This window comes from Magnolia sinica, chromosome 2, assembly GCF_029962835.1.
Source record: "Magnolia sinica isolate HGM2019 chromosome 2, MsV1, whole genome shotgun sequence".
NCBI classification, from domain to species: domain Eukaryota; kingdom Viridiplantae; phylum Streptophyta; class Magnoliopsida; order Magnoliales; family Magnoliaceae; genus Magnolia; species Magnolia sinica.
Window position 1 is genome coordinate 46778776 of NC_080574.1, and position 144179 is coordinate 46922954.

At 40.1% G+C, this 144179-nt stretch overlaps 2 protein-coding genes, 1 long non-coding RNA gene and 1 other non-coding gene across 4 annotated transcripts; all 4 read right to left on the reverse strand.

Moving 5' to 3' along the window:
- Window positions 1–47018: 47018 nt before the first annotated feature.
- Window positions 47019–48429, reverse strand: LOC131228661 (uncharacterized). The gene is made up of 3 exons (XR_009163045.1): window positions 48312–48429; window positions 48075–48149; window positions 47019–47227 (listed from the first exon to the last, which is right to left on the reverse strand). It is a non-coding gene; the product is annotated as an uncharacterized LOC131228661 (long non-coding RNA).
- Window positions 48430–51038: 2609 nt separating this feature from the next.
- On the reverse strand, window positions 51039–51143 carry LOC131238245 (small nucleolar RNA R71). Its single transcript, XR_009167652.1, has one exon. It is a non-coding gene; the product is annotated as a small nucleolar RNA R71 (small nucleolar RNA).
- Window positions 51144–73795: 22652 nt separating this feature from the next.
- LOC131237081 (butanoate--CoA ligase AAE1-like) lies at window positions 73796–92219 on the reverse strand. Its single transcript, XM_058234729.1, has 2 exons — window positions 91914–92219; window positions 73796–75599 (listed from the first exon to the last, which is right to left on the reverse strand). The coding sequence occupies exons 1-2, from the start codon at window positions 92109–92111 to the stop codon at window positions 74148–74150; spliced, it is 1650 nt and encodes a 549-aa protein (XP_058090712.1). The 5' UTR covers window positions 92112–92219; the 3' UTR covers window positions 73796–74147.
- Window positions 92220–126676: 34457 nt separating this feature from the next.
- On the reverse strand, window positions 126677–127509 carry LOC131228667 (uncharacterized). The gene is made up of 2 exons (XM_058224488.1): window positions 127388–127509; window positions 126677–127302 (listed from the first exon to the last, which is right to left on the reverse strand). The coding sequence occupies exon 2, from the start codon at window positions 127202–127204 to the stop codon at window positions 126890–126892; it is 315 nt and encodes a 104-aa protein (XP_058080471.1). The 5' UTR covers window positions 127205–127302; window positions 127388–127509; the 3' UTR covers window positions 126677–126889.
- Window positions 127510–144179: the final 16670 nt, after the last annotated feature.

Below are 144179 nucleotides of genomic sequence, written 5' to 3' on the forward strand. Positions count from 1 at the left end.
TCATCACCTTAAACTTTGAATCGTCAACTGATGTTGCTAGGAAGCGCGTGTACTCTTAGAATTGAATCCTACCATGGATTATGAAGTTATATGTGAGATCAGGTTCCTACATAGTATTTATGGTCAAGATTATGTAACTTAGGGCTTGGGTTTACTTTTTTTTTTTAAGGGTTTTGATATAGAACTAGGTCTTCGTCCTAGAGTTCAGTTAAATGCTTAGATTCCAGGATTTGAATCCCAGATTAGTATTACTATTATTATTATTACTAGTATTGTACAATAGATCGAATAATATTCATAATAGGAGTACTAATTCCATCACTATTATTAATGATGGTTCCTACGTTCCTGTTTTAAATGTATTGACATTATCTAATATTCTTATGATGACCAAAAATCTTTTTAAATAATATAAGTAATAATAATGGAATCTTTGTTATCGATTATATAATAAGGACTAATGCTAATAATTATGCGAATGTACAAGTATTATATTAGTTCCATAAGGAAAATGATAACTATTTTCTAATGTTAATAGTTGTAACTATCATTAGTGAATCTAGTCATGATACTAGATGCCATGATCTACCATGAATTTGAAATTCTACGATTACATCCAAACCCAACACACTATCTAGGCTTAAGGTATTGACCTGAAGCTTAGATTACTTAGGTGTAGGATTTCACCTAGAGTTTAGGTTTAGGCTAGATTTTTAGGATTTAAATGCTAATTGATTTACTTTTGTCCATATGTTAATAATATTAATAATTTCAAGGTAATCATGAACATTAAGGATGAAATTAATACTAGTTGATGTGACCTTACTAATGATTGTGATGAAAGTAAATAGCATGCCCTACTATCCACGATAGTGGAAAGACTTAACAATTGTAATTTTGTCTGTAGTAACTAATATTAGTATAGGTAATTTACTAATGGCTATTCATATATAGTATTAATATTCTTATTAATGATAGTAATGATAACAATTGTGATTGCAATGGCTCATTTATTAACGAGTTCATCTCGGCTTATTCAATTCTAACTCTTAGATCCAACCTAGTGGGCTTGAGCTCATAGCTATCTAGGCCCGATTCAACTTAGGTTTTCCTTTCATCCAATGGTGATGAGGGCCGTTTTCATATGCCCCATGTCGCATGCATCACTATCATTGGGCGACTCACAAGTAGGTGAGGGTTATAGGGACCCAACCAAGTGAAAACCAAGCCCGCACCTATCTTGATTAGGCCCAACAGTTGTGGCCCAACACCGGGGACCCAAAAATGGGCCTGGTCTCAGCCCGGTTCGGCCCATCATGTATTGTCCAACAGTGGCCCAACAAGGCGGCCTGTACTGGGCCTGAAATTTCCCGATGCCAAGGCCCGAACTGGGCCTGGTTTGGCATGGATTTTGGCATGATTTCAGCCTACTGCATGCAACAGCTGAAGGCTGTATTCACGGCCCATCTAAAGGTCTTTTTCAGCCCAGGCCACAGCCCAACTGAAGGCCTGTTTTCAGTTCATTTAGGGGCCCAGATAGTGGGACATTCGCAGCCCAAATCGGGGCCCTGTTGAGGGACGTTTTCGGCCCCATACATGGTCTGATGGAGGTCTGATTTCGAACCCTTGCACGGCCTGATGACGGCCCGATTTCAGTCCTTTCTTGGCCCACTAAAAGGATGGTTTCAGTCCAGTTTTTCTCAGCCTAGCTGAGACATTCTTTAGCCCATTTACACTGCCGGACTGGGAGCCGTTTTCGGCCCAGGTTGCAACCAGATAGTGGCCAATCTTGGCCTGATCTGCGGCTGATTCTGGCCAGATTTCAGGGTGCCGAGTCCGGCTGTTGCTGCCAACTGAGTTTGGCTAGGTCCCAGCACGTAAAACACGAATCAAGCTTACCCGGACCTTGGCCACACCATTCAAAGCAATGGACAGCCGCCCACTTGATTAGACATACATATGGACGTTGAAAATCAGGTGGGCCATACCTGTAGATCCGGTCCACCCCATCCGTAATGTGGACTGCACAGTCCACGTGGGGCAACTGCATCACCCAACTCTTCTCCTTTCTTCTCCTTTCTTTCTCCTTCTTTCTTTCTTTCTCTTTTCTTCACCTTACTCTCCCAACGCCATCACCAGATGGTGGGAGCCAGCAAACAGCATCTCGAACTGAGTCTGGCTCGGTTTGGAGCGGCGAGGAAGATGGCCAACGTTCATGGCAGATTTCAAACGGAAGGATCTTCTTTGAATCCGATTTGAGTGGAGGCTCTAGGTTGACGCTAGAGAGCTTCTGAAATGGAGAGGTCGAAGCTTTGAGGGGTTTTCGCTGGTGGTTTCAAACGTTTTTTGGCTGTTGGTTTTCTACCCAAAACCTTAGCCTCTAAAAAGGAAATGGACGGCTAAAATAACCCTCCAAGGGACGGCCTAGATCACCCCAAACATTCCCACGCAAATCGCCACCCTGGCGACAGCAGGGACAGTTTCCATTTCTAGAAACATGTGTCTGTAGGACCCGTTTGCAGCAGGGATTGTGTACATGGACGCGTGATCCCAGGCTTGAGATTTAGTGAGGTTTGGTCAGAATGATCGTCCATACCATATGGACGGATCAGATCATGTCCCTGGGCTGTGATGGTGGGCCACAGATCATCACAAGCATTCGTCCGTTTGAAACGGATGCCGGCGGGAACGGCAAAGAAGGATTTTTCCTTCTTTGGAAATTCGTCGGGTCAGCCCGACTTGACTGGCAATGCAGTCCAGTGCACCCCTGGTGCACATGAACTTGTACTCGTGCAGTGCGTGCATAGGGTCCATCGTGATGTATACGCGAGATCTACGCCCTTCATGCCCTTTAGAGGTCCCAATAAGGGCCTCTGACCAAAGATCAGTCAGATTCCAAGGCTGCGGTGGGCCATGCTAACCGATTGGAGGGCCCAGTTTTGGATCTACCCTGATCTGAGGATAGGATTATTTTGAAATCGGACGTCAATGGTTAAAAGGGTCTGAGGGACCATTTAAGGTAGAAATCAATGGTTGGATTATGGATATATGACCTGTTATAATTTTATACCACTAATTATCATGTTACAATACTTTTAATAATATTATTTATTATTATTATTATTATTATTATTATTATTATTATTATGAATTAAATTGTAAGGCCTACTTCCAGGTAAAATTGTCCTCTTGGTAGGTCAATCCCTATGATTCATGTACCTAATCCCTAACTAACTTTAAACATTAAGTGGGACACACTACATGGATGTCAAATTACTAATATTCGACAACTTGCTCATTCAACCAATCTCAACGGTTAGATTGATTCATAATCAGTTATTAGTAACCACTGGGGTCCTAGGGACTTACTTGGGGTGAGAATCAACAATAATCTCAATGGCCAGATGGATAGGGTGTAGTGGCTGTGACGAATGGTGGATCTTGTTATCCATAGCCTTAAACCTACATTGGTTGGATTAGATTTGTATATCTTGGACCTGATAGGTGGATGGCTTCACCTATGGGTAAGGGTTGCTTCCATTCACTTAACTCAGTTTTAATGGTAACGCTCGAGTACTGGAAAGTACATGGCGCTACAATATAGCTGGTGCATCGGTGTCAACAAGTTCTGTGGGTCCCATCATAAGGTATGTCTTATATCCAAACCATCCACTAATTTTTCAAGCTCGTTGTAATGCTTGAGACAAAAAATAAGACATCTAACAATCAATTGGACCATACTGCAAAACACAGTTGGGGATTGAATGCCTACCATTGAAAACCTTTTGAGGTTCACATAAGTTTTGGATCAATATGAAATTTGCTTTTCCTCTTCATCTAGGTCTTTGTGACCATATGAATATATTGGATGGAAAATAAACGTTATGGTGTGCCCTAAGAAATTTTTAAGAGTGAAAATCATTATCTTCACTGCTATTTGCAGTGTGGTGCTGTTGATATTTCGATATGATTATATTTTTTTGGATAGTACTCAAAAATTGGATGAACCGTGTGGATATAATGGAAGCAGATTGGTTGGTGTACCTCACTCCTACTATATAGTAGGTGTATTGACGTCAGCAAGTTCCATGGGTCTGATCATGAGGTATGTGTTATATTCAAACCATCCATCCATTTGACAAGCTCATCTTAAGGCTTGAGATGAAAAATAAGACAGATCTAACTATCAAGTGGACCACACTGAAAAAAACAGTAAGAGATTGAACGTCTACCATTGAAACCCTTTTTGGGGTCCCAAAAGTGTTGGATCAATATGAGTTATTTTTTTTCTTCTTCATTCAGGTCTTTGTGACCTTATGAACAAATTGGATAGAAAATAAACATTATGGTGGGCCCTACGAATTATTTAACGGTGAAAATCATTATCTCCGCTGCTATTTGAGGTGTGGTCCAGATGATCTTTGGATATGATTCATTTTTTGGATAATGCTCTAAAATAATCTCTAAAAATAGATGGACAATGTAGATATAATAAATACATCAGTGTGGGGCGATGTAAGTTTGATCTCCTTTGAACCGTTTGTACAACTTGGAGCGCGAGGAGCGTCAGCACTCTTGTCTTCTCACCGACATGTACTTACACCAGCTATACAGCTGATGTGGGGTACACCAGCCAATCCACTTCTGTAAGTATACCTCACACCTACTATATAGCTACTGCATGGACGTCAACAAGTTCCATGGGTCTGATCATGAGTATGTGTTATATCCAAGCCGTCCATCCATTGGGCGAGCTCATCTCAAGGGTTAAGACGAAAATACGACAGATCTAACTAACAAGTGGATCACACTGCAAAAATCAGTGGGGGATTGAACGTCTACTATTGAAACCCTTTTTAGGGTTACAGAAGTTTTGGATCAATAGGAAATTTGTTTTTACTCTTCATTCAGGCCTTTGTGACCTTATGAACAAATTGGATGGAAAATAAATGCTATGGTGGGCCCTACAAATTTTTTAATGGTGAAAATTATTATCTCTACTGCTATTTTTGGTGTGGTCTAGATGATCTTTGGATATGATTCATTTTTTGGATAATGCTCCAAAATTATCTCTAGAAATAGATGAACGGTGTAGATATAATAAATACATCACTGTGGGGCCATGTAACTTTGATCTCCTTTGATCCGTTAGTACAACTCGGAACGTCAGTGCTCGTCTTCGCACGACACGTACATACAGCAGCTATATATCTGGTGTGTGGTACACCAGCCAATCCGCTTCCCTGCGTAAGCCAACCTACTGTCATGTCCGCGTGACATCCACTCCGTCCATCAGCGTCCTCAGGTCATTTTAGGGTGTGAACCTAACAACGAATAATACAAAACTCAAGTAACGCTGTAGAAAACAGTAGGGTTTGAGCACCCCCCATTGAAAGGTTTCAGCGGTGGCCGATGTTCATCCCACTTTTTCTGTTAGTGTGGCCCAATTGAGTTTTGTATCCACCTTGACTTTGGCTCACATCCTAAATTGAGGCAGCAAAACTGGTGGACGCCACAGGGACATTGTAGTGGCCCCATGGAGCTTTGGGTAACAGCAGGCTCGATGCTACAGGGCTACGCACAGATCCTCTCAAATGGCCCACCACAGGTCCACAACCCACGTGAAAGAAAGAGGAGCAGCCTAATCGGATGCGCCTTGCCTACTGACATCGCTTGTAGCAATGTGGCTATGTGCCCTGTGAAAGTGTACGCGTTTTATCCAGGCCCTCCATTCATTTTTTATCATTATTTAGGCATTAGCCTTAAAACAAAGGCAAATTAAAATCATAGGTGGGCTATACCACAAGACAAAAGTGGTAATGGAAGGCCCACCATTAAAAGCTTTCTTGGTCCACTATAATATTTATTTGCCATCCAATCTATTAAGTAAGTCACGAGGGCCAGAGTAAAGGAAAGGCACAAATATCAGCTTGCCCATGAAGATTTCAGTGGTGGGTGTTCAATCACCATTGTTTATGTATTATGGTTTCCTTGAGATTTTGATCCGCCCACTACAAGAAAACTGGCCTTTACCGGCGGTCAAAACCGCCGGCAAATACCAAGAAAACCGTCGGCAAAGCCTTTCCCTGTGGTTAGCTAACAGCCGGTAAAGCCTCAGTCAGTAAAGGCTTTACCGATGGCTAGGACCTTTACTGACAGTTATGTTGGACGCCGCTAAATCGTCAGCTTTTGCTACACGACCAGAAAATTTGTCAAAAGCTACGGATAAAATCCGTAGCTAAAGATGAGTACCAATAGTGCGACTGTAGCCATTGAGCAAATCTTTCTCATTAAAAAAAAAAAAAAAAAAAAAAAAAAAGAGTGAAATTGAAGACAAATTTCTGGCAGAAATGTACAAGAAACACATATTGCAAAACAAATTTAATGGATTCATTTACCGAAGGAGTAAAGCCATTAAATGGATTTTTCCCTGCTTTTGAATCTGCTAATAGATTCCTAGCATTTCAAATATATGATGCCAAACCACCTAGATAGCTTGAATTAAGCTGAGTTACCTATAGAAAAGAGTTACTTGACATCAATAAGCAGATATGTGAAGAGTACAAAGCAATGTAGGTTTCCATAAACCCATCAAAATCAGTTTGGTCTTCTACAAGAAATTTGTGGTCAGCAAGGCTTCCAATCAAAATAATTGAAAAGGCCAAGCTATATGTCCTAGAGGGGGGGTAAATAGGACAATGCCAAATAAAACTTATAATAGCAGAAATAAAAAGAAAATAATAGCCAAAGTAAATCACAAAGCAGTAAATTAAAATAACCTCAAAATTCAGATCTTGAGAGGTTGATACAAACGTTGTTCTAAGGACAACCTTACACCAAAAACCAGAGTTTATGATAGGACAACCTTATTTCTAGAAAGATCTTTGTATCAAATCTCAAATCGAAGAGGAATACAGAATTAAATACAAACTAAATAAATTGTAATTAAAAATGTATTGTTCTAGGGATAGCCATACACCATAAAAATGGCAGGGCAGCCTTGCTGGAACAACTTTCAAATGAAATTGAAAATCAAGCTGATAAAGGAATAGCAGAAAATAAATTCTAAACTATTACAACATTCTCACAAAGCTTGAATTAAATAATTACAACATTCACCACCATACATATATCCCACAAAAATTAATTAAAGATTAGAAGAATAAATCAATCAACCACAACACAAGGGTTTATAGTGGTTCGCCTGTGTGTTCACCAACTGTTATACAACAACCACACAAAATGCTACTCCACTCCTAATATCCTCACACAGGGGATATTAGCGTTCACTAAAAATAGGTTTTCCCAGGTTCACCCAAAACCTTTACAATTGTGTTTTTGTATGTGGGCTTACACAATTAAAAAAATCCCACTTCTGAGTTTTCCTGGCTCTCCTCAGAAAACCAATACAACAAGATTTTTCTGGCAAATCTTGAAAGAAACCAAAATAGAAAGGAATTTACAATTAAATGTAAAATACTTGAATATCTCCTTCGTTGTAGCAGCCCGGTAGAACCAAATCAGAGTAGATGATTGAATGTCCAAGTTCAATGTCCAGTACTCAATTACAATGGTTCTAATTCTAATAGATTTTAAATTAAACCTAATAGGGCTTGCCTTAATTGATTTTGATTTCAAAGAAAGGGAATAATAATTCCTCTTTATCAAATCAGATTGGAATAGCAGAAACAAAATCAATTAAAATAAAGCTAAGGAAAGAGAATATTAAATAAGCACACTTAGCTTAGATGGAGCACAAAATTATCTCTCAGAAGTTCGACGAAGATTGGCTTGAATGGATTAAGTAATTCAATAATTTCTTCTGAGATTCGTGCACTATTTATAAGTGAGAAGATCGGGTCTTCGACTGGTCTAGAGTGCTCTTCAACTAGTCGAAGCAACAACAGATATTTGAAAAATCCGGCGGGATATGCTCTGACCGTTCTGCGACTGGTCGAAGGTCTCCTACGACTGGTCGTAGGTCACCTACGATTGGTCGTAGCTCTCATTCGACTGGTCGTAGGTCCTAAAAAGCTTTGCTGGAATTCGAGTCGAAGATGTTCGACTGGTCGTAGATGCAGTCGACACTGTTCATACGACTGGTCGAACAGATTCCTGGACTAGTCGAAGCCTAACAGATTTCATCCGGAATTTGTAACAAACTCACGACTGATCGAGGAATCTCGTAGACTGGTCGAAGCAAGTCTAGGACTAATCGAAGAAGGCCTAGGACTAGTCGAAGAACAGACCAATCACATGTAAAATAAACATTCGGTTTATGTATCCGAAATGACCTACTTCTAAGGTCAACCTATGGTCAGTCAAACCTCAATCATGAAGTATGGACATTGAAACATTAGGAACAAGTGACCTTGAAGAATGAGTCTTGAGGTCATGATGTAGATCAATCTTGAAATCTTCATGTAGCTCAATCTTGAAAGGGTCTTGAGTTCTCCCTTGTACTCTTCTTGAAGTCTTGCAGCTTGAGTCTTGTCTTGTGAGCTTTGCTTGTTGTGAGCTTAGCTTGTTCATAAATGTTGATCCTTGAGAGAGCTTCACTTATGCAAGTTATATATAACATAACAGTGATTTTGACACCACTAATTTGACAACAGACAGGGATATAAACTATAACACTTACAATAATCATAATAATAAGAAAAATAAATGTTTAAGTGAGGAAAATGGAAGGTTAAAAGTTGAAACCGATGTTAAACTTTTGTGCTTGGACTTGGAAATCAAACAAAGACCATTTAATATTTCCAGGATACATCAGCTGAGTTGTCAAAATATACTGAGAATGCATGGTATACAAGGTTCTTGTACTCGTAAGAACCAAAATAATAATAACAAAAAAAAAAAAGTGCCATGAAAATGAACCTGATCAAAGAAACTTTTCTTTTCTTCACCATCAACACCTTGTTCAAGCCAATGTACAAAAAGTTGACTTTGTCCCTCCGCCAACAACATTTTTGCAAGCTCAATCTGGCAATCGACAATCAAGATAATGAAGGCTATGAGAATGTTATCAAAGTAGAACTTTTGAGAATGGTGCCTGAATCTTGATGATGGTTTAATGGAAAGCCAACATTGAGGGTTAATCTAATTAGCAAGTCTCTGTCATTTGAGAGGATTTCTGCATATTGTTGATGTTCTCAATGAAGTGGTGTTTGTTTCTGTTGTGACATGGTTTTTGGTTTAAAACTAACTTGATTCCATACCTGCCTCTATATTTTATAATCCTATTCATTGAAAATCCCATGGAAGAATTGTTCAAGGCTAAAATTGAATGTAACTTGATTTATAAAAATAAAAATAAATAAATAAATAAAAGGAAGCACATATGATCCGCTAGAAAACAAAAGGCCATAGTATTACTGTATCAAATATGTAAGGCATTGTATCACCATTCTTCCAAGAAGATACAAGAGCCTGCATTCAAATTCCAGAAACAATTAACAACTGAAACTGACTATTTTATTAAGACATGATACTTGCTAAATAACTCATAAGTTACTGTTTTCTAGCATTAGAGAGCCAAATTCAAAGAAATAAAACAACCAAATACCATTTCAAAGTCATCTTCCAGAAAGAAATGAAAAAAGGAAAAGAAAAGAAAAATCCACTTGAGTTCTTTGGAATCCGTACCATAAAGCTTGAGTTGTGCTTCAAGATCACAGATCCCACCCGAATAACCTCCATTACTGCCATCGGGCTGTTTATCAATCAACCGCCTCCTTTTCTTGGTCATCGTTTCTTCAAGAATTCAACTCAACAAACATAAAAATACTATCAAACAGATCCCAAACCAATTTCCAAAGAAACCTAACTTTAATTCAATGAAATCGTCAATGAAAACAAAGAATTCTGCATGAAAAAAAAAAACACTAAAAAATAAACCTTTTTCTATGGCACTCTTGCTTTGCACCAAGGCCTCATCTCTTTTGGTAAGCTTCCACGACAAATTAATGTGTATGATAAATATCAATCATTTTTCAGCAATGATCCACGTCAAACGTCTACTTACACACATAGCACAATTAGATAATGATATTCAGACAATCACTGTAAGAGTATCTCCAATTACAGCTACAAGAACATTTGTGTCTAGGTCCCATAAAGTGAGAACATCTTCTACAGCACATGTCAGTGAACATTGTTATGAAGGAGAGATTGAAGCATAGATATGCCAAATTATATAATGTATATATGGAAATGCTTGTAAAAGGACCTAGGACCACCTTGACCATCATCCTCATCAACAAGAGTAATCAGAAAAATTATTACTGATTAATATACTAGACTAAAAAACAATAATAGAAACAATGGAAGAACAGATACTTACATCATACTGAATAAGGTCCATTTGAGTTCCTAATCATGATGATGTCTAGATGATGGAGGAGATATAAAATGCAAGTAAGCCACATAACAGGAAAAAACAAAAATGGAGAATGAACACCCACCATTGAACCATTCATGTAATGACTCGAAAAATTTTGTGCCAAGACCCGAGTATTACCTCTATTTTCCTTAGAAGTTATTTGTGGGGTAATTAGCGCTGAACCCGATTTCTTGTGAAATTAGCATTAATCACTTTAAATTTGATCTGCATGACTCAAAACCTGTAGAATAGTTAGCGCTATGTTACCCTGAAATCTAGGATTCAACGCTAAATCCAGTTGCTCTTGGGAATTTTTAGAAGCTTTAGATCAGACCTGGACCGCGCGTCGAAAGTCTGATAGTGATGATCTTAGACTTTTATGGTCACCATGTTGGGATTGACCATCACCTCAAAAATCAAGTCCAGATGATGTCTTGGGTCGATTTGATTGAGTCCGGAGTGAAGAGTGTGAGAACGGTGATAAATTAAGTATACTTTTATGAAATCTGAGTCGTGTTGCTTGCGCGATGATTTTAAGCAATCTGACCATTGGATTCTGATCCAATTTCATTCTCGGATCAGGGAAGGTGGCCCAGGCATGTCTTTATGCTTGTGGACCTGATCGAGTTTCGGTGACCGTTGAATTGAGTGTGGTCCGCCATGGCTGATTTGTAAATCCGATCGGTATGAAAACTCAGCCTGACCTAGATCCATGGTCAGTGAGCTTAAGTCCGACCGCACGTGAAAAAAGGACCACCGAAAGTGCTTCGTTGGATCGAGAGAGGCCTGATTTGGTTATAACCTAAGTATACCTTGGCCCTGGGGCTATTTTCATCAATGTTAGGCCTATATAAAGACCTTAAAACCCTCACTCTTTTTTCCATACGAATTTTCTAACCCTATCTAAGAAAGAGAGAGGAAAAGAGAGAGAAAGTGAGAGAGAAGTTGGTGAATCATCTTCAGATTCTTTCCTGTTACTCTACATCCTTTCACCATCACTTTTGAATCGTTATTTCGGCGATTCTAAGTTCCTTCTTGGGTAAGTTAACCTAACCCTAATCTGTTTTAGAGCTTAGAATAGTCTATGTGTTGTTGTAGCTCATTTCTATTCTTACTTTAGGTTATCTTGTCGCCGTTGACGAAGACATATCGTCTGAATCAGTTCGGTGTGTTATTTCTGGTTTAAGGTGCGGACTATATTCGTATAGGTTACTGTTTCCAAGGCTTTCAATGCCAGTTAATGGTTTATTCTTGTTATGGATGTAATTTCACATGCTAAATGTTATGTTTATATAGTATTCCTGATATATATGCCATGTGTTGAGATTTGTGTATTCTATGTATATGTAGGAAGTAACGTATACGTACAAAATATGAACATGTGTTTGACATGATTATTTGTCGTGTATTTGTGCTAGATGTATGTGTGTCAACTCCTTGGCAAAAGGAATTGTCCAAATGCGTGTATTTCAACATGCGTCATGTATGTTGAACTATGTATTCTAAGTGTTTGTAGAAATGTCTGTATGGTCTAAAGGGTAGCATACTATCCTATTTGCGGGCGTTGAAAAGCGATCCTCAACTCTCCTATTGGTGTGTATAATTACCCACATGCAGGTCACATTCCTTGTTGTTTAGTTTCAAGTACTACTTATGTTTAAATCCATGCTAAGTTGATATTTTGCAAATACTCACATACTACATGATTTGAATTGTTGTTCCATTACTATTCTAAATTGTTGATATGAATATCTGTTGTAGCGGAATGTGTTTGGGACTAGGAAATAGTCCAGGAAATCGGTAATCGGCCTTGAGTTCGTGGCTGAGGTTCCTTTCGTTACGAAGGATATGATTTGACGAGCCTGAGTCATATTAGAGTTGTCGACAGTGGTTTGGCCACATGGAGTGTTTGCACACTCTATGTCATTCAACCCAACGTGCGCTCGTGCTAGTCAAGTTCGTCAAGTAACCCGATTGTCCATGTATGTTCACCATGTATGGACGCTATTGTTTGAATCTAGGGTACCAAACTTACCGATGAAATCCCGTTAACTGTTGTACCTTGATCCGCTAAGACTCATGAGCCGGACATGGTGGTATGGGACACCGTGGTCAAGCTGTCGGCCTACGCTAGGGTGACGAGCCTCCCCGTAGTGACCAGTGAGTAACCAAAATCGTGAGCCGATTATGGTGGTATGGGACACTATATTCATGCTGTCGGCCTACATTGATTGGTGACGAGCCCTTTGTAGTGACCTCGAGAATACCTGGATACCTCATTGAGGTGTCGAGCCTTATTGTAGTAACGAAGGTATGATAGGCGTGCATTGATTGGTGATGAGCCCTTTGCAGTGACCTAAAACTATATGATCGTCTGAGATTATCTAGGACTGACGACCTTAGAATGGATCACTATGTGAAAAGTGATATGGGGAAGGTACCTTAGCTTCCCAATCCTGCTGTATGAAAAGGACTAATAACAACCTGGGAATCATGTTCATGCACCGCATTGCATGTGCTTGGAAGAGTGGAGCACTTGAGGTGATGTCATGCGTAACGTAAGATGAAGACGCTGAGGGTGTACAAGCGAGGGCATGCATCATTCTACATACATCCTTACACTAACAAGAATAATTAGGACATGTTTGATTATTCTGCTTTATCATTACTGCTTGATTGAATTGATAACATGTTAACCTTTGCTTTATTGTTCCACTAAGTTGATCACTCACTCCCACGTTCTGGGGTGGTGCTTAAACACCAACCAGACTCTTTCTTAGATGCAGATATTGATGCGACCCTTAAGGCAGAGCATGAGTTCGAGGATGATGAGGCCGCATTTTCTTTTATACAGTTTTCAGGCGGGTTCTTGTGAGCCATGTCCTGATGTGCGAGAATTCTCGATTTTCTTCTGGGAATTGATAATGTCTTTTAATACTTGTATTTTTGATAGTAACACTTATAATATGACCTGATATGTATACGTATTTCAGGGACTTACACGTGTACACTTATGTTTCTTTAAGTCTTCCGCTTGCGTCTTTCACTTATCCCTGAATTATATTTGCAGTTTAGCTTAATCTATCCCATATTTTATGTACTCATACAGACAACATACATCCATCATTAAATATGTTGCATAAGTGATGTTTTGAAACTCGGGAGCTGAGTTATGCTCGACTCCCAAATTTCAGGGCGTTACAAGTTGGTATCAGATCATGAATTGGATTAAACCGGACCTAGGTTATGGTCACACACCATACGCTGTCGCCACCTTAGTGTATTTGGGCGCGAGTTTATAGTAGAATTGGTGTTTGTGTCCCGTTGCTTCTATCGACGAAAGTTTACTAAAAATGATCGCCTAGATCGAGTCTGTGTGCACTCCTGATCACATATAGCGACCTCAAATCTCTTTTAGACTGTCCCTTGACGAGTTTAGATGGTTTATCTTCCCATCTCAACCTTTCAAATGCCAGTAAACCTCTGTTTGTATTAGATTTTAACCTGAGTGGCCCGATAGGCGTCGTATCGGACTAAGGAGCCGATCGGGGCATTTCCAGGGGAACTCATGGGGGACCCACCTCATTTTAAACTTAGGGGGCCAGGAGGACCTCGCCCAAACTGCGAGTCATCGCCTGATGGTCCAGAGACCGGCGATGACCTCGCCGCCCAGCGGGCCGGCTCGGGTCGACGCTCATGGGGCCTAGTGTGGCCTACTCCTCCATGGTTGCTCGGTTTTAAACCCTCCTAAACCCTACTTCCTTTACAAAATACCCTCCCAAGCTCTCCTTTTCTTCAAGTTCCTCTCAAAACTCCACCAAAATCCCTCCCCAATCTCCTTCTTCTTCCATTTTCGTGCACACCCAGTTAACCCCTCTCAAAAACCCATCCACATTACTGTCTTCACTCCCTTTTCTTCTCATTTGAGCTCTTAAATCCTCCTTTGGGATCTCAAGTGTGTGGAAGCTTCACCATTCTTCCTATTTCTCCGTTTTCTCTCATTTTTCATGGCCTTGTTTGAGTTTGTCACGGCCATGTTTTTCATCTCCACCTTTCTCTCTTTGATGGGGAAGAAAAGAGCGCCCGTGGATGAAGCCGGGCCTAGCCGCCCAACCCGTGCACAGAGGCCGAGAGGTGCCGCCGCGAGGACGATCGCCACCCACGAGTTTCAAACCAAGCGGGACCTTGATCCTCAAGCTCCCATTGGAAGAACTTTGTTGGCGGAGTTATCTCATGAAGTTTATGAAGGCCGTGGGGTCCTTTTCAAGGCTCATGTTGATCCGCGGCTATTTGGCGAGTTTCTATTGTTGGAGCACCTAGAAGGGGCCGGTTGGTGTCCCTTGTTTGAGGGTGAGTATAGCACCAATACAAGCACTGTTCAAGCTTTTTATGCCAATATTCGTGATCCTTCGCTGGAGCCTCTGTAGTTCAAGATTTTTTGCAGAAGCGGTCGGGAGGCCACGGTCAACGTCGCTTTGATATCCCGACTCTTGAATGTGCCGCTTGGTGAGGTGCATGCCAGTGAGAAGAATTTGAGCAGTATGCGCGAGAGGGATCGCCGCACGCGGCTCCTATGTGGTCGTCTAGTCAAATGGCAGCCTAATAGAAGCCTTCTAGTTACCAACATGACGGATGACTTCCGCTTGCTTCACCACATGTGTACGTTCAATGTATATCTAAGGTGGAGCAATCACAGCGAGTGTATGCGCCTGATGGTAGATTTTCTATATCAGGTGGGGCAAGGAGAGAAGCTATGTGTGTCAACGTACATTTTGCGTCAGATTATCCTTATTGCTCGTTCAAACAAGAGGACCGAATCGCTCCCATTTGGCCGACTCATTTGTAAGCTTGCACATGTGTTTGGCTATAGGCTTGGGGCATAAAAGCCGGTACCTGTTCGCTACATTAATGAGACGACCCTAAATCAGATGAAAATTGGGCCTCATCGTCGAAAAGCCTCGAAAAGTGAGGATGAGACAAAGAGCGATGAGGAAGAGAGTTATGGCGAAGGTGGAGCTGAGATTGAAGAAGAAACAGGGTAGGACGAGGAAGAGGTTGAGGCACAAGATACAAGTGAGAGTTCTCCTCCTGTGGCACCAGAGCAGAGCGCAGATCAGGCTGCTAGGGATGCCCGTATCACTCAGCTTGAGGAAGGTCAGGCTGTTCTACGCCAGGATATCATGGATCTTCGAGGCCTTGTGAAGCATAAGTTTAAGAAGGTGACACGAACTATGAAGTCTATCCTGTGTTGTTTGCAAGATAAGGGTGCCCCGCCTCCATCTCCTAATTTCGACGAGTAGCTGCATTTGTAGTCATCCTTTGTTTTGTTTTGTTGTTTACCGCTGTTGGTATAGTTGTTGGTAGTTGTTTGTTGTTTGAAGTTTTAGATGTTTTAGTTCACATGCTTTCTTTGTCGTGATTCATGTAATGCTGCACTTCTTGTATTGCGACAATTTTGTTAAATAAAATGCATGTTGTTTATTATTGAAGTTGTGCTGTGATTGTTGTGTGGGTGGATTATGTGGATGTTGAGTCTTACAGGTTGCATCCTCGTTTGAATGTAGGGTATGCCTCCTAAGGGTTCGAAGACTTCGGCCCGTCTCTCTTTGGTCGAGTCGCTTGTTGGGGTTTCTCCCCTAAGTAATAGCCAGACGGATCCACAGTCGGGCCTGTCTCATTCTAGTGTTGGGCCGACACCTGTGATTCCACCCATGGCTCCTCCAGTCACGCCTTCGGTTCCTGAGCCGAACCGTGCACATTCGTCTGCTCCGCCTTCTGATAGGTTTGAGCAGATGATGCTGTTAATGTAGCAGCAGCAAATTCAGCAGCAGCAGCAGCAGTTTGTCTTCCATGGCTGGCATCTTTGCTCAGTCGGTGGGGGTGACTCCACCTGCTTCACCTATGCACCCGTCTGGGAGCGCTAGTGCGAGCGGCACTTTTGAGCTTTTCTAGTGCTTACGACCTCTCACATTTGCTGGTTCTCATAGACCCGAGGAGGCCAAGTACTGGATTGATCGCATCTCTAAGATGCTGAGACCGCTGCACTGTTCAGAGGTTGAGCAGGTCGAGCTTGCCTCCTTCATGTTTGAGAAGGAGGCCAGTTTATGGTAGGACAGTGTTCTTCACACTATTGAGGAAGGGTATCAGTGGTCGTGGCAGGCGTTTGAGGCACACTTCCACCAGAAGTATTTTTCGATTACTTACCGACACGAGAAGAAGAGTGAGTTCTTTCGCCTCCGTTAGGGAGGGATGTCGGTGACGGAGTATGAGAACCGGTTCATTGAGCTAGGTCGCTATGTTCCCTTGATTCTGAGCGATCAGCCGATGAGGATGCGACGTTTTTCTGAAGGGTTGAGGCCTGAGATCGGATCGAAGATGTGCTGTGCTAGCATATCTTCCTATGCGGAGTTGGTGAGCATGTCTCTGTGAGCTGAGCAGGACGGGGACAGGTCGTCCCTTATGTGAGCACCTATGGTTCCTAGACCTGCACCTTTTCTCAGCAAGAGGCCGCGAGCAGAATCTCCTCCGAGGCGTTCAGCGCCGCCCGCTCAGCAGGTGCGAGCTGATTTTCGCTGTTCGTACTATGGGAAGATGGGGCATTTGGATCGTTCTTACTTTTCGCGTATGCGGGATAGTGGATTTACTCCACCGTAGAGGATCAGCCGTCCAATGCCTCAGGTTATTTTACCTCCACCTCTTCGTTCAGCGCCAGCTCATCCATCCTTCAGGCCTTCTGTACCTAGCTTCAGGCCACCTCAGCGGCCCATGGTTCCTCCGCCGAATCGTCAGCAGTAGGCTCGAGTTCACGAGCTCTCAGCTGAAGCACCGGTGGCTGACTTAGTGCTGAGATCCTTTGAGGTTACAGTGCACATTGAAGGTATTCCTGTTTCTATATTGGTGGATACAGGGTCCACTACCTCTCTTATATCGTATGCGGCAGTTAAGCGTCTGAGTTTGAGCACTGTTTCTATGCAAGGAGTGACGCTCACTACTGCTACAGGGATCTCCTCTGCTATGAATAAGCGTTGTTTGGATTGTTTGATTGATCTAGGGAGTGGATCGATTCTTGTTGACCTTTTTGTCGCACCTCTTTACCATTACGATGTCATCATGGGTATGGATTGGCTGATGAGGATGTGAGCAGAGATTGATTGTGAAGCAAGGTCGGTGACAATCCATAGACCTGAGGGCAAGACAATTACTTTCCCAGTTCAGGTCAGTTACCCTTTTCGTTTTGGTTATTATACTTCTCTGTTGGAGAGTATGGCTGGATCGGCGTTTGAAAGCACGTTTGTAGTTCGGGAGTTTGAAGATGTGTTTGAGTCGATTCCTGGATTACCCCCTCAGCGCGAGGTTGATTTTACTATTGATCTCATGCCTGGTGCGGCACCCATTTCTTTGCCCACCTATCGTATGCCTCCGAGTGAAATGGAGGAATTGATGAAGCTGTAAGTGCTATAGTTTATATCCCTGTTTGTTGTCAAATTTGTGGTGCCAAAATCACTGTTATGTTATATATAACCTGCTTAAGTGAAGCTCTCTCAAGGATCAACATACATGAACAAGCTAAGCTCACATCAAGCAAAGCTCTCAAGTACAAGACTCAAGATCTTGAATGAAAGAACTGATCACAAGACAAGACTCTTGAATGCAAGAACTGCTCACAAGACTCAAGCTGAAAAGAAAAAGAAAGTACAAGGCAAGACTCAAGCTGAACTCAAGACTCAAGTTGAAAGTCAAGCTGAACTCAAGACTCAAGCTGAAACTCAAGCCACTTTCATGTTGAGCTACTTCAAGGTTTAGTCTACATCAAAACTTCAAGGCTCATTCTTCATGGTCTCTTGTTTCAATGTCCATACTTCATGATTGAGGTTTGTTTGACCATAGGATGACCTTAGAAGTAGGTCATTTCGGATACATAAGTCGAATGTTATTTTACATGTGATTGGTCTGTTCTTCGACCAGTCTTAGGTTTGCTTCGACTAGTCCTAGACTTGCTTCGACCGATCTAAGAAATTCCTGGATCGATCGTAAGTTTGTTACAAATTCGGATAAAATCATAGCCTTCGACTAGTCACGGAATTTGTTCGACCGATCGTAGGAACAGTGTTTCTGCATCTTCGACCAGTCGTAGAATCTACGACTCGAAGTCCAGCGAACCTTTGCAGGACCTACGACCAGTCGAAGGAAACCTACGACCAGTCGTAGGTGACCTACGACCAGTCGTAGGAGGGCTACGACCAGTCGTAGAACGGTCAAAGCAAATCCCGCCGGATTTTTCAAATATTTGTTATGGCTTCGACTAGTCGAAGAGCACTCTAGGCCAGTCGAAGACCTGATCTTTTCACTTATAAATAGTGCACGAATCTCAGAAGAAATCATCGATTTAATTATAGTATTCAAGCCAATCTTCGTCGAACTTCTGAGAGATAATTTTGTGCTCCATCTAAGCTAAGTGTGCTTATTTAATATCTTCTTTCCTTAGCTTTATTTTAATTGATTTTGTTTCTTATATTCCAATCTGATTTAATAAAGAGGAATTGTTATTCCCTTTCTTTGGAATCAAAATCAATTAAGGCAAGCCCTATTTGGTTTAATTTAAAATCTATTAGAATTAGAACCATTGTAATCGAGTACTGGACATTGAACTTGGACATTCAATCATCTACTCTGACTTGGTTCTACCGGGCTGCTACAACGAAGAAGATATTCACCTATTTTACATATTGTAAATTCCTTTCTATTATTTTGGTTTCTTTCAAGATTTGCCAGAAAAATCTTGTTATTTTGGTTATCTGAGGAAAGCCAGGAAAACTCAGAAGTGGGGGTTTTTTTAATTGTGTAAGCCCACATACAAAGACACAATTGTAAGGGTTTTGGGTGAACCTGGGAAAACCTATCTTTAGTGAACGCTAATATCCCCTGTGTGAGGATATTAGGAGTGGAGTAGCTTTTTGTGTGGCTGTTGTATAACAGTTGGTGAACACACAGGCGAACCACTATAAACCCTTGTGTTGTGGTTGTTTATTTTATTCTTTTAATTTTTTTATTCTTTTTGTGGGATGTATGTATGGTGGTGAATGTTGTAATTATTTCAAGCTTTGTGAGAATGTTGTAATAGCTTAGAATTTACTTTCTGCTATTCCTTTATAAGCTTGATTTTCAATTTCATTTTGAAAGTTGTTCCAGCAAGGTTGCCCTGCCATTTTTATGGTGTATGGCTGTCCCTAGAACAATACATCTTTAATTACAAGTTATTTCAATTCAATTCATATTTGTTTTTGTATTCCTCTTCGATTTGAGACTTGATACAAAGACCTTTCTAGAAATAAGGTTGTCCTACCATAAACTCTGTTTTTGGTGTAAGGTTGTCCTTAGAATAACGTTTGTATCAACCTCTCAAGATCTGAATCTTGAGGTTGTTTTTCTTTCCTGCATTATTATTTAATTTGGCTATCATTTTCTTTATTATTCCGCTGTTATAAGTTTTTATTTGGCATTGTCCTATTCACCCCCCCTCTAGGACATATAGCTTGGCCTTTTCAAGTGGTATCAAAGCCTAATAGCTCCTTTTTAATTCTTGGATTTAATTCCTGAGCTAACGATTTAAGCTATTTAAGATGTCAAATTTTGATAGCCTTTCAGTCACTAGGCCTCCACCCTTTGATGGCTCCAACTATGCTTATTGGAAAGCCAAAATGAGGATCTTCCTCAAATCAATGGATGAAAATGTGTGGCAAGCCACAGTGACTGAATGGAATCCTCCTATCATGGAAGTTACTGGGGTTGATGGTTCAAAATCTATGAAAATCACACCATATTACCAATGGACCACCCTTCAGAAAAGTGAGAGTAGTGCAAATGCTAAAGCACTAAATGCAATTACTTGCGCACTATCACCGGATGAGTTCAAAAGAATCATCTCTTGTGATCGCAAAGCAAGCTTGGGATATATTAGAAATGACACACGAGGGTACTACAATTGTCAAAAAATCTAAAGTCCAACTCCTCACAACCAGATTTGAAGAAATTCATATGGAGGAAAATGAGATGTTTATGGACTTTTACACTAGATTGAATGACATTGTAAACTCAATGTGGGGTCTTGGTGATAAAATCCCAGAAAGTAAAGTATGTGCAAAAATATTACGCTCACTTCCTGAACGGTTCAATTCTAAAGTAACTGCAATCCAGGAACTTCGTGATACGGATAATATGAGGGTTGAAGAACTAGTTGGTTCTCTACAAACCTACGAGTTAAACTTTAAAGCTCCTAAAGGTAAATCTATCGCTCTAAAATCTTCTAAATGTAGTTCAGAAGAAAATTCTGATTCAGAAGATGACATGGCTCTTTTAGCTAAAAAATTTTACAAAATTTTCAAAAGCAAGAAAAGAGTTGATTTTCAAAAATCAAATGACAAAAAGAAGTTTAGACCCAAATCTCGAAAATCTTTGAAAGATAGTCAATGTTACAACTGTCTAGAATATGGGCACTTAGCAAATAGATGTCCTAAAAGGGACAAACCCAAGAAGAAGGGTATGTTGGCTACATGAGATGAATCATCTGATTCTGAAGGTTCTTCTGAATCAGAAGATTCTGAAACTGAGGTCAAAGCTCTTATGACTCTAGCCAAATTCACATTTTCAGATAATGACTCTACAAGTGAAGAAAATCTGAATAGTGAATGTGAAAATGAAGATGATCTTCAAGATGCTTACAATGCCCTATATAAGGAAAGTTGTAAAATTGTTGTCAAACTTAAACTTCAAAAAGAAAAGTTTTCTAAACTCAAAAATTGTTTTGAATCGCTTGTCTTAGAAAAATCACAAATTTCAGATAATTTTGAAAAATCAAAATGCGATTTGGAATTTAAAAACTCTCAAATTGTTGATTTAAAATCTGAAATTGAGAAACTTAAAACTGAAGTTTCCTCTCTTCTGAGTTTAAAGGACACATGGAAATATGCCCAAGGTGATCCAAAGTTAGAAAAATTGTTATCCGGATCAAGAAAATGTGGTGATCGATTAGGGTTGGGCTATGATAAAAATCAACCTCCTAAACAAAAGTATACTCCTCCTATGTTTGTTAAAGGAGAGTCCTCAAACTCAAAAGGGAAAAGTACTTATCAAGATTTTTCTAAAAATTCAAAAACTTTTCAAAAACCTAGAAATAGCCATGTCAACTTTAATCAGAATCGAAATCCACTAGCTGAAAAGATAGTTGATTTACTCAAGGAGCTATTAAAATCTAACTCTATAGGTCATTCCTACAAGTATACACAAAAGAAGACCAACTATGTTCCTAAACCCAAAACAATTATGAAATGGATTCCTAAAGTCACCTGCTTGGTTGCTCACACCGCTTTCAAAGCAACAAGTCATTCAAAGTGGTACCTAGACAGTGGATGCTCCAGGCATATGACAGGTGACAAAGCTTTATTCACCGATCTGAAAGATATGACTGATGGGTCAGTCACATTTGGTGATGGTAGCAACTGCAAGATAATAGGCCAAGGTACGGTTCAACTTTTTAATCTTCCAGTGTTTAAAAATGTTTTATATGTTTGAAGGCCTAAAGCACAACTTGCTTAGTATATCACAAATATGTGATAATAACCATAATGTTCGGTTTTCTAATCAAAGTTGTGAGATATTAAACAATAAGGGTTCTGTAATATTAACTGGACGTAGAACGTCCGAAAATTGCTATATTATTAGTGAATCCAGCTCATCTAATCAAACATGTTACATGGTCCATATAGACGAGACGATTTATGGCACAAACGTCTTGGACATGTACATTATCGAAATTTATATCGATTGAGCAAACGAGAACTTGTAAGAGGTTTACCCAAACTTAAAATTAGATAAAATATGTGGTGAGTGCCGGATAGGCAAACAAACAAAGAACTCACACAAAAAGGTGAATTCAAATACCACATCAAGACCACTCGAACTTCTCCACATGGACTGGATAGGACCTACCAGAACGGAAAGTCGTGGTGGTAAAAAGTATATCTTGGTAATAGTTGATGACTTTACCAGATTCACTTGGGTAGTCTTCTTAAGGGATAAATCCGAAACCCTTGAAGAAGTAAGAAAAGTTCTCAAAAGGATTCAAAATGAAAAATCTTCTCAAATCAATAAAATTCGTAGTGATCATGGATCTGAATTTGAGAATAGAAATTTTGAGAAGTTCTGTACCGACCAAGGAATATTACATGAATTCTCTGCTCCCAAAACTCCACAACAAAATGGAATTGTAGAAAGGAAGAATAGGGTGCTTCAAGAAATGGCTAATGTCATGTTGAATAGCATGAAGCTCTCTAAAAATCTTTGGGCTGAAGCAGTCAACACAGCTTGCTATATTATTAACCGAGTCTACACAAAAAAAGATAATAATAAGACGGCTTACGAATTGTGGTTCAATAAAAAGCCTACTGTTAAATACTTTCGAGTTTTTGGTAGCAAGTGCTATATTTTACGTGATTGTGAAAATTTGGGAAAGTTCGATACGAAGAGTGATGAAGGTATTTTTTTAGGATACTCTTTAAACAGTCGAGCTTATACGGTCCTGAACAAAAGGACTGGTGTGATTCAAGAATCCATTAATGTTGTCATTGATGATCATTTAAACACACCAACTTCTAATTCAGATAATGATGAAGTACTAATCATTGATAAACCTGATACTTCATCAAATCAAACTGATTCGGAGTTGAGGACTGTTAAAGATCATCCAACCACACAAATTCTTGGAAACCCTCTCACTGGTGTTCGCACCCGTAGACAACTTGAGGATATATGTAATTATGTATGTTTTACATCCCAAATTGAACCATCTAACGTAAAGAAGCTCACTGATGAGAACTTGATTGTTGCGATGCAAGATGAACTCAACCAATTCATAAGAAATGATGTTTGGTATCTCGTACCAAGACCTAAAAATAAACACATCATCGGAACAAAATAGATTTTCAAAAATAAGTCTGACGAATGTGGAAATATAATGAGAAACAAGGCTAGACTGGTGGTACAAGGTTATACTCAAATTGAAGGAATTGATTTCGATGAAACCTTTGCGCCAGTAGCACGTCTTGAATCTATCAGACTATTTATATCCATTGCATGTTTTAAAAAGATAAAGATCTATTAGATGGATGTAAAAAGTGCTTTTCTAAATGGCGATTTACATGAAGAAGTCTATGTTGAACAGCCAATGGGATTTGAAGATTTCAAAAATATTGATCATGTATATCGGCTTAAAAAGGCACTTTATGGATTAAAACAAGCACCTAGGGCATGGTATGAGAAACTAACGAAATTTCTTTTAACTCATAATTTTCAAATGGGATCTGTTGATAAAACTCTGTTTGTTAAAAAACAAAATGATCATATCTTAATGGTACAGATTTATGTTGATGATATCATTTATGGATCAACTTGTACTAACTTGACTACTGAGTTTGCAGATTTGATGAAATCACAGTTTGAAATGAGCATGGTTGGGGAATTGACTTATTTCCTTGGATTGCAAGTAAAGCAACAATCTGAAGGAATATTCATTTCTCAATCTAAGTATGCCTTGAATCTAATCAAGAGATTTGGATTTGAGAATGGCAAGAATTTCGATACTCCTATGAGTACTACCCTGAAACTATCAAAAGACTCTAATGGTAAAAATGTTGACTCAAAACTTTATCGGAGTATGATTGGTAGTTTGTTATATCTAACTGCTAGTAGACCTGATATTTCTCTAAGTGTTGGTATTTGCGCAAGATATCAATCTGATCCAAAAGAATCTCACTTGATTGTTGTCAAGCGAATTATTAGATATGTCGCAAGTACTGTAAATCTCGGTCTCTGGTATCCTCATGAAACCAATGTTCAATTAGCTGGGTACTCGGATGCTGACTGGGCTGGTAATCTAGATGATAGGGTGGTTGTTTTTTTATTGGAAATTGTCTAGTTTCCTGGTTTAGTAAGAAACAAAATTCTATTTCACTTTCAACAGCTGAAGCTGAATATATTGCAGCTGGTAATGCATGTACACAGCTTGTCTGGATGCAACGAATGCTAAGTGATTATGGAATTAAACAGGATTCTATGTTATTACATTGTGATAATTCCAGTGCGATAAATATTTCAAAAAATCCTATTCAGCATTCTCGTACTAAGCACATTGACATTAGATTTCATTATATAAGGGAATTAGTAGAAGAAAAAGTTATATCTCTAGAATATATTCCTACTGAAGATCAACGTGCTGATATTTTCACAAAACCTCTTGATAAAAGCAGGTTCAAAAAGATGAAATTTGATCTTGGCATGTGCATTTTAAATTGATAATTTATGCCTTCTTGTATATTATTGTATATATTTGCTAGATTAAATTTCAATTTTTGTGTATATTGCAAGATATTGAATTTTTGGGGTTTGTACGACCAGTCGTGAGTATACACGACCAGTCGTACTACGACCGGTCGTAGATACCCACGACCAGTCGTGGAGCACGGATTTCACTTCATATTGGGGATTTTTTACTTTCTTCCTCATTTCTTCTTTCTTCTCCTTGGAACCGAACTTCGACTCGTCGAACCCATCCTTCAAGTTCTTCAAGGTTAGTGTTCCAAATCCTTTTTTTTTTTTTTTGCATATTTGTGTCAAGATTGCTTCCTTTTCTCTCTTGAAGCTTTCTATCTTGAAAATCATTGAGATTTGGGGTTGAGATTTTGAAAAATCTGTTTTGAGCAAACCCTCTTCTCAATCCTTTGCAACTTCTTTATTCCTTTAAATCCTTGTTGCAAATGGCTTCTAGAGGTAAGAAAACTACTTCACGTGGTCCTTCTTCTTCCTCCAGATCTACCCCTTTATCTAAACGTCATCTTCTTGTTCCCAATGATGATCCATCATTTGTTAAGGACATTAGATCTCGTAAGGTTATCGTTGAACATCCTGTTGATGTCAATCATATTGCTCCATTTGACATCCTTCCTATGCTTGAAGCTGTAGGTTGGACTAACTTATTGCATTGGGGTGGGCCTGCATACCGGTCCATTGCCCAATCCATGTTTTCATGTATTAGTGCATTTTCACAGGATAATTTAACTTTTCAAATTTCTACTAGAGAAGGGCCATTTGACGTTGATCGTCATTTAATTTCAGCCCTTATGGAAATTCCTGTGAATGATGAGGGTATTCCAATTCATAACTTAACTGATAAACCCTCAATGGCTGAAAAACGCATGCTCACTAGAGACTTGTGTAATATGGATGTTCAATGGACTCAAAAAGGGAATGCGCTCCCTGCAAGGTATTTGTTACCCAAATACAGAATTCTTCACAGAATCTTTGTGTCTAATCTGTATCCTCGATTGGGTAATAAATCTGATTTAACTTCATTTATGGTTCGTGTTATCCATGCTATCTCAAATGGTACTCAGATTTGTTTGCCCTCCTTAATCTGTCATTTCATTCTTCAGTTTCGACTCCATCCTGGTCATAGTGACATTTCATTTGCATACTTTATGACTGTATTGGCTACTCATATGTTAGTCGATATGCCTGTTGATGAAGCACCAATCCATCATCTGATCTTCAACAATACAAATATTAATAAGATGAAGTTGGATCTGCTTCCTGAACAAGGTGGTGGTGTTGATGGTGGTCCTGAAGAAGCTAGTGTTGATATTAATATGGATGATATTTTTGAGGAACTGGATTCTGACTCTGCTAATGATCCAGATTTTGTACCATCTGATGTTGATGCACGTCTGAGTGCATTAGAAGATAAAGTTGAGAATATTAATGTTAAGTTGGAGAACATGTCTGTTGCTCATGATTTGCAATTCAAATACATGCGCAAATATCTTAGGCGCTTAAACAAAGGCATGCACCAACTTGATCCTTCTATTCCTGTTCCATCTTCAAGTTCTAATTCTGACTAGTTTCTATGAGACTTTTGGGTTGTAATAACTTTATTTCTTTGCTCTTGTTTGCTTGAGTTTGAGTTGGATTCTATGCTGGATGTTTGTTCTTAATGTAATATTTATGCTGGATATCTGTGATGCTATCTTAAGTATCTCTATGACTCTTTTGCTATACTCTATTTCCTCCTCATGTTTACTCTCATTCCTTTATTTAGTTCTCCTTTGTCATCTTGTGACAAAAAGGGGGAGAATGGTTTGTTGTTAATGTGATTGTGAGAGGAGTAGCATTGGTTATGTTACTCAGGGGGAGTGGGGTGTCAAGAAGAATATATGTTAATGTGATTTTGCAGGTATTATCCAGTTGTTTTACTTTATGTTTATCTTGGTTATGTGTTATGTCACTAATTTGACAAAGGGGGAGATTGTAAGTGCTATATTTTATATCCCTGTTTGTTGTCAAATTTGTGGTGCCAAAATCACTGTTATGTTATATATAACCTGCTTAAGTGAAGCTCTCTCAAGGATCAACATACATGAACAAGCTAAGCTCACATCAAGCAAAGCTCTCAAGTACAAGACTCAAGATCTTGAATGAAAGAACTGATCACAAGACAAGACTCTTGAATGCAAGAACTGCTCATTCTCTCAAGTGAAAAGAAAAAGAAAGTACAAGGCAAGACTCAAGCTGAACTCAAGACTCAAGTTGAAAGTCAAGCTGAACTCAAGACTCAAGCTGAAACTCAAGCCACTTTCATGTTGAGCTACTTCAAGGTTTAGTCTACATCAAAACTTCAAGGCTCATTCTTCATGGTCTCTTGTTTCAATGTCCATACTTCATGATTGAGGTTTGTTTGACCATAGGATAACCTTAGAAGTAGGTCATTTCAAATACATAAGTCGAATGTTATTTTACATGTGATTGGTCTGTTCTTCGACCAGTCTTAGGTTTGCTTCGACTAGTCCTAGACTTGCTTCGACCAGTCTAAGAAAATCCTCGACCAGTCGTAAGTTTGTTACAAATTCTGGATAAAATCTGTTAGCCTTCGACTAGTCCTGAAATTTGTTCGACCAGTAGTAGGAACAGTGTTTCTGCATCTTCGACCAGTCGTAGAATCTACGACTCGAAGTCCAGCGAACCTTTGCAGGACCTACGACCAGTCGAAGGAAACCTACGACCAGTCGTAGGTGACCTACGACCAGTCGTAGGAGGGCTACGACCAGTCGTAGAACGGTCAAAGCAAATCCCGCCGGATTTTTCAAATATTTGTTATGGCTTCGACTAGTCGAAGAGCACTCTAGGCCAGTCGAAGACCTGATCTTTTCACTTATAAATAGTGCACGAATCTCAGAAGAAATCATCGATTTAATTATAGTATTCAAGCCAATCTTCGTCGAACTTCGAGAGATAATTTTGTGCTCCATCTAAGCTAAGTGTGCTTATTTAATATCTACTTTCCTTAGCTTTATTTTAATTGATTTTGTTTCTTATATTCCAATCTGATTTAATAAAGAGGAATTGTTATTCCCTTTCTTTGGAATCAAAATCAATTAAGGCAAGCCCTATTTGGTTTAATTTAAAATCTATTAGAATTAGAACCATTGTAATCGAGTCTTGGACATTGAACTTGGACATTCAATCATCTACTCGACTTAGTTCTACCGGGTGCTACAACGAAGAAGATATTCGTATTTTACATATTGTAAATTCCTTTCTATTATTTTGGTTTCTTTCAAGATTTGCGAAAAATCTTGTTATTTTGGTTATCCGAGGAAAGCCAGAAAACTCGAAGTGGGGTTTTTAATTGTGTAAGCCCACATACAAAGACACAATTGTAAGGGTTTTGGGTGAACACGGGAAAACCTATCTTTAGTGAACGCTAATATCCCCGTGTGAGGATATTAGGAGTGGAGTAGCTTTTGTGTGGTGTTGGATAACGGTTGGTGAACACACAGGCGAACCACTATAAACCCTTGTGTTGTGGTTGTTTATTTTATTCTTTTAATTTTTTTATTCTTTTTGTGGGATGTATGTATGGTGGTGAATGTTGTAATTATTTCAAGCTTTGTGAGAATGTTGTAATAGCTTAGAATTTACTTTCTGCTATTCCTTTATAAGCTTGATTTTCAATTTCATTTTGAAAGTTGTTCCAGCAAGGTTGCCCTGCCATTTTTATGGTGTATGGCTGTCCCTAGAACAATACATCTTTAATTACAAGTTATTTCAATTCAGTTCATATTTGTTTTTGTATTCCTCTTCGATTTGAGACTTGATACAAAGACCTTTCTAGAAATAAGGTTGTCCTACCATAAACTCTGTTTTTGGTGTAAGGTTGTCCTTAGAATAACGTTTGTATCAACCTCTCAAGATCTGAATCTTGAGGTTGTTTTTCTTTCCTGCATTATTATTTAATTTGGCTATCATTTTCTTTATTATTCCGCTGTTATAAGTTTTTATTTGGCATTGTCCTATTCACCCCCCCTCTAGGACATATAGCTTGGCCTTTTCAGAAGCAGATAGATGCTTTGTTGAATTTGGGCTTTATTCGGCCTAGTGTGTCTCCTTGGGGAGCACCGGTCCTGTTTGTTAAGAAGAAAGATGGTTCCTTGTGATTATGTATTGATTATCGCAAGTTGAATCTGGTGAGTGTGAAGAATAAGTACCCTTTGCCTAGGATCGATGATTTATTTGATCAGTTGAAGGGGGCATGGTACTTTTCGAAGGTTGATTTGCAGTCAGGGTATCACCAGTTGCGCATCAAGAATGAGGACGTGCAAAAGACCACTTTCAGGACTAGCTTTGGCCACTATGAATTCCTTGTGATGTCGTTCGGTCTTACGAACGTACCAGCCGTGTTCATGGATCTGATGAAGAGGGTGTTTCGGCCATTCTTGTTCCGATTCGCCATTGTCTTTATCGATAACATTTTGATATATTCTGCGAGTCGGAAAGAGCACGAGGAGCACTTAAGAGCGGTCTTGGATACTCTCAGGAAGAATTAGCTTTCTGCGCAGTTTAAGAAATGTGATTTCTTAAAAGAGGAAGTCAAGTTCCTTGGACATGTGGTGTACAAGGAAGGGATGGCTATCGATCTTGCTAAGGTAGCTGCAGTGCAGGACTGGAAGCAGCTTGGTTCAGTTACTGAGGTGAGGAGCTTTCTGGGTCTAGCAGGCTATTATTGACACTTCATATGAGACTTCTTGAAGATAGCCAGACCGTTGTCTCAGTTGACACGGAAAGATTTGAAGTTTGCTTGAAATGAGAGGGCAGAGATAGCTTTTCAAGAGCTGAAGGATAAGTTAACGTCCGCCCCTATGCTAGTATTGCCAGAGCAAGGGGTTAAGTATACGATATATACTGACGCCTCTCACGTTGGCTTAGGTTGTGTCCTTATGCAGAATGACAGGGTGATTGCTTATGCTTCGAGACAGTTGAGGAAACACGAAGAGAATTACCCTACACATGACTTGGAGTTGGCAGCTGTCATTTTCGCATTAAAGCTCTAGAGACATTACCTCTATGGAGAGGAGTTCGAGCTCTTTTGTGACCACAAGAGCCTTAAGTATATTTTCACGCAGCGTGACTTGAATATGAGGCAGCGCTGATGGATGGAAACATTGAAAGATTTTAAGTTCGATGTTTCTTACCATCCGGGCAAAGCAAACCTTGTGGCAGACGCGTTGAGTCGCAAGAAGGCTATAGAGTTTGCGGCTCCGCTAATGATAGTAGAATGGGACATGTTGGAGTTTGTGCGAGACTTTGAGCAAAAGCTTACGGTGGAAGAGCCGTATGAAGTTATCGCACACATTCGTGTACAGCCCCTCATTGACGAGAGGATCGTTGCAGCTCAGGCAGATGATGAGCTTTTGGCGAATATGAGAAAGCGGGTTGGTACCGATGGGAACTCTGAGTGGAGTGTTGGTTCAGATGGGGGCCTACGATTTTGTGGTCTGCTATGTGTCCCAGACATTCCTGACTTGAGACAGGAGGTTCTCGAGTCAGCCCATAATTTTAAGCTTGCGATGCATCCAGGTAGCATAAAGATGTATCAGGATATGAGAAAATCTTATTGGTGGGACAACATGAAGGTTCATATTGCTGAGTTTGTATCTCGTTGTCTCACGTGCCAGCAGGTCAAGGCAGAGCATCGCCGACCTCCTGGGCTGCTTCAGCCCATGCCCATAGCAGAATGGAAGTGGGACTTCATTTCTATAGACTTTATTTCTGAGTTGCCGAGAACGAAGAAGGGACATGACTCTATTTGGGTGATCGTCAACCGATTGACAAAGTCAGCTCATTTCTTACCAATCAGAGTCACAAACTCTGCAGACGAGTTGGCTAGGTTATACATCAAGGAGATTATACGTCTGCATGGAGTTCCCTTGGAGATTGTGTCTGATAGAGACACGCGTTTCACATCTATTTTCTAGACTCGTATCCAGGAAGCGATGGGTGTGAAATTGAAGTTCAGCACCACGTTTCATCCACAGACAGATGGGCAGACGGAACGTGTGAATCAGGTTCTGGAAGACATGTTGCGAGCCTGTGTTTTGGATTTCAAAGACAGTTGGGATGATTGTCTTCCTTATGCAGAGTTCGCGTATAATAATAGTTTCCAGGCGAGTATTGACATGGCTCACTACGAGGCATTACTGGGCAGAAGTTGGCGAGCGTAGTTTGATTGGCCCGGAGTTGGTGCAGGCGACTTCAGAGAAAGTTGACATTATTCAACGTCGACTTCTGACAGCCTAGAGTAGGCAGAAGAGTTACGCTGATACGAGGCGGCGACCGCTTGAGTTTCAGGTTGGAGACCATGTATTTCTTAAGGTTTCTCCTATGAAGGGAGTTCTGTGGTTCGGTAAGAAGGGAAAGCTCACGCCGAGATTTATTGGTCCATTTCAAATTCTGGATCGAGTGGGAGCGGTAGCATACTGCCTTGCTTTGCCCACTCCTCTTGCGGGCGTGTATAACGTATTTCATGTTTCTATGCTGAAGAAGTACGTTCCTGATCCTTCGCATATTATTAGTTGAGAGCAGGTGCAGTTGAGTGAGGACGCCACGTATGTACTGCGACCGACGCGTATCCTAGACAGGAAGGAGCAGGTATTGCGTAGCAAGGTTATCCCTCTTGTGAAAGTGCTATGGACGCATCATAGTGAGGAAGAGGCTACTTGGGAGACTGAAGCTGAGGTCAGAAAGAGCTACCCTCAGATCCTTGAGGAATATAAGAAGGTACAAATTTCGAGGACGAAATTTTCTTTAAGGGGGGTAGATTGTAATGGCCCGAAAAATTTTGTGCCAAGACCCGAGTACTACCTCTATTTTCCTTAGAACTTTTTTGTGGGGTAATTAGCGCTAAACCCGATTTCTTGTGAAATTAGCATTAATCACTTTAAATTTGATCTGCATGACTCAAAACTTGTAGAATAGTTAGCGCTATGTTACTCTGAAATCTGGGATTCAACGCAAAATCCAGTTGCTCTTGGAAATTTTTAGAAGCTTTGGATCAGACCTGGACCGCGCGTCGAAAGTCCAATAGCGATGATCTTAGACTTTTATGGTCACCATGTTGGGCTTGACCATCACCTCAAAAATCAAGTCCAGATGATGTCCTGGGTCGATTTGATTGAGTCCGGAGTGAAAAGTGTGAGAACGGTGAGAAATTAAGTATGCTTTTATGAAATCTGAGTCGTGTTGCTTGCGCGATGATTTTAAGCAATCTGATAGTTGGATTCTGACCTAATTTCACCCTCGAATCAGGGAAGGTGGCCCAGGCATGTCTTTATGCTTGCGGACCTAATCGAGTTTCGGTGACCGTTGAATTGAGTGTGGTCCGCCATGGCTGATCTGTAAATTTGATCGGTACGAAAACTCAGCCTGACCTAGATCCATGGTCAGTGAGCTTAAGTCCGACCGCACGTGGAAAAAGGACCACCGGAAGTACTCCGTTGGATCGAGAGAGGCCTGATTTGGTTATAACCTAAGTATACCTTGGCCCTGGGGCTATTTTCATCAATGTTAGGCCTATATAAAGACCTTAAAACCCTCACTCTCTTTTCCATACGAATTTTCTAACCCTAGCTAAGAAAGAAAGAGGAAAAGCGAGAGAAAACGAGAGAGAAGTTGGTGAATCATCTTCAGATTCTTTCCTGTTACTCTACATCCTTAAACCATTACTTTTGAATCGTTATTCCGGCGATTCTAAATTCCTTCTTGGGTAAGTTAACCTAACCCTAATCTGTTTTAGAGCTCAGAATAGTCTATGTGTTGTTGTAGCTCATTTCTATTCTTGCTTTAGGTTATCTTGTCGCCGTTGACGAAGACATATCATCTGAATCAGTTCGGTGTGCTATTTCTGGTTTAAGGTGCAGACTATATTCATATAGGTTATGGTTTCCAAGGCTTTCAATGCCAGTTAATGGCTTATTCTTGTTATGGATGTAATTTCACATGCTAAATGTTATGTTTATATCATATTCCTGATATATATGCCATGTGTTGAGATTTGCGTATTTTATGTATATGTAGGAAGTACCGTATACATATAAAATATGAACATGTGTTTGACATGATTATTTGTCGTGTATTTGTGCTAGATGTATGTGTGTCAACTCCTTGGCAAAAGGAATTGTCCAAATGCGTGTATTTCAACATGCGTCATGTATGTTGAACTATGTATTCTAAGTGTTTGTAGAAATGTCTGTATGGTCTAAAGGGTAGCATACTATCCTATTTGCGGGCATTGAAAAGCGATCCTCAACTCTCCTATTGGTGTGTATAATTACCCATATGCAGGTCACATTCCTTGTTGTTTAGTTTCAAGTACTACTTATGTTTAAATCCATGCTAAGTTGATATTCTGCAAATGCTCACATACTACATGATTTGAATTGTTATTCCATTACTATTCTAAATTGTTGATATGAATATCTGTTGTAACGGAATGTGTTTGGGACTAGGAAATAGTCCAGGAAATCGGTAATCGGCCTTGAGTTCGTGGCTGAGGTTGCTTTCGTCACGAAGGACGTGATTTGACGAACCCGAGTCGTATTAGAGTTGTCGGCAGTGGTTTGGCCACGCGGAGTGTTTGCGCACTCTATGTCGTTCAACCCAACGTGCGCTCGTGCTAGTCGAGTTCGTCAAGTAACCCGATTGTCCGATGTATGTTCACCATGTATGGACACTATTGTTTGAATCTAGGGTACCAAACTTACCAATAAAATCCCGTTAACCGTTATACCTTGATCCGCTAAGACTCATGAGCTGGATATGGTAGTATGGGACACCGTGGTCGAGCAGTCGGCCTACGCTGGGGTGACGAGCCTCCCCGTAGTGACCAGTAAGCAACCAAACTCGTGAGCCAATTATGGTGGTATAGGACACTATATTCGTGCTGTCGGCCTACATTGATTGGTGACGAGCCCTTTGTAGTGACCTCGAGCATACCTGGATACCGCATTGAGGTGTCGAGCCTTATTGTAGTAACGAAGGTATGATAGGCGTGCATTGATTGGTGACGAGCCCTTTGCAGCGACCTAAAACCATATGATCGTCTGAGATTGTCTAGGACTGACGACCCTAGAATGGATCACTGTGTGGAAAGTGATATGAGGAAGGTACCTTAGCTTCCCAATCCTACTGTTTAAAAAGGACTAATAACAACCTGGTAATCATGTTCATGCATCGCATTGCATGTGCCTGGAAGAGGTGGAGCACTTGAGGTGATGTCATGCGTAACGTAAGATGAAGACGCTGAGGGTGTACAAGCGAGGGCATGCATCATTCTACATACATCCTTGCACTAACAAGAGTAATTAGGACATGTTTGATTGTTCTGCTTTATCATTACTGCTTGATTGAATTGATAACATGTTAACCTTTGCTTTATTGTTCCACCGAGTTGATCACTCACTCCCACGTTCTGTGACGGTCTTTTAACACCAACCAGACTGTCTTAGATGCAGATATTGATGTGACCCCTGAGGCAGAGCAGGAGTTCGAGGATGATGAGGCCACATTTTCTTTTATGCAGTTTTTAGGTGGGTTCTTGTGAGTCATGTCCTGATGTGCGGTGATTCTGGATTTTCTTCTGGGAATAGATAATGTCTTTTAATACTTGTATTTTTGATAGTAACACTTGTAATATGACCTGGTATGTATACATATTTCAGGGACTTACACGTGTACACTTATGTTTCTTTAAGTCTTCCGCTTGCGTCTTTCACTTATCCCTGAATTATATTTGCAGTTTGGCTTAATCTATCCCATGTTTTATGTACTCATACAGACAACATACATCCATCATTAAATATTTTGCATAAGTGATGTTTTGAAACTCGGGAGGTGAGTTATGCTCAACCCCCGAATTTCAGGGCATTACAATTCATGAGGACATAAATTTTGAACCAAGCTAGTATTTGTGTTTTCAGTTTAGAAAAGAGGCCATCTCCCTCTTCTCATAATAGCTTAATCTTCTCTGTCCATTTCCCTTCTCCTCAGGGTATCTTTTGTGGGCAAAAACCTGCAGTTTGATATTGCACACAAGATGGGGTCAGATAGAAGGTTCTGAATTTCTGGATCCTGCAGTAAACTGAAATGAACATAACAAGGAACTAGATTCAGTAAGCCTTCTTTATGGATGAGTCCTAGAAGTCTGACCCTCTTTATTAGAAGGATATCCAATTGGATATGGGAAAAATGAACAACTTCTAAATTACTGGTGCAATCAAATGAGTTGAGAAATGTTTACCCTATATCCACAGAGTGCTTGCCAGGAATATCATCCAGTGAAAAGGAGCACCTAAAACCAAAAAATAAACTGTAATTAGCATGCGTCGATGTTGGGCTCAGATCAAATAATGCCAATATAAATCAGCAATGAGAGATGCCATATGTGAAATAAATGCTAGCACATGCCTTTTAAGATCAGTAAGTGTTATGAAAATCAATACAACTTGTTGCTTGCTTCCAGATTCTAATTCCCTGGTTCAAGTTAAGCCCCAACCCTTTCTACCATAACACATTGAAATAAAAATTTCATACTTCGTTGTGGCCGCACTAGTCTTTGGATAGACTCACGTTTGTTATCTTTTGGATTTTTTTTCTAAGTTTCTAAGAGCAAAAAATGTAAAATTCTCAAGTGAGAGTGGCAACTTAGTTTCAAGATGGATTTTCTAATATTCAGATGATCCAATCATATGCCAAGTTAAGAAGATTTCAAAAAAATAACATTGAAAAAGCATGCAAGAATGTCTTTGCTACGTTGCACATATGCTACAAGTATACATGTAGAGTACCTTACAAAGTGGGCCATCAAAACTCTCATTCATCCCTTCCTAAAGCCCTACAAAACAAGACAAATAAATAAATAAATAAAAATAATCCAACCGTATAACTCCCATTCATCCCTTCCTAAAGCCTACAAAACAAAATAGCAAAAAGAAATTAATTGGTATCAAAGTTAGAGATTGGAATTCAACTCAATATTGCATCCAAATACACATTAAAGCTATCAGTTTAGTGCAAATGAGTCATATGAATATACACATTAAGAAGTTTATAGCTTTTTTGGGATGGCAGTCATGTATCAGACAAGCCGTTATTTCCAAAAAGCCTGAAAATCGCGATGCAAGTGGAAGATTTGGTTTCTGAAAATGGGTCCCGCTAAAACCATTCATGTTGTCGTCGAGTGGAGAGAAGCCCATCCTTTCCAACTATTTTTTCTTAGGAGCAGTGTCAAAGAACCACAGATAATTATCAATGAAATGAATTCACAAACTGCATAAGTAGAAATACCTATGTTTGGGACTGCCCAAACATCCATACTTCAAGAAAGCATGAATCATTTTTTGCTGCCTTAATTATCTGAAGCTTACCTTTTAAAAGATCCTTGGTGCTTGTGGACCCACGTCTATTATCACGAGATAAAAAAAATTCATTTAAAAAGATTAGCCTCATTTAGTTTTAGTAAATGCATGAGAAGAACATAATTTTGATGGAATAATTAGAGACATACTTTTAGTAAAAGAGTCATATGCTGCTAGAGTATCAAATAACTCCCTATATACGTAATGTGTGTCTCTTAACAGTATATACAGGTATTCAACAATGACAAGTGGGGCCCATAGCCCAGTAATATGTACCATTTATCTATTGATTACCATCATTATAATTACCAAAAATCAATTATCAGCCTTATCATGGTCATGTCAATAGTTATACATGCTACATCAGGCAGTTAAAATAGAAGATATAAGCACAAATTTATGAATGGGCCATTCAATGGAATGATTATTATAAGCATAAAGACCTACATACAAATTTTTCCCACAAAGGCCTATATGAATATTCATATACAAACTGTAGAATCCATAAATATTAGTAGCAAGTCCACATTGAAAGCAAGTCCAATACTAATTCCACAAGCTGTACACGGAAGTCTTGATCTTTTATCAGTTGAAAGCAAAACCATAATGAAAGCAAGTTTAATACTAATTCCAAGCATGAGCATCGATTGGAAAAGCAACACCAAGTCCTCTGACATAACTCTTCAAACAAAGGATAGGATCTGAGCACTTGCATTAGACAGCAAAATAAATATCTCCGGCCTGAAATTTGGATTGAAACATCTGCCATCTATTTTTCATGGTCTTGAGAAAGCAAGGCAAATCATCTGTATAATGCAAACAAGAGAGAGAGAGAGAGAGAGAGAGATTTTGGCTATGAAACCAGAAGCAAATCCACAGGTGTCTCAAACCAGGAGATTGGATAACAAACAAAAAGTATATCAGATTTTTCTAAAATCGAAAAAAATTTACCAGTAAAAAGCCCATCTGAAGATTAGAGATCGCCTATATCCATGCATAAAAAGCCCAAAAATCTCCAACCATGAGCAAATTCACCATATTAAGAACAAAACACATACAAGTACTTCCAAGGCTCCAGCATAGACATTCTTGAGTTCAAAACTTATTTGCAGTATCTATCTCTAAAACAGCAGAAATCGCAAAACCTAGGAGGGAGGGAGGGAGGGAAGGGAAAGAAGGGAATAGAATCGAGGGCAGAGGGATGTTTTGGTGAAATGCCATTGTGGTGTAATTTTGGCTAAGATTTGTACCTGTTTGCAGTGAGTAAAAGGACCAGATCTGGCCGGACCTAGTGCTCTGCTCGTGCAGGATGGATAAGCACAACAACTATAGTTTTCAGTTCGTGTCGGAGGATGGAAGACAGAGAGAGAGAGAGAGAGAGAGAGAGAGAGGAGAGGAGAGGGAGATGGGTGGGTTCGAGAGTGGAGAGGGAGAGAAAGAGACGGTGAGAGAGAGGCAGAGAGAGATCGAGCGGAGAGGGAGAGGTGCTGAGAGAGAGAGGCGCAGAGCGTGCTGAGAGAGAGAGGCGCAGAGCGAGAGAGTTGGCGATGCGGAGAGGGAAAGGGCCGAATGAGATTACGGCATCCGTGATTTTGATTTAACAGTGGCCCTTTGCCCACAGCCGGCTTTGGTTCCAGCCGGCAAAGGGTTCCATCCACCGTCGTTTTTGCCTTCATTTCTTGTAGTGGCTCCATTTTTGGGCTCACGCTCTAAAATGATCCAGAAAAATAAATGGAGAGGGTGGATAAAACACATTGAACATGGTAGGGGGAGTAGGCGCATGGTTATTGGTGGACTCATGTGTAATAATATCTTACCGTCACCAAAGATAATTCAGGAACTTTAAGTGGTAGAAGTCTCCTATTTTTATATTTCTCAAATTAGTAAGGTATTTTAAAGAAAAAATGCTTTTAAGGTGAGATCTTATTTTTTATTTTTTATTTTTTATTTTTACTTAGTATTTTAATGGTATTTTAAATAAAAACAAAATTATTTAGCTCACACTTTTCTATTAGATTTTACATCCATAGGAATTCCATTTTCCAACCTTTACATGTGAAAAATGCCCTAGCTTCTATTTGAGAATGGAGAACACGGAGAAATTCAACAAAATATAAAAATTTTCTAAGTTATCGACGAGAACTTGGTATAACAACCAAATAAAATTTAATTATGTTGGATCTTAGCTCGTGTAGTCAACTTATAGTCAACCTCTAATGGGTGAATCCAACAAGGTTTTCTCTCTCTTCTAATTTTCTCTCATAATTAAAATTTTAAATATAAGGAAAAATATTGGGATAAGGGAGAGATTAATCCATATTCCCTTCAATTCTTCCCCAATTGCTCCCTTCATAAAAATGAAATGTGCCTTTGATAAAGACATTTCAATCGAGATGCTCTTCTAGAGAGAAAATAAAGACGGGAAATTATATTTATTGTCCTTTAAGGCTGCCTTTAAACAATATAGACGTTTTATGTAAGGGTCATCCTAGGCATAGAATCAGAGAGGTGACTCGATCATTTTTGCTCCCATAGTAGTTAGACAAACCACTAAAACGTCATCCATTTTCTACTTTCTGTGAAGGTCCATAATGAAAGTGCATTGATTTTTACACCCTATTTGTCAATCACGTGAGGACTTGTGCCACGTAGTCAGTTGAGTCCTTAAAAAGTGAGGACCGAAGACACAAGCGAAGATAGAGTATCAAGGAGCAAAGAACAGGTAAATAAGATTCCTTTATGACCCTAACGCTTGACAAAAAATAATCATTAAATCTCTAGATGATCTAGGCTTAATAGGAATACCTAATTGATCATCCCCTAGGCTTAGAAAACTAAGTAAAATATGATATATAAGGTTAGAAGAGGTGTGAAGTTGATATGTAAACAATAATCCAAAACAACAACTTTCGATGGTTGTTCGATGGGATCGAGCTGCCATCGAAGGGCCTTTGATGGCATCGAAGGCCCCCACATTGGCATCAATCGAGAGTCAGAACTGTTCAAAAAACAAATTATATTTGTTCTGATTTTGTCGATGGCATCAAGGCCAAGGTTTAGTTCGATGGCATCGAAGGACACCTCGATAACATCAACCGAGAGTTAGAACTGTCTAGCAATAAAATGACAATTTTTCTAATTTTCTCGATGGCATAGAGGACACCTTTAATGACATCAAATAAACAAATCAGATATGTCTAGCAACATTCTTTGATTTAGTTTGATGGTATCGTGGAAGCCTTCGATGGCATCGACAGAACTGTTTTTTGCCTTCTTCTTTTTTTTCCATTAGAACTCGAACTTCTTTTCAAGGGCAATTGGTACTTGAGCGTTTTTATGAATTTTTTATGCAATAAAAGATTGGGTTAATCCATGTTCATATCCCTCATCCAAAGCCTCTATACCATTGAGTTCTAAACAATCTTCCTTGAGATTAACACCCTTATGAGGATTCTAACCTCTACCTTGAAGATGTGTTAGAAATCTTCCATTTTCTGGAGATTAGACTTAAGCTATCTTGACATACTATTGTCTAAATCTTCTAGAAGATTCATGTAGGTGAATCCCTTAGGAAAACAACTTTCCATTAGTTTTAGGAGATTCAACCAACATCTCATTACCTTGGTCACCTTGAAGGAGCATCAAATACAAAGTGATTGATCTTGGAACTGAGGCCTTGACAGAGTAATGGCATCATGATTGGGGGAGCATTGAGGAGCTGATTGAAGCACAGGAGAGTGACAATCAAGCAACCCAACATGGAGCTACAAAAGAGACTTAATCAGACAAGTAAGTTGTCAAGCATAAGAGTCCTTTTACTCTCTTTTCTTGTATAGAATTGAAGGTAAGAGTTTGTGATTCAAACTCGAAATAGGTTCTTGTGTAGGACCTTGGCTCTTATGTAGGGCATAAATCAAATCCTTGTGTAGATCAACCGGCACAAGAGTTTGTGTGTTAGTCTTTGTATGAGCCTCTGATGGTAGTAAACGTAGATCCTTTAGATATGACCATGGTTGTTGGTTAGCCTATGGAAAACCAACTAAAGTCTCTTGTGATAGCCTCCGGCGGGAGTGTACATACTGGGTTCCTGTGTAGGAATTTGGCTCTTGTCTAGGGCCTAAATTTTAGAGTATTTGTGTAGGGCTATAAAGGTTAGAGGTTAACCTGATTTAAAATCTTCTATAGTGAAATCATGTACACTCATGTGTTGAGTGCTTTCGTCGAGAGTGGAATAGGCAAGTAACCGAAACACTATATATGATTGTGTTTGGGATTTTCATTTATGCACTTTTTAAATTATGCTATGTATTTGAATGTTTAATTATATATGCATGATTAGATGAATGCCTAGTATTGATAGTGAGCACATCTCACACACACATATACACTATCATGTTATAGACTAGTTGATTATTTACTAATCATTTGTAGTCTATGTGATTGGACCCTCTATTGGCTTAGAAGCTTTAGAATTACATTACCTTGCTTAGTTTAATTGAAAATTAGTTTTAAGTTAGGCAATTGAGTTTTCAAAAGGCATATTTTAAAATAGATCATAATCACCCCCTTTAGGACATAGCCTTAATTCCTTAACTCTGCCAAGCTTTCACATGCATAGCCGTGGTAATACCATTACGCCATGGGCACACTTTCTATTGATATCAGAGTGGATAGCTCTTGAAGGTCTTAGCCACCTTGAGTTGATCCAATGAGCCTAAGAATGATGTCTAACCAGGAGCGATGTGTCTTTACATGACCACCATATTTTAATAGGTCTAACTACGCGTATTAAAAGGCTAGGATGAGGGTCTTTCTAAGATTCCTTGACCTTATGATTTGGTTATTATCAAACAAGGATGGAGGATACCTATGGAATAAGTCATGGTTGATAGTAGAATTATTAGTAGTCTGAAAGATAAATCCAAATGGAGTGTCAATGAAAGAGCTCGCTATACTTATGATGACAAAGCTCTCAATGTTATTTATTGTGCGGTTTCCTCCCATGAATTTAGACACATATGCACTTATAAAACAGGGAAGGAAGCATGGGACATCTAAAAGTCTCCCACGAATGAACAAGCACGGTAAAAAGATTAAAGCTTCAAATCTTAATAACCCAATTCCAAAACATTAAGATGAAAGAGTCTGAAACTTTCATGAAATTTTACTCCCAACTAAATGTTATTTGCAATTCCATATGGAGTTTAGGAGAGAGGATTTCGGAAGGGCGTATATATAAGAAAATACTTAGATCCCTACCGAATAGGTTCACTCACAAGATAGCCTCAATAGAAGAGTGTAGGAATACACATGAAATAAAAGTAGAAGAACTTTAAAGTTCCTTACAAACTTTTGAATTGCACTTTAAGACCCCCTCTATAGCAAAGAAATTAGTCGTCCTCAAAACATCCTATAAGCATTCACATAAACATTAAAAAAAATTAAATTTGAAAGTGATAGTGATGTGGAGGATGATGAGGAGGAATTATCTTTAAAAAATTTAAGAAATTCCTCAAGTTTTATAGAGGGAAGAGTTGTGACAAGAAGGTTGACAAACATAAAGAAAAACCTGTCTAACTACCTAAGCAATCCAATGTTACAACTGTGAGGGTTATAGACATTTTTTTCCTGATTACCCTAGCAAAAAAAGATCTAAAGACAAGGCAATGATGACAATATGGGATGATACGAAGGAGTCCGAATCCGCTTTAGAATACTCCTCTAGTATTGAGGACCTTAGTCACTTGTGTGTCTTAACGGTCTACATCACAATATCCCTCCTTGAAAATTTGGGAGACCATAACACCCTGAGAAGGTGACCTTAAAAGGTCTCTTTGATTTGAAATGATGAATTTGAGGATATACGCCTCATTTATGAGCCAATTGTAAAATTTGAGATTTTCAACCTCACATATGAGCATATAGGAAAATTTGAGGATTTTAGCCTCATATTATGCTTAATTATTAAATTTGAGGATTTAGCCTCACTTGTATTGTTAATTTAAAATTTAAAGTTGCTGAATTCTAAATATCATATGTTTATAGCTTAAATTATCATTGGTCATTCTTATTCTTAATTAGTATATCTTTTGAATGACCATAATCAACGTGCTCCATGTTTATAATAATTATATGCATCCATTAACCCTTGTTAGTATGTTCCTTTCAATTGGTAAATTTATAAATTAGAAAGTAGTTTCATGTCGTATTTCTATTGGTATATTTTTTAGAACTAACTCTTTATCAAATACTGACAAAAATGGAGAGAAAGATCAAGTCCCACCAATATAATGAATTATGTTTTGCAGTTTGTCTGTATTGTTATAAGTTTGATCAGGGAAGCAATTATGGCGGAGCAATACAAGTATTACATGTCTTAGTGTATCGAGTTGTAAATCTTCTATATTTGCATAAAATATTTTAAGTTATTTTGGTATGTCATTGGTATGGACCATGACATGATCTTAGGTTAGGTTTTTCATCACGTAATTGATAAAATGAGAGATTATAAGTGCACTAATTTTTGTACCTTATTTGTCATTTATGTGAGTCCTTGTGTCATGTAGTCGATTAAGCCCTTAGAAAGTGAAGACCGAAAACACAAGTGAAGATAGATCATCAAGGAACAAAGAATATGTAAATGAGGTTCCTTTGTAACCAAACCCGTGATCTAAAACAACCATTAGACCTCTAGATGATTTAGGATCAATATGAATACCTAATTGATCATCTATTAGCCTTAAAAAATAAAGTAAAACATAATAAATAAGTCTGGAAGAGGTGTGAAGCTGTTGTATAAATAATAGTCCAAAACAATAGCTTTTGATAGTTGTTCAATGGCATCGATCGAGAGTTAAAACTGTCCAACAAAAAATTGATATTTGTTATGATTTTCTCGATGGCATCGACGCCACCTTTGATGGCATCGAAGGTGTAGTTTGATAGCATCAAAGGATACCTCGATAACATTGATCGAGAGTCAGAGCTGTCTAGCAACAAAATGACAGTTTTTCTGATTTTCTCGATGGCATCGGAGGTCTGTCAATGGCATCGAACAGACAAATCAGATATTTCTGGCAACATTCTTTGATTTAGTTCGATGGCATTGAAGTCACCTTCGATGGTATTGATAGAGCCATTTTCTACCCCTTTTTTTACCATTGGAGCTCGAACTTCTTTTAAAGGGGAATCAGTTCTTTGGCCCTTTTTTTTGGGTTTTAAGTGCAATGGAAGATTAAGTGAAATATGTTCATATCTCTCATCCCAAGCCTCTATACCATTAGTTCTAAATAATCTTCCTTGAGATTAACACTCTTATAAAGATTCCAACCTCTACCTTAAAGATGTGTTAAAAATCTTCCATTTTCTAGAGATTGGACTTAAGCTATCTTGACATACCATTATCTAAATCTTCTAGAAGACTCATCTAGATAAATCCCGTAGGAAAACAACTTTCCATTAGTTTTAAGAGATTCAACTAACCTCTCATTACCTTGGTCACCTCGAAGGAGCATCAAATGCAAGGTGATTGATCTTAGAGCTGAGGCGTTGGCAAAGCAGCGACATCATGATCTAAGGAGCATCGAGGAGCTCATTGAAGCATAGGAGAGCGACAATCAAGCAACCCAATATGGAGCTACAAAATAACTCAATCAGACAAGTAAGTTGTCAAGCATAGGAGTCCATTTACTCTCTTTCCTTGTGTAAGATTGAAGGTGAGAGTTTGTGATTCAAACTCGAACTAGGTTCTTATGTAGGGCCTAAATCAAATCCTTGTGTAGGTCATCCGACATGAGTGTTTGTGTGTCAGTCTCCATGGGAGCCTCAGTGGGAGTAAATGTAGGGCCTTAGGATATAATCGTGGTTATTGGTTAGTCTATAGAAAACCAACTAAAGTCTCTAAAAGGCGCCTCCAGCGAAAGTGTACTTACCAAGTTCTTATGTAGGATCTTGGCTCTTGTGTAGGGCCTAAATCCGGATTCTTGTGTATAACCTTGGATCTTGTGTAGGGCCTAAATTTTAGAGTCCTTTTGTAGGGATGTACAAGTTAGATATTAACCTGATTTAAAACCTCTTATAGTGAAATCTAGTACACTTATGAGTTGGGTGTGTCCACCGGGAGTGGAGTAAGCAAGTAGCCAAAGCTTTGTATATGATTGTGTTTGAGATTTTCATTTGTGCACTTGTTTAATTATGAATGTGTTTGAATGTTTAATTATGTATGCATGCATGATTAAATGAATGCCCAGTATTAGTAGTTAGCACATCTCACACACACATATACACTATCATGTTATAGACTAGTTACTTATTTGCTAATCATTTGTAGTTTATGTAATTAGTTTAAATTAAGCAATTGGGTTTTCGAAAGGCATATTTTAAAATAGGTTTTAATCACCCCACCTTTAAGACATAGCCTTCATTCCTTAGTTCCGCCAAGCTTCTTTACGTGCAACCATGGTAATCCCAGTACGTTACAGGCATAATTTCACACAAGATCACGTAGATACAACTAAATCGTATGGGCACTCCTAACCAGGATTTCTCAAGCGGTATCATAGCACCAAACAATAGATCTTTGATTTCTATGAACGAAAATTGAGTTAAGAGGCTTTTATTCTCATGTCCTTGCTCATGCCTCAGTTGTAGGCTCACAAGAGTTTCAATAAGAGGTTATGGGTTTGAGTACCCACTGTGGTGTGAGTGCGTGGGTTTAAAAAAATAGCTTTTTTCCCATTTAAATTTGAAAGTTTATAATAGGAATTTTTTCGTATAATCGCTTTTTATACATCTAAAAAAGCATGCTTATTTCTAAAGTATTTCCAAATAAGCACTTGCCTTTTAGATATATTGTTGAAAAAGTGCATTCTTTGACTTGGACCGATGAATAATTAACTGAAAGAACCATTACTAGTGTGAACGCCCCGCGCGTGAAGACACAAACACACTCAACGAGAGTGTTGCTACTATTTCTCCTGGTCGTTTTAGTTTTCTTTTAGCGTTTGTTAAGTTGATGATTACAAGCCAAAATAGTTGTGCTATGTTCCTGAGTGCATATTGGATTGGATAATTTAATAACAATCACCACTAGCTAAATATTCTAGAGTCTACGGTTGGCTAGAAACTATAGAATCATTTGTGGACTGGGATATTACTAGATTTCCCGACTCGCAACTCCTATGGTTGATCTACACTATATATTATGGGTAAAGGCCTCGATTAGGAAAAGAGGTTAAACACCCTTTTCCACACGTGTAACATAGAGTCTCTACTTTATGAGATTTTATGAGATTTTTTTTTTTTAGATAAACTTTAGTTTCACTACATTATGCCATATTATGTAAGGTATCAGGACCCTAGTTAGGAAAACTAAAGTAAAATAAAAGTAGTAGAAAAAAGAAAAAAGTAAAGATGTGTATATGTGGATGTTCTTAAAATATGTAGAGTGGAATGTGGTCTGATTTGACATATGAGAAGAAAAAGGGAAACCAGATTAATAAATATCAGACCACATTCCACTCTACATATTTAAGTTTGAAAGATTCTTCTAATTTGACAGTTTGACCTTTTGTCTGGATAGAGTAACGATGCACTTAGCTCTTCGGAGTTGACAAGGAGCCAGAACAAGCTTATAAGGCGGATTGGTAGCACAACAACAATGGTGTGGCTCAGCAGGAACTTCAACCGGGACACTGTAACTCCAATAGCTTCCCCCCCGCTCCCAACTCTCGGCCTTTGTCTCCCTTAAATGGCTCGTAGATGTGGTCCTTAAATAAGCCAAATAATGGTCCTACAAGTGTCGTCTTTTACCCCCATAGGTTTACTTTATAGATGAAGATGTCAAATAGACTTTTATAAAAAGTATTGCCATTTGGGAATGCTTTCTATGACCAACCCTTTAAGGGTCATTTTTCTTAGAGTGCCATTTTCCATGCTAGCACTTTATGCATTTGGTGCTCTAAGAGTTTTCAGTGTTCTGGTGTTCATCTTGATCTTACCATCCACCTGATTTGGTATAAACCAATCAAATCCAATAGACACCTCTGGGATATGCTAGGGATCCTATCTATTGCATTTTTATGAGTTTTTTGTACCAGTGGAGTGGAGGAAATTCATCTTAACTATTTTGTGACTTACGGGCACATGTGGGCGAGCGATCAAGATCAAGTCGAACGGGTCGTGGTCCCGTCGATTTGTCTCATTGATCATTTTTGAGTTACGTCAAAGGCCTTCCCAGTCTATCCCTTTAGACTTTTCAGGGCCTTATGGCTGGCTTAGGAACAACTTTGCCATAATTCTATACGTTTGATTGCTCTGGTAACCCTTCTAATATGTTGATCCGTCTTGGTGGCACTTCTAAAAACTATCCTAGGTCGTACCCTATCTAACCTGTATGGTCATATCAGGAGTGTCGAGCCATACAAATACTTTTGATTGGAGTTATACTGAAGCTCGAGAATATTTTTTAATCTCGTTTAAGGTAGGGTGTCTAAAAGTAGCCTAAAAGATAGTTTTGCCCCTTTTTTTTAATTATAGTTTCCACTATTTTACACCATTTTCCCATTGCAGACAATAGCTCAACTAAAGTTTGATGGAGCCCACCATAATGTCCTTGTGACATTCACTCCATCCTTCAATTTCACATGCTCGTGATAGGATTTCATGCTAAAAACAAGGCCAAACCTGTAACATCCTGAAATTCTGTACTCAAGTACATACTCGTGCCTAAAATTCGAGGTGTTAATAATGTAAGATCTCATATGTATTTCAAGTATTTTCTCAAATTTCCTTTCATTTGGTTTCCATGCAATTACATTCATGAAGGTAATCAACCACAAGAGTAAAATCAACCATATTTATTATTCTATTTGAATGAAGTTCAACTAATTACCAAATGCTCTCACAATGGGAGCCTATTACATCATAGAGTTTTTCTAGTGTAAATATAAATAAAACCAAATTCATAAAACTATTATCTTTATTCAATCAGTGTAGTCTTCCATCGGGAGATGATCCTCTGGATCCTCAACCTGTACGTCACCTGTATCATCTGCACATTTGGAGAGGGTTAATACCCTACTCATAGTGATGGTTATCCTTCAAGGTTATCAATAATTCAAGAGATTTATAAAAGCAATGCAATGGTTCTGATACGTCCCATACTCCACTACTACAAGAGTTATCATTATGAGCAAGCAACATATATGAGATACATGCCTAGCAAAGTATACGTGGTTCATCAAACTTAGCGATCGTCACAATATGAAACATGTTTAGAATTATTTTGCTCGCCCCACATCCCATTCTACGGAGATTCATTGATGTGTCCCATATTAACATGGATTTATGTGGTTATCCCAAGATGACACAATACATGACTCGGATAAATTAGGTGACATGATTTGTTCATAGAGCAACTATTTGCGACATCCAATCCCGAAGGTGATGTAACACACATTGCAAATCACTTATATCAATTTGTACAACACTACCCAAGATATGTGAAATTACGTATTGACCCATGGGCCGCTACCTGAACTGCATTACGTCCACGATATTTATTTGATCGCTAAAAGTAGGATTCCCAACATAATACTTGAGTGCAAGATAGTGACATAGTATTTTGAATTACGCATCAAAGTTCACAGAATTATTAGAGACTTGAAGCATGTAAAATAAGTGCAGGCGATTCAATTCAAGGTTTAAAGGGGAGTAGTTCTTACATAAATTCAAAACGATCATGCAAGGTTAACATCATAACTTAACCATTGTTCTCAAAGGAAAGATAATTGGTGGGGAAATCTTAAATAATTGTAAGAAGGATTCAAAGCATGTGAGGAGACAAAATTTAAACTAAACCAACTCAAATTAATATAAACTTAGAGGAAATCCTTCACCTTTAGTTCTTTGATCGGCTATTAGTAAGGTCAAAGGCCTAAGGTAATCTTAAGATCAGAACATGTTCTCTTGCCCTAACCCACATGAATTGGATGATCAGGATCAGTGCCCAGTTTAGAACTATATTCTCAGCAAGTTTAGTTGTCTTGAAAGGTGTGATTTATATTCTACCTCCTTTGTTGTGAAGGGATAGGAAGAGTTAGAAAAGGAAAGAAAATAAAAGAGATCGGTTGGACCTGAACTATTTTCGACCAGCAGTTCGGTAGACTGGTGCACTCCGCTCATTTTCTTCTCTCTTCTCTTTCATTATCAGTGGTTTGCTGGATGGCACTTGGCAATCTCTTCTCATCCTCCTCTCTCTCTCTCTCTCTCTCTCTCTCTCTCTTTCTTCTTTCTTCCTTGGACATTTTTCTCTGTCCACCTCTCTTTCCTATTTATATTCGCTTGGTCTCTACGAAAAGGGAATCATAGTTGGATGGTGTTTCTTTCCTTACGTGTTCTGTTTACGCAAGGAGTTTAGCAGTTGAACTACGTGTGGGCCCGAATCTATGGAGTTGTAATCATGCTTGGTCCCATCTGATTTCTGGGTGAGATTTCTTGGAAAGGAAGCCATCCAATGGACGTCTCTGATTGATTCCAGATGTCTGTCGTGGTTCCGTTGCTTAGCACGTGATCGGGCAGACATTTGTTGATCAACTAATGGATCGGCCCTCATCTTCCTTGATTCAAGGAGGTTCTCTTGAATGGTTAGATTTTGTTTATCCAATGGTACCTAGCCCGTTGGGTTCTTGATCTGATCGCATCTTCTTGCGAACGAAATCCTAGGAAGTGTGTGGATGAAATTCTCAGAATCATGGTTTGCGTAAGGGAAAAGGCGGAATGCCATATTCCTCTTCCCTTGTGTTCTTTTCAGACACCTTCAACTGATGTGGATTGAATGACTAAGATGATCTCTGTTTAATGGTGGATGCTACAAGATCATTGGTTTTCTCGAACGGTTTTTGTTTTCTTTTGAATTTCTCTTCTGCGCACAGTCCAGTTATGACTGGATTTGTACCTATATGGGGGCTCATCTTCGTGTGGAGTGCCTTGGGGGTTGTTCAAAATTGATCCCTCTGTAGGATGGACAGTTTGGATCAACCCTTCAGATAGTGATGGTGCCCCATCATACAATCACAGCGGACGACTGTCCATCACTAGGAATATAAGGAAAGAAGAGGGAATTTTCAAATTCCATCGGTCAATGCCCGATTTGACACTTCCTGGTTTTGGTGAACCGCCAGACCGTCTATGTTTCGTGCACACTCATTAGGAGCGTGGGTCCCACAGTGGTGATTAATGAGATCCATACCATCGATCCTCTTGTATGGGTCCCATTAGGTTGTTTGATCATGGGTGGTGTCAATTCGAACTCAGGTGGGTCACGTTAGCATGTGGTTACACCTTAGTCTGAAATGCGGGTAGTTACAGATCTAAGACTCAGGTGGGCCACACCATAGGAGTGGGTGATTGAATGCATACCATTGAACCAAGAATTACACTAGACTTGTGTCCCAACTAGATGATTGGTGGACATTTATTAGATAATGTGCCTGATAATCTTCACGATGCAGCCTATCTTTGTTACGAATTTGATTGGTTGTATGTGAAAGTTCACATGTGGCTCTACAATCATTTCCACATCTTGAAATTATATGGCACATGTGGGTCTTTAGTTAGGACATAGAGGCTTTCAATTTTAACAAGAATGGCACTTTGTTAAATAATCAAAATAATTAATTGTTGTGTTTCACTAATGGATTATACTTCTAGCAATAGATTGACACAATGAACAATCTTAACCTTTTAATCCGTGACTTGAAGATAAATGATTAAGAAAACTACTACTAAGATTGGTTCTTTGAATCTTTCAAACCAAGTCATGGTCCATCCACGGTGGGAATAAACATATCGACAATCTAAATTACTAAATCATTTGTCCACTTGTGAGAATTTGAATATATGTGTATCTAACCCTTGGGTAAACAATCACCCCCATTCATAAGACAAACGAATCCACAATAGGGAAGAATGGGAGGGAACACTAATGATTTTTCATATATATATATATATATGCACAACGGAAGTGAACATATTTTCTATTTTGTAGGATCCCAACATAACAACTCTTATTAAGATTAAGTTAAGATTAGGGTTTATTTTTCTGCTATATTTTTAGGTTAGGATTTTTTTTCTGATTTTTTTTTTTAAACTAACATTATTTTCTGTTTTGTAGGATTCTAACATAGTAACTCTTATTCATTAATTTTGTTCCAACACTCTCTCTTATCTTTTCTAGATCTCTTATTTATTTTAGTTTTTCTAGTTTTCTTTTTAGGTTTAATTGTTTAGTTACTTGAGGGATGAGAGTATTTCATGCCCAAGTGGGTTCGTAATGACACCCTCCATCTCTTGAGTGAAGGAGGATTAGTCAAAGGGTTGCCTATCCATCACCATATTAGACACGACCTGAGATCCTCTGAGTTGGTAGAAGTAATGGCTACAAATCAACCTTAACCACCTGTTGAGGAAGTTCAAGATGAAAACAAGGTGCGTAATGCACCCCTACCTCATACTCTATGAGATTATTTACAACCGGCGGGGGTGAGCACACCTTTCTACATAATATTCCAATTGAATGTAGGAACCATGGATATTAAACCATGTGTAATTCAACTCCTCCCGAAGTTTCATGGACTAGAATCTGAAAGTCCATACTTGCATATGAAAGATTTTGATGAAATAATATCTACATTACACTTCACAAACGTGTCTGATGACACAGTTAGGTTAAAATTGTTTCCTTTTTCTTTGAAAGAAAAGGCTAAGTCGTAGTTACATTCCTTAAGACCAAGGTCCATTGGCACATGGGCTGAGATGACAAGGGAGTTTCTTAAAAAGTTCTTTCCATATCATAAAACAAATACCTTAAGGAAAACAATCATGAATTTTGCACAAAAAGCGAATGAAACCTTCTAGTGTTGGGAGCGATTTAAGGATCTCATAAATTCATGTCCACAACATGGCTACAAAACATGGAGTATAACAAGCTTTTTCTATGAGGGATTGACCTCACCCATGCACCAATTTCTGGAAATGATGTGTAATGGGGAATTCATGAATAAGGAAGCCAATGATGCGTGGGATTATTTTGATAAACTTGCTGAAAACACACAATCATGGGATACCTCCTCAAGAACTGCCACTTCTAAGCCTACTCAATCAAAGAAAATAGGAGAAATTTATGTTTTAAAAGAGGAAGATGATATAAATGCAAGAATGGCCAAACTCATAAAAAAAGTCGAGGCCATGGAACTTAAGAAGGTAGAACCCGAAAATGCTACGGAAGTTGTTTGTGGTATTTGTGCTTGTAACATACATACAACTGAGAATTGTCTAACAATTCCTATTTTTCAAGAGATATTGAATGAGCAATCAAATGCCATAGACAACTACCAAAGACCTTTCAGTAGACCCACCTCAAATACATATAACTCAAGCTGGAGGAACCATCAAAACTTCATTTGGAGGAATCGACAAACTACTACTCCTCAAGGGATCCTTAACTAATTTCCGAATCAAAGGAAACCTCAAGAGGATCCGATCTTAAAACATATTCAAAATCAAGAGCTTTTTTATCAGGGTATGCTACAAGCCTTTCAAGACCTTACAAAGGTCATACAAGGGCTTGAGACAAAAAATTTGATTAGGGAGAAAGCGATCCTTCCGGCCCAGCCTCTCCCTAACCCAAAACTGCAATATGAAATAAGTGACCCAAGCTCTTTAAAATAGATGGAAGAAGTTAAATCTATCACCACTCTTAGGAGTGAGAAGACAATTGACAAAGCTATTCTGGTAAGGGCTGAAAATCCTAAGAACCTGGAAATAGATGAGATTGATAGACCTAGTAATGCCCCACATACGTTAGAATTGGAACTTCAAAGTAAGCCGACTGCACCATTCCCTCAGTAGTTGATTGCACCAAAACATCTCTCTAACTCCCAGAACATTCTAGAGGTGCTTAAGCAAATGAAGGTCAGTATTCGTCTACTAGATGTAGTTAAACAAATACTTTCATTTGCCAAATTTTTGAAAGATCTATGCATTACCAAAAGACAATAAATCATACAAAAGAATTTTTTTTTTGATAGAAAAAGTGAGTGTCATCCTCAAGTAAGATATGCCATAAAAATACAAAGATCCTGGTAGCCCAACCATCACTTGTGTAATTGGGAACTGCTGGATTGATCACGCACTTCTTGACTTAGGGGCGAGTGTAAATTTGATCCCTTATTTAGTTTATGAACAATTGGGTCTAGGTGAATTAAAACCTACCCAGACCATATTACAACTCACTAATCGATCAGTTCATGTACCGAGAGGGATGATTGAGGATGTGTTGGTCTAAGTTGATAAATTCTAATATCTAGTAAATTTTATTGTCTTGGATACTCAACCCATCATAGATGTGAGCACTTAAACTCTAGTAATTCTTGGTCACCCATTCCTTACTACATCAAATGCCATCATTAATTGTAGGAATGAAATTATGAATTTATCTCTTAGAAAAATTACATTGGAACTCAACATCTTTTTCAATATGAATAAACAATCAGACGATGATGATGATACCCACAGCATTAACATGATTGATTATTTCGTGGAAGATAGAGCACTCCTGACTCTATACTCTTACGCTCTAAAGACTTGCTTAGCCCACTTCCCTGATTTAGATAATGATATGATTAGGGAGATGGATGCCTTGCTTGATGCTACGCCGGTACTTGAAGTTAATCGGTGGAGGCCACAATTTGAGAAATTGCCCCAATTTGATGTAGTTCATTTACCATCTAGCCTCAAAGCAATGAAGCTTGACTTAATATCTTTGCACTCTGATCTTAAATATATCTACTTACGTCAAGATGAGACATACCCGGTGGTGATCTTTTTTCACCTTGAGAAGGAACAAGAGAGTATACTTATTTCTACTCTCATTGAGCATAAAGGAGCCATTGGATAGTCAATTGCAGACCTCAAGGGAATTGACCCTTTGATTTATACTCATTGCATCCATCTTGAGAATAATGTGAAAACCTCCCGATAACCACAATGTCAACTCAATCCAAATATGAAAAAAGTGGTTAAGGCTGAGGTAATTAATCTGTTGGAAGTAGGTATCATATACCCTATATCCGACAGTCAATGGGTGAGTCCAACTCAGGTAGTTCCTAAGAAGTCTAGAATCACCATCGTAGCCAATGCTGACAATGAACCCGTGCCAACTAGAGTTACTACTGGTTGGAGAATGTGCATTGACTACAGGAAGTTGATTACCCTCACAAGGAAGGACCACTTTCCTGTACCCTTCATTGATTAAATTTTAGAAAGGCTACATGGTCATTTTTACTACTGCTTCCTAGACGAATATTCGGGTTGCAATCAGATAGAGATAGCTCTTGAAGATCAAGAAAAGACAACGTTTGGCACCTCTGCTTACTGAATGATGCCATTTGGACTATATAATGCCCCCGTCACTTTTCAGCGATGCATGTTGAGTATTTTTTCTGACATGATTAAGCAATATTTAGAGGTCTTCATGAACGTCTTCTTTGTCTTTGGTCCATCCTTCAGCGAGTGTTTGAAAAATCATAAATGTGTGCTGAAGCAATGTGAGGAAAAGAATTTGGTTTTGAATTTGGAGAAATGTCATTTTATGGTGCCCAAGGAAATTTTTATTGGATATATAATTTCATCTAAGGGAATTGAGGTAGACAAGGCTAAAATTGATCTTATCTCTAGCCTACCTCCACCCAAGAGCATACGTGACATGCGATCCTTCTCAAGACACGCCAGATTTTATAGACCATTCATAAAGAACTTTAGTCATCTTTTATGTCCTTTATGCAATCTACTTCAAAAGGATACACCATTCGAGTGGAGTGAAGAATATCAGAGAGCTTTTTCTAAGCTGAAGGGCATGTTGACAACCGCTCCTATCATGCAGCCACCTGAATGGATCATCCCTTTTGAGATTATGTGTGATGCATCTGACTATGCTATTAGGGCAGTATTAGCCCAGAGAAAAGAAAAGAAGCCCTATATGATTCATTATGCGAGTATAATTCTAAATTCTGCCCAAGTGAACTACTCTATTACAGAAAAGAAACTTTTAGCCATAGTATTCGTTTTAGACAAATTTAGGTCTTACTTGATCGAATCCAAGATCATATCATTTAAACTTATCATGCAGTGATGAAGTACCTTCTTTCTAAGAATGATGATAAACCCTGCTTAATAAGATGGATCCTTCTACGCCAAGAGTTCAACATAGAAATATGAGACAAAGGGGGAGTAGAAAACGTAGTGGCTGACCATCTCTCGAGGATTGATCTTCCTGATTCCCTTGAGTCGATACCAAGAAATGACATGTTCCCTAATGAACAATTGTTTAAACTCTCCTAATTACCTTGGTTTGCTGACATTGTGAATTATCTTGTCATAGGTTTCACGCTGACATATTGGACTGCGCAAGATAAGAAGAAATTCTTTGCCGATGTCCACAAGTTTTTCTAGGATGATCCTTAATTGTTTAAATATTGTCTGGACCAAATTCTAAGGAGATGTGTTCCAAACAATGAACATCAGAGTGTTATCTCCTTTTGTCACTCTTAGGCTTATGGTGGTCACTTTTCTGCTAAAAAGACTACGGTCAAAATCCTGCAGTGTGGCTTTTACTGGCCCACGATGTTCAAAAATACTCATGAGTTTTGTAAAGCTTGTGAGCATTGTCTGAAATTGGGAGGATTGTCTCATAAAAATATGATGCCGCAAAACCCAATTCTTATCATTGAAGCATTTAATTGTTAGGGCATCGATTTCATGGGGTCATTCCCCCAATCCTTTAGAAATATTTACATTTTATTGGCAGTAGACTATGTCACTAAGTGGGTCGAAGTGATCTCATACCGGAATAATGATTACAAAATGGTGATTAGATTATTAAAAGAAAACATCATTTCCTGGTTTAGAACGCCTCGGGCCATCATTATTGATGGAGGTTCACACTTTTGTAATATGCCATTTGAGAACAGAATGAACATCTTTCATAAGGTGAGCACTCTATACCACCTGTAAACAAGCGGGCAGGCTAAGATTTTCAATAGAGAAATTAAGTAAATTCTGAAAAAAATGGTTAACCCTGACTGTAAGGATTAGTCAATCCGCTTAACCGATGCTTTATAGGCTTATCGTACAACTTTTAAGATCCCATCGGAATGTCTCCCTTTTGACTTGTCTATGGGAAAGCTTGTTACTTGCCTGTAGAGTTGGAACATAGAGCGTACTGGGCTATCAAAAATCTGAATTTTAATTTGGACAATGCTGGCTTGCTGTGCAAACTTCAATTGAATGAACTCAAATAAAATCAATACGATGCTTATGAGAACTTAAGAATTTACAAGGACAGGATGAAGGTATTCCATGACAAGACTATCCTTGGAAAATCATTCATAACCGGTCAAAAAGTCATTCTGTACAATTCTCGGTTACATCTTTTTTCAGGTAAACTTCGATCTCGTTGGACCGGTCCCTTCATTGTTACTAATGTCTATCCTCATGGGGCAGTTGAGATAAAGAATCCAATGAATTGCAATGATTTCAAAGTAAATGGACACCGTCTCAAGCCATTTGTTGAGAAGTTTGATTCAAAGGACATGTCCATGCCTCTGACCGATCCTATATACCAGGATTGACCTCCTAGTCTGACGGAGGTGTAGTGAAGTTTATTACTTTCATATGATTTAGGATCAGGATAGTTTGATTTCAGTTTGTTTAGTCTTTATACTAACCCATTTATATGTTAAAAACTTTGGAAAAGCTTCAATTCTCCTTCTTCATGTATTATCTTCCCATCACTTTTCATTTCTTTTCGTTGTCTCATGTGCATTACATGCTCATATATTTTACATTGAGGACAATGTAGGTTTTAGGTTGGGGGTGTGGATTAGGTAGCCTAATCAGTGTTTTCTTAGTTTTGAGCAAAAAAATTATAAAATTTTTCAAGTTTTCAAGCTAAAAACCTGTTTGGAAAGTGATAGTTTGTGTATTTAAGAATGCCTTAAGTACGATGATAAGATAGAGATCGAATTTTGAATTGTTGGAATTTAATTAACCAAGTAGACTATCGTCTAAGTTCTTACATTTAAATTGATTGGGAGGAAGTTTGAATATCATGTTAATTTAAATCACATGACACATTCAATTTGCTTTCTTGGAATATGCTAGAATTTCTGAGAGTTAGTATGAGTATCATTGATAGATATTAAGAATTAAGTCTAGAGATCTTATCCACTTTAAAAAGATAAAAAGAATCAGTTAAAAAATAGTGAGATCGACAAAAATGTCATGTGTGATGAAAAGACTAGAAAATTTTGGAAAAGAATGATAAATCTAAAAAGAATAAAGATGAAAAGAATGAATAAGTAAAAGTGACCATCGATATAAAATAAAATAAAAAAAAAAACTGAAAAAAGAAGAAAAAGGAGGATAAGTTCGGAATCAGATCTTGACTATTCAATTAATCTTGAGGTGATGAGCATGACTAACATTATGAAATGATAGTGTTTTAATGAAAAGATAGTTGAACTTCATTGAGCACATTGAAAAACTTGATATATGAACTTATGTTCCTAAGTGATTGATATATAACCCATTTGATTGATTGCTTATGTGATTCGTCTCAAAGTTTTCAAAGTTCCACTTTCTCGTCTTGATTCTATTCATTCATACTTGATTACAGAAAATATTATTTTCTAAAAGAGGTTTGCACACTGAGAATTAAGGATATCTTCACGTATGTTTTGCTCGGGACTAACAAAATGTTGGTTGGAGGTGTGTTAAGTATGAAATATTACATATTTTTCCCTATTTAGACCTTGCTTTTATAAACATGATAGCGCTTAATCGATTTAATTATGCATGCTTTCATGTCCGAGGTTATTTCGAGAGCTTAAGGTGAAATTGATATTAAAAAAGAAGATTTATGCTTAAAAGATTACTAAATGAAGATTTGGATATTTGAAAATCATTAATGAAGAATTTACATGCCAAAGATCCAAGGAAACTAAGTGAGGGATGAAGAAAATCGAAGATTTGAAGTGAAGAAAAGGAATCCTCAAAATTGTTCTGAAAAAAGAAGATTCTCAAAAATTGCTCTAAAAAAATGTAGTCTGGAATTCTGAGTCTAGAGCAGAATTTTCCTAAAACAGACTTTCAATCTAAAAGAAGTGTAGTTTCAGTCCGATCGAAATTGCACAAAACAGTCCAACCAGAAACACAATTTTCAGCCTTAATTCGGTCCGACCAAAATCAGGCAGATTCGTCTAGTGAGAAAGTGCAATTTCAGCTTTAATTCGGTCTGACCAAAGCATAACTTTTTACGCAAATTTGAGGCAGTTTCAAAGTCGGTTCAAGCAAATACTATAAATATGGATCTTTTAATTATTTCTAAGCACGAATTAGGGTTGGAAGAGTGGAGCAAAGTATTGAAGAACTTCAATGAGTCCTTCCTTCTTCCTCAATCTTCTTCTTTTAGCTAGTTTTTATGCTTTATTTAAGAGTTTTTAGTTCAATCATATCTTTGGTTGGCTAAATCTCTTGGCTAGGGCTAAGAGGTGAAGCTTGTAGCATGTATGGATGTTTATTTTACTTTGATTCTTATTTATATTGAACTTTATTGACTTTTAGGTTGAATTTAAGAAATGTTTTTAGTTTTCTATAGTTTCTTGTGACTCAAATTACAATATATGTTGTGATAGCTTTAAGTATCTTCTTTTCCATTCTGAGATTATGAGATTGGTAAATCCTGTTGTTTATCATCGTTTCCTGGGCATGGTAGGGTGATGAAATTCCTTCCACTCATCACAATTCTCTTCCATTAAGAATTAAGTCAATGAAAGTTCAGATTTGATTTAATTACTTTATCTTCCAATTGGATAGGATAGGACTCCAATTCCAATTGTGTTCTTTAAATCAAGCAAGGTAGCATCTTGATAGATACAAGTGGATCCTTGGCACCGTAGTTCCCACCTTTAAATTCATAAGTTTTAATTAACTTTATTCACAATTATTCTTCTTTATTCCATATTTAGATTAGATCTTTTTATAGTTCTAGTTTTAGTTATTTCAGAATACGTACAAGTTTAGTCCCTGTGGATTCGACCTTGGTCTTACTGAGTTATTACTACATTGCAACCCTACACTTGGGGTTGTGAACATAAAAGCATAGAGAGCCATTGTCAACGCCTCTGTTAGGGGTCGAGGAAGACACACATTGTCCACACAAGTGTACCACACATGATCAACACGTTTGTAAAGAGATGAAGATGGGAGAAAACTTCATCAAGGCTCTCTCTCTCTCTCTCCTCTTCTCTTCTCTACAAGTGATGTTAAGGGAAGGATGTCCAGGGCTCTTTAGTTGCACCCTCCTCTCAGGAACATGATCACATATATAAGGAGATGTCAGGGTTTCAAGACACACTATCAATGGGCTGAGCTTGGGGTTGGTCACAGCATGGATTTTGAACTGTTTTAGACCAGGCCTATTCAAAATTCTACTTTTGGAAAGCCCAATCCCTACCCATTAACACCCCTAGTTTCAAGGGTGCACCTAAATATGGTGCTCCACCACCCAATAAACTTCAGCATATCCTACTATAAAGGAAGCTCGTTAAACACATTATCCATGCATCTATCATGATCCAATCCTTCCAATATCATAGCCATCCACCAAATATTTATATCCGTTGGTGTTAAATAATCAACCATCATATCTCGACCATCAGATCTTCATCAAGTGTGATTAAAAACATTTTAATAGCTATAAATAAAACATCAATAATTGAAAACCTTCAAAAATCCATTAAAAACTTTTTTAGTGCTTTGTCCAGCAATAAAATCACTAGATGAGTCTCGATCTAATCAAATCTATCCATATACATGTGTCCTTAGGTAAATCTGAAGGATCCCTTATTAACTCGTGCAAGAATAAACAACTCCTGATGGAAGTGCCCACCTACATCTACTTTTAATGGCCCTTAAGAAGAGGTAAAGCCAACCACTTAGGATTGTGACCCTTAAACATCCTCACATATAAGGAATGATCATCTTTCATGCATCATCAAGTTCTAATCACCAATTGATCATTGTTCACACTGATCGGCCTCCAAACTACAGACTTTATTTTGATCCTACTAATGTAAGCTTTCAAAGGACCTACCATTAATCCTATGTTCATGTCACACATACACTCTTATATTGGGTAAAGGAAAAATGATACACTGACACTAAGTTGGTCCTAATGGTGGAGATTGTTCATTTTGACCCAAGTTAATTCCCTCACATGGGATGATCATACATCTTATAATGTGATGCACATAGGTGTGTACCAAACACATATGATAATCATGGTACATTAGGGTACTAACATCCATAGGCCACAACTCTCCAAGATCAATGACCATATGTCCAATCTCAAGTTCTTAAGCATATATGAAGGAACCAATCCTCTACATAACTCATACTCAAATATGTTGAAGAAGATACCACTAATTAACTAAGGCACCACTACTTATCCACAAAGACATTTGGTCATCATGATCTACATCATAGCTTGACCCTATTACATTCATACGACCAGGGGATTTGGAGTACACATTGGTTTTTCAGGAAACCAATGCAACAATCTTTCACTTGCCCTAAATTTAATTTATGCTCAAATCCATTAAGCAAACATGTCAAAGAGGACTTCCTAATAGGGTTAAGGAATCAAACTTTTCTTCTCATAGCCCACTAAATCTTTCTCGTGGTAAGTCTCACTATTCAATACACACAGTTGTGTCTCATACTAGTTCCACAATTATCATTCACACCTTTGCCTTTTAAAACTTTTTTGATAAAGAAAAACCGAATCACCCACCAGTTCGATTAAGAATCCCATGATCTATTGATAACATCATGTGCATCTTGAACACTTGAATCATCTCGTAACTCACTAGCATATCACATAATAAGTGTTAAGAGTGAAATATTGTATATTTTTCCCTTGTTATGCATTGGTTTTAAGAACATGAATGCACTTAATTGATCTAATTACACATGTTTTCTCTTACAAGGTGATTTTGAGAGCTAAGGAAAGAATGATACTTAAAGCATGGATTTAATATTTAAAGAATTACCAATTGGAGGATTGGATCTATGGAGGTCAAGATTGAAGAATTCAAGAGTCCAATATCCAAGGAAACCAAGTGAAAAATGAAGAAAATCAAAGTCGCAAAGTGAAAAAAAATCAAAACTGCAGAACTCGATTGTTCGATGTCATCGAAAACACCTTTGACACCATCAAAGTAAGCGTTCAATGACATCAAAGCCACTTCGATCTCATCGTAAAATTCAGAAAAACCCAATTTACTTAATAGACAGAATTGGGCATTCTTCAATCCCATTGAGGAGATGTTTGATGCCATTGAAGGAGGCTCAATGCCAACGAAAAAAATATACAGATTCAAAATTTTGTTGCTGGATGGTTTTTCAATTTCACTCAGACTCATCGATGCCATCGAAGCTGCAATAGCTATATAAAATTGTGTCAATTTTAAAGTCTGTGCAAATCAAACCTATTTAAATGAATGTTTTAAGTGTTTCTATACATGAATTAGGGTAGAATGAGTAGAGCAAAGAATTATGGAGCTTTAACGAGTCATTCCTCCTCTTCAATCCTTCAATTCTGGTTAGTTTTTATGTTTTTTTTTATATAAGAGTTATAGTTCAATCATGTTTATGGTTGGCTAATCTCTTATCTAGAGATAAGAGGTGAAGCTTATAATTTTTATTAATATTTATTTTACTTTGATTTAAGTTATTTAGTTTTAATGTTAAACAGTTCATTGATTTTGGTTTGAATGAAGAGAAATTTTTTTTGTACTTTGATCCATTGTCGACTTTAGGCACTTTGGATGCTTGGCAAATTTTTTATATGTTCTTACATGTTTTACAATTATTTGATCCGTAAAATTCATTGATCTATCATTGACTCCGGGCATGACAGATGCTTTAAATTCCCTGCGATCAGTACGCTGATGCTTTATGAGGGAATCAATTCAATGAAAGTTCAAATATGTTTTGAACTATATGAATGATGAATTAACTGCTCTATTATCCGGCTAGATAGGATAAGACTTTGATTCTAGTTGTGTAATCCTATTAAATTAAGTAAAGTAATATTAAGGAAGCTATAAGTGGATCCTTGGTACTCTAGTAGTTTATCTTTGATAGTTTCTTTCATAATTGATCTCTTTTATCCATACTTTAGTCATTAGTTTTGATTCTAGTTCTAGTTCTAACGTATTCTAGAAATGACATAATAGCAAGTCCATGTGGGTACGACCTTGGTCTCACTGAGTTATCACTACATCGTAGCCTTGCACTTAGGGTTATTATTACAATAAGCTGACAATATTATCATATAAGTGAAATAATCAATTGAGCACCTAAGATATCATCACTAGAAGCATAGTATTTACTAAGTGGGCTAAGATCCTAGGTAATTCTAATAAAAAATGCCCTCTTATATGCATGGGTAACCATGGTGCCTAGTTCCTCCCACTAAGGCATTCATGTCTAGCTTTAAATTATGTACACGTGTACACTATAGGGAACCCATTAAAGTTATTGCTCTTATTATATATGGGTGGTAGTAAACATCATTTCTTAAGGACTAGGATATTTGAGGGGTATTTATGATTAGTGCATACCAAAGCTATTATGCCCATACAACGCTTATCATAAGACAACTTATTCGCATCATAGCATGTATAGTAATCATTTGCATAATGCGCTTTAAACTTTTTCATTATCTCTGACAAATCAACAAGGCACAATATCAATTATATTTTGCATGTCATCTATGAAACCATATGTTAAGCACACAACATCTCTAAGGTTTTGTATTAACACTCTCTACGCAAGGTGGTCATGCACGCACTCAAGAGTGTGGCTTGTGCAATATATAGATTGCCTTAATGCACTTACAAAGCTTGGAATTTTCACTAGCCCATATGAGCCTTATGGTCAACTACACCAGTAAAATCACCTTAAGTTGGAGACCAGAGATCCCCCAATTAAGATGACTCTTGGATAATGTTTACAATTGGAAATTTTACGTAAAGACATCAATGATGGAGAAGGGATTAGGCACCCTTCTTCGCCCGTACTTGTGTGTTGTCTCTATTTTACAAATTTTTATTTTATTTTTAAATTTTCAAGGTTCCAAATGGTCTTATACTAACCGTCTAGACGATTGTTGACAATGTTGAAACTGACTAGTAAATCACTACTCAAACCTACACCAAGGAGTACCTACGTTGAATTGGAGAAGAAAATAGCTATAAAGGAGAAAAAATGACAAATATAATGCACTAAAAAGTAAATAAGAAAAAAAAAATGTTCAAACAATGCCTAACTTCTGATACAACAAGATCTGAAAGTTCAACAAAGTGTAGAGCATACAATCAAGTGTTACTTAAACTATAAGCATGGCCTGTATGAGAGGGAGGATGTGCAAGTACAAATATTATAAATAATAATAATAATAATAAACAGTTGGACAGCTGCCCATACACATGAAGATGTGGGAAGAGGAAATGAGAGCCAGGACACTTCCTAAGATGAACTTATCATAATCTCAAATCTCAACTCTACTCTGTCGATCTTAAATTATAGAGATGACTTATATGCTTGTATAAACCGGGTTGAAAGACTTAGATGGTTGAGATGGGGTATATGGACACTCTTATTCTCCCACTATTCTCTCACTCTCACTCTCTCAAGCCTTAAGTGTTGTAAGTTGAGAACTAACTATCAAGTGTGTTAAAATGAGAGGGGTGAGCCTCTATTTATAGAGCATAGCCTGGTTTTTTTTTATAATAAGTAGTTACTTTAAAGGCAAACATGCCATATGGAGTGATCTTAGTGGTTGAGAGACACATGAAATCATGGATTCACTTTGTTAAGTGGTAAAACGAGTAATTTCACCATCCGAAGGAAAAAATTATTTTTGGGAGATGGTTGTGGGCAGCTGGCACAACAAAACTAGCTGTTGTTTTCTCCTTGGTATAGAGGAATCCCTAAATCACGTTGCTCTAACTTGAGGGCTAGGATTGTGTTGTGGTGAATGGCTAAGATGGAAAGGAAAGAGGGTGCATGGATTGCCAGCTTATCACACTGAAAATAGAATTTTCATTTTCAAAAAATATCGCACACAACTCTATTTTTGTCAGACATCCTGAGTACGTATATGTGCGAAAATGTGCGGACCTACGCAAGGTTTGGTTGGAATTCCCCTCCAAGCCGGATAGACGGTTCAAATCATCCAAATGGATGATCATGGTAAGCCAAATGGACGTTGTCCATTCGTCCGTTGCAGGCGGGAGAAATTCAAAAGGAGGGAGAGACTTTCCTCTTTCGTATTTTGAGGGTCAAACCCGATTTTACCAGGCTGACCGATTCGGTGCAGCAAGGGTGTATGCTTGCTGGTTGTACTCACACAGCAGATGTGGGGGCAATGGTGATGTCCTGATGGATCCAGGTTGTTCATTCATTTCGCCAGCTCAATTTAGGATCCCAACCCAAAGGATGAGGCAGATTCTAAACTCAGATGGGCCTTACCTAGTGATTTTTTGATTTTATTGTGGACTTCTTTCGATCAGATGATCAGATCATCCTTATATATGATATTCAGGTTTCCTATGGATTCCCAGTCAATTCTAAAGGGAATTTAACGGTTGGTTAAGTGTTAATTAGTTAGCTTGTACGGTTTAGGTCTGGTTTGATCATTAAGTTGTTAAGAACACGTTGAACGATGGATCTGATGATCCAGAATTTAATGTTGTTAATGGATGGTTTGATTTGTTTATCAAGGAGATTAAAACCCTAAAAAAACGGGTTTCTCAGATGATATGAATGCCTACCTTCAAAACCAATAGACGAATGTTTTGATTTATGTTGTTGATCACTCCCAACGGTCAAATTTAAGCTAGAGTGTGTGAATGTTGACATTAATTTTAATGTGTTTATGCTCGGTTAGGTCTTCATGGTAATACCCCAAGTACTAAAAGGTACCGGGTGTCACAATGCATGCCTATTATGCATCAAGCCATTTATATAATATAATAAAAATAGATTACCCCATTGTCCATCATTGTAGATTAGGGCTTTGAAGACTGATGAGAAGGGAGGTTTCAATTTCATGCATAAGTGCAAGCCTCGATTTATCACAGGGTTTCATTGCACATGCATGCCTTAGTGCATTATTTAACTCATGCTTGTGGTCTTCCAAACTATATGCATGCAATCGATTGAGCAAGTGCAAGCCTCGATTTATCACATGCATGCCTATTCCATATCATCAAAGCCATTTTATACCATATAAAAGAAGATTACCCAATTATCTGTCATTGTAGAATGGGGCTTTTAAAAGTGGTGAGAAGGGAGGTTTTAATATTTCATGCATGAATAATTTGTATGATCATGCAACCTTTGTTTCAAAAACCTATCCACAATTGCGTTGTCTCACAAATGCATGCCTTGGTGCATGATGAAAGATATGCATCTCTCTTCCAAACATGCATGCAATCGATTTAGCATGTGGAAGCCCCGATTGAACAGATGCATGCCTCTGCTACATGCTAATAAGCCATTTTATTGACGCTTAATCAATTAATCATCATACTTGAAGAGAGTTTTCAAGGAAAAGAGAAAGGAATGTAGGAAGGAAAAAGAAGTAATTTTTCCGTGCATGCATCCTCCACATGATTGTTGTGAAATATGTTGGAAATACTGAAAATTAATAAATAAATAAAAATTAAAAGTAAAATCATTTTCTTTGTTTCACCGGGCTGGTTGTCCTTAAAGCGTGATTCACCCCCACAAACACGGCTCCGCCATGTACCATTGTCATCGAAATCAGATTGCATACTCCAACTGAGTAACTCAGTTAGGTCCACCTTGAATGTATGTAGTCTATCCACACTGTCCATCTAATTTAAGGGGTTGATACCAAAATTGTGATGGGGTTTTCCTCCTCAGGTCAGAGGAGATGAGGTGCGGTTCAGATGCCACAAATAGTGGAATTCCCGAGCTGACCAGTCTTGCAGCCTGCTCGACCGGTCGAGTGAACAGTGCTCAACCAGTCCTGGGGCACTCAACTCAAAGTCCAGCGAGCTCTGCGAACAGTGCTCGACCATTCGAGTGAACTGTGCTCGACCAGTTCTGCAACCTGCACGACCAGTTCTGGTTACGCAGATTTGAGTCCGATTTTGTGCGGGATTCGGATTTTTGAGGTGGTTTTCGCAAGGGTGCGAAAGAGAGTTTCGTAAAATATAAATAGGAGGTCCGTAGGGTTTTCTGGGGTATTTAAGAGGTAATGCAAGAGGGTTTCCTAAAGCTTTGCAATGGTTTGTTAAAGGGTTTAGGGCCATCAAAGGTGTGAGAGAAAGAAAGAGAGAGGAAGCTTGCAGAAGGGAGGTTATGCTCGTGGAGGTGATCTACTGTGTAATCAACATCTCAATTCTTCTATGTCCTCGTAATCGGTGAGATCTCTCCGTTTTCTTTATTTTTCTTATTGTTTATCCACTCTTGCATGAGTGAAGAGGGTTGTAACGTTCTATTTTATAGTGGATTGTTGATCTGGATGAGGTCTCATAGTTTTTACCTCTTAAAGGTTTTTCACGTAAAAATCTCTTATGTGGTGTGGTTTATGCTTTAATTTATTTCATTGTTTTATTATCCTATAATTCTGATTTGTTTTAGGAGGCTAGATCCTAAGGTTTTATGCAAGACCCCCAACAAAGTCGTATCAAAGCTAAGTTTATTGAACGGGTAGGATCAGTTTTGAATTATAGAAGGTGGCTCACTAAGGATGTTCAGCCTCAATGGTTCTAACTGGACCATATGAAAGGCTAAGATGGCGGACTTGCTTTATTACAAGGACTTATATTCTCCAATTTTAGGTGTATCAGCAAAATTCAAGGATATGTCTAATGATGATTGGAAGAAGATGGACCGAAAGGTAGTGAGGTTTATTAGACAATGGTTGGACAATTCCATATTCCGCCATGTGTCTACGAAGACCTCAGCCACTAGCCTATGGCTGAAATTGGAAGGGCTGTATGAGAGAAAGACAGCTGGTAATAAGATTTTTCTGATAAGGTGACTTGTGAATCTCAAGTTGAAAGGTGGTGCTTCTGTGGCCGAGCACATGAATGAGGTTAGCAATATAGTGAACCAACTCTCCTCTATGAAGATGGTCCTAGATGATGAATTGCAAGCTTTGTTATTGCTTAGTTCATTACCTGATAGTTGGGAGACATTGGTGGTGTCTCTAAGTAACTCCGCGCCTGACGGAAAGATTTTCATAGAACAGGTTACTAGCTATCTCTTCAATGAGGAGAGAAGGAGGAAGTTTCAGGGGTCTACTCAGCAAGAGGCCCTTGTGACATAGGAACGGGGGAGAGGAAAGGACGGGAAGGGCGGGAGGCCTGAGATAAATTAAGAGGCAAGTCGAGTATAAGGAAAGATGTTAAATGCTGGAATTGTGGCAAGAAAGGCTACTATAAGTATGAATGTCGTAAAAATCAGAACGATAAGAAAGGAAAATGAAAGGAGAAGGAATATGAATCAGATTCCACTACGATCGCTTTAGATGGCGACGTTCTAGTTATTCTTTCAGGAGATCACGATATATGTCTCACGGCTACGAGTCAGGACACCAACTGGGTGATTGACTCGGGAACTTCTTTTCATGCGACTCCATGAAGGGACTTCTTCACAAACTACAAGTCAGGTGATTATGGGACCGTGAAGATGGGGAAATTCTAGCATATTGAAGATCATAGGGGTCGGTGATATTTATGTGAAGACCGATGTGGGCTGCACTTTGGTTCTCAGGGATGTGAGGCATATCTCAGACCTTTACCTCAACTTGATGTCGATGGGAAGGTTAGATGATGATGGCTATGAAAGTCAGTTTGCTGGTGGGCAATGGAAACTCATCAAGGGTTTATTGATTGTAGCCAGAGGAATGAAGTGTTACACCCTTTACAAGGCAAGTGTTAGTCTGTGCAAGAGTGGGTTGAATGCAGCGGAAGATTCAGCTATTGACATGTGACACAAGCGTCTAGGCCACATGAGTGAAAAAGGGCTTCATCTACTAGCGAGGAAGCAGCTCTTTCTAAACATGATAGGTATACCTCTCAAAACTTGTCTTGATTGTTTATCAGGGAAACAGTAAGAGTTTCATTCGTTAAAACTGTTTCTCATGTTAACAAAGTGCATGCATTAGATTCGGTTTATTCTGATGTTTGTGGTCCTATGAGGATAAAAACCTTAGGTGGGGCATTGTATTTCATTACTTTTATAGATGATGCATCTATGAGGGTTTGGGTTTATACTTTGAAATCCAAGGACGAGGTCTTTGGTGTGTTTATATTGTTTCATGCTATGGTCGAGAGAGAGACAGGTGGATCATTGAAGTGCATCTGCACTGACAATGGTGGTGAATACATTAATGACTTTCATAAGTATTGTAAGTCTCTAGGTATACGGCATGAACAGACGGTTCCCAAGACCCCCAAGCATAATGGTGTGGCTGAGCAAATGAATCGCACCATTGTAAAGACAATCAGATGCATGTTATCCCATGCGAAATTGTCCAAGACGTTCTGGTGAGAAGCAATGCACACAGCGGTGTATTTGATAAACAAGTCTCCATCAGCCCCGTTGAATAGAGAAGTACCTGAGAAGGTGTGAACTGAACAGGATCCATTGTACAGTCATCTCAAGGTATTTAGATGCAGGCATCCATTCACACACCAAAGAATGAGAGGTCCAAGCTCGATATGAAGATCAAGCAGTGTGTGTTCTTGGGGTACGGTGATGAAAAGTTCGGTAACAGATTATGGGATCTGACCGATAAGAAGCTCATCAGGAGCAGAGATGTGAATTTCTTTGAAGATTAATGTATAGAAGACATTGGTAAGCTAGAGAAGAACCAATCTAGTTCAGGTGAGCTAGAGGACATGGATCCAATTATTCCTCCTATGGTGCCTGATGACAGGGGAGTACAGTAAAGTGTAGAGGACGAGGGAGTTCCTTTAGAAGATGGACTAGGGGAGCAACCCCCACTTGATCCACCTGTTGAGCCACATGTGAGGAGGTCATCTAACGATAGACAACCGTCCAAGAGGTATTCGCCGCATGAGTACATTATGTTGACTGATGGGGGAGAGCCAGAAGATTATTTTGAGGCCCTAGTCGACGAGCATAAGGGGGAGTGATTGAGAGTTATGTGAGAGGAGATGAGATCCTTGCATAAGAACCACACCTATGATATGATAAAGTGGATACTGTGGTATCTAAGAGGCTCATCCAGGTTGAGCCTATGTTATGGTGATGAAAAACCTGTGTTAGAGGGCTATACAGACGTAAATATGGCGAGCGACATAGACTCCAGGATGTCTACATCGGGGTTCATATTCACGTTTGCAGGAGAGTGGTTTCTTTGCAAAGCAAACTACAGAAGGTAGTAACATTATCGGTGATAGAGGCCGGTACATTGCAGTCACAGAGGCATGTAAAGAGATGATTTAGATGAAGAAGTTCTTACAGGAACTTAGCCTGAAGCAGGAGCAGCATGTGGTCTATTATGATAGTCAAAATGCTATACACTTGAGCAAGAATCCAAGTTAGCACTCCAAGTCGAAGCACATAGAAATTCGATATTACTGTATTAGGGATACTTTGGAACAGAAGGTGTTACAGCTTGAGAAGGTCCACACGGATGATAATGGGTCAGACATGATGACCAAGGCTTTGCTCAAGGGCAAGTTTAAGGTTTATAGAAACCTGACTAGCTTGAAGAAGGTGAATTCCTCCTGAGTCGGAAAGGGGGAGATTTGATGAGGTTTTCCTCCTTAGGTCAGAGGAGATGAGGTGTAGTTCGGATGCCACAAATAGTAGAATTCCTTCGCTGCTCGACCAGTCCTGCAGCCTGCTCGACCGGTCGAGTGAACAGTGCTCTACTAGTCCTATAGCCTGCACGACCGGTCCTGGTTACGCATATTTGAGTCCGATTTTATGCGGGATTTGGATTTTTGAGGCGATTTTCGCAAGGATGTTAAAGAGAGTTTCCTAAACTATAAATAGGAGGTCTGTATGGTTTTCTGGGGTATTTAAGAGGTAATGCAAGAAGGTTTCCTAAAGCTTTGCAAGGGTTTGCTAAAGGCTTTAGGGCTATCAAAGGTGTGAGAGAGAGAGAGAAAGAGAGAGAGGAAGCTTGTAGAAGGGAAGTTATGCTCGTGGAGGTGATCTACTGTGCAATCAACATCTCAACACTTCTATGTCCTCGTAATCGGTGAGATCTCTCAATTTTATTTGTTTCTCTTATTGTTTATCCACTCCTGCGTGAGTAAAGAAGGTTGTAACGTTCTACTTCATAGTAGATTGTTGATTTGGACGATGTCCCGTGGTTTTTACCTCTTAGAGGGTTTTCCACGTAAAAATCTCTTGTGTGGTGTTGTTTGTGCTTTGATTTATTTCATTACTTTATTATCTCATAATTCCGATTTGTTCCGGGAGGCTAGATCCTAAGGTTTTGTACAAGGCCCCTAACAAATTGAAGCATATCCAAGATTATCATACCACAGGAAAACAGTGGGGATAACGATTTCCACTATCAAAACCTTGTTATGCCTTACAATGATGTTTATTTGTCATCCAAACTGTTCATAACATCGTATAGACATTGATGAAGGGAAAACACAAACATAAGCTTGATCCAAAACTTTCATGGCCACCAATAAATTTTCAATGGTAGACATTCAATTCAACCATTTCGTGTGGTATGATACATTTGAACATTGTATATGCTTAATTTTTGGTTTAAAGCCCTAAAATTATCTGAAAAAATAGATATATGGAGCGGATAAAACACATAAATCATGATGGACCTCACTGAACTTACTTAGTATGATAAGCGTGGTGAGTGACTCACTACGCAATCCACTTCAATTGTGAAATCGGATTGCGTAATGAGTTACTCAGTACGCTCATATCGTACTAAGTAAACTCTGTTGGGCCTAGCGTGAATGTATCTGGTCTATCCACGCGGTCCATCCATTTTTCCATATTATTTTAGGGGTTGAGACAAAAATTTAAGCATACGCAAAGATCAAGTAGACTATACCATAGGAAACAGTTGGAATAATGACTTCCACCGTTGAAACCTTTCTAGGGCCCACAATGATGTTTATTTCTCATCCAAACTGTTCATAAGATCACACAGACATGGATGAAGGGAAAAAACAAATACAAGCTTGATCCAAAACTTATGTGGCCCCCATGAAATTTTCAACGGTAAATGTTCAATTGACACTGTTTCCTATGGTGTGAACCAGTTGAGGTTTAGATATGCTTCATTTTTAGGGTAAAGTCCTAAAATTATCTGTTAAAATGGATGGACAGAATTGATAAAATACATAAATCACGGTGGACCCCACATAGTTTACGCAGTACACTTAGCTTAGTGAGTTACTCAGTACGCAATCCTCTTCTTCCTTCAATTGTCATCTCGTATCTCCGGACAGAGATTTGAAGGGAGGAGAAGGAATGACCCCGGATTCGGAAACAGATTGGCTACTCCCCTGCCACCAGCCCGGTGGCTGATGGTCGGTGCTACATGGGCCCCACCATGATGTATGTGTTTCATCAAATCCGTTCATACATTTTTACAGATCACTTTAGGGCTTGATTCCAAAAATTAGAGGGATATAAATCTCAGGTGGACCACACCACAGGAAACAATAGTGATTGGATATCCACCATTGAAATCCTCCAAAGGCCCAGTGGACTGTTTATTTGACATCCAATCTGTTGATTAGGTCATACAGACCCGGATGAATGGAAATTTTTAAAAAAAAAAAAAAAGAAGAAGAAAAATCAGCTTGATCCAAAACTTTTAGGGCCTCAAAAAGTTTCTAATGGTCGACATTCATTCAACACTATTTCCTTTAATGTGGTCCACTTGAGATTGTGGTATACCTCATATTTGGTCTCATACACTAAAATGATCTAGAAAAATATATATGGACGGCATGGATGAAACACATACATCATGGTGGGGCCCACAGAGCACCGACCATCAGCCATTGGCTGGTGACAGGGGGAGTAGCCAATCCGTTTCCGCAGCAGAGACCTGCGTTTGATGGATATCCAATCGTAGTTAATGCATCGATAGCTGTGCGTTAACTACACATTACAACCGTATTCGGTCATCCAAACGGGCCATAATACATAGTTTCACCTATATGCACCACAAAACAAACAATTTTCAAAAAATCCATCTTATAATGTCCCAAAGGATCTCCCGAGTTAATTATATCATATTTTTAATTGATGCAAATAATTTATTTATTTTTTTTAATTATTTGTATATTACCTGGCTTGATTGGACGCAATGTAGAATTGATCCGACCGTCCACAATGATCCTTTAAGTTAGGAGATCCCTCGTCAATCTATCTCAGGTAGAAGAAGGTACAGAGAGGTGTCATGTACACCTCTAGTAGGGGTCTTACTAGGGTTCGAAAAGACCATACACAATCACACGTGTACAAGCAAAGCAAAGCAACACCCTGATCCGTAGCTTAAGTGGTAGACTGAGTGAAGATAACCTCGTTTCAACTATGAGGTCTTAGTATCGATTATCCAGTGGAGGTGGCTAACATTGGAGTGTAGGGTGTGTACTGACAGTGTTGTGGGTACTAACAAGCTAATCTTAATAAATAAAATGATTTTAAGCCAAAGCCCAGATAATCCAAGATGTTAGACAAAGTAGCTTATATGCTGGATTTCATCGATTGCAAGCGCTTAGTGGAACGTTCCTCAAGCCTTCATGGGAAACCCTAATTAACAATATTCATAGAACCTCCTTCCCTGGGCCCACAGGTAAAGCCCAATAAACAATGTTAACCTAATGTCCTTCCATTGTCACATTTGACCCCGCACAGCTATCCGGCCCATCTCAACTAAAGGAGGGCATTTTACTCATCTATAAGCAAGCAATAATGCATGGGGAAATGATAAGGTGGGACACCTAATAGGCAACTCACTATCGGTTGGTCGCACCCAGTGTGCGGCTCAGATCGAGCCGAGTCAATGAGAAACTCATTGATAACTTGACTCAGTTCCTACTTGGAAAGACTGGTTGAGTTAGCTCATTAACTCAGTCAACTTGGAATGACTTGAACCGAGTTACACTCTACCAGTGGGCCGTTCAACTTGTTTGTATTTTTACTTGGGAAATTTTTTAGAGGCATAAAGTCCCGAATATATCTAACATTTTAAAAAATTTTGAGAACCCGACTGCATCATTTGAGAGATGTAATCGTATAGCTCATGCTGAAGTGATCGTTCAGGGTTGCAGATTGCCTGCTACCCTGACCCAGGAAGTTCGTCGGGTACGAAACTAGGTGGGCCCCACTGTGATGTTTGTGAGAAATCCACCCCATTCATCTGTTTTGCCAGCTCATTTATGGAACGAGATCAAAATTAGGGCAGATCCAAAACTCAAATGGGCCACAAAACTGGAAAAAGTGGGGATTAAATGCCGACTGTTGAAACATTTGTGGGCCATGAAAGTTTTAGATCAGGCTACTATTTTTGAGTTTTCAGTTCATCAAAGTGGGAATGACCTTATAAACAGTTTGGATGGCATATAAACATCATGATGGACCCAGGAAGGTTTCAAGAGTAGGCATTTCCCTCCCCACTTTTTCCTATAGTGTGGCCCACTTGAGTTTTGGATCTGCCACATCTTTGGGATCATGTCCTAACATGAGCTAGCAAAACAGACGTGGATTTCTCACAAACATCGCAGTGGGCCCCAACTAGCTTCCCACCACAGGAACTTCCTGCAGATGTTTTGGCAGGCAATCGACATCTCCATTGTTGTGTTGAGTAAGCAACACAAAAAGAAAATGAGTTAACAACAGCCGACAAATGAATATTATCATTCAAGCTTTAAACAAGCAAGGCAGCAGACTTGCATAGGGACAGGTTTCTACGCAATGCATATTGTATGAGATTGTGACTGCTCATCTGGCTCACCACGCCATAGTTCTAAAACTCACTGACTCGACCGAGTCACTCGTCTGGTCAAAGCCAAACTGGTAACTAATTATCAAAAGTAAACCAAGACTAGCTCTACAAGCCCACCATGCACTTTCTTGCTTACATTTTTGCTATTTTAGTTTATATATCTGATACTGTCTATTTTAAATAAATATCTCACATTTCTTCTACTAAATATCAAGTAAAGACTTGCCTGAGTCTTTGGGTCGACCCAATCCTACTGGAATTTTGGCAAAAAAAATAAAAAATAAAAAAGCAGTTGCCACTCGCGGACAAATCTCAAATCTTTGGAAGGCTAAAATCCACAGAGTGACATAACCTGAGGATTGAAATTGGAAATTTCGATTGAATGACTCTACGTGCAGTCTGTCTCCTGTATATTCGAGTACGGGCCTCGATTGCAAAGAAGGAAGCTGCAAGGCACCTTCTCACACCTTCATGCTATCCATGCAGGGTCTGTAATATATAATAACCTTGAATGTTTTATATACATATTACAATATCAATCTGTATATACAACTACATTGAGTATACTCAGTAGTAAATATGTAGGTGACCGACATTATCCTACCCGAGCATACCACGTACGGGATGAATTACAGCAAGGCGCACCCGTTCCTTTGCCATGTACAAGAATGAATTGTACGTGATCACACATGTTTCGGTCCAGACAGAACAAAGTAATAAGCTCTAATAACACCAATATCATAGAATTTTGAAGTAGCAATATTGCAAATTATCAAAAGTCATAAATCATTACTTCTTGTGAAACATACCTTAGAGCTTGCTGCCAATCCTATATATTCGAAAGGCTTCCCATGGCCTTCGCCTTCTCCCGGAGAACAAACTTTTGTGTCTTCCCAGTCGAAGTCTTTGGCAAATCCTCAAAAACAACTGTCCGAGGGGCCATATAATGCGGCAATCGAGCTCGGCAAAACCTGATAATCTCCTCAGCATCAGCATTGCGTCCCTCTTTCAACTTCACGAACGCACAAACAGACTCCCCCCAGTGGTCGTCTGGCTGCCCAACCACCGCTGCCTCCAGTATAGCAGGATGACTAAACAAAACAGACTCCACCTCGATCGTGCTGATATTCTCTCCACCCGAGATTATAATGTCCTTGGAGCGGTCCTTTATCTCTATGTAACCATCTGCATGCTTCACACCGAGGTCCCCAGATCGTAACCACCCGCCACTCATAGATTCCTCCGTCATTTTCAAATCTTTGAAGTACCCAATCATTACAGTATTGCCTCTAAACATCACCTCACCCATGGTCTTCCCGTCGGCCGGAATGCTTTTCATGGTGATCGGATCTTTTATGTCGACCTCTGCCATCCCAAGATGGTGCAAACCTTGGCGAGACTTGAGCTTTGCTCGTTCGTCAGCAGGCAAGGAATCCCACTGGGGTTTCCATGTGCAAACCGTCCCCGGACCGTAAGTTTCAGTCTGTCCATACGAGTGTATTACAAGGAAGCCCTTCTCCTCCATGTTTAACAGGACACAGGGAGGCGGCGGTGCTCCTCCTGTCATCACCACCACTTTGTGTGGAAGCGGCTTCTGATCGCTGGCGGGCGCATTCGCGATCATGTTCAAAACAGTGGGTGCACCGCCCAGGTGGGTTACCTTGTGCAAGATGATACAATCGAATATAGCCTTTGGGTCAACATTTCTGAGGCATATGTTGGTGCCGCCCTGTGCCGCAACCCCCCAACCGAGGCACCATCCATTGCAGTGGAACATGGGCACAGTCCATAAATACACTGGCATTGAGCGCATCTCATTCAGAAGAACGGTTGAAATGGCATTTAGAAACGCCCCTCTGTGGCTGTAAACAACTCCTTTGGGACTCGATGTGGTTCCCGAAGTATAGTTTAGTGAGATAGGGTTGCATTCATCAGCCGGCCATCTAACCTCGAATTCAGAATGGCCAGTCCTCAAGAGACTTTCATATTCAAAGTTAATGGGCGGCAAGCTGCTGCTAATAGCGGGCCCCGAGGTATCTTCTGAGATTTGGACTACAAAGGGCAGCTTGGCTTTCTTCCTGGAGAGAAGGTTGAGTGCTCCGCGGACTATTTCAAGGAGCTGGTAGTCGACGAAGATGATCTTGGCCTCCGAGTTTCTTAACAGAACTGATACCATGGTCGAGTCAAGGCGTGTGTTGAGCGTAGAAAGAATTGCCCCAGACATCGGGACACCAAAATGCAGTTCATACATTGCTGGGACATTGGGGGCCAGCACAGCAACCTGCTCGAAGGTTGATTAGATAGCAGCAGTAAAATTTCATGAATTCAATCAAATGCAGATGCAATGCATCGAACCACAATAAGAAAGCAGCAGGATATGTAAAAATAAGATCCAAAGATGAGTTTGGTATTGGTATTAGGAGCATCGGAATTCCTGTGATTGTAGTAAACTAATCGATTCAACAAGTTCGCTAGTCTGCTGCTAGACAGTCATTGATCATGAAAGTAACAATCACCGCCTATCCGATACCCGAACCAAGTTGCTTTTAGTCAGTCAGTCTGCATTTTGGTGTCCTTTTTGGTGGGTTGGAGTAGGGCTGTCCACCCGAACCCACGGGTACCCGATTTTGATGGTTTTTGGATCCCATTTTTCAGAGCCATTAACGAATCGGGTTGGGTTTGGATCTCAACTTCTTGGACTTTAAAAACTGGGTCTGATCATCATGTCATCAATTAGGAGCCAGTCAAAATCAGGTCAGGTCGGGTCAGATGTAGTAATTTTCATAATAATATTATGCGGATTGATACCAAGCGGGTACCGAACCTGTGGATCCGGGTCTGGGTCTTAAAGGACGATGCCCAGACCCGAAAGGGCTTGAACCCAGCTAGCCTGGGTACGGCTACTGTAGGACCCAACCGAACACGACCCATTGACAGCCCAAGGTAGGAGACTTTTCTACCCAAATTAATGTCTGCTAATTTCTGGCAGGATGTGGAATGATCTGGATATTGATTTGGGACAAAACAATGGAGAAATGGGAGCCATGAATTGTATTCCCCAAAGTCCACGCGACCCCAAATGCATAAAGGAATGAGGGAATGATCCACCACGCAAAAGCATCCAATCACTTGCAGTTTAGGTACATTCAAATGCATCATAAGCATAGGTAACTGAAAGAATAGCATACTTTATATAGAGTAACAGGAATGATGTACTTTTATGTGAAATTATTTTTAGGAGGAAGAGATAGACTTAACTACATGACTTAACTACATGTTAGATGATGCTCTAGACCCTCCATATAAGCATTACTAAACTTAGATCAGGGAGAACTGCCAAGTCATGGCTTGGTTACTTAACAATATGGATCTGTCTGTCAGCAACTCCGTTATGTTTCTATCTTCTACAACTAAAGAAAAAAGATATGGGATACCCTCCATGACATGTATTCAAAAGCACGGTATTTATCAAGAGTTTTTAAGTTAATTTCATATATTGGCACATTCCAACAGGATTTTCGATCTCCAAAAGAGTACTTTTGTGCCCTCCAAGTATGTGGGATGAGTTAGACCTCTATCATCCTCTTTCATTCAAGTGCAAGATAGATTATGATCTGGTTTGTAAGCAACGAGAAGAAACTCGAAGCATGAAGTTCCTTTCCGGCCTTAATTCTATATATAAAGGTGATTGTGAGCAGATTGTTGTGATGGATCCACTTCCTCCTTTGACTGTGATTTATGTTATGATCCAACATGTAACTACTTCAACCTTTTCAACCTTTGTATCATTTGATAACTCTACTTATGAAGTTGGTGACCAGTCCTCTTCCAATCCTTCATTTAGAGCACCATGGCATGGACATGATTTTAGATCTAGCAATCAATATCGAGGCCATGCTATCGAACGTGGTGGACATCGTGGCAATCGGGGCTGAAGTGGACATAGATGCAGTCGTGATGCATCTCGTAGTTGTACACATTGTGGGGGCACAAACCACTTTATTGATCAGTGTTAGGAACTTATTAGTCATTCATCCAGGGATAGTGCATCTTTGGCTACTAGAGCTTTTTTTTTTTTGTTAATCCAGCTTTGCGCTTGTTGTTGCCTCAAGGGAAGTCTCCCGCAGGTGATATTGCCCTTATCTCCCATGAGATTTATGATGCCTTTATGTGACTTCATGTTCATGGTACTTCTAACGTTTCTGGAGCCATTGTAGCCCGGTTAGGTATTGCTCCTCCATGTGCCCTCTTCTCCTTCATCCTGGGCCATTGACTCTGGCACCACCTCTCACATGACTGGTAAGTCTCACCTGTATAGTTCTTACCTTCTTTTAATTAGCCACATTTTGTCACTGTTGCGGATGGAAACCAAACTCCCATATCTGGAACTGGTACCATCAAACTTTCTTCCTCCATCATTTGTCATCGGTTTTACATGTTCTTAGTTTTCCCCTTAATTTATTATTTATTAGTTCTCTTATGAAATTCCTAAATTGTTCAGTAACATTCTCTCCCTCTCATTGTGTTTCAGGACCTCCAAATGAAGCGAACGATTGGTGGGGACCATAAATGTGATGGCATTTACTTCTTAATGATGCTCATGTGTTAGAATCTAGTGTCTTGTCCTTAGATAGAGAATCAGTGTAGTCGCTTAAGGCACCTATCCTTATCTACATTAAATCTCTTATTTCTTACAATTTATGTATCTAAACCTTTATCTTGTGAAACTTATGAGTTATCCAAACATCACTGGACTGCCTTTCCTCTTATTTCATTTGATAGGAAACCTAGACCATTTGAGCTAGTCCACTGTGATATTTGGAACCCTACTCCTATTATATCTCTTTTTGGATATAAATACTTTGTTACCTTTATTGATGATTGCACTCGAATGACATGGGTTTATCTTCTAAAGTCTAAACATGAAGTGTTTAATATATTTAAAATATTTTACAATGAGGTGGTAACTCAATTTCAATATCCTATCAAAGTTCTACATTCTCGCAATGGGAATGAGTATCTATCATATGCCTTTTGTCTTTTTACAGGACCATGGTATTTTGTCTCGTACTTTGTATCCACAAACCCTCAACAAAACGGAGAACTGTCACCTTCTTGAAGTCACTCATGCCCTCTTAGTTAGTATGAATCTTTCTAAACATTTTTTTGATGATGTCTTACTTACTACTATATTTCTAATTAATCGCATACCATCTCGAATATTGTTTAATAAGTCTTCATTTGAAATTTTGCATCTACACGATAAAGTACTCTTTCCTTTACCCCCTAAGGTTTTTGGATGTTCATGTTTTGTTCAAAGTCTTGATACTACTAATGATAAGTTAAGTCCATAGTCCAACTCCCCAGCCTGTGAATCCCTTAACCATCTGTTTGCTACTAACGACCTGGCCACTGCTATTTGGGAGAAGATTAGATCTGATTGGGGCGTCTAGTAACCACTACCCTCTTCTGTGGCAGGTCGTGTTATCCATTGGCGGCAGTCTGGGAAATTTAACATGCAAGGAATGCCCATAGGTTCAATAATCTCACCCCAACGTTGCTCCACATCATACATCGCGTTCGAGCTTTGGATTCATTATATCAGCGGCATACTGCCTACCCCCAAAATCGTCCAGCCTTCGATCTCAAATTTGTGCAGGACCTGAAATATCAGCCTGCCCTCTCCTGCTTGTCCATCCTTCTCGGCAGTTAAGTGGGTCAAGCCCTAGCCGGGCTGGATTAAGCTAAACGTGGACGGTTCATCCAGAGGTAACCCGAGGCTCTCTGGGGGTGGAGGTATTGGGAGAGACGGCGATGGCAATTTCCTTTTCAGCTTCTCTCGTGGTTATGGTTTTGGATCCAACATGAGGGCGGAGTCCAAAGCCATTGTGGATGGACTCCGGCTGGCCCTCCTTCTAGGTTTCTCTAGGATCCAAGTGGAGAGTGATTCCCTGGTTGTGGTGAAGGCTCTGTTTGGTTTATCCAAACCTGGCTGGCCCCTATGGTATTGGAAGACGAGCATCTCCTTCCTGGCTCGCTCCATGATTCTTAGGTTTGCTCACACACCTAGGGAGGCAAACTCGACTGTGGATGGGTTGGCCAGCATTGGAAACAAGTCATAGTCTAACTTCACCTATCGGTCTCGGACCTCTCTCCCTTGAACCATTCGAGGGCTACTTCTCCTTGATAAAGTGGGCCTTAGCTCGTTGCGTAAGGCATGTGGTTAGCTAGTTTGCCTCAGTTCTCCACCGTTTATTAGCTTCATATGATAGTGGGTTTGTTCCCTTTTTGTTACTGGCCCTCTCGAATGTTTATGTATGCCATTTCTGGGCACCTCTAGTTGATATATATAAAATTTCTTCTTTAAAAAAAAAGTCCATAGGCTATAAAGTGCGTCTTCTTAGGTTACTCTAGATTACAAAAGGGGTACAAATGTTATGACCCTTGTACTAGTAAGAGATGTATCCGCCGATGTGACATTCTTTAAAGATATTCTGTACTTCTCTGATAAAGGGAGATCTTTACATAGTCATCTTCCGAGTTCGGGGGAGCATGTGCAATATAACTCTAAACCCCTTCCTATCTCTTGTCTTGATGCTCTCACTCCGTCTGTCTCAAAGCTCATCCTTGTGTATTATTGATGGACTAAATCCTCTATGATTAGCTGCCCCCCTTCTCATCGGCTTTTGTTGGTGGATCAAGTATAAGCTCTTTATCTCCTGATAATCTTCCTATTGCCTTGTGCAAGCCTCCCACTCATGCACTAAGCATTACATTAGCAATTTTGTTTCATATCACCATCTTTCACCTTTATTCGAGTCTTTTGTAGCTTTCATATCGTCCGCTGTTACCCCACATAAGTTGAAGGAAGCTATGGGTAGTCCTAACTCGACTGAGGCTATGATGGACAAAATGCAGGCATTAGAGAAGAACAATACTTAGGAGTTAGTTTCCTTACCTGAAAGCAAACAGACAGTTGGATTTCGGTGGGTTCATAACATAAAATATCTTTCAAATGGTTCTATTAATCATTATAAGGCATAGTTAGTTACAAATGGTTATACTCAAATATATGGCGTAGACTACTTTGAGACATTCTCTCTTGTGGCCAAGTTTAACTCTATTCATGTGATTATCTCCTTAGTGGTCAATTTATCTTGAATCATATTTCAACTCAATGTAAAGAATGCTTTCTCACATGATGATCTTGTCAATGAGGTTTATATAGATCAACCCCGGGCTTTTCTGTCTTCTAACAAACGCCTTGTATGTCACCTAAAGAACTCCATTTATGGCCTTAAATAGTCTCCACATGCCTAGTTTGATAATTCAGTCGTACTCTCCTAAATTTTGAATTTATTTGCAGCCAAGCTGATCACTTCTTGCTCATCTGTTGTCGGCCCACTAGGATAATGGTGTTAATTGTCTATGTAGATGATATAGTATTGTCAGGCGATGATACTAAGGGAATGGTGCAAATTAAATCTTTTTCTCAAGACTCGATTTGAGATTAAAGATTTGAGGACTTCGGTATTTTCTGGGCATTGAAGTTGCTCGGTCAAGATCTGGAATTATACTCTCTCTAAAGGAAATATGCCCTTGATCTACTCTCCAAGAGTTGGATGCTAGGATGTAAGCCTACTACCATGCCTATGGATCCGACTTGCGAAATTAGTCCCGATTATGGTGAGATCCTTTCTAATCCTGGGATGTATCGGCAATTGGTTGACAAACTCATCTATCTCACTCTTTCGTATGTTGTAATGGTTACAAGTCAATTTATGCATTATCCTCACACCACACATCTAACTGCAGTGTATCGTATCCTTCGATATCACAAATCTTCCCCAAGCAAAGGTTGACGTTTTCAACTGCATGGCTATCTTCATCCGTCCGGTTACTCTGATGTTGCCTATGTTGGAAGTTTATATGATCGACAATCTACATTGGGTATTGTACCTTTGTAGGTGGCAACCTTGTCACTTGGAAGATCAAGAAACAGTCCGTTGTGGCACAATCTTCTATCGGGGCAAAGTATCGGGGGATGGCTCAGGCAACATGTGAACTTATTTGGCTTCGAACCCTCTTATAGGAACTCGGTTATAATCCTTCGACTCCAATTCCTTTGCATTGCAACAATCGAGCTGCATTCACATTGCCAACAATTCGGTGTTCCATGAGCACACGAAACACATTGAGATTTACTGTCATTTCATTCGAGAAAAAGTCTCTAAGAAGGAAATTACAACTCCTTTCGTTCCCTTTAGGGAATAGTTGGCTGATGTTCTGACCAAATCTCTTGGGCGAGATGCTCTTCTTCATATCACTGATAAGTTGGGGATATCTATGCTCAAACTTGAGGGGGAGTATAGAGAGTTACAGGAATGATGTACTTTTATGTGCTTTTTAGTGCGTACATGTCCATAATGTTGGGTACTCCTATGGAGTATGTTTTGTAACTCTAGTATTATAATTAAAGGGGGGGGGGGAGGGTTGGAGCTCTAACAAAAAAAAAAGTATTCTTCCAAACTCTCTCTCTCTCTCTCTCTCTCTCTCTCTCTTCCATTACTTTTATCTTCTTCCTCAAATCTTTATAATTCTACTTCACTACGATATTATGGCAAAGCACAGGATAAGGTAGGCTGTTGGGCCATTTTTGAGAATTGAAGTTGCATTGTCTTAGCTAGTTCCACAATGAGGGTCGGTTAAAGATTGCCTTAATTGCTTAAGCATTCAAAATGTTGAAAGGGCCTCACTATGCAATGAAAGGAAAGGAAATTCTATTGGAAACAGAAGCTGGTGGTTAATGAGATGAATATTGACTTCACGGAGTTGTTCAAGTATAAATATTAACTTGACTAAAATTCAGTAATGCTGACCCTAATGATGCTTCTAGTGGCATTAAAGCCTCTACCATGTGTGACTCACTTTCTTCTTCTTTTCTCTATAAAGTATTTTCCTCATAATTTATTTTTTATTTTTTATTTTTATTTTTATTTTTATTTTTTTAAAAAAGATAAACTGAATCACCTCTCTGTTAGCATATTTAATACTTAAAAAGTAAAACGGGTAAGTAGACTTTAAACAAGAAAGGCTCCTCATGTACCCATTTAGGTTTTATTTCATTTAAATAAAGACGATACAAATCCAACAATCTCAAAGGATGACCATGGAAATGTGGGGGAAATGGAGGAGTAAATACATGGTCAACCAATTAGAAACTCAAATTTCTTAAAATATCATTGCAAAAGCCTATGAATTAAAGATACTGACGAGAGCCTCAGCAATGGGGTAGGAAGATGTTAAGCAGAGTTTTAAATAGCAACACCATGTACCATAGCATAGCCTTAATGCTACATAGCTCATGAAAATAACTTTATGTAGCTCATGAAAATAGCTTATGTCATGTGTAGCCTATGCTACATGATAGTTTGCAAACGTAAAATGCTTACATAGACTACGTTACACGCTACATTGCTCACATTACAAGTTATTTTTACCTACAAACATTAAAATCAAATAATTTTTTGAATGTTTTGTTACACTTTTTTATTTTCAATAAACATTAGTTAATGTTTTCAATGCTTTTAGTAATATAATATAAGTAACATTATTAAATCAATTTCATTGCTATTCCTTCACCTTTATACTTAATCATTGTCATTTCCAATTACTTCAGGTTGCATTTGGTTGCACCAAATATCATGAAATTTTGTTAATTTCATTATTAATCAGTTTAATTTGGTGGAAAATATCATGAAATTGGTGTAACCAAGCGTAACCTTGATTAAAAATCTAGAAGTAGCACATAGTTTATGCTTCATGCTTTATGCTACATGCTATTGACTATTTAAAACACCAGTGTTAGGCACCTTTTCCCACCTACAAAATTGCAACCTCTACTTTGACAAAAGAAGTGAAATTCTGTTGAAATGAATGTCTGCATGGTTTTTCGAAGGCATCAATGAAAAAAAATTGCAGAAACTAAAAAGAAAGGGCAAGGAATACTTATTGGTGTGTGGAATTGTCCTCAAATAACTCTGATCTCTATCTACTTGAGTTACAATGGAGGTGTTTGTGTGCTTCATTTTGAACATGAATTTGTGAAAGAAAAGGGAAACTAAGAGATAAAAGTGATTCTCTTGCTAGAGAAAGGTTACTGGAGTTGAATCTCAAAGCCCAGAGGTTAAGGCATACTCCTTGGCGTTCCATATCTGGGCTCAATTATTATAGAGCTTTAGCAGCCTTTAGGTGAGGGGTTTAAACTTGGGTTTTGGGTAGGTTCAGTGGGATTGTGGATAGTGTTGAGTGAATTTTGGGTTGATTTAAGTTAGTTAGGTGCGTAGTTAAATTCCTACAACAGCAAGGATTTAAACTCAACCCTCCTTCAGAGATTAATTGAGAGATGAGGTGGGGTGTCTACCAGGTTTTTTTTATAATTATTATAATTAACTAGATCTATTCATGAGATAGGGCTAAGATACTTTAATTTATTATGTTTCAACAAACATGATTATATGAGTTATGCACGTCACACTAATTCTAATTTGTAAATATAATGTGTGTATTTATTTATATAATTCCAACTATTTATTCAATAAATTTGATTGATCAATATGAATCGATTTTTTATTAAGATAAAGCAACGAAACAATAGCTGCCCCAATAGTTGCTTCAGAGGCTGCATTAGCTATAACAAAGATCGAGAAAATGTCTCCTAATTGGCCATTACCTCATAAATCAGAAAATGTTATGAGATTTATAGTCAAGACACATAAGTGTTCTAACCATGTTTCAGCTTGTGATTAATCCGTAAATACCAATAATAAATAAATAGGCACTCAAAATCAGTACATGCTTAGTCATCATTGACCAACTCCAATCTTGATTGATTCAACATGAACAAAAATACAATTTAACCTATTTGATTGACTAGGATATAATAGGTACAGAACAAAGGAAGGTATTAGTAAAGCATCAAAACAAAACCCTTCAATTTAATATATGAAGAATACAATATAAAAAATGGACCTAAAGGAAATTTGATGTAATAATAATAACACAGAACAAAACAAGGTCTTATTTATTTTATTCACATGAGGTGGGGTGTCTACAACTAGGGCTATCATTTGAAGATAATTTTAACATCAAACTAGAAATTTCTCTATTAATCATTTAATCAGTTCAAAAAGAGGGCAAAAAGCAAAATGAGCGGTATTTTTCAAGCAAAAACACCAAACTACGTCTTCACAATTTTTAAATTAGTAATCGCATGAAAATATTCTAATGTTTAATTAGATTAACTAAATAATCCATACAATATTCGAGTGGCATCCACCATTAGATTACAAGTTAGGATTTTCATATGTGCTTCATTTCTCTTGAATCAAAGTGACTGGTCATTTCTTTAAGAGAACCTTAGACATCCAAGTCAAAGAGTGAATCGAGTCCCTTCATGAATGATTATGACATCCTATTTTTTCCAAAACTTCAATTAACCATCCATTACGGTAGGTAATTTCATCCATTGTTTTAAATAACGAATAGCGTATAGCGTAGTGTTCACCCCTCTGAAGCGTGAGGTGCAAGCTACATAGCATGTAGCATAAGCTATATGGCTACATGCTACTTCTAGATTTTTAATCAAGGTTGCACTTAGTTGCACCAATTTTATGATATTATGCACTAAATTAGACTGATTAATAATGAAATTTAACAAAATATCTTGATATTAGGTGCAATCAAATGCAATTTAAAGTAATAGGAAAGGGCAATGATTAAGTATAAAGGTAAAGATCGAGAAACAAAACTGATTTAATACTGTTACTTATATTATTTTACTAAAAGCATTGAAAAGATTAACTAATTTTCATTAATAATAAGAAAATGTAACAAATCATTGAAAACATTAATTGATTTTCATGTTGTAGTGACAAATAATGTGTAACATGAGCTATGTAGTGTGTAGCATAGTCTGTGTAGTGTGTAGCCTATACAAATTGATCATGTCGCATAGGCTACATAATGGGAACATCTTACGCACACGCACACCCCCTACGCACGTACACAAGGAGAAGAAGGACCCCACCATCGATCTAAATCGATGATGACATCCATGGAGGGCCTCCTAGTTAGAGGACTATGTTTTGGTTCCTTGGAGTGGACCCGATCTTCATGTGGATCCCACTATTGGATCTCATGATCGTGACCCACTACTCTAGATGATATAGGACTTTTGAGTTTAATTTGCTTATTTTTGTTATTAAGAACATCATGAATGATTTAAATTGCATTAATTAGTTGTTATTTTTGTTACTTCATCTCTAAGTAATAGCGTGCGCACATGGCATGACTTTTAGGGTATAGGGTTTTCTTATAAATAGGCAATCACTTGTATGTTTTTTCTCATCGAATATTATGAATAAAATTCTACATTTTCCTGCTTCTCTAATTCTCTGAGTTATAGAAATCCAATTGGGTGCGAAACCCTCCATTCTTCGAAAGGCTAACTACCATGGTGCAAAGCCACACTCATCTCAAATTGCCCACATCTCCTACCATCCATATTTATCATCTCCCACAACCATCCATGCTTCAAATCCACCCCCTTTTGTAGCCGATCCTTCCTCTATAGCAGATTTGCATAATCAGGCCCTATTAGAGGGCTGAAACTTCGGCAGACCACTATGCACATAACAGACGTCGGATCAGTCTAAATTTTGGTGTGTGTGTGTGCGGCCCACCCATGGCCGACCAGACCCAAGTTGTCACTTTTTGGGTTCGTGGGCCCCACACACATGCAGGCAAGATCTTACGCACGTGCGTCTGGACCCAGGCGCTGTTCACTCGTGTGGAATATCTCGGGTTCACCTCTCTCCTCTATTTCACTCATCTCTCACCTTATTTTCCTAACCCTAATCCTAGATAATCCTAAATCACAAGTTCTATTCCACTTTTGCAAACCGTAGGTTTTCCCAATTTAAAACATGTAAATGCATTGATTTGAGAAATAATCTTTTGCATGTGTGGATGATTCTACTCTCTTTCGAGCATTGTTTGGTCCATAATTTTAATTGATTCAGCCCTAACATGTGTAGACTTGGACCCTCATAGATTCCCCTTGTTGAATGCTTGACTTTATATGGGATGTGGAATTTTTTTGTGATTGTTTTGAAATTATTATGATCTAAAGCATGAAATCTTGCATAACATATTTAATTTTCATGTACTGCATCAATACACATGTCTTGAGCTATTTTCATGAGCTATGTAGCATTAAGACTGAGCTCCTTACTCAATTCCTCATCGAATTCAGAATTGCAGGCGAGGCTTGAGCGACTACTATATACACGTGCGTGCATGTGTGCATGTATGCGCATGTACTATATATGTGTGTGTCTCTCTATGTGTGTGTACGTGTGTGCTACATAGTGTAGAAATTTAAAATACTAATTTCATCACATGCACTAAGTGACAACCTATCCACCTATCAACACATACGAGGACTAGCTTGTAAAATAAGGCACCAAGGTTTTTACATTGGAGAGGAATCGTTCTATACAAAAGTCACCATTGTTCTTTAAGACCTAAGCATGAAAGTAGATTTTTTTCATCAAGGGTGCACTTAACATAGCCAAAAAGATGTTGAAATCTGCAAATTGTATTCACTCACTTGTAATACCCAAATGAAGCCTGATTCTTCCTCTTGGAGTATGAGATTCTTCACCCATAATTTGATATCTCTGATTAGTGAGCATCTGGGAGAGGTGATGATCATTAGTAGGTGGAAGAAAGCGCTTATCTCTAAGCTTGCAATGTCCTGTCCAATTGTTTGAGTTAGCTTCTCTTCTTGGAGCCTAGAGCTCCCTCTCTTTTCCTTTCCTTCTTCCTTTTACTAACCTAGGGTGAAGGCTCTTTCGCTGACCTAGGGTCTGGATTCTCTTTCCTTTCCCTTGTCCCGGGGTGTGGGTTTCTTCTTCTTTTTCCTTTTCTTTGTTTCCTTTTCTTTTCCCTGGCTAAGGATGTAGGCCCCCCACTTGTATTCTTAGGGCTGCTTGTCCTTTTTGATGAAATAAAGAAATTTTGCTTATCTTCCAAAAATAAAAAACTAGATGAAGCCACTAATAGAACACGGAAATGACGTATATGGCATTTGCATTTGATAATGAAGTATAAGACATGGGTTTGCCATGGATACTTTAACAACTTTTGATGTATAAGCATATCATAGCCTATCAAACTTAACCTTCTAGGTAATCAACCTTTTAGCAGTCACAAAACTCAGGTTAAAAGATGATGACTTCTGATAACAAATGAAGATTCTCTTCTTATCCTGGAGATATTCACTCACTAAATCCAATTCCTAGAACTCCGTGGGCCTTCCTAGAAGGTATTTAATCACTGGCCAAGGTTGAAGAAAACCTATGACACCTGGATACTTGTATATTGTATATGCTCAATGTATAGTGTCGGACACCAACAAAATGCTGATTCTGCAGGTACCTAATACTCGTAGGTTACCTGTAGGATAAGTTTTAACTGAATCCTATCGTATTAGACTGTTCTTTTCAAAATCCTGATAACTTTCTTACGCTCCTCTCTGAATATCTATATGTTATAAAAATTGTAAACACTGACAATTTTGTTAAGTTTAGCATTCTACGAAGATTGAAAAATTTATACCTAGGTAAATAAAACTACGAGTTAGTAAAATAAGTCAAAATGGAGAGCCATACCCACGTACATGTTCCCCTGTCAGTTTCTCTATTTGGGTATTATAGAAGAAAACCTTCTCATCAATAGGAAGTGAATTGTCCTCTTAGATTGCTACGTTTTGAGACAAATACTAGATGGAGATCTTCATATTCTAGCTTGTATGAAGATTTTAAATGGAAGAGTGCAACATAGAATAGTGTTATACATAAACATGCATATTCCACATACAATGATATAACAATCAAAACATTTTCCAGATAAGGACACGTCTTACGGAGATGATTGGCTTTGCTGAACCACATAAAATTTCCAGCAATTTGATTTAGCAGTTTGGAAAGGGTGACCTTCAGTTTGATCACCATGATGGAACGAAATACCGAGCAAAGCTCTTGGGGGGGGGGGGGGGGTGGAGACCATAAAGTAGCCATTTGTTAAAAACAGGCATTTGACATGGATGACTAGTAGGGTTGCAACTATGGTTGGGTCAACCCAACTGACGCAAGGATGAATATGATGAGGATAACTACTCTGAATCCACGGAGCTTCTCTGGACTCCTCACAGAGACTTCTCAAATCCACGAGGAAAGAAAGTAGAAAATAGAAATAAATTCTAATAAATTCGAAATTGATTAATTGATGATTAAAAACAAGTTCACAACCTTTTAAATAGGGGTACCAAGCAATGGGATAGAAATCAGAATCAAACTACAACTCAAACTCCTAGAATCCGCGACTTACTATAAATAGTAAACTTACTATTTATAGACGGTCGTGATGTCTACTATTGTGCAAGGTTTTCGGCCAAAAATAGTAAGTCTCCTATTTGGCTTCAACAAACCGTTCTCCTAATTATTCTAAGCTCTTTTCACATTGGGCACAACTCCTAAAGCCGGACGGATGAAGAGTTATAATCAAACTAAAACTTACTATTTATAGTAAAAACGAAATTAAAACAGGGAAACGACCGTCGATCTAGGGGTTTTTTGCAATTCTGGGCTGCGTAACCTGGCATAGCCGGGTTGGTTGGCTAAAGTAGCTCGTTCTACCCCAAAATCATATATTTTACATCAGATAACTCATTCCGGATTGCGAGATACGCCCGATCTAAGGTCTGACGGTCCGGATCACTTCTATCGTCGACTGGGCCTTTTTTGATCCATCTTGGCCATGAAACTGTCCGCGACCCACTATACATCACCAACCAAAGTTCAGGTTAGGTTGTCAAGGTCTTCGGCTTGGGTTTGTGTTGGAAAATGCGAACCTGATTTGAAATTGGATTGGGTTCGGGTTAAGCAAATTGTGGTCCGGTTAGGACGGGTTGTGATATACTCACATGTATTTGGGCCAGGTGGGGTCAAGTTATAGAGAAATTCATGTTGGACACCTCCAGTCGTAATTCAGGTTGGGTCGGGTTGCAGGTTGGGTCCTCTTGAGTTCAGGCCAGGTTTGGGTTGACCCTTAACCCAACCCAACCTGCCCGAGTTGCACCCATAATGACAAGGTCACTGCATTTTTTGGATTGAAACCTGGATCATTTACACACATTACACTGTCACTACATGTTCATCATGCAGTAGTCAAAATGGCAAATCAGAACTGTTGTAATGACTCTGATCATCTTGATGTTATTGGCATCGCATTGACAGGCAACATCAAGAGTCATGACTAAGAAATTATAAGTTTGAATGATGAGAGTTTGAGATACTGAGTTGCCTTTAGTTTGGATGGAATAGGAACTGATCTTAAGGCTTAGTTGTAGTAAATTAGAAGTCATTTATAACGATCTTGTGGGCTAAGTTTACGGCTATGAACCTTTCCATGCGTATAGTTTCATTTGGATTCAGTAGCATCCACATCACTAATCTCGGCCATTCATTAGGTACGATCCACCCTTCATCGGGTGCCTGAAAAATACATATTGATCATAAGATCCAAACCATCCAGATCGCGGCATACAAAGTGGATGTAAAAATTGTTCATAGAAGATATGCCTGATCTCGGATATTTAGAACTATCTGAGTTCTCTGACTTTTTCTCAGTAAAAGAATAAGATGGGACTGGCCTAATGGACAGTTCAGATAGGTGATGTGTGTACCAAGAGATCCAAATGAAACTGTGCGTGGGAAGATTTCCATGCACTTCACCAACTAGATCATTACTTGTGTTTTAACTTCAGTATTGTTTTCTGCCATCCATTTTCAAACCACCACTTAGATGGTTAGGATCTTCTAATTGAAACAATCATTGCATTGTGATCCATCCATAATGGAACCAGCCAAATGGGTGGTACGGATGATTAATTGAGCCGCATGTCCAGTTCTGATGGCAGGATACAATTTTTGTTTTGTATTACATTAAAAGTAAAAAGTATGAAACCTCCACCTTAGAGAAACAAAATACAAAATACAACCAGTGGAAATCCACATCCCTATAGACTAAAATATATATCATCCAGGAAAGCAAGGATTTAAGAAATCCACATTCCACTGACAAACAAAAAACAAAAAACAAAAATTAAAAAAATGCATGTGTACTACATCCGCAGAAGCATGGGACTCACCAACCTGAAATTTTGATCCTGTACATGTGGGAAGCATGGACTAGATCCAGACCGTTCATTTAGAAGATCCAGCTGTGCATGGACCATAAACAAAAGGACACACTGCTCACACAATCCTGACTGACAAACCGGACAGTGGCAGACATATGAGAGCTAAAAGGCAAATAGTTGCCGCAGTTCAGAATCAATGAGCAAAAAACATCGATCCAACGGTTATGAAGCCCATCTGCGGTGGATCCCACAGGATGGATGGTTCGGATAATCATGCACATGTTCCATGAGTGTCATATAAGATGCATGAGGGACCACAATCTCCCCTTCCAACAAACCAGAGAAATATCAATATACTACACCCAAATCTGTGTATTACAACACCAACATCAAGTCTAAAACCTCTACAAATCAACCAACAATGCAAACATGGGCAAGCTCCAGACCCTCAATGTTCTTCCCACACCATACACAGACAAGATCCAGATCGTTAATTCAATGAGTACAACTGCAATTGTCCATAACAAAAGACCATACATACTGCTGCAACGATCTTAACCGTCTAATTGGTGGCACACATATGTACACTAAAAGGCACAAAATTGCAACTGTTTATTCAATCGGAAACAGATTAATCGATCAAATGGTTACGACCATTGGATCAAAGAAATTTTTGGTCAGTAGCACATCCATGGTAAATCCCAGGGGATGGATGCTTCCGATCATCATGCCCATGCTCCGTGCGCACGGTACAATATGTGGAAGGTCAGCTAATTTGCATGGAGCTATGGTAACATGGACAAGATCCAGAACATCAATGTCCTCCCCACATCGTACTCAGATAAGATCCAGGCCGTTCATTCAGTGAGTCCAACTGTAAATAGCCCATAGACAAAAGATTATACTGCTACTGCAATCTCAACCATCTAATTGGTGGCACACTTATGATAACTAAAAGAAACAAAAATGCAACAGTTCATTTTCAATGGGAAATAAATTCATCGATCGGATAGTAGGATCATCGGGTCAAGGAAATTTTTCATCAGTAGCTTATCCATGGTGAATCCCATGCAATTGATGTTTCCGATCATCGTGCACATGTTTCATGTGTATGGTAAAAAATGTGGGAGGTCAGTTAATTGGCATGGGGCCATGGGTTGATCAACCACCCATTAGAACAAAATCCAGAAAGCCACACCCAAATCTTTGAATTGCAGCAACACCACCAAAATCCAAACCTCTAAAAGCATCAACCCAATTCCAACAATGCCAAAATAGAGAATTTTCAAAATAACAGAGGGATTGAATGAAATTCAGTGGAGGACTTACAACATCGCCACGGGAAATCCCCATCTGTGCCAGAGCAGAAGCGAGGCGACGGCACCGTTCAAACGTATCTTTCCATGTGTACTTCACGGACCCGTAAATTACCGACGTTTGGTCCCTGTAAACGACGGCCGCTCGCTCCAAGAAGCTTATTGGAGAGAGCGGAACGTAGTTCGCCGAGCAACGGAAAAGACCATCCATTGATTTTGAAGTGTAGAGGAGAAAAAACCAAGTTTCAGGTGATTTTGGATTTGGGTTTTATAGAATATGAGAAAATATTGCAGGATTCTCTTGGGACTATAAATAGACAGAAGACTTGAAGAGAGATTTTCTCAAGATTTTCTTGATTTTTGGTTTTCTAAAGAGAGACTTTCTCAAGATTTCCTTGATTTTTGGTTTTCTAAAGAGAGAGGATTCTCTTTGAAAATTGAGTGTGCAAGAAGGTCAAAAGGACGAAAATACCCTTCCCGTTTGGATGCATGTAGAGGTGGACATCGAGTCGAGTCGGACTGGATTGGATCCAACTCGACTCGATCTGAATTTTTAAATAACTGATCCGAACTCGATCCGATCCGGTACCGAGTCCGAGTCGGTTAACTCGATCCAATCTGATGTACTACTGGCTTGACCCGAAACGAGTTCGACTCGATCAGAGAAATCGATTGAGTCGGATCGGATTGGTTGCGGTCCGGATCGAATCTTTGGTTTTTTTAAAAAATATATATAGAAAAAACTCTTCGTAAAATGGGCGGGTGTTCAAAACCCTAAGTGTAATGTCGTGATGTAGTAATAACTTGTGAGAACGAGCTCGAATCCACAAAAACTACACTTGTAGATATTCTGAAAAGAACTAGAACTAGAACTAGAAGAAGATGTGAATCTATTTCTGAAGTAATTGAGAGAGTAATTGTGATTAAAGTAATTAAAACTTAAGAATTCAAAGGTGGGAACTAGGGTTTCCAAGGATCCACTTGTAGAGACCAGGGAGATCTATGCTTGATTCAAGGACGCAACTAGAATCAGAGTCTTATCTTATCCAATTTAAAGATATCTCAGTAAAATCAAATCTGAACTTCCTTTCACCTAATTATCAATGGATGAGAGGTGTGAGAACTAAAAGTGATTCCATCACAAAACCATGCACAAGAGATAATGACTCACAATAAGATATACCAATGCATAACTAACATGGGAGAACTATGAAGATTAGAAGAGATTCTGTCACCCAACCATGCCCATGGGACGATCGTGAACAAATAGGATTTCCTAATTTCAAAATCTCAATACATGAAAAGAAGATACTCAAAGCTATTGCAGATCTACTGTAATTTGAGTCACAATAAATCATTAAAATACTGAAAGTGTTCCTTAAGAATCAAACTAGAATCAAAGAAAGCTCAATATAAACATGAATTAAAGTAATAAAAAAAATCTCATCACGCTACAAGCTTCACCTATTAGCCCTAGTTAAGAGGTTTAGCCAACCATGACATGATTGAACTGAAGCCTCTTAAGAAAAACATAAAAACAACTAAGGAAAAGGAAGAAAAACTTTTGGCGACGGCTTCTCCATGTTTTTGCTCCACTCCTCAAACCCTAGATATCCCTAAAAGTTCATAGAAAACACATATTTATAGCCTTGTCCCCAGAGATTCGCAAAAACGTCTTGAATTTATGCAGCTTTCCAAAATAGACTTCACTGTGTGCAATTTCACAGAATGACCTAGAATTTCAGAATATACTTCTTCAGGACACTTTCAGGAATATGTTTATTTTCAGGACAATTTCAAGATTCCTTTTCTTTACTTTAAATATTTGATTCTTTTCATTCCTCACTTGATTTTCTTGGATCTTTAGCTTGTGAATTCTTTAATATTGGTCTCCTAATATTCGTCCCTTTCCTTGGTGATTCATGAGCATCATATTCATGCTTTTAGTACCCTTTCAATCCAAGCTCTTAAATTCACCTTGCAACACAAACATGAGTAAAATAGAACATTAAGCATTATCATGTTTATAAAACCAAGATATAAGTGAGAGATAATATGCAATATTTGACCCTCAATAGCGGGATGGAAGCCCTACTTGTTAGGGAGTAGTGGGATGATGGAAAAGGAGAGAGAAGTGGAGTACAACTGTACAAGTCACGTTTTCGTAATCCAGGTTTCAAGGGAAGCAAATTACCTACTGTGTAAGCATACTGAGTAAACTCTTTAGGGTTCACCATTATCTATGTGTTTTATCCACTCTATCCATCTATTTTATCATATAAGTTTATGACATGTGACCAAAAATTAAATATATCGAAAGCTCAAATGGACCACACCACATGAAATAGTGTGACTTGAACTTATACCGTTAAAAAATTCTAGTGGGTCATAGAATTTTTGGATTAAGATTATATTTGTTTTATCCCTTTATACATGTCTTTTGTATATCTTATTAACAGGTTAGATGAGAAATAGACATCACTGTGGGGGCCTAGAAAGGTTTCAATGGTGGAAATCATTATTCCCATTGCTTCCTATGGTATGATCCACTTGAGATTTGGATATGCTTCAACTTTGGGCTTAACCCTTTAAATGGGCTAGAAAAATAAATGGACGGTGTGGATAAACCACATATATTCAGGGTGGGCCCAACTGAGTTTACTCGGTACGATAAGAGCGTCCTGGGTAACTCACAATTCGATTTAGGTTTGACGGTAGCTGGCTACCTTCCTGCCCAATGCATGCCTCACCAATGCGCCTGAAAAGGCCGAGCTAAACGTCCTTTGGGGGGGGGGGGGGGGGGTGAATAGGACTATGCCAAATTAAAACTAAATGATGAATACAAAGATAGATAGGACAATCAAATAATAAAATAGTACAAATAAATAACAATTTCAAATGTACTAGTCTTGAGAGGTTGATACAAATTTAGTTCTAAGTACAACCTAACACCAAAAACCAAAGGCTTATGATAGGACAACCTTACTAGAACGTTTGTAAGTATCAAAAACCCAAACCAATAAAGAGGCAAAGGAAATAAATTAAGTTATTACAACATCCACCACAAGTGCATAAAGTAAATTATATCATTCACCACAAATACGTAAAGTAAATTACAATATTCACACACATAAGCAAATTTAATTATCCACCAAAACTCTAGGAATTATAGTGGTTCGTTTGTGTGTACACCAACTGTTAAAAAACAACCACACAATTACTCCACTCCTAATATCCTCTCCCTCGGGATATTAGCATTCACTATGAAAAAGGTTTTCCAAGGTTCACCTTAAAACCTTCACAATTGTGTCTTTAGATGGGCTTACACAATTACAAAAACCCCACACTTGAGATTTTCTGGATTACCTCAGATAAAACCAAAATGAGATTTTCTGGCACAACCTCACAAACCACAAAAGATACACAAAGAATAAATGGTACTTATCTGAAAAATTCTCCTTCTGAAGAAGCCCGGTAGAACCAATCCAATGTAGACGAAGATGTTCAATGTCCAGTCTCACAAATGAAAGGTTCTAGATCTAAATGATTTTTAGATTAATTCAGCCTAAGCTAGCTTGATTTGATTTTGATCTCAAAGAGGGTAAAATCACAATTCGCTTAAAGAAATTGAGTTAAATAGAGATCACAAAATCAAATGTAAAAAGCTATTTAAGAGAATTTAAAATGAACAAAATGTAGCTTAACAAATGAAGGAACTTATCTCTCAGAGTGATGGCTTGATATTGCTTGGAATGAATGAAAAACTCTAACATTCGTCCACTATTTATAGGTGAAAATATTATTCACTCGATTGGTCTAAGAGTCGGTTCGACTGGTCGAAGGACCAACCAAATTTTAAAATTTCTGGCGGGATAAGATAAGGTCGTTACTCGACTGGTTGAGCAATGCACTCGACTGGTTGAGTGGGACCAAAAAACCTTGTTGGGCTTTGAGTCGAGCCTACATGACTGGTCAAGCACTGTTCACTCGACTGGTCGAGCAGTCTCCACGACTAGTCGAGGGTCCAACAGAAGATTTTGAAAATTCACAATAAACCTTTGATTGGTCGAGCCAGAGCTTGGACTAGTCGAACAAAGACTAAGACTAGTCGAGGAAATGACCTATAAACATATGAAATGACCCACATTGCATATGTAATAAATATGACCTAACCTATCGTCAATCTAGGGTCATCCATACCTTGTTTGTGAGATTGAACAATTGAAACATTGTTCACTCTGCTAATTCATACACTTGAAATACTTGAAGCTTGTCTTCAAATCTTGAACTTAAGCTTGAGTATAGACTTGAGTTCTTGAGTCTTTAAAGTACCAAACTCGAAGATTAAACTTGAACTTGAGCCTTGAACTTGTACTTGTACTTGATCTTGAAATCTTGAACTTCAATAACGCTTCTTCAACTTGAATACATAGAGAAGTTCGAAGAAGACTTGAAAAACTTTAAAATGTAAGAAGTTGATTTATTCATCTCATCAACACATGATACAGATTCTAAATGATTTGACACTACAAAATTTGACAACTTTGGGTGCTCGATATACAATTTAGCATTTACAGAACCACCCACTTCCCTCACGTCACCCACCTTACTTGGGAAATGGTTAACCTCACCCCTTTATTTCTCATATATAACCCCAGCAGATCAGATCGGATCGGATCCAATCGGATTGTGGATCGAATCAGTCCGGATTGACCACTGATCCGAACTCGATTCGATGTATGGTCGGATCTGAATAGGACAACTCAATCTGAACCAATCCCGGCCTTCGATTCGGATCATATCGGATCCGACAGATCAGGCTGGATCCGTCGGATCGGATCAAATTCTGCCTAACTCTAGATGCATGCGATGAATCTGAGGGGAAAATATGAAAAAATAATTATTATTCAATGGTCCATATCCATAAACAGGGTTGAAAAATGAATTCCAACTAGTAGAATCCTTCTATTCATTAAACAATAGTTACTTTATTTTTTTGTGGAGATCATGTATCCAAACAGCCCATTAATCTTCTCCGTGAAAAAAATAATAATAATCCATTTTATGGTGGATTGTGCATACAATCAATGAGTGGCAAGTGGAGTCTAAAAACATTTCTTAAAAATTCTCCATGATTTTATTTTATTTTTAAGTCCTATACTAGACATGAGTTTTCATCTTTGGATGTCTACCCTGTTACTCTTACTGTAAGTCATGTTCTATTGTCTCATTTTTTTGTTTGGAAAATCTTAATTATATAAACTTTTTTCACATGAAAATTGTTTGGTTCTACCATGTTTGGTTAACTAGTAAAATGTTTGCAAGGTAAATGATTTGGGCATTAGCAAATTGCTCTTGTGAATGAGAAACTTCTGCTATAAATTTGAAAAAAGAAATAAGATAGTCACAGTGTAAAGTGTTTGTGTAAACTAAACATAGCTTTTTAGATGTAACATTTGAATGAATTTTGGTGTAAAATTCTTTATAAGTTGTTAGCACTTCATGTCATATATATATATATATATATATATATATATATATATATATATATATATATATATATATATATATATATATATATATATATATATATATATATATATCTTTTAAAGATATGGTGTAAATTGTTTACAGGTAAAGTGTTTACAACTTAAGAACCTTGCACTCTATGTAACATAGAGGAAAATGCTAGTATAACTCGTATAGGTATAAGAGATGCCTAGTGCCAAAACTCAAGTGGGCTATCCCTATATAAAATATTATAAAACCATATGGGATATGCCTGTATGACTCTGTTTGGTCCTTAGTCTAAAAGATTAGGCCCATTCATAATTCAAGTGGGCTATGCCATTTGAAACATTGTAAAATCATGCGTAAAACTTCTAAATTCATGTGATGTGGCTTATCTTATATTTAGAATATCGCGATTTTGGAGGTGTCACTTCCACTTGGTGAGGTAGGTCAAGTAAATGGTTTTTATAGCATATAAATACCAAGCTAAACCTATACATAAATAATGGTGCCACCCCCCTTACCAACTATTAAATCTAGTGGACCACGCACGAGGTGCATCTCACTCGCATTTCCCTATGTGTAGTTACATCAGCATTATGCATGCCCTATGACCATGTAAGTTAAAGTTTGGGCTAATGGTTATGTAGACACTCCACCCAAATGAGAATAAATTAATCTTCAGACTTTAATTAGACTTCAATAAAACAATCCTTAGGCAACTTAAGTACCATTGAAAACTAAAATCGATCAAATAAGCAGGACCATTGGCATATCATTAGAACAAATGATGAACCTGATCGGCGGATTCAAAATCTAACAAATCGAAGCTCGACTAATAATTCATACTCTCTAGAAACCTTGACCGCGCACCTCTCTAATAAAATTAATTTTACCTTAGAATTATCAAAAATCCAAATAGAATAAGCCAAAAGGAACCCCAACACCTTTTGGAGACATCTACTAAGTCCAATTGGTGGATCTTGAACAATGGTAGCTAGAGATTAGAAGAATAACCAACTCCCCGGGACATCAAACACTCCCTATACATGGCAGAACACATGCAGAAAAGAAAAAACCAACCCCCTTGCTTACCACGAGCTGACAATCCACTTAGCATGCTTTATACCTAATAGAGATATTTCCTAGCTCTGCAAACAATGAAATCTCAAAAGCAAGGACACATGGCACCATCATCGGCTCACCATGAGAAGACAGATGGAACCTATAAATTTAGTGTAGCATCTACCATCTAAGGGGTTGAGAATGAAACGGAGTCAAAGAAAGGTTGAGTGACTTTGGGGAATGTCCTAATCTCCGAGAAATCTAGAAATTATTGAATGGCGCCAAAGTATTGCCTGACTTAAAAGGCCAACCCTGGAAAAGAAATAGCTCACTGAAGAAGCCAATTAGGTTAAGAATAGGGTTGGAATCAGGGATACATGGTCATCTCTTTTACAAAAAAAAAAATAAAATGTTCTGTCTCCCCTTTTCTTTCTTACATCTAAATTAAACTTAAATTATACTCTACTCCACACATTCCCAATACATTTGAAACATCAACTCATACTTCTTATTTTCTATATTTTGCAACATTTTCCTCTAGATTTTCTTACCTTATTTACCTACCCAGAATCTTAAACTCTACGAGGTAAGGTTAGAATTGCATTTTGAAATTGCACATGGAATAGGATACCACAACTATGCACAAAAGCTTGGCAGAGCTATAAAATAAAGCCTATGTCCTAGAGGAGGGGATTAGGGCTAACAATTTTTTTATCAATTAACACACAATTGCTTACTTAAACTAAGTAAGGAAATTAATTTTAAGGCTTTCACGTATATAGAGGGATCAGCCTCATATATTATAATAGATGCAACATGCTAAGTAACTAGTCTATAAATGATAGTGTACACGTGTGTGAGAGATGTACTAACTATTGACTCATAGTATTCATCTAATCATACATATATAATTTGTTAATCAATCACGTAAGCATACTTAAATAAGTACTCTACTCTCGGTGGACGCACTCAACCCATAAGTATAACTAGATTTCACTATCGGAGGTTTTAAATCAAGTTCATCTCTAACCTTTACAGCCCTACACAAGGACCTACCATACACTCCCACCGGAGGCTCTCGCAAGAGAATTTATTTGGTTTTCTATCGACTAACCAACAACCTCGCTCCTAGTCCAATAACTTACATTTACTCTCCCCAGAGGCTCTCGTAAGAGACTTTCTTTGGTTTTCTATCAACTAACTAACAACCTTGCGCCTAGTCCAAGGACTTACGTTTACTTATGTCAGAGGCTCCCATGGAGACTAACATGTACAAACCCATGTCTGATGAATTTGGCCCTATACAAGAATCTGTTGAGTTTGAGTTACAAACTCTTACCCTCAATCCCACATAAGGAAAGAGAGTATGAGCTTATTAACTGACACTTGTTGAATTGAGCCCATTTGATACATCGTTTTAAGTTACTTAATCGATGATCTCCCATGATTCAATCAACTCCCATTTTTCTCCCCCCGATTATTAATGATATTGCATTGGTAATGCTTCAACTCTAAGATCACACATCTTGCAAATGATGCTCTATTAAGATAATCAAGGTTATGAGAGTTTGGTATAATCACATACAACTAATGAAAGTTTGAACTCCTAAGGAATTCTCCTTGATAGATACTCTCAAGATTAATAGACACTACGATGTGCTAATAAAATTGATGTCTAAACTTTATAGAATGCTTGAGATCAAGATCTTCTTGTATAAGAGCTTGGAATGCTCATTAGGCTAAAAAATCACTAAGAATAGAGCATGGATCTCATTAGGATAGAGCCCAGGAAGTTTGATAGAACTTGGAATGTACTAGGGTTTCTAAAATGATAAATTTCATACTTTACCGAAAGATCTAAATGCAATATTATAATAAACAGGCTCCAACAAATCTCTAACGGTTAGGCTCGAGTGATCGAGCTTGACCCTTGATCAATTGAGCTAGGCCGAAAATGGCTCGATGAACATGCTAGACTACTTTAGCCATGTTTGAGCGATCGAGCTCAATTGCTCGAGAGGAATTGAGGATCATAAACCAATCAAGCTCGTGTCTCAAGTGCTCAAACTAAAAAAAATTTAGGCCAGTTGCTTACTGGATGTTTTTTTACCATGTTCGGTAGCTCGACCATAGCAAATAGTCTACTAGTCTGGGCAGTTTGTTTTCTAACAACTCGAGATCTCTATAGCCTACCTTATCATATTCCAATAAGTGTCCTAGGCCTAATGGATGATCACACAAGGTTTTCATATTAAGGCAAGGACAATGTAGAGGTTTGAGGATTGTTTTGAGTAAAGGTTAGGGCCATCAAGGCACCTCATTTACATGTTTTTCACTTCCTTGATGCTCCAATTTTCACGTGTCTTCAATCTTTAGCTTCTAAGGGCTCAACCGACTCTCTAATAGACAAACACATGTGATTGACAAACAAGGTGCACAAATAAGTGCACTAACACATTTTAGTTTTTTTCACTGCATTTTACTTTATTTTTTGTACATGGAGCCACTTGATTATGTGAAGTAGGTTAAATAATTTATTATTTTTGTCTGCCCGACCCCTCATGGATTATGTGCAGCATAGGTAGATTTGTAATGTCAAAATTCTGCTATATCTCCAAAAAAATCATTAAATCCCATCAAGTAGATACCGCACATCCTGCGAATAAAAAAAAGATCTCTATCCACTTCCTCTTCTATCACTGAGACCCTTACTCAGAATTTACAATAGCAGATTGATTGCAAAAGTCACTTGAATTGGGTAATCTCGCAATTCCCAAACTTTAAATGATTCTGCGATTTCTAGCTGACCGTAGATTCTAAACTTCATTTAACTAGTGGCGAATCTAAAAAATCAAATACATTTTCACATTTGATTCAATACCACACCCTCATCTATACAACTATACAAAAAAAAAAGAAAAAAAAGCAGGGTTTGTACTCTACGGGCAACGTTCGCAGGTTCCTTGATTTGGTCCTTTAATTTGGTAAGGACAACTACATGTGCATTTGTGGATTTATATATATGGCATGCTTAAATGAATAATAAGTGACACAAGTTATGAATTCTCACTAGTAGTTTTTTTTTTTTCAAAAGGAACGTGGTTCTGGTTGAGGCTTTCTTAAGTATTTTTACAATAATGGGTGGACCTCACTTAAGGGGACAGAACACGTCAAATATATGTGCATGCAACATGTGTCAGAAATCCGAGCTATTTATTGGACAACTGCCCTTTGAACATGTCACATACCAAAATTCACAATGGCACACCAAGATAGCTAAAATGAGCTAAGTCTAGTTGAATAATACTTAACTACATATGCTAGGACACAAGCCGAGTCCATAAATTAAAAGTATTAGGTCCAAGCTTAGTCCAAAGTTGTGTCAAGCTTGATAAATACAATAGGCAACTACTAGTGAGAATTTATTTATTTATTTATTTTAAACGCGCAAAATTTCATTGATTCTCAAGTTTACAGCCAATTCTGGTGGTACCCTACAAAAAGGCCAGGGACCCCACCTATCGTGTAACCACAAGCAAAACACTAAACACACCCAAAAACCCCAAAAGGGACTCTGCACAAAAGAACAAAAGGAAAGCCCTCTATGTTGAGGCTGGGGAGGGTGATCGATCAGGAGGGCCTAATCGTGCCCAAGCCTGTCATGTCGAGCACTAGCTCCCCTCTCACCCGCCGCAAGAGAGAGGCTCGTGATGAAAAGATACTGTCTGGGCACCCGTCACTAGCTAGCCTGGTTAGAGCATCCGCCACTGCGTTCCCCTCCTAGAAGATGTGGGAGAAAGACAGATTGAGGCTCAATTTTCTAGCACAAATTTCACCAATGGTATTCCAAAATTTTCAAGGAATGGATGAAAGAAGGTCATCCGCTACTTTCACAACAAGCTTTGAGTCAGACTCCATAATAATGTTGGCAAGGGCCAGATCTGAGCAAATGTTCAATCTAATGAGTAGGGCTTGGGCTTCAGCGATCGTGTTGGAGGCGGTGCCGTAGTATCTATGAAATGTAAAAATGAGGTTGCCTAAGTGATCCTTGCAAACTCCTCCACCTCCACTCTCCCCTGGGTTACCTCTACATAAGTCGTCAATGTTAAGCTTCAACTAACCCATTAGCGGTTTGGACCATCGAACTATAATCGGAGGGGTTGTGGGATTGGGAGTAGGATTTGTGATGTGTAGAACATTTAGACTCTCTCTTAGCCAGCATGAAACTCTAGATAGAATCCTAGGGACGGTCATCTTGAGGCCCTCAAATCTAGCAGCGTTCCTGCTCGTCCAGAGTTCCTAGATGAGGATGCTAGGAAGGAGGCTAGTTAGGATAGCGGAGCAAGAACGGTGGCTTGCAAACTCTGTCCAAATCTCCAGCTGATGGGGAATAGACTGGCCATGTATTAATGGAATATCGAACAAATTGCTGAAAAAAATCTCAGACCCGGCTGGCTGTTTGGCCCTGACAGAACAGATGGGCGATGTTCTTCTACTCCCTGTCGAATGCCTGAAAGGTGATTAGGGGGAAACAACAATCTCGGCAAGACGTTGATCGAGTGGAAGGTAGTAGCAAACTGAGGCTGTGAGTGGTGCTGGTCTGCTAGATCCGAAGCAAATTGCGTCGGGCCTGTTGATTGCGGATTCCTGCAGGCATTCACACTTCGATGCAAGCGACACTCCAAACCTCTGGATCACATTATCAACAGGGACTACCCTGTAAAACGACTTCCATGAGAAAATAGCCAGCTTAGGAGGCAGGAATTTGTTCCAGATCCAAGCAATCCAAGGGGTCCTTAGCTGACGCCGTTTAATGGCATTCCATGTGGATTTGATGGTGAAATCGCCAGAAGGGGAAAGATCCCAGATCAACTTATCTGGGCAGTTGGAGAAAGTTACCTTAGAGGCAAGCAATGACTACATAGCTGAAGGGGTGATTATGTCTTGGACGTCTGCAAGCTACCTACAACCTGAAATGGGGTTGAAATCACTGATCGTGGCATACATCAGGTGGTGAGGAATGATAGTTATGACAGCACCAACCAATATCCCATTGCCCGACCAATTATGAAACCAAAAACTGACATTGCCCATGCCTACAAGCCATCTAGAGTGTCTGAGAGTGAACGGTACTACTCTGGCTATTTCCTTCAAACTGGGAGAGATGACAACGCCTAATCTGCCATGATTGGAGAGGAACTTCCAAAGATACTTCGCCGAGAATAAACCAGCCCAAAGCGACGAACCTTTTAGAAGATTTCAAGCCATTTTAACGCGAAGCGCTCACATACTTCCTCAATCCTCCTGATTTCCAGCCCTCCTTCTTACTAAGGTGCACAAATTTTCTCCCAACTTATTAAGTGGCACTTGTTATAGTGAGCCAAACTTCCCCAGAAAAAATTTACGATGGAGCTGTCAATCAATCTAATGACTAATTTTGGAATGTTGATTGCTGACAGGAGATGAATAGGGATGCTCGAAAGGACGTGTCTGATTAATACCAATCTTGCAGTGAGGTTAAGGAGCTTAGCTTTCCATCCTTTGATCTTGTTGGTGATTTTTTGGGCTAATTGCTGTAACATCGGTCTAGATATTTTGCCTTTAGAGATGGGGACGCCTAGGTAGGTTGTTGGGAAGAACCCTTGGGAGAAGCCCGAAATGGAGGAGAGACGATGAGCTTTACTTCTGGAGGTCTTCTTGGGAGCAATGAAGATGGTTTTGGTGGTGTTAACCTTTTAGCCTGAAGAATTTTCATAAGCTTTGATAAATTTGAGAAGGATTTTCACGTTAGAAAACCTGCTATCACGCCCCAAACTCAGAAACTAGGCTTACAAAATTTTCAATCGCCGAATCCGGTGCCGACAGCTTCCGTAGTACCCCATTCTCGGCTCCCAGCACCCATACGCCAGATTCTGATCCCGGGATCCTACAAGGAGAATTTTCCAATGTACATTTAATTCATAATAAGCATAACCATAAGTATACCCAAATAAAAAAGGCAACATTATCATCACATATCCACTAATATAAACCTTTGAATACAATGTTAAAAGGGAAATACATATGTCAAAAATCAAAGCTCCAGAAGTCAGCTGCACACTCCAAGCTCGACGCTGTTATAACCTAATGCAACCTGCATACATCTATCATGCATAAGCTTATAGAAAGCTTAGAGGGTGGTGTAAGTGTGTGCACAAGATAAGTGCCAAGTATTCAATATAATGCCTTAATCATACAATATCAGAATTACTGGCAAGATCATGAATCATACGATATCAGAGTAAGCGAAAATACTGCAAGTCTATAAATCATACAATATCAGAGTATGCAATACAAATTAGCTATGTAAATAAGGAGTCATAGAGAGTCAAATATCAGATGTCGTGGATAAAATGCAATATGCGATGTAAATGAAATAACCAAGCTGGAGTGTGAAGTCGGGATGATAGTACGTAGTATCGCAGGCTATGGGGTCCATCACAAGGGACTTCTATCTAAACTAGCCCCATACCTAAATTTGGATAGTCAAACTCAATGTGGTAGACTCCTAATCTCAGGTTAGTCACGCACCTAACCAAAATCCTGACCATGCGAAGGTACACAATAATTAGTTGCACACCACCAGCCTGAGTGGATAGTGAATGAAATAAATGAATGAGTATGTAACTCTTACTCAATAAGTCCATATATCAGTATGGTTCCTCTCTGAGATCATCATCGGGGTCTATCACACTCTACACCAGCTTACCGCCTGTATTCGAGCGTACAACTGGGTAAGTGGAAGAGACCTCACTATCCGCCTGCTAATATCGGGCCCGGCTTGTTGATAGCGGACCCATTCCTCAAGCTGGTCAAACTCAATCTAGATATTGCACCCTCACTCTGGCAGGTAAGGTCACACCCCCTCCTAACCGACCACGACACAGTGGGAGATGCGGCCTACTAGTATACGACCCTCATGCACTTATATATATCCACTCAGTCTAGACGTTAGGGCATCCTTTGGTACCAAGAGGGTTTAGAAACTTTTATCCAGTGCCATCTATGGCAGCCCGATGCTCCAACCAAACATTTTGGTGTCCCATCTGACCATCCATGATATGCCTGTGGAGACTACGACCCTGATGTCGCTAAGACGTATCATAATCACAACACACAATGCAAGACGAATGAGTCATACAATCCAGTCATGCATCAATCCTACGCATACCGTGCGCTCATGTGAGATAACCTCCGCTTATCTGGGAGTCTCATAACAACCTTCCTAATGACATATGCAATGGTCAACCACATCTCATAACAAACATGGAGATGATGCGTATGGGCATATATCATGATGCTATGCTGTCACATACTCATAATCGGTATCAATAACCTGCATCGACAATTGATTTCGACAATGTGGACATTTAACTAACATTGCCCCTAAGACATGACTCGCCATAATCATCATTACATACATCATATGGTAATCACACATCGCAATGGACCTCATATACATCACATTCGGCCTCATATAAAGGCCCCACATACGCCTCATTAGGCCTCACTCATGACCCTTATATACATCACATTGGGCCTTAACCCATGGGCTATCAAATACATCAAGTGGGTCGCATCCCTAGGCCGCACCAATCAGCCTCCTATGTATCGAGTCGACCATATCACATGGGCCGCACAGTGGGCCTCATATACATTAAGTGGACCGCATCCACGAGCCGCATCAATGGGCCCTGCATACATCAAGTGAACCCATGGCCTCACACAAGGGCTAAATATACAACACCATGGGCCTCACTTAAGAGCTTAATACACATCACGATGGGCCTTTCACATGGGCCTAACGTACATCACAATGGGCTCCATCGACTGGCCTTCAAATGCATCACAATGGGCCTCATCACATAGGCCTTATATACATCACAATGGGCCTCAAATGCATCACAATGGGCCTCATATACATCACATAGGCCTCATATACATTAAGCTAAGGTTGAATGCTCATCACAATAAGCCTCAAATATGGGCAGCATATACATCACATTGGGCCTCGACAATTGGCCTCGATATCCGACCTTGACCATCAGAATTGGCCTCGACAATCGGAATCGGCCTCGACAATTGGAATTGGCCTCAACAATCGGAATCGGTCTTGACAATCGAAATCGGCCTCAACAATCGAAGTTGGAATCGGCCTCGATAATCGAAATCGGCCTTAACAATCAGAATTGACCTCGACAATCGGAATTAGAATGGACCTCGACATTCGGAATCGGCCTCAACAATTAGCATATAAATAAGGTGGAGTCCATAGATGGACAATTGATTAACCATAACGATCGGCCCTGAATTGGCCTCAACAATCGGAATCGGCCTTGACAATCGAAATATAAATAAGGCAGAGTCCATAGATGGATAGCCGATCAACCATAATATAGAGATCATCCCTCGGCCGTGGTTATATCAAGTCCGATAGCACGGAGCCATCCATCTATGGTGAATGGGGCCCACTGATTAGGGTTAACCCATAAAAGAATGATGAGAATGAGACTATCAAGGCCTAAGGGAAGGTCGTAATGTGGACATTCTACCATCACTACCTATCAATGTGATCATTTAACCAACATTGCTCTTAAAGAGTGGCCCACATAGAGCCATACGTATAGTGGGCACATGGCCTCACAGAAGGGCCTAATATACATCGTCATGGGCCTCACTCAAGGGCCTCACATTCATTGCATTGGGCCTCACTCATGGGTCGTAAATGTATCACAATGGGCCTCACCCATGGGCCTCGAATACATCAAATGGGCCCGCCCATGGGGCCTCGAATACATCACAATGGGCCTCGCCCATGGGCTTCGAATACATCACAATGGGCCACACCCATGGGCCTCGAATACATCAAATGGGCCTCGCCCATGGGGCCTCGAATACATCACAATGGGCCTCGCCCATGGGCTTCGAATACATCACAATGGGCCACACCCATGGGCCTCGAATACATCACAAAGGGCCTCGCCCATGGGCCTCGAATACATCACAATGGACCTCTCTCATAGGCCTCGAATACATCACAATGGGCCTCACCCATGGGCCTTGAATACATCACAATGGGCCTCGATGCTGGGCCTCATATATAACGAGTGGGCCACATCATATGGGCCTCATACATATCAAGTGGGCCATATCACATGAGTCGCACTAGTGAGCCTCACATACATCATACTAGGTCTCATTTATGGGCCACATATGTGTCACAATGGGCCTCGGCACATGGGCCACAAATACATCAATGTAGGGTCCACCATATTCTCCATCCAATTTGGTCACAAGGTCACAAGGTCACAAAGACCTGGATTAAGAGGGTAAACAAATATCGTATAGATTCAAAACCTCTGCGACCCAAAAGAGTTTCAATGGTAGACGTTTAATCTCCTACTGTTTATGCAATGGGGTCCACTTGATGGTTGGATGGTGTGGATCACAAACACATCATGGTGAGCCCCACATAGCCCACTAAATAGACGGCATGGAAATAATGCATACATTATAGTAGCCCACGGAGCTTATTGGCGTCAACCAGCAGCTACATCTGCTGGTGGGGCCCATGTAGATGGACAGTTAGATATAACATGTGCCTATGATCAGGCCCGCAGAACTTATTGTCATTAACATAGCGACGTCCAGCGGTGGGACCCATAGAACTTGCTGCTGTCAGGGCAGCAGCTATATAGCTGGTGGGCCAGTCCAGCAGATGGACGGTGTAGATAAAATCCATGAATCAGGGTGGGGTCCGCAACACTGCCCAAATATTGTCCAGCACCATCCAAGCAGTCTCGACGGTGTGGATGAAATAAATACATCACGGCTAGCCCCACAGCATCATCCAGAGATGGATGGTGTGGATCATAAAGTACATACATCATGGTTGTGGGACCCTTGTCCAGCCAATGGGAGGTGCGGATGCAATGCATCCATCAAAGCAGGCCCCACATATCCAGCTACTAGAGGGTGTGGGGTAAACAGATACATCAGGGCGGGACACATGGTCTAGATGGTCTGGATGACACCGTCCCAACTGACTGGACCGCTAGATTAAATAGATGGATGGTGTGAATGCAAAATGCTCACATCAGATGGGTCCCACCATCCTTTGCTGGACGGTGAGGGCACCACACGTGCTCAAGACAGGGCCCACCGTCCAGGGGTTTGGACGGTGCGGTAAAACACATACATTAGGGTGGTGCCACGCGGTGGCCCAGCAAAGTTTTAGATCAACTGATATTTGTTTTCCTCGCCAGGCCCCACTATTTGGACGGTCTGGATGACACCGTCCATCAGGTGGGGTCTAAATAGATGGACGAAGTAGATAAAATGCGTAAATCATGGTGGGTCACGCATACAATGAACGGTGTGGGTTTACACATCATCAAGGTGGGTCCCACAAAGCCTGCTGACGTAATTACATCAGCCTTATATAACTGGTGTGAGTTACACCAGCCAATCCACTACCCAAGGTGGGTCCCACGTACATCAGGGCCCACTGCAATTGTATATTAAAAAATAAAATATAATACAGAGCCAGCATCAGGTGCTCTAGACGGACGACCTGTATATCTGGTGGGTCACACATCATCACACCATCCAGGAGGCTGGACGGTGTGGACAAATCACATCCATCACGGTGGGCTCCACGATGATGGATGGCGTGGATATGTCACACGCATCGGGTGGGCCACACATCAAGAGGGAGAGAGAGAGAGAGAGAGAGAGAGAGAGAGAGAGAAGATCATGAAAGGGGAGGGACCCCGCCACTATGGGCCCCCTAATACATGCATACATCGAGATGGGTCCCACATATGTGGGCCCTCAAATCACAAAATCAGCAAATAAAAGCACCCACCTTTCACCTTTCCTTCTTCTTCCTCCCTAGCGTTTCAAGGCTCCTAAGAAGCTCCTTCAACGGTGGAGATGATGATCTAAGGGTTGGATTTGGTGGTAGGAAGGTGGGCTACACTAGCTTCTCTCCCATGGAAGCTTGGACGTTAGATCTCTCTTGGAAATTGCTTGGAATGAGAGAGAAATGAGAGAGAGATGAGTGATGTAGGGAGAGAGTGATGGGTGTGTAAGAAGAGGGATGGGCTTGGTTGAATTTTGGGTGAGAGAGGGATTGGTGGAGAGAGAGAGAGAGTTGACTTTAGGTAAGGTTGTGTAAGAGAGGGATGGGTTGGGTTACTTTGTACTTGATTGATTTGATTTGATTAATTGATTTGATAGGTGGTAGAAATTCTCTCAGAATTCTCAACGCGCGGCGTTTTTCTTGAACTGAATGCAGGCCCACATCTCTTTGCTTGGGTATTGCTTCAATGTACGAGACACGATGTTGGAACTGCGGCGACGGCGCGGTCACTGGGGTACAAGTTTCTGGTCACCAACTCTAAAATACAGGATACAACTCGGGATTGCGTGCAATTGTTGACTACGGGTCGCGGGTCGCCAAAATTCAACCGGGAGGACCGCGGAAGCCTATTGAACAGTACAGGCTAGGATACGTGTCTTACACCTGCCATTAAAAAATAAGATAGCATCATCAGTGAAAAATAAGTGAGTAATGGTAGGAGAAGGTTTGGGAAGATGGAATGGTTGGCAGGTCCCTGTGTCGAATAGGTTTCTGACACCCCTACTAAAAGCTTCAGCTGTAAGGATGAAGATGGAAGGGGACAGAGGATCTCCCTGGCAAAGTCCTCTAGTACTCTCGAAAAAATTGAAGCTCCTACCATTGATGAGAATAGAGAAAAATATGTCTTTCCAGCAACGCTACAACTGAGCAATGATAAGAGCGCTGAAACAGAAACTCTGAAGCATTAGGGTGATGAAATCTCATTCCATCCTATCATATGCTTTTTCCATATCCAGCTTAATGATCAAGTTACCCCTGAAAACCTTGCGATCAATCTCATGAGCCATCTCTCTAGCCATGGCAATGTTCTCGGCTATCAATCTTTCTTTGACAAACACACCTTGTTCTTTGGAAATAAGCATAGGCATGATATAAGCTAGTCTGAAGGCCAAAGCCTTAGAGAATATCTTCACGATGCAGTTGCATAAACTGATTAGTCTGAAATCTTTAATGTATTTCGGTTTCTTACGCTTTGGGATTAGGCAAAGAAGGGTGCATTGAAACGCCTTAGGAATTAGACCCCCTTGGACAAAATCTTTAGCCGCATCAAGAATATCATCGTCGATCACGTCCCAGCATGATGAGTAGAAGGCCCCTCCAAAGCCATTTGGGCCTGAAGCACTATCAATCGGGATGGCATTGGTTGCTGCTTTGACCTCTTCCTTAGACAATCATCCAGATAGCATCTCATTCGTGCAGTCATCCACCAGCCTAGGGATGCAGTTAAGGATGTCGCTCCCCGGATTTTCCCCTCTAAAGAAAAGAGCTACTGGAAGAAATGGATAGCTTCATTTCCAATATCTTCCGTGGAAACAATAGGTTGTCCTAACGAATTCATTAGCTGGTTAATCGACGCTCTTCTTTGCTTGTCCAGGACTGATTTGTGGAAAATTTTGGGGTTCCTATCTCCCTCCTCCAACCACGAAATTCTCGACTTTTGTTTCCAGAAATTTTCCCCCTGCAAGAGGACCTTTTTTAGATTTGCCTGGGCCAAGTTAAGCTTAATGATGTTGTCTTGACATTGGGATTCAATTAGGAGGTGCTCGACCCTGTTAACCTCGCTCTCAGCCTGATGAACGTTCCGGTGGACGTCCTCAAAAACCTCCTTGTTCCAGGTTTTAAGCCTAGATTTCAAAATTTTAAGCTTAATGTGAAGCTTGAACATGGGAGTGGCAGCAATTTCAGTCATCCAGCTGTCTCTAACTATCTGTATAAAGCCATCGTAGATAATCCACATTCTTTGAAACTTAAACGGGTTGGGAAAATTTGAAGCTTCATCCTTGACTGTCAGAAGGGTCGGAGAGTGATCTGAGTAAGCTCTCATGAGGTGGTCAACCTTAAAGTTAGGGAACATAGATAGCCAATCAACATTAATCATCATTCTATCTAGCCTGGCCCAGCTACGACTGCTACCGGACCGATTGTTGCACCATGTATACAGGAAGCCTGAGTACCCGACATCAAACAAGCCTGTGTCTGAAATAGCGTCTTGGAAATCTGACATAGAGCCGGTCATCTGAATGGTGCCACTAAGACGATCATCTGGAGAAGTTGTTGTATTGAAGTCGCCGTAAACCAGTCAGGGCCCACTAACAGAACTGCAGACTTCTCTAAGCTCATCCTAGAGCTAAATTCGAAGATTCTTAGAGCATAAAGCGTAAACCACTGAGATTGTTGCCAAGATGGGAGAGATGTCAGATTTGGTGACGATAGAAATGCATTGGATGGTGGCTCAAATCGAGTGAAAATGGATATGACTCTTGCCCAGAATCCATATCTTATTATCAGCAGCATCTTCAGCTATCTGGTTACAAAACCCTGCTTCACAGCCAGTGCAGCCTTCCGGGTTTCCCTGATCATAGGTTCCTGCAATAGGAGGATTTCGATCTAGTGCTTTCTGATCAACCTCTTCAAAAATCAGGTCGTTTGAGCATTGCCTACCCCTCTCACATTCCAAGATAGGATACTAATTATCAGTAAACCAGCCTTTATGCTCAGCCTGCTTATGTTTGCTTCTCAGTCTCTGGCTTTTCCTACTGATGATACTGATTTTGGGAAGACTTTTCCTTTTCTTCTTCTTAATTTTTCTTTCCTCTGCTCGAAGGGATTCAGTACTGGAGCCGGAGTTGGACATTTCTAGTGTGTCAGTTTTGCCCTGAAGATCAACCCATAGTTGCAATTCTCCATTCAGAGTTCTTGTCTGATTGTTCTTTGGCAGTTGGGTTCCCTGCCCATTCACCTGAAAAGGCCCTGAACTATTATCTTGCCTGTCTCCTTAGTCAGCGATGTCACTTGGGTTCGAGGCTTCCCTGCTGGGATTTGCTGTTAGGTCAGAGCCAATAGGGATTGGGGTTGGAGATTTGATGTTCAGTGGCATAGCAGGACTGTCCTGGACTAAGTTTTTAACTCCAGAAAACCATTTCTCCCAAGCGTCAATAACTTCAGCTAGGGGCTTGATCCAATGGGCTGGGGTGGAGGGATTGAGAAGGGTCGATTGGTTTTGGATGTGGGCTTTTTCATGCACATTGGAATTAACTAATAACATGTCCTTACATACCGATGGCCTGGGGGGCAAGGGCTCCTCATGGATTGCTTGGTATTTAGTCCTGCATTTATCGGGAGGCACTTTAGCAATTGCTTATGGGAGTAAGTCCAAAGTTTGATGGTTGAAATGGGATTGAGGGAGATCTTCATCATTCATCGGCTGGCTGTTCGTATTTGAGATGACCCTAGCATTTTGGATCTCCTCATGAATTGGGGCCTTCTGTGCGGCAATTTGACGAACAGGTTACTAACTCACCATAAATGAGTTGGTCCCCGCGGTTTGTGTGTCCTTAGAATTTGAGGCATTCTCAGCAGCAATTCGGAAAACAGGTTGTGAGGTCATCATATGCTCTGTGGGGTTCCTTTGGCTTCCTTCTTCATTTGGCGTATGATTTTCCATGTCCTTGGCTCGGCCGTGCTTGTTTTGGAAGGTCCAGATGACCCATTGCTTCGTCCCTTCCTTCGAATTGGCAGGTGGGGGCTCAAAATTTGATGCATCCATCCCTAGATGAGGGTAAAAATCTATGAATGCTGTGACCTGGTAGGCTCTCCCCTTGATCAAGAGGTTAATTGTGTTTATTGGAGGAGTATCCTTGTGTAGGTTGATTTTGGCTCGAGCAAACCAGCGGTTCAGTCCTTTGATCAACTGTCTATCTAACTCAATCACTGTCTCCATTTCCTCTGCAATTTGGCCAATAGTGTGTTCGCTCTAGGCGTGGACAGGGATGCCCTCGATTTGGATCCATGTTCCCTTACCCGGGATTGTCATAGCAAGGCCCCATGTTCGTGTGTTTTTGAGCGACATATTATTTTAAAGGAGGTGATCCCTTGAGAATGCGTTCACTTCTTCTCTAGATTCGAATCTGAGCAGATATGCTATTGCTGAGAGTCGGAGAATATGGATTTGATTGTTGCGAAAGGGTGAGGATTGGAGGGCCTTGTGTAAGCTGTTTGTTGTATCACTGATGCCATGGACTTATCCCACTAGGTCATAGTTCATCTTCACTTTTTCTTGATCCGAAATCAATTTAGGGACAATAACTAAGTTGGGAAACGGAGGGGGATTGGGGGGGCTAATAGCATCCGCATATGATCTGCTAGCGATTCTGGATGGTGGACGAGGCTTGGCCTTACCGCATTCCTTGTGTTGCATGAGAGGAGGAGGAGGATGACGATCACCTTGCTGTTTGGTGCCTCTATTTTTGGTAGAACTGGGTTATTGGAGAAGGCTAGGGGAGGAGATGGGAATTGATCTCTGTGAGGCATCATGAACATACATTCTATAGTGACATAAAAATAGATCGTTGAGCAATTCATTCGCTTGCAAGGCTTCCCTTTTCCGACGGAAATGCACAAATGTGAATCCCCTTTTCCTTCCAGATGGAACTGCCATATGGATGTAGACATCTATGAGGTCCCCGAACTACCCAAATCTCTTCTTCAAGTCTTCTTTGATGGTTTCAAATGCTAAGTTTCCCATGAAAAGTCTCCATTCTCCATCATATTGGCGCTTATGACGGATGGTCTTCCATTTGCTGTCCGAAGGCCCCCTAGTGTTTGGTCTTAGCTGTTGAGACGTCATCTATGGAGGTGTGGGGGGCGGAGCTTCCTTTCTTTCTTACATCGTCGGAGCTTCCTTTTTAGGGTTAGGGATTTTTCAAAAATTGTCCCCGTTTCATCTAATAGGTCTTCTCTGGTGTTTCACATATGACAAAGGAGTGTTGAAAGGCCTTTTTTTAGTTCTTTTTAAAGGTAAGAGTGTTGCACATATGGCAAAGGAGTTGCTAGGCTACTAATCCATTGTACGCATGCATGTTAATGATACCCTAAAACCATTTAATTATTCACTGCATCACTAAATTACATTAATAGAATGATTAAAAATGTTCAAACATTAGTCATTTAAATTAACAATTAAAAAATGTTGGTGAGTCAATCGCTTGTGATCCTTATACTTGTGGCCCACCTAATTATTAGAATTTTATCATTTTTTGTCAAAATATATATTTCAATAGGCTTATTACAATCATTTTGTTAAATATCATAAATGTATACTAATTTGAAATATAAAAGTTGATTTAATAATCAAATCCAAGTTCCTGTAAATATACTACAAAATTTTACTGTATTTCCTTCTAAATTCAATGCATTCTTATTAGTAAGAATTCAAAATTACCTTGATTTATGATTTGACTTCCAATCCATTCCAAATACAAGCTCCCAAATGAGTCCCAGTTGCTTCTAGGATTAAGATTATTGACAATAGGAATGGGTATCTGATCAATTTTCTAATTGGGCTAAGTCAGGCTAGGCCTTACAAAAAAAATGGCCAACCATGATCAGCTTTGGGCTTGGGCCTTGAGCCTTATAGCATCCGGCCACCCTTCCATTCAAGTCCATGGTCATTAATGGAGGGTATTTTGGTCACTTAAATTTTTGGAATGCTCTCCGGATAGGGTGCGCGGATTATATAATGACAGGTCGAGTAGCGACACTCGCTACTGAAGTGACGTCACCTAGTTCCGTGGGCCCACCATGACGTATGCTTTGTATCCACACCTTCCATTCATTTAGAGAGATCATTTTAGGGCAATATCCCAAAGAATGAGTTAAATCCAAGCTCCAGTGGACCCCAGCACAGAAAACAGTGGAGACAGTGACATCCACCGTTCAAAACGTCTAAAGGCCACAAAAGTTTTAGATTAGGCTGATATTTATGTTTTCCCTTATTTCATGTCTTTTAACTTTTGAACAGGTTGGATTTCAAATAAACATTATGGTGGGCCTTAGGATAGTTTCAACGGTGGGAATCACTCTTCCCACTGTTTTATGTGGTGAGTCCACTACAGATTTTTATCTACCTCATTCTTTTCCTCATAACCTAAAATGATATCTCAAAATGGATGGACGGTGTGGATACAACACATACATCATAGTAGGGCCCATAGAACTTAGTGACGTCACTTCAATAGCCGACTCACTACTCAACCTGTCAGTATCTAATCCACGTCCTAGATTAGATACTGATGGTATGATTACAACAAATGCATCATGGTGGGGTCCACAGAGCTTGGTGACATCACTTCAATAATGATTTGGCTACTAACCTTGTCAGTATCTAATCCGCGCTTAGATATTGACAAGGTCAGTAGCCAAATCGCTACTGAAGTGACGTCACCAAGATCTATGGACCCCACCATGATGCATGTGTTGTATCCATACTGTCCATCCATTTGGAGAGATCGTTTTATGGCATGATAAAAATAATAAGAAAGATCTAAAGTTCAAGTGGACCCCACCATAGAAAACAATAGGGATAGTGACATCCACCATTAAAAACTTCTCAGGGGCCACAGAAGTTTCCGATCAAGTTGATATTTATTTTTTCACTTCATCTATCTCTATGTTAACTTATGAATAGGTTGGATCTCAAAAATACATAATGGTGGGCGCTGTAAATGTTTCAATAGTGGGTGTGACTGCTCCCATGGTTTTCTGTGCTGGGTTCACTTGAACTTTAGATCTATCTCATTCTTTTTCTCATGTCATAAAATGATCTCTACAAATAGTTGGACGTATGAATACAACACATGCATCATGGTTGGGTCCACAGAGCTTGGTGACGTCACTTCAGTAGCAATTTGGTTATGACCTTGTCAGTATCTAATCCACGTCCAACAATATGGCACATGTGCATGGTTAATATGCTGGGTCTTACTTTGTGTGGATGAGGATATTGCATCTGTACACTTTATCTTACCATGTAAACTATGTGAGCCAGTATTATGTGATGTATGTGTCTCATTCACACTGTTCATTTGTTTTCCCAGCTCATTTTATGGCAAGAGCTAAAAATTGAAGTATATCAAAAGCTCAATAGATAATTGAACTTAAGTGAACTACGTCACAATAAATAACGAGAATTAAATGCCTACCATTGAAAACTTTTTAAAGCCAAAATAAGTTTTGAATGAAGTTGATATTTGTCTTATCCCTTCATTAATATTTTATATGACAAATCAACATCACCATGGCCTGTAAGAAGGTTTCCACCATAGAAAATGATTATCTTCATTATTTTTCATGGACGGTGCCAACTGTTGATGCCGTTTTCTAGACATCCTCACTAGACTACTATGTTATGGAAGTCCTCACTGGATCACTATGCACCTACAAAAGCGAAGGTTTCCGCCATAGAAAATGATTATCTTCATTATTTTTCACGGATGGCACCAACTGTTGATGCTGTTTTCTAGACGTCCTCACTAGACTACTATGTTATGGAAGTCCTCACCGAATCACTATGCACCTACAAAAGTGAACAACAATGGAGACTCTGGATACAACAGGGGATCCTCCGATGCCAAAGTTAGGGCAGATAAATTGGGTCTAATAAAACTTAAGATTTTTGTGCATACATGTTACTGTAAATGGGACTCATATTTATAGCCCTTTGGTGCTAGCAGCGTATATGGTGTTGGAGGCCTTGCGCAAAACCTTAGGATCTAGCCTCCCAAAACAAACCAGAATTATGAAACAATAATGCAATGAAATAAATCAAAGCATAAACCACACAACATAAGGAATTTGACGTGGAAAACCCTCAAAGAGGTAAAAACCACGGGACCTCGTCTAGATCAACAATCCACTATGAAGTAGAACGTTACAACCTTCTTCACTCATGCATGAGTGGATAAACAATAAGAGAAACAAAGTAAACAGAGAGATCTCACCAATTATGAGGACGTGGAAGCGCTGAGATATGGTAAATCACCTCTACGAGCATAGCCTCCCTTCCACAAGCTTCCTCTCTCTCTTTCTCTCTATCTCTCACACCTTTGATAGCCCTAAGCCCTCCTAGAAAACCTTTAGGAAACCTTAGAATACCCTAGAATACACCCCAATCCCGCGCACACCCCTTTATATATGAATAAAAAGAGGTATAATCAAAATAAGAAACAAATTTCGCAGAATCTGCATTTCCACAATCACATCTACGTAACTCTTCGATGATATCGAAGGGTCTCTCGATGACAACTGCCTTCGATATCATCTAAGGTATTTTGATGATATCGAAACATGACCAAAATTGTCCAGTGACCAGGGGTGAAAATTTTGACAATTATCGTTGTCATCGAAGGTCTCTCATTAACAACCTTTGATATCATCTAAAGTCCTTCGATGATATCTAAACTGGACAAAAAAACTGTCCAGCAACCAACGGTGAAAATTTTGATAATTATCGATGATATCGAAATTGGTTCGATTTCATCGAATCCAGTAATGAGGAGAAAATCCCCATCAAATCTCCCCTTTTTTAACTCAAGACGGATTCACCTTATTCAAGCCAACTTGGTTTCTACAAACCTCAAACTTGTCCTTGAGTAAAGTCTTGGTCATCATGTCTGACCCATTATCGTCTGTGTGGACCTTCTCAAGTTGTAACACCTTCTGTTCCAAAGTATCTCTGATCCAGTGATACCGAATCTCTGACTTGGATTCTTGCTCAAGTGTATAGCACTTTAACTATTGCAATAGACCACGTGCTGCTCCTGCTTCAGGTTAAGTTCCTGTAGGAACCCTTCATCTAAAGTATATCTTTACATGTCTCTGTGACTATAATGTACTCGGCCACTGTCGTCGACAATGCTATGACCTTCTATACCTTGCTCTGCCCAGAAACAGCTCCCCCTGCAAACGTGAACATGAATTCCGATGTAGACTTTCTGGAGTCTACGTCGCCTACCATATCTGCATCCGTGTAGCCCTCTAACACAGGTTTTTCATCACCATAGCATAGGTTTAACCTGGTTGAGCCTCTTAGATACCGCAGTATCCATTTCACCGCTGCCCAATGCTCTTTACCAGGATTGGCAAGATGCCGGTTAACTACACTAACCACATATACTATGTCTGGGTGTGTACACACCATAACATATATCAAACTTCCTACTGCTAACGCATAGGGTATCTTCTGCATCTCATCCACCTATGCCTTCGTCTTGGGACACTGCCTGTCGCTCAATCTGAAGTGACCATCCAGTGGAGTACTGACCGGCTTCACTGCATTCATATTGAACCGCTTTAAGACTTTCTCAATATACCACTCTTGTGACAACTAAAGCTTCCTGCTACTTATGTCACGGGTTATCTCCATTCTTAGGATCTGTTTAGCCGGGCCTAAGTCTTTCATCGCAAAAGACTTGCCCAACTCCTGTTTCAACCTGTCGATCTTCTTGATGTCTTTTCCTATGTGAGCATGTTATCAACGTATAACAGCAGAACTAAGAAATCACCATCTAAGAATTGCGCGTGAACACACAGTGGTCCGACTCCGTTCTGTCATACCCATGCTTTAACATAAACGAGTCGAACTTCTTGTACCATTGCCGTGGAGCTTGTTTCAGTTCATACAAGCTCTTCCTCAGCCTACACACCATATGCTCCTTGCCCTTGACTTCGAACCCCTCTGGTTGGTTCATGTAGATCTCTTCTTCTAGGTCACCGTGGAGGAAGGTAATTTTAACATCTAACTGCTCTATGTACAGATTTATGCTAGCCGCCAACCTAAGCAACACCCATATGGATGTTCTCTTCACCACTAGTGAGAATATCTCCTTGAAGTCTATACCTTTTCTCTGACTGAACCCTTTCACTACAAGTCTAGCCTTGAACCTCGTCTGTGAATTCTTCTACTCAATCTTCTTTCTTAACACCCACTTGTTGCTCAAAGCTTTCTTGCCCTTAAGGAATTTCACCATATCATAGGTATAGTTCTTATGCAAGAATTTTATCTCCTCTTATATAGCTTTCAACCACTCCCTCTTATGCTCATCGGCTAGGGCCTCAGAATAGTCTTTTGGCTCTCCTCCATCAGTCAGCATATAATGTACTCATGCGGTGAGTACCTCTTGGACTGCTATTTATCCCAAGATGACCTCCTCACCTGTGGCTTAATAGGTGGATCAAGTGGGGGCTGCTCCCATGGTCCATCTTCTAAAAGAACTCCCTCGTGCTCTATGCCTTACTGTACTCCCCCATCATCAGGCATCATAGGAGGAATAATGGGATCCATGTCCTCTAGTTCACTTGAACTAGGCTAGCTCTTTTCTGGCTTACCAATGTCTTCTATACACTGATCTTCAAAGAAAACCACATCTCTGCTCCTGACGAGCTTCTTTTCAGTCAGATCCGACAATCTGTAACCGAACTTTTCATCATTGTACCCCATGAACACACACTGCCTGATCTTCATATCGAGCTTGGACCTCTCATCATGTGGTACATGAACGGATGCCCTGCATCCAAATACCTTGAGATGACTGTATGATAGATCCTGTCTAGTCCACACCTTCTCAGGTACTTCTCCATTCAATGGGGCTGATGGAGACCTGTTTATCAAATACACTGCCGTGTGCATTAGTTCTTCCCAGAACATCTTGGACAACTTCGCATGGGATAACATGCATCTGATTCTCTCTACAATGGTGTGATTCTTTCGCTCAGTCACACCATTATTCTGGGGGTATTGGGAGCCGTTTGTTCATGCCATATACCTAGGGACTTATAATACTCATGAAAGTCGTCAATGTATTCACCACCATTATCAGTGCGGATGCACTTCAATGATTTACCCATCTCTCTCTTGACCATAGTATGAAATAATTTAAACACACCAAAGACCTCGTCCTTGGATTTCAAAGCATAAACCCAAACCCTCCTAGATGCATTATCTATAAAAGTGACAAAATACAATGCCCCACCTAAGGTTTTTGTCCTCATAGGACCACAAACATTAGAGTAAACAAAATCTAATGCATGCACTTTATTAATGTGAGAAGCAATTTTAATAAATGAAACTCTATGTTGTTTCCCTGATAAACAATCAATACAAGTTTTGAGAAGTATAGCTGTCACGTCTGGAAGGAGCCGCTTCTTTGCTACTACTTGAAGCCCTTTTTCACTCATGTGGCCTAGATGCCTGTGCTACATGTCAATAGTTGAGTCTTCCACCGCGTTCAACCCACCCTTGCACACACTGACACTTACCTTGTAAAAGGTGCAACACTTCTTTCCTCTGGCTACGATTAACAAACCCTTAATAAGCTTCCATCACCCACCAGCAAATTGGCTTTCATAGCCATCATCATCCAACCTTCTCGTCGACATCAAGTTGAGGCGAAGGTCTGGGATATGTCTCACATCCCTGAGAACCAATGTGCAGCCTATATCGGTCTTCACACAAACATCACCGACCCTTACGATCTTCGATATGACAGAATTTTCCATCTTCACGGTCCCATAGTCACCTGACTTGTAGCTTGTGAAGAAGTCCCTGCATGGAGTTGCATGAAACGAGGCTTCTGAGTTTATCACCCAGTCGGTGTCCTGACTCGTACCTATGACTCATACCTGTGAGACATATATCGTGATCTGCTGAAAGAGTAACTACAATGTTGCCATCTGAAGCGACCGTAGTGGAATCTGATTCATCTTCCTTCTCATTTCTTTTTCCTTTCTAGTCATTCTTCTTACCATGACATTCATGCTTGTAGTGACCCTTCTTTCTACAATTCCAGTAATCAACATCCTTTCTGTTACTCGACTTGCCTCTTGATTTATCTCGGGCCTTCCCGCCCTTTCTGTTCTTTCCTCTCCCCCATTCCTATGTCACAGGGGCCTCTTGCTGAGTAGACCCTTGAGACTTCCTCTTTGTCTCCTCATTGAAGAGACAACTAGTAACCTATTCCATAGATATCTTTCCGTCTAGCGCGGAGTTACTTAGAGACACCACCAATGTCTCACAAATGTCAGGCAATGAACTAAGCAATAGCAAAGCCTGTAATTCATCATCCAGGACCATCTTCATAGCGGAGAGTTAGTTCACTATATTGCTGACCTCATTCATGTGCTCAGCCACAAAACCACCATCTTTGAACTTGAGATTCACAAGTCGTCTTATCAGAAAATTTTTATTACCGACTCTCTTCCTCTCATACAGCCCTTCCAATTTCAGACATAGGCTAGCGGTTGAGGTTTCCATAGACACATGGTAAAATACGGAATCGTCCAACCATTGTCTAATAAACCTCACCGCCTTTCGATCCATCTTCTTCCAATCACCATTAGACATATCCTTGAATTTTGCTGATATGCCTAAAATTGGAGAATATATGTCCTTGCAATAAAGCAAGTCCTCCATCTTAGCCTTCCATATGGTCCAGTTAGAACCATTGAGGCTGATCCTCCTTGATGAGCCACCTTCCATAATTCAAAACCGATCATACTCGTTCAATGAACTTAGCTCTGATACCACTTTGTTGGGGGGCTTGCACAAAACCTTAGGATCTAGCCTCCCAAAATAAAACAAAATTATGGAATAATAATGTAATAAAATAAATCAAAGCATAAACTACACAACACGGAATTTTACATGGAAAACCCTCAAAGAGGTAAAAAATACGGGACGTCGTCTAGATCAACAATCCACTATGAAGTACAACGTTACAACCTTCTTCACTCTCACAGGAGAGGATAAACAATAAGAGAAACAAAGAAAGTGGAGAGATCTCACCGATTATGAGGACGTGGAAGCGCTAAGATATAGTAGATCACCTTTACGAGCATAGCCTCCCTTCTACAAGCTTCCTCTCTCTCTTTCTCTCAATCTCTCACACCTTCGATAGCCCTAAGCCCTCCTAGAAAACCTTTAGTAAACCTTAGAATACCCTAGAATACACCCCAATCCCGCATACACCCCTTTATATAAGAATAGAAACAGGTATAATCAAAATAGGAAACAAATTCCGTAGAATCTGTGTTTCCGCAATCGCATCTGTGCAACTCTTCGATGATATCGAAGGGTCTCTCGATGACAACCTTCAATATCATCTAAGGTCCTTTGATGATATTGAAGCATGACCAAAACTGTCCAGCAACCAGGGGTGAAAAATTCGACAATTATCGATGTCATCGAAAGTCTCTCGATGACAACCTTCGATGTCATCTACAGTCCTTTAATGATATCGAAACATGACAAAAAATTGTCCAACGACCAGCGGTGAAAAATTCGATAATTATCAATGATATCGAAACTGGTTCGATTTCATCGAATCCAGTAATGAGGAGAAAATCCCCATCATATGGCAATGACTCTGTCATGCAATTGCGTATCGTAATGTCCTCGAAAATCAAGGGCTTATCCTCGATGTGATTCTCAGCGTAGATCTCGAGGAGCTAATTCCTCCATGTTTAGGAAGGGATGCCCTAGTGGTCGGCTCCCGAGGAGACCATGGTAGATGGCCAAGGTCGACCTCTAAATCATATTGACCGAGGTCCTGTAAATCAAGTTGAACTATCAATTGTAGTCAGGACCTATTTACGAGGTCAAGTCAATACATGAGGTTGTTTGTTGGTTGCGATAGCAAGTCATCAACTAGTTGCAGTCACTACTCGTAGTCATCAACTAGTTGCAGTAACTGCTCGTAGCAGGTGTTTGAGCCACGTTGTTCATAGAGGTGGTGCTCTGTAATCCAACCTCCCTCCCTTATCCTTTATGCTCTCTCTCATTTTGGTTATCTTGGTCAATCCATTTTTAACTATAAGAGCTTTGGGTATGTTTCAATTTTGGACCCATCCCTTTAAATGAGCCAAAAAAAATGGACTGCGTGCACAGGACACATTACACATAGACCATATTTAGGCCCCACAAAGTTTACTCCATAAGTAATTTACTGTTGTGATTGGTCCGGCTCCATTGCTCAGTGATAGATAGACTCTGATTCAACACTGAGATCATGCTATTGAGTGCCCTTATTGTGTGGGTGTGCGTAGAAGGAAAATAAAAAAATGCTCTCGCAGCTCTTTTTTTAAAATATTTTTTTTTATTTTTTTATTTTTTTTATTTTTTTTTACACGCGCGCGCACACACCTCCACATACTCAGGCAGTAATGGGATTTCACCACCTATGAATACTCTAACCCTTGACCGGGTGTTGGAACTTCTGCGAGTCTACCACCGAAGCAAGAGTAAGGATCCGCTTAAATGTTGGCCTGAGCAGGGGGAGTGGATAATGTGCGGCCCGCCTCACCCTCACGGTGCAGCACTGACCGTAAGGCCCACCTTGATATATGTATTATATATCCATACTGTTCATCTATTTTTCCGGATCATTTTATGTCATGAACCAAAAAATGAAGCAGGTCACAATAGGAAAAAGTGGTGATTGAATGCCCACCACTAAAAACTTCCAGGACCCACTGTAATGTTCATTTTCCATCCAGCCTATTGATAAGGTCACATAAGAAGTTTTTAATGGTCCATCGCCACTTTTTCATGTGGTGTGGTCCACCTGATATTTAGATCTTCTTCATTTTTGTTTTCATGCCTTGAAATGAGCTGAAAAAACTGATGGACGGAGTGGATATATAATATATACACATCAAAGTGGCCCACGATCAGGCATCATGTAATTGGCGTGGGCATTCCTTGGAGGGCCTGAATTGCAACAGGAGAGAACTAGCTCAGAAGAAACCCGCATCAGACCACCCGGTCCATCAGGTGCGCCACCACATCTTGACCATGGATCCTAAAAGTCGATCCAATTAAAGACTTGGGTGGGCCACACCATCAGGAACGGTGTAACGGTGTGAAATCATTCCTAAAACTTCTAAATTCTCACCATGTGGGTCACGTAGTTCTTGGAATGTTCTGATTATTCTCGAATCCTTTCATCATGGTTTCGTGAGTCAGATTAGCGGATCCTATAAATTCTGTCAAATTTAAAATGGCCCACGTTAGTCTTGGAAATCCAACCTGATGTGGTTTGTTAGGTGAGTGGATTTGATGGCGATTCACGTCAAGGTGGGCCTGGGCCTAGTCCAAACACGGACGGATTGGATCTCGTCTTCCGTGTGCATTAGGAAAGTGTGGCCCTAGTCCGCCGCCCCAAGCTCTGTGGGGCCAACATGATGTATATGTTTTATCCATACCATCTATCCGTTTTCCAGCTCATCTTATGGCACGAGTCCAAACATGATGAAGATCCAAAGGTCAAGTGGACCATAACCCAGAAAAAAATGGGAACTGAACGCGCACCGTTGAAAACTTCACAAGGCCCATCGTGATGTTTCGTTTGCCATCCAACCTGTTCATAGGTTGATAAGGTCACACAGACATGGATGAAAGGAAACACAAATATGAGAGCAGATTGCATGTGCCCTGCAAACAGAGATATCCCTATGCCCTGGGCTGTGAGTGGCCCCACAGATATGTACTCTCCATCCATCTGTTAGGAATCTCAAAATCAGGACGTGCTGTTGGTCAGACTGACGAGGGTTGTCGATCGGACAGACATAACATTCATATTTTTTATTTTATTTTTTTTTATTATTATTATTTTTTTTTTAATTTTTTTATAGCTAAAAATGAAAATTTTCACTGTCTTATGATCCTAGGGTGATCACATGAACTTTAGTGGTTAATCTATAATTCGAATATTAGATTTGATGTGTTTGATTGCAGGCTTGATCTGACCGAATGGTAGGAGTCTAATAGACCAGAGATTTGATGATTTGGACCTAGAGCTGGGCATCGGTCCGAGTCAGAATGGATTGGGTCCCAGCCGATCAGATCCGAAATCTCAACAGCTTGACTCGAACTCGTTCCAATCCGGGATCGAGTCCGGGTCACCTAACTCGGAAAGATTCAAAATTTGAATGGACTGATCTGAGTCCGATTCCGAACCGGTGATAAAACTGAATCGGATCTTCAAACCAAACCTTAATCATATTTTTGTGTTCAACGCTTAAAATCATACTTCAAAATGAATGAATGACTTAGATCAAACATATACATCAAGTTGGGCCCCATATAACTATGAGAAAAGTGCATGAAGCTTCATCTAGACGTTATCATGTTGACGCGCACTGCACAACACACTACAAGAAATACGACTTTTAGCGACGAAAATTTTCGTCACTAAAAGTCAGATTTTCATAGCTAAAACCCTTTAGCGACGAAAATTTTCGTCGCTAAATTTGTCGCTAAAAGACCGACGTACAAGGATTTTATCGTCGAAAAATCCAAATCATTGCTAAAGCAAGCTTTTTAGTGACGAAAATTTTCTTTGCTAAAAAACCTATACAAGACTTTTAGCAGCGAAAATTTTCGCTTTCGCTTCTAAAAAAATTCGTTATACTTTTAGCGATGAAAATTTTCGTCGCTAAAAAAACTATACAAGACTTTTAGTAGCGAAAATTTTCGCTGCTAAAAAATTCATTACACTTTTAGTGACAAAAATTTTCGTCACTAAAAAACCTGTATAAGACTTTTAGCAGCGAAAATTTTCGCTGCTAAAAAAATTCATTACACTTTTAGCGACAAATTTTCGTCGCTAAAAAAATTGTACAAGACTTTTAGCAACGAAAATTTTCGCTACTAAAAAATTCGTTGCACTTTCCTAAAAAGTTTCCAAGACTTTTAGCAATGAAAATTTTTGCTGCCAAAAAATCGTTCAACTTTTAGCGACGAAAATTTTCGTCGCTAAAAAAATTGAATAATACTTTTAGCAGCGAAAATTTTTGCTGCTAAAAATTTGTTCCACTTTTAGCAACGAAAATTTTCGTCGCTAAACAACCTTTACATAGGTTTTAGCAGCGAAAATTTTCACTATTAAAAAATTCGTTACACTTTTAGCAACGAAAATTTTTGTCGCTAAAAAACTTTACAAGACTTTTAGCAGCGAAAATTTTCGCTACTAAAAATAAATTACAAAACTTTTAGCTACGAAAATTTTCGTCATTAGAAGTCCCTTTTTTTTTAATATACAACTCAAAATTACACACAAAATTCCTGATATACACCTGTTAACAATATATTTCATCATATTCATCCTGATATACACCTATTATATAATATATTTTTATCATATCCACGTTCACATCCATCTAAATTAACCCAAACCCAAACATAAACTACATTCATCCAAACACAAACAATCTTATCTGCATCACATTCATCCACACATAAATACATATAAACTTAAAATCATAAACAAATATAAAAAAAATCACAAAGATGAAGGCGGAGGTGGTGGGGCATCGGTGGGTAAGCGTGCAGCGATAATCTGAAACATTTCCATCATCCGTCGCTCATGCTCGACCCGCATCTCCTCCATCCTCCTCTCCTACTCCTCCTTCTGCCTCGCCAGCTCCTCCTCCATCCTCCTCTCCTGCTCCTCCCTCTGCTTCACCAGCTCCTCCTCTATCCTCCTCTCTTGCTCCTCCCTCTGCCTCACTAGCTGATCCATCATCTTCCTCTCCTGCTCCTCCCTTTGCCTGTCCAGCTGATCTTTGATGTCATCAACGACGACCCGTAGCTCCTGAACCTCTCTCTCTACAGTATCAGCTCGGCGTACGGCGCTGTCGCCAACGACGATGGATCGGCTAGATGCAACTCTAACGGGTGCCATGAGCTTGGCACCATGGCCAAACCCACGCATATATCTAGAACGGGTGCCAAGCACCTGACTCAGGATCTCTGGCTCACTCTGCTGATACCATCGGGAGTGGGCTGACTGCGTAAGGTGTCCATCTCCTCCTGTAATGAAAACATATGAATATTCATAATAAATGACATTATTATAATTTAATGCAAATAAATTTTATAATGTAAGGATCTTTACCCTAATCTCGCTGGCTCTAGGATATACCCAAGATCCTATCGCCTGCCGACAGTGAGTTCCCTTATAGAAGTCTACTGGTCCGGGCTCCTGGCCAGTGACAGAATCTCGCTACGCAATAAAAAAGACAATAGAATTAATATAAATGCATGGAAAGAATATATAAACGTAATAATTACCAGTACTTTCTTACCATGTCATGACAAAGTCGTATAAATGACTTTGAACCTGCTACGTGGTTCACTTCTAACTTTCCTCTATTGTCAGAATTTATTTTGCTTTTCTTCTTAACACATTATTCATAATACATTGTTATTAATTATGAATTTAATTATTACGTTAAGATATTATAAATATGTAAATATTACTTGAAAAGAATCAGACAAAAACGTATCGCAGAGTATCCGCCAGTCCTCATCGGTCAAGTACAACGGTTCGGACTGTACGGCCTCCTCGTGGCTCATGCATCGCTTGTACTGCTGGTGTAACTTATGCGGTAATCCTTGAACCGCTCCTTTATCATGTCATCGACGGCATGGGAGATATGTGGAACACTTAAATCCAAGTCAAATTTATCCTGTAGTTTCGTAAATAATAGATTAAGACAATAAACTTATTAAGAAAATAACTTAACCGTAAATGAACTTTTATAAAATAAATTTTAATTTACTAAAATTTACTTGAAGGTGCTGACAGATGAGCTGCCACACATCATCTGTCACGTCTCCCCGATGAGGGGTGGTGGGGGGATCAGAAATTGGCATAAGACACCGACCTCCGACGTAAACAACATGCCATTATTCATAACAGGTCTAATGCAGTCATGTGGGAACTCTACCATTACCTTACCCTCACGCGTAAGTCGCTCTAAAAGCAACCAGTGCGTGGGTCCACTTCCTCGTCGGCTATTCGACAACGCTGTTGCAAAAGAAATATGTAAGTCTAAACATTAACTGAAATCATTAAAAGAAATATACGTCTAGACTTACATGCAGTGCCTGGTGTACGCGCGACTGAGGGATGAGACGCCTGCGATGCAACATGTGACGGCGATGCTGGCTCCGTTGCATCACAGGTAGAAGGGGTAGATCCAGTGAGCGAACGACGTACTCTCTCACCTGGTGTCATCACTGAATATGTGCGAGCTACAAACTTATAAATTTAAACAATGTCTATACAAGTGCAATATACTAAAACATTATACAAGTAGCGTTGACGGTACAATGCATTTGTGCTTATACTTAGAGAGATGATTAAAAAATGATTAGACCATTATACTATAATGCAAGCAGAATATAATAAAACTGTAAACTTTAATTTATAACCATTGAAAATTTCATTATACATTGTCATTGTATATTAAATATACATATTTCGTTGTAATACGAAACAACTTTGAGGTAAACTATCCGAAGTACTCCCTGTGTAAGCTATCATATGCTTCAGAAGCATATGTCATTTCGTGTGAAGCACTCGACATATTTACAGCTAACATGTCAGTCACAGTAGGAGAAATCTGGTTTCTTGGGACTCCATTCAAATGTGCAAGTGATAGAGTCACATCTTCCATATCTCGTTTCCCGCGGTTATATATCTCCATCAGCCCCGAAATTTCTTTGAGATGACATAATCTTTCCGCTGAGTCATCGTCGATATATTCCACCTTACACTCATCGACCAGACCGGGTATCTCTATGACCATACCAGAAAAAGATAGAACCGAAACATCCATCTGCAACAGCTGATGAAGTATGTTGCGTGATTCTGCTATGCTCCGGTTTAAGGAGGACATGATCAGAAATTGACTCAACTGCAAATGTGGATTATAAACAAGTTAATAAAAAGAATTAATCATGACTTGTAATTTTCACGTATACATGGAATACATAAATTATTCGAATTGAAAAATGACATGTAAATCATGTGTACATTTAATAATCGTCATCTGTATCACTATCGCTTAAGGCTATTTCTTCACCATCACTATCGCTGATCAGTATTTAATCTTCATTGTTCGTAACGTCGTCATCAATGAAACTGCTATCATTTGTAACAATATCTCGTATTATTGAGGCATCAACATGATCAGGTGGCATATCATGTCTATCTAATTGCACCACATCAATATCAACACTTGAATCAGTCCATGTATCCCTAGATGGCATGTCTTCTGGATATGCTTTTTCAACCCTAAACGTGTTATTTTCCCCGTCCTCGCTATCTTCAACTTCTAGTACGAGAACGTTAAATACATTCCTGGACTTTATTTTCTGCACCACATGCTAAGAGCCGCCTAACTTGGTGTCAGCGAGGTAAAATACTTGTTCGGTTTGGCTGGTGAGGACAAATGGGTCATCTTTAAACCATTTCCGAGATAAATTTATGCTCGTAAAGTAGCTGTCAGTCTGTATTCCCAACTTCTTATTTCCAATGTCCCACCAATCACATCTAAATAAGTACACTCGCTTTCTCATACAATAACTTAGCTCAATAATATCTGTCAAAATGTCATAAAAGTCAATTTCATCCTCCCCATTTGTTCCATTCACAACCACCCCATTATTTTGTGTGGTCCTATACTTCTCACATTCTTCAGCGTGGAACCGAATCCCATTTACAATACAACCTGTATATCTAGATACACGTCTATCAGGGTCACATGCCAGTGAGTATAATGCATCAGACGCATCCGCAGAGTTGCTCATGCGCAACGTCTTCATCTATTATCATGTATAGAATATAATTGTTTAGAGATTTTCATAAGTTGAAATAATGTGCAATACAACGAAAATACTAAGTGTGGTGAGATACAATGTGAAATCTTACACGTTTGGTGAACCATTCTGGAAATTGATCTTGATGCATTCGATCATAATTTGTGGGGAATTTGGACTTCATCTTGTCTATATGTTCGCTACACATAAATGACACGTCATCAGCAAGAAACATTAAGATCATCATATGTAAAGAAAATAATAATCGAGGGAAGACTTACTCCAAGTACGACTCTATTTCTTCACAATTATGCAACACATACCACCGCGCCTTTGTTAGATCCCCAAGGTCCATATCCTGAAACGTCGGGGATCCTGAAGGATGAACGTTATGTGCAAATACAGATATGAGTCATTGTTCATGCTCCTGCCCTTCATCGGCATTCCGATCTTCTCGGTTGAATCTAGTCTCTATGTCACGAAAATACATGGAGCAAAATGTAAGGCACTCATTATCAATGTACGCTTCAGCTATCGACCCCTCCGGTCGTGTCTTATTCTTCACAAATCGTTTCAATGTGTGAAGGTATCTATACACAAAACCACTATGTTATACGTATGAAAACATGGATATATGTAGTTTATGGAATGAATAAAAATTTTAACATATTAGTACCACCTTTCGATCGGATACATCCAACGATATTGTACTGGGCCTGTCACTAGGTGTACCATGACATCAAAAAACACAGGTGAAAATATTCTTTCAAGTTTACAAAGGATTACGGCAATGTCACTCTCCAGTCGTGCAATAACATGTACATTCAACGATCTCGAATACAAATCCTTAAAGAATATCCCCAACTCAATAAGTGTCACACTGATATCCTTACTCAAGAATCCATGAATTGCAACCGGCAGTAGGCATTGTAGAAGGACGTGACAATCATGACTTTTCATTCCTACTACCTTACAGTCCGTAACGTTTACACGCCGAGATATGTTTGACGCATACCCATCGGGAAACTTCACCAATCTCAACCATTCACATAAATGCTTTCTATCTAGTTTTGTCAACGTATAGCAGGCTGCTGGTATAGTATACGAATTTTCATGTGGTTGCAAGTGCAACTCTTTCCTTAAACCCATTTCTTATAGATCCAATCGAGCCTTGAAACTGTCTTTTGTTTTCTTCTCTATGTTCATCAATGTTCCGAAGACATTGTCACATATATTTTTCTCAATATGCATGACATCTAAGTTGTGTCGCAATTTTAGATCACTCCAATAGGGCAACTCAAAAAAGATGCTCTTCTTCCTCCAGTTATAGTTCAATATTGTACGTTTCCTCTTCTTCAAGCACGATGCCTTACCAAATCTAAATTCTCCAATGTTACTCAGTTGCTACATCACGTCTTCTCCAGATAGCTCGGAGGTGGCCTATGATCTTGTTTGCCATCAAAGATCACCGTCTTCCTACGCCAACTATGATCACTTGGAAGGAAGCGACGATGGCCCATATAACACATTTTTCTACCATGCTTCAATGACAATGAACAAGTCTCAATACCACATGTAGGACAAGCCAACTTGCCCTTCGTGCTCCACCTAGACAAATTTTCATACACGGGAAAGTCATTTATTGTCCACAAGACTGCTGCATGCAATCGAAATGTCTATCCTGCAAATGTATCATACATTTGTATACCTTAACTCCACAACTCATTTAACTTTATCTACTAACGGTCGCAAATACACATCAATGTCATTCCCAGGTGACCTGAGTCCAGGAATAAGTAATGACATCATGAAAAATGACTCCTTCATACACAACCAAAGAGGAGAATTGCAGGGCATAAGTACCACTGGCCACATACTGTATGAGCTACTCATATTACCAAATGGATAAAAACCATCACTTGCAAGGCCTAGTGGAACATTGCGAGAATCCTATTCAAACCAGTCATGTTGCTTGTCAAAATTTTACCAGGCTTCAGAGTCCGTAGGGTGCCTCAGTGTACTAACCTCATGAATGTGTTTCTCCTTATGCCACCTCATATCTTCAGCCGTCTTACGAGACATAAACAGTCTTTACAATCTGGGTTTCAATTAAAAGTACCTTAACACCTTTCGCGAGATTTTCTTACCCCTAGCTCTGTCATTCTTTCACCTAGACTCCTCACATTCATGACACCCTTCAGCCTTATCATGTGTGAGACCCGACCCTAGTTCTTATGTGTGCATGTGTGTGTGTGAGTATCCATCTTGTTCATCACGGTCTCGCGGTCCTACCGGTCAAACTTCGACGACCTGCGACCTTCAGATAGTGTTTGTGGTTACCCTTGAGTTCGGTCATGTAAACCCGACTCAAGTTGACCCGAGACCTATGCCATTACGTCCGCCTCATCGCCGTGATTCCGATGCCGTGTCACGTGCATTAATCCGATATGTACATCTCAAGTTATGATCATTGATCGATATGGGCATTGATTCCATGATTGGTGGACCCCACCATGGGTTGCACATTTTCCAATGTCATCATTTCACCCTAGGCAGAGATTTCTAGAAAGGCTATTACCCTAAGCCTTGTTAATATCACCATAGGCCACCATCATTGCCTAGGAGAGAGAGAGCTCATCATTACAAGTCTTAAAAGTCTCTCTTGCTCTCTTTCTCTCTCATTTCTCTCTCTCTCTCTCTCTCTCTCTCTCTCTCTTCTCTTCTTCCCTAGCAACTTCCCTTCCATCTTCCTCTCTTCTCCAGCCCCTTCTCCCTCAAATCCTCTCCCATCTAACCTTCAATAATCCATCTCACCCATTGAAACATGTCCCTTGGAGCATGAAGAGTAGATTGATATAACTTTGGAGTGGGATCCATTAAGGTGGGTGCTCTCTTGGCTTCATCTCTCTTTCTTCTTCTTTCCTTTTTTCCCTTTCCTTTTCTACATACGTGGGAGCATGTAGGGCCCACCAATCCATGGTGGAGACCCTATATGGTTCCTAGGATGAAGGCCAAGGGCCTAAATCCTTCACAATCCATTCCATGGTGGGCCATTTTCCATGGACCCACTATGATGATTTCCTCTTAATCCTTGCTTCACATGGGCCACCTAGGCCTTTGCATGCATATAGAGAAGGGATCCCTACCATCCAGCAACTTATTTTGATGTATCTTGGCATGCATGAAAGTGTATGACATAGTGATGGTGTGGATTTGTGTATGGGTGGTCCCTTTGTGGCGGGACCTCCCACCTATGGCCAATCTTGCTCCTTCTCCCCCTCATTTCCCTTATCTACTTCTGTATATTTTCTGATGATATGTGACTCACCAAAGTAGGTCAGCAACATCTCGGGCCCCCAGTAAGATGGGACGTCCAAGCCCACCTTGATTAGACGTCCAGGCCCAATCATGCATGCATGGTCTAGATGGCCTCTAAAATGGATTTTTATAGAGGCTTGAGAGCACTGATGGGTCTGAATTTTGTGAACCCATCAAGGTGTACCCCACATGAGGAAATAGGGCTATGGACCCCTTGATTTATTTGCATGGGCTGAAATATGGACAGCCTATGTTGCTGTCCAGATTTCAGGCCCAGTTGGAGCATGTATTTTGAGTTACTGTTTAGACCTATTTACAGCCCTTTTTATCCCAAATTTCTTTAGGGATTTTGTAGTATGTGGACCCTACTTTGATGCGGTATAGGGTCCACACTCTGCCTCCCATGATTGAGGCCCATGGGTTGGGCCAAAGAAGGCTAACTGCCCAGAAATTTCTAGACAGTTCAGCAATACAGTATGGAGGAAAATACTATTTTCACCTGACTTTTTGGAAGAAGTGGGCCACTCCAGTGGACCCCACTTATTTTTCAGATCTAGGGCCACCTTTTTTCCCAATTTTCCAAGTGTTTGGGTGGGTCCAGGCACACCCCATGTGGTCCCAAACATAGGGACAGATACAATTCTAGCAACAATCCACCCTAGACAGGTTGGAATTCTGAAATGTATTAAAATACTTTTAGGTGTTTAAAAATTATAAAAATTTACAAGGAGGTATTCCACTTATGGTAGGACCCGCTTACAAAATTTTGGGGCCAATGGACACCTGTACACACCATGGTGGTGGCTGGATAGGCCCATTACAATATGGTGTCCAGATCAGTCCGATTTTTAGGATAGATTAATTTCTTTAAATAAATTAAAATATTTATATATGTCTAAAAATTCTGAAATTTTGTGGCACTGTGGTCCACCCATGCTAGGACCCACTTACTAAATTTCAGGGCCAATGGACCCCTGTGCACACCGTGGAGAGGGCCAGACTGGCCCACCACGTTGATATATGTATTGCATATCCTCTCTCATCTAGTGGGGCCCACAGTGATGTGTGTGAGCCAACAGGAATTAATTATACTAAGAAATATTTCTATTGTTGAACTCCAACCAACCCAAAAATTTGGGTGGGCTGGAATTTGGCATTGAGCCCAATAATTGTTGCCTATAGATGTTCTTTGGGGCAATATGGCCCACTAGATTTGAGGAGGATTTAAGTAAGTATCTTACCATCTTATTTTATATTTTTTTGGGCTTAATTAGTGTATGATTAAAGTCCCATCCCAAATGGGATTCTTCTTGAGCTAGTCTCTTAGTTAAATATGGGCCTTATAGCCTTGGTTGGGCTAGAACTTTTGATAGGCCCATTGAACCCTTGGGTCCTATATTTACCATGTCATTGTGATGGGCCTTATGGGCCAAATACTCAAGTAGTTGGGCCCTTGTTTGCCCACTATAATAAATCCCTACTTGGGCCGAGATGTGAGGCCCAACTTACTTGTGTTAAAAATTTAAGGATTTCCCATATGTTGGGATAATGGGTTGCCCACTAGGCCTACCGCAATGAGTGAACATATGACCCTTATGGTTAGGCCCTAGCCTTGCTTAAGGGCCCACTAAGTTACCTTTTTTTGCGCTTAGTGTATGGCCCACTAGGCCATGGATTGATTGTGCCTTGGACCTTTCTTTGCATACGTAGCAGGCTACCTTTTGGGACCCAGTTGAGGTTATATGTCCTCCTTGGTGGCCTTAAGGTAGGCCCATAGAAGCCCTTATAAGTGGTTAAAGGCCCACCTTGGGCCTAGCTAGGACCGTTCCTCCGTAGGATTTGACTCTCTAAGTTTGTAGGCCATCCCAAAGTACTGGGCTCCCACTAGAGGACTTCTCTTCTTCTTAGAATGCCTATCTATGTGCCTAGATCTTGACCCTTGGGACGAACGATTCCATATTCCACAGGTAGTACACTTACATCATTGCGACCCATATGCATCATCTGTATGAATTGATTACACTGTATGGTGGTCATTGAGGGATGAAGTTTCTCCCCTTATGCACATTGAGTGCTTGAAACTTGTGCATGATCTATGTGCGTGACTCATGCATTGGCATCGCATTTCATGATGATACCGCCCTTGCTTCATCAGGGCCTTGCCTCCACAGGGACATTTGTGAATGGCCGCATGTGTGGGCACTGAAAATATTACTTGAGCATACAGGGTGCATAGGATGCCCATGAGTGAGATTCTCAAAACTTCCATAGTACCAAGGATCTGCTCCAACGCAGTGGCCGAGTGAAAATTATGAGCATACGAGGGCCTTATTCTGTTAGGCCGCGACTCCCACTGTCGTGTAGTCGATTGGATAGGGGTGTGGCCTTACCTGCCTGGTGTGAGGAGACATTGTTAGGCTGAGTCTGACCAGCTCATAAATGGGTTTGCTACCTTCAGGCCTTGTTGGTGATTGGTTGTCCATAGGCGAGTAGTGAGGTATCTTACGCTCGTTTGATTGTGCGGGGTCTGTAGAGCTGCAGTCATTCGGAAGTGTAATAGACTCTGATGATTTCCTTATGATTGAAAATGTACTTGACATATGGTTTGGATATGAGCACTGATATTACCTGCATCACATTAGCATTGACTGTGTAAGCCCCTTCATGCATTGCCTTGGTATGGCGTCCAGTACTTATTGCATCATATTCATAATAAGCCTTGGTAAGGTTAGTGATATCCTCATTGAGCATGTTTCTCTTCTTACATCTCCTACTATTCTTCTGTGCACCATTGACACACACTTACACCACCCTTTAAGCTTCTATAAGCTTATGCACGATTAATGCGTGCAGGAGACTCTAGATAAACGTTGTAGCAGCAGATCGTGGAGTAGAGCTGAGCATTTGAGGACTCAAGTGTTGCTGATTTCTCTCTCTTTCCTTATCACCTTATGTATGTTCTTTTGAACCTGATGTAAACTTGTTAAAGTTCAAATTCTTAATAGATTTTGTAATGTGTGCCCTTTGTTATTCTCAGATATACTTACTGTGATCTTAGGTATGCTCATATTGGAAAGTGATTATACTATTATGAAAATCCTCTTTATAGGATCACAGGATCGGAACTTGCCTTAGGAGCCGAGAATGGGGTACTGCGGAGGCTGTTGCGGCCAGAACCGGCCATCGGGTTCCTTGTGAGTCCGGTTACTGAGTCTGGGGCATGACAGGAGTTGGTATCAGAGCATAACAAGTAATTTTAGAATGACTCAGGATAACATCGTATGTTTACCAAGAACATAGGACTAGTAGTCTCTCGAGATTCATCCTTTTGCTCCGTATTGAGCCTATAATTGTCTTGATTCCTTGCATCGTCATTATTTTGTAGACGATGCCTTTAGACATGACACTCGTGGTTGTTGCGCCCATGGTCATGGTGCCCGTGGACGAGGCGCCTGAGTTACCTCTCCTACTCGAGCACATCCTGCTCCCATTGTTGAGGATCCGATTCCTGAGGTCCCGATCCGGCCTGCTCCCCCAGTTGAGCCCGTAGTGCCCGTACCTTCAATTGCTCCAGTTCCCCCACCTATCCCCCCTCCTCAGCCTGCTATTCTAGTTTTGGAGGCTCCTGCTCCGCCGGCCGCCCTCGTGCCTCCGCCTGAGGTGAGTGCCGCCCCTGCCTTTCTGACAGTACCTATAGGAGCCAAGCATTTCCAACAACTGATGCAGCTTGTTGCCATCGCATTGCAGACCCGTCAGCCAGCTACTGCCCAGGTTTCTAGGCAGTCTGATTTACCATGTGCTAATGCGATAGATCGAGTGTTCCGACAGCATAATCCCCCGAGGTTTAGTGGTGACCCTAACCCTTCTACCGCTGAGGCTTGGCGCACTGAGGTTGCAAGGATTTTTGACACTATACAGTGTCCTACGGGTCAGAGAGTATCCCTTACGACCTATCTTCTTCAGGGTGAGGCCCGTCACTGGTGGTCATCTATATCTAGGATGGTCGAGCCTCAGTTTGTTTGGACATGGGAGGAGTTTGTGGTCCGTTTTGACCACAAATTCTTCCCCGAGCATGTTCAGATCCAGCTGGCTATCGAGTTTGAGACCCTAGTGTAGGTTGATATGACTGTATCTCAGTATGAGGCCCGTTTCTTAGCTCTGTCTAGATTTGCTCCTCATCTCACCTGCGATGAGAAGATGAGGGCCCATCGTTTTGTGACTGGGTTGCGTCCTGCCCTTGATAGCCGTGTGGTAGGGTATTGTTTGGAGACATTCGATCAGGTCGTTCATCGGGCACTGGTTTATGAGGAGGACTGGGCTTCGACATAAAGATTGAGAGAGCAGAGTTCCGGTGGAGAACGGAAGAGAAGAGCGCCAACCGGCAGCTCCAGGCAGCTCCGTCAGCAGAGGAGGGGTGGATCAGGATTTTGGCAGCCCGCGGTTCAGTTAGTAGCTTCTCATCATCATCAGCACTGCTAGCCGCTTCATCTTTCGACCCCTTTTCTGGTGTATGCTTCGGTTGTGGACAGACCGGGCATCGGAGGCGTGAGTGCCCTCTCCCCATTCAGTAACAGAGGCCACCGCAGTTGCCCCCTCCTCGTCCTCCTCAACAACAGCAGAGAGCATAGCTTCCACCTGCACCAGAGACATCAGCAACAGAAACAGTAGCAGCCGCAGCACCAACAGAGGAGATATCCGTATGCTATCCGGTCCCTGGGTCCAGCATGTATAGCAACCAAACAGGCTCAAACTCAAGACCCTTAGTCCTCCGGTTTGCTTCCCTTACCAGCTCAGGGCCGTTTTTATTCTGCGCAGCAAGCACCAGGCCAAGACCCACAGTCATCGACCAGTGGAGTCGTTGAGGCTATTCTTCTTGTTTCTACTTGTGTTGCTCATGTTTTGTTTGATTCTGGCGCTTCCTATTATTTTTTGGTTGAGCAGTTTTGCTGATCGACCGGTATTCCGTCGAAGGTCGTGTCTGAGGCCTTGACCGTTTCGACTCCCATGGGGAAGTCTATTGTGTTGACCCATCGTTGTCCTTCTTACCCGGTATTAGTGGACGAGATGTTCCTCCCTGCTGATCTATTCGTGATGACGATGGCAGGATTTGATGTGATTCTAGGTATGGACTGGCTTGCGGAGTATCGTGCCATCTTAGACTGTGTCGCGAGGATGGTTACGTTTCATATTCCATGCTTGCCAGTATTCCAGTTCGTCGCTGAGCCTAGAGGAGAGCCGTTATCTAGTTTCTTGGCTTCAATCATTGAGGATTCTGTGGCAGAGAGTATTGAGCAACTGCCAGTTGTTTGTAAGTACCCGGATGTGTTCCAAGAGATCCCGGGTTTACCACCACATCGGCAGGTGGAGTTCCAGATTAATTTGGTACCCGGTACTGCGCCTATCTCAAAGGCCCCCTACCAAATGGCACCTTTGGAGTTGAGGGAACTACAGGAGCAGTTGGATGAGCTCCGGGAGTTAGGTTTCATTCGTCACAGCAATTCGCCTTGGGGAGCCTCGGTATTGTTTGTAAAGAAGAAGGATGGTTCGTTACAACTCTATGCAGATTATCGTGAGCTCAACAGAGTTACCATCAAGAACCAATACCCGCTTCCCTGTATTGATGACTTGTTCGATCAATTACAAGATGCACAGTATTTTTCCAAGATAGACTTGCGTTCCGGTTACCATCAGATTCGGGTCTGAGAGGAGGATATTCCGAAGACAGCTTTCCGGACACGCTATGGTCATTTTGAGTTCCTGGTCATGTCATTTGGACTGACCAATGCACCTGCCGTATTCATGTAGCTGATGAACGAGGTTTTTCGGTCGTTCTTCGATCAGTTCGTGGTGGTATTCATTAATGATATTTTTGTATATTCGAGGACCCGAGAGGACCATGCTGAGCACCTGCGGATTGTGCTTGAGACCCTCCGTGTCCACCAGTTGTATGCGAAGCTGGAGAAATATGAGTTTTGGCAGGAGGAGATGAAGTTCCACGGTCATGTGGTAATGATGGAGGATGTCGCTGTGAACCCCTCGAAGGTTGATGCAGTGTGTCAGTGGGGCCAGCACATGAATGCATCCGAGATTCACAGCTTCCTTGGTCTAACGGGATATTATCAGCGGTTTATCGAGAGTTTCCCCTGTATTACAGCACCACTGACCCGTTTGACACGGAAGGGCATCGAGTTCATTTGGAGTGACGCTTGCGAGAAGGTATTTATAGAGTTGAAGGACCGCCTCACGTCCACTCCTGTTCTCACTCTTCCTGAAGGGAGTGAGGGTTTTTTTTTGTTTTCACTGATGCCTCCAGAGTTGGCTTGGGTGCTGTACTGATGCAGCACGGGAAGCCAGTGGTGTATGCCTCACGCCAGCTTAAGGTTCATGAGATGAACTACCCCACTCATGATTTGGAGCTTGCAGCAGTTGTCTTCGCACTGAATGTGTGGAGGCATTATCTATATGGGGTCAGGTTCGAGCTCTTCACGGATCATAAGAGCTTGAAGTATCTATTTTTGCAGTCCGAGTTGAACCTGCAACAGAGGCGATGGATGGAGTTGCTAAAAGATTATGATTTTGACCTTCAGTACCACCCGGGCAAGGCAAATGTGGTGGCAGACGCGCTCAGCCATCAGCCACGAGGCCTGGTGGCACAGATGATGGTGCGACAGTGGTAAATGCTCGAGGATGTTTCAGAGTATGACTTTGAGTTTGGCCTGCAGTCTTCCATTGTTCAGCTTTTGAGCTTATCGATTCAACCCTCTTTGGTGGCTAGGGTGATCGAAGCTCAGCAGACGGATGAGTCACTTCAGGAGTACCGAGTAGAGGCCACATCCGTGGAGCAGTCTGACTGGCAGATTAGTTCCGATAGTGGATTACTCTTTAGAGGCCGGTTGTGTGTCCTGAACATACTAGAGTTGTGTCATGATTTGATGACTGAGGCATACCGATCGAGACTTACTATCCACCCGGGCTCCATGAAGATGTATCATGATATGAGGAGGTAGTACTTCTGGCAGGGGATGAAGCTCCAGATTGTGAGTTTTGTGGCCGAGTGTGACACATGCCAGCGTGTCAAGGCCAATCATCAGAGACCCCCTGGTCCCTTGCAGCCGCTGAGTGTTCCAGAGTGGAAGTGGGAGCATGTATCGATGGACTTCATCGCAGGATTGCCAAGGACTCAGCGCAGTCTTGATACCATCTGGGTTATCGTTGATCATCTGATGAAGTCGGCTCATTTCATTCCAGTGCGTGCTTCCTGGTCTAAAGACCGGTTGGCAAGGATATTCATTGAGGAGATAGTAAGACTGCACGGCGTCCCAGTTTCAATCATTTCAGACCGAGATTCCAGATTTACATCTCAGTTTTGAAGGAGTTTCCAGTAGGCGCTAGGGGTCACTTTACATCTCAGTACCGCTTATCATCCGCAGACGGATGCGCAGACCGAAAGGGTCAACCAGATCCTTGAGGATATGCTCAGGGCTTGTGTGATCGACTTTGTGGGGAGTTGGGATGAGCATATGCACCTCGCCGAGTTCGCATACAATAATAGCTATCAGATGACTATGGGCATGGCTCCTTTTGAGGCACTTTATGGCAGATCGTGTAGATCTCCTAGTTGTTAGACCGAGGTTGGAGAGCATCGTCTCTTAGGTCCCGAGCTTGTGCAGCAGACGTTAGAGGTTATTGATGTTATCAGGTAGAGGATGCGCACAACTCAGAGTTGGCAAAATTGTTTTGTTGATTGTCAGCGTCGACCCCTTGAGTTCATAGTCAGGGACATGGTGTATCTCAAGGTCTCGCCTATGAAAGGCGTGGTTCGCTTTGGTGTGAAGGGCAAGCTCGCCCAGAGATTCATTGGACCTTTTGAGATTATTGAGCGCGTAGGCACTATGGCCTATCGACTTGCCTTACCTCCTGAGTTGTCGACGATCCACGATGTATTCCATGTGTCTATGTTGTGGAAATGTGGGTCGGACATTATTCCCAAGATTGATTGGCAGCCGCTTGAGGTCCATGAGGATGCTTTCTATATTGAGTAGCCGATTCGTATTCTTGATCGGAAGGAGTAGGTCCTTAGGAGCAAGGTCATTCCCTTGGTGAAAGTGTAATGGGATCATCATTCGGAGGGCGAGGCATCTTGGGAACGCGAGGCTGAGATTAGAGAGTGTTATCCTCATCTATTTGATAATTGATTGCTTGTAATTATTGCATTGCCTTCTCTTGTGTTTGATGATTGAGGTATATATGCACGACACTGTTTATGCATTCTGTTGTCCCAATTTTGTCAATTTTGGGGACAGAATTTCTTTATTGGCGGGGAGGATTGTGCGACCTGACCCTAGTTCTCATGTGTGCATGTGTGTGTGTGAGTATGCATCTTGTTCATCATGGTTTCGTGGTCCGACCAGTTGAATTTCGGCGAACCGCGGCCTTCGGATAGTGTTTGCAGTTACCCTTAAGTTCGGTCATATAAACCCGACTCGAGTTGACCCGAGACCTATGCCATTGCGTCCGCCTCATCGCCGCGATTCCGACGCCGTGTCCCGTGCGTTAATCCGATATGTACATCTCATGTTATGATCATTGATCGATATGGGCCATTGATTGCATAATTGGTGGACCCCACCATGGGTTGCACATTTTTCCATGCCATCATTTCACCCTAGGCTAAGATTTCTTAAAAGGCTATTATCCTAAGCCTTGTTAATATCACCATAGGCCACCAACATTGCCTAGGAGAGAGAGAGCTCATCATTACAAGTCTTAAAAGTCTCTCTCTCTCTCTCTCTCTCTCTCTCTCTCTCTTTCCCTCTCATTTCTCTCTCTCTCTCTCTTCTTTTCTTCCCTAGCAACTTCCCTTCCACCTTCCTCTCTTCTCCAGCCCCTTCTCCCTCAAATCCCCTCCCATCTAACCTTCAACAATCCATCTCACCCATTGAAACATATCCCTTGGAGCATGAAGAGTAGATTGATGTAACTTTGGAGTGAGATCCATTAAGGTGGGTGCTCTCTTGGCTTCATATCTCTTTCTTCTTCTTTCCTTTTTTCCCTTCCTTTTTCTACATAAATGGGAGTATGTAAGGCCCACCAATCCATGGTGGAGACCCTATATGGTTCCTAGGATGAAGGCCAATGGCCTAAATCCTTCACAATCCATTCCATGGTGGGTCATTTTCCATGGACCCACTGTGATTATTTTCTCTTAATCCTTGCATCACATGGGCTACCTAGGCCTTTGCATGCATGTAGGGAAGGGATCCTTACCATCCATCAACTTATTTTGACGTATCTTGGCTTGCATGTAAGTGTATGATATAGTGATGGTGTGGATTTGTGTGAGGATAGTCCCTTAGTGGCGGGACCTCCCACCTATGGCCGATCTTGCTCCTTCTCCCCCTCTTTTTCCTTGTCTACTTCTGTATATTTTCTGATGATATGTGGCCCACCAAACTAGGTCAGCAACATCCCGGGTCCCCAGCATGATGGGACGTCCAAGCCCACCTTGATTGGACGTCCAGGCCTAATCATGCATGCATGGTCTGGATGGCCTCTAAAATGGATTTTTATAGAGGCTTGAGAGCTCTGATGGGTCTGGAATTTTATGAACATATCAAAGTGGACTCCACATGAGGAAATAGGGCATGAACATATCAAGGTGGACTCCACATGAGGAAATAGGGCTATGGACCCCTTGATTTATTTACATGGGCTGAAATATGGACAGCCTATGTTGCTGTCGAAATTTCAGGCCCAGTTGGAGCATGTATTTTGAGTTACTGTTTAGACCTATTTATAGCCCTTTTATCAAAAATTTCTTTAGGGGTTTTGTAGTGTGTGGACCCTACTTTGATGTGGTATAGGGTCCACACTCTACCTCCCATGATTGAGGCCCATGGGTTGGGCCAAAGAAGGCTAACTGCCCAGTAATTTCTGGACAGTTCAACAAAATAGTATGGAGGAAAACACTATTTTCACCTGACTTTTTGAAAGAAGTGGGCCACTCCAGTGGACCCCACTTATTTTCCAGATGTAGGGCCACCTTTTCCCCTAATTTTCTAAGGATTTGGGTTGGTCCAGGCACACCCCATGTGGTCCCAAACATAGGGACAGATACAATTCCAGCAACAATCCACCCTGGACAGGTTGGAATTCTGAAATATATTAAAATACTTTTAGGTGTCTAAAAATTATAAAAATATATAAAAAGGTAGCCCACTCATGTTAGGACCCACATACAGAATTTTGGGGCTAATGGACACCTGTACACACCATGGTGGTGGCTGGACCGGCCCATTACAATATGGTGTCCAGATTAGTCTGATTTTTAGGACAGATTGAATTATTTAAATAAATTAAAATATTTATACATGTTTAAAAATTATGAAATTTTGTGGAGATATGGTCCACCTATTCTAGGATGCACTTACCAAATTTCAGGGCCAATGGACTCCTGTGCACATCGTGGAGAGGGCCAGACTGGCCCACCACATTGGGACTTCCAGGTCAGTCCGATTTTCTGGACAGTCTGTAGCATTGAAATAAATTAAAATATTTCTAAGTGTTCAAAAATCTTAAAATTTTGTAGGGGTGTGGTTAACCTATGGAAGTATCACTGTGTAATATTTCAGACCTAAAAGACATTTTAGTTGCTCGTGGTATGGCTGGAAGTGGTCTGCTAGGCCGGGACACCCAGGCTGGGGCGTCTAGCCTATTTCGTGGGCCCACCTTGATGTGTTGTATATCCCACCACCCATCCATGT

Coding starts and splice junctions, on each gene's coding strand:
- LOC131237081 (XM_058234729.1), bottom strand. CDS start 92,111: ATGGATGGTCTTTTCCGTTGCTCGGCGAACTACGTTCCGCTCTCTCCA. Junction 75,600..91,913: donor GGATTTCCCGTGGCGATGTT/GTAAGTCCTCCA, acceptor ACCTTCGAGCAG/GTTGCTGTGCTGGCCCCCAA.
- LOC131228667 (XM_058224488.1), bottom strand. CDS start 127,204: ATGCGTGGGTTTGGCCATGGTGCCAAGCTCATGGCACCCGTTAGAGTT.